Here is a 144,179-nt window from a genome sequence, read left to right on the forward strand (position 1 = left end):
ACAGTCACACAGTTGATCACCAGAGAGGGTGAGGACTCACAGTCCAGTTTCTATTGGCTGGTAGAGATTTAGGATATCATTTGGGTAAAAATCCTAAATTTCATCATTTTTCTTTTGGCACAAATTATCTTTGGAAGATTCCCGCAAAGTGGTCTAGCCTTCTGTCATGTATTGCCATGGTCAAGGAACTCACAGCTTTTTAGAGGAGAGATTTGGGATAGGTGTTCTTATATAAGTGAACAATACACTTTTGTTTTAGTAGCTCTTAAGTTAGCCTCCATAGCATTGGGCTTTGTTATGATGCCTGATACAGACTTTGTTATTTTTGGTCTTCTATTCTTCTTCATCCCTCTGCTCCTACAAGCTCATCCTTTTTCCACTAATAGTCCCTCTTTGCACTTCATTCTTCTTTTCTTTATCATCTCTGTCCTCTCATGGACTCTCCTAGTTTCATGACTTGGCACTGTATATACAAAAATATAAACATTGAAATCTAAAGCTGTGTATGAGAGAAAATGTGGTGCTTGTTTTTCTGAGTCTAGTTTGTTTTACTTGCCAAAATGGCCTTCATTTCTATCCAATGTTATTGGAAATGTTAGGGTTTCATTTTTTGTAGTTGAATAAAATTCCACTGTGTAAATGTACCCCATTTTCTTCATATAAATGTCTACTGTTGGGCCTCTGGGCTGGCTAATATTTTAGCAGTTGTGAGTACTACAGAAATAAATATAGATTATCACTATCATTTTGATAGGACTTAGAGTCTTTTGGGCATATATCTTGGGACAGTCTAGTTGGGTCATACAGAAGTACTGTTTTTAAACTTTTGAGGAACCCCCATTTGCATTTCCATAGTTGCTACATCAATATGCTTCCATCAACAGTGAATAACGTTTTGTCCTTCCCAACAGCTTCACCCAATGGTCATGTGCTTACTTCTGTTCCAAACAAGAGACAGGGAAGGAACACTACCAAACTCATTCCATGAAGCTATCACCATTTTGATACCCAAAGAACAATAGACTGATCTAGTTATTGGCCATAGACATAAAACTCCAAATAAAACATTTACAACTGAATTCAAGAACACATCAAGGGGCTGGAGAGATGGTTCAGCAGTTAAGACCATTTTTGCTCTTGCAGAGGATATGGGTTTGGTTTCCAGCATTCACATCATGTCTCATAACCATGTGTAATTCAGGATCCAGGGAGAATCTGATGCACTCATCTGATCGCCTCAGGTATGAGACATGCATGTGATGCACATGTATACATAGAGACAATACATTCATATACATAAAATAAAACAAATTTAAAAAGAAAATCAGAAGAACTTTTACTTATTTGTTTATGGTCCAATAAACATTTCCCATCCCTCTCTTCTTCTTAGGTCCTCCCAGCTTCCCCATCCATTCATCCTTCACTGTTTCTCTTCAGATACAGGTAGGCCTCCTATGCATATCAGTCAGCTATGGTATATCAAATTGCAATAAGACTAGGCACCTCCTATTCTACTAAGACTGAATGAGGCAATCTAGTAGGAGGAATGGGTACCAAAAGTAGGTAACATAGAGACTGCCCCTGTTTTTTTTGCTGTTAGGAATCTCACACAATGACCAAGTTACATAACTGTAACATATATGCAGTGGCCCTAGGTCAGTTCCAGGTGGACTCCCTGGTTGTCTGAGAGTCTGTCTAACACTTGCCAGGATGGCTAAGATAAAATCACAAGTGACAGCTCATGCTGTATGAGTCTATCAGGAGGGTGACTAGAAAGGAGCCCTAGTCCATGAAGAGGTAATGACTAGGTGATAGGCAATGCCTCAAGATTCCTGTTCTCTGTCTCCCAGCATAGACTTTTGCTGGGGAAAGCTTTAGAAGTCAGGATTCATCTGGCTCAGTCTTTCACATACTAAACTGGAGATACAAAATGAGTTAATGACAATGGGGTAGGAGTTACAACCAGTATCAGGTTGTCTTCAGGCTAGTGCAGTGAGGAGATAGCTCAGCCTTCTCCATACCAGGCTTTCCCTACAACAAGACAGGGACAATGATTCTGAGTCTCTAAGGGACAAGACAGGGACCCCGATTTCCTGATCTGTGTCTGGAGAATAGATACACTGTGATCTGTAACCACAATTTTTACTTCCTGTGAGTAAGAACTAAACATCTGTTTCAGTCATTATAATTTTGGGGGACAGTTATCCCTGACAAAAGCAGATAGGACACAAATGATTTGTACACAATACCACAGAGGAATTTGTCAATGTGATCTCTAGTCTCTGTCTCTGTGTCTCTGTCTCTGTGTCTCTGTCTCTGTGTCTCTGTCTCTGTCTCTGTCTTTCTGTCTTTCTGTCTGTCTGTCTCTCTCTCCTCATAGCCCCTTTCCTAGAAGTCAGAATGAGAAGCTATGGTAGATGTTGTCAGTGATTAGCTGGTGGCATCCTGGGGCTGTATAATTCCATGACTCTCAAATGACTTCCACCTGCCAGGAACTCCTCCCCTCTTGAGGGTTTTCCTTAATGTAGAATAATTTCATGTTTGATGGTAGGGGATGAGTAGTTCCTCCACCCACTGGGGCAACACTCAGCCATTGACTGCTTGGAATTGGAGTACAGGCTTCTATTCCCCCTACCTTGGCTACAGTACTGAAATTACACGCTCTTTCCCCTGAATTTTCTGCCAGCATTAATTCTGGGCATACATTAGGCTAACTGATATCATAATGTACTCTTCATTGACTACCCCATTGACTCTTCAATGACTCTATCGCATTATTATTCATTATTATCCCCACAGCTGTCAATCTTTCAAAATGGACATTTTGTACATGAATGCTTATCTCAAAGATACCTTTGGAGAAACACTAAGTAAGACAGCGAGTCTATAGCTCCTTAGTTAATTCACTCTTGTATTGATATGGATGAAAGTCAGTATCACTTAGAATTTACATGCTGAAGCTTTGCCCCCAAATATTATAATGTGGCTGTAACTGGATATAAACCCTTTAAAGAAGTTGTAACAATAACATGAGGTTTTAGGATGGGTCCTAATCCAATGTGACTGGTGCTATCTTATCCTAAGAAGAAATGTGAACATAAAGAACAACAAGGATAAACTTGCATAGGAGGCTCGCCACGTGTAGAGACAAGAAAAAGGCTGTCTACTCTATCCAAGAGAAGCAGATTGAACAAAAATTAACCCCTTTTGCCTTGTGATCTTGGACAGCCAAAACCTCTAGAAATGTGAGAAAATCAGTGTCACTTTTGTAACTACCGAGTCTGTAATGCATCTCTCTGGTATCCCAGTAGACTAGCGTCAATTAAAAAAGCATCCTAACTGGCAGAATGTTGAGCCTTATACTGAAGACAAGGGCTTTGGGGCAGAATTGGAATCAGTTCAAGGGAATGATATACCCTGAAAACTATTGACCAGATTTTAGGGTCCTCCCTTTTATCAGGAAAGACATTTGCTTTTTTAGAGAAAAGCTAAAATTTCCTCCCCTATCTCTGTCCTTATAGAGTAATGTCAGTGTTGTCCAAAGAAGTCAGGACAGTGTCCAATAATTTAGCAACACACACATGCACTTACCAACAATTCTGCCTTTGACATAGTTGGCTGGCCTTTAAAACCTGACCAACATCTCTGGCATTTGGGTTGTGAAAACTATCTCAAGTTTCCTTAAGGAAACATGAAACGTAGGAATGGATTGTAATCAATACATGTTAAATTTAACTGCTATTTGAGACTCAGGCAAAGAGAAGAGGCCACATCTAAAACTTGCCTGCTCCTGGCAACAACTGATGCTGTCCTTGCTTTCCATTGACATTGTAGAAGTGGTTGTCAGGGAAGCTCAGTCTACCAAAACCCCACAGCAGACCTTAGACATAATTCCAGTGTGTCTGGAGGGACTCATCACTTTATGTATCAGCAGTCGATTAGGATTGTTCATCCCTTGAATTTTTCTATATGGAAAGCAAAATTCTAAGAGGTGACCTCAAGTCCTAAGAAGTTGGCAGGACATGGCAGCATAGGGGTCTCTGGAGGCTTCAAGCAACCTCCCACAAGTCAGCTCATAGCCATTAATTTTAATGGTTGCAAGAACTGGACATATTAAAAGAAGGCTTCATACAAAGGCAAGCAATATACCATTGACCTTCTCCCTAGTATTGTTTGTTATTCTGTGACTACTTAGGGGTGGACTGAGGAGGAGAACATTGCACTGGCCTGGACTCCTCCAATTATTTCTGTTAATCTTTTCTAGGAAGGGGTTAAGTCATGGATGGTTCCAGATGAGGAACTGGCACAAACACTATGCACTGTGGGTCACCATGCACAAAGTCTAAGGGGCAGCTTCCAATACACTTTGGACATACACTAAAGTTTCTAAACTTTAGTGTATTTATTTTAATGTCATCCTGCCTTTTATTTTGTGAAAGTTGTCAGAATCTGAATGAGATTCCCGTGTGAAGCCTTAGCCACACACGATAATAAAAATCTTGGAGATAAGGGAAAGGATATTATATCTCTCAGGCTACCAGGTCAGTAACTGACTATTCCACCTTGGATTAGAGCCACTTAACCATTGTCCTTGGGACTCTGCTGTGGATCCGCGTCATCATGGATTTCTAGTTCAAAGAGTTTTAATGACCCTCTGACTGCCTTTAAGCTTCTGTGTTCCAGCAATGAAAGAAGGACATGCTGTCTAGCATATCTCTGCTCTTCAGTTAATTCTCTCTTTTTTCCCCATGTAAATATTAATGCATTTTCTTTCTCTCTCAGGTGATCCCCATTTCTACATACTTAAATGCTTTGACTTCAACAAATTTATTCAAATTTGTTTATATACACTCATAAATGGGGAAATATATTAATATGCAATAAATTCAAGGTAAACATCCATAATGTGTCATTGTATTCTATAAGGGTCAAATAATAGCAAAAATAAAGAGAAACTGTGATATATGATAAACTGTCTGGTTTATAATAGTGTATTATGAAACCTAAGTCACTCAGTGTGGAAACTGATTAATGACGGTTATTTAGTAACTGCAGTGTCTCCGTTGACCGTCTACCTCCATCCTCAGAGTTTCAAAAGGGTTCAGTGCAGACCTTGACCTCCTGGGGTCAATATCTGTGTTGTCTTTTCACATACATTTTTGTAAGTCAATCATTGGAGCTTTACAGTGACCTCTCTTCAGGATGTATATATCTCATGAAGGGGATTCATCTTTAAAAGGTCAGGACAATGATTAAGCAGATTAAGATGAGAGGTGTCCTAGTTTCATTTTATTGCTGTGATAAAACACCATGACCGAAAGCAATTTGGGGGAGAAAGGGTTTACTTCATCTTAAACTTTATAGTCTGTCATGAAGGGAAGTCAGGGCAAGCGCTCAAGGCAGGATCCTGGAGGCAGGAATTGAAGCAGAGACCATGGAGTAATGTTGATTACTGTCTTGGCCTCCATGATTTGCTCAGCCTGATTTCTTTCTCTCCCCCCCCCTTTTAATTTAACTTAGAAACAAGCTTACTTGTCAATCCCAGTTCCCTCTCCCTCCTCTCCTCCCTTGTCAACCGCCAACCCCCAATCCCATCCCCTGTCATATCATTTGGAGCAGGGCCTAGACCCTCTCCCTTGTGTGTCTAGGCTGAGAGATTATCCCTCTATGTGGAATGGGTTCCCAAAGTCCATTCATATACTAGGGAAAGATACTGATCCACTGCCAGAAGCCCCAAAGATTGCCCAGGCCTCCTAACTGACACCCACATTCAAGGGGTCTGAGTCGGACCTATGCTGGTTTCCTAGTTATCAGTCTGGTGTCCATGAACTCTCCCTTGTTCAGGTTAGCTGTTTCTGTGGGTTTCTTCAGCTTGGTATTGACCCCTTTGCGGCTCATCACTCCTCCCTCTCTGAAACTGGATTCCAGGAGTTCATTCAGTGTTTAGCTATGGGTGTCTGCCTCTGCTTCCATCAGCTACTGGGTGAAGGCTCTAAGATGGCATATAAGGTAGTCATCAATCTCATTATCAGCAAAGTGCATTTAAAATAACCTCTCCACTACTGCTTAGATTGCCTGACTTCTTATTCAACTCAGGATCAGCTGCCCAAGGGTGTTACTGCCCACTGTGGGCTGGCCTTCCTACATCAATCATTAATCAAGACTGATTACAGGTCAAACTGACAGAGACAATTGAGATTCCCTCTTTCTAGATGTGTTGGGGTTTGTGTCAAGTTGATAAAATCTAATCAGCACAGGAGGCAAAAGTAGTTTTGGTAATGGCCCCACGCAGGGTCTCTTAGCAGACAATGTCTGGTGGCATCTACACCAACCTTTCTGTTGATGCTTATGGTTAAGAGACTTTTCAGGGTCATCCTATCTCAAAAGAGAAAGAAAGATGGCTCTGTCTTGGGTGAATTGTTAGGATAGTCCCTAAGCAGAACAAAGTTATTAGTGACCTTGTGATCCAGCACAGACAAAATACCCACACACTGTTCCTCTTTGTCCTCAATTTTTTTTCTAAGTAGACGTTACACTTGATCTTGTCCACTTTTATCTAATTTTCAGTATAACAGATAGAACGCTTTTATTAAATAAAATTAAAAACATGTTTCTTGTCAGTTTTTAAATCATTTTCTCTGAAAATGAAAGCCAAAGCCTATGATAAAACCACAGAAGCCACCAGACTTTCAGCGAAACATTCCAGGTACATTCTCACTCTATGGCCTTTATGCACTGCTTGCTCCATTTCCCAAAAGTCTGCCTCATTCTTCTCAGTCTTCAGATCTTGAGAATGCCTTACTACTACTCCTGACTTTTTGTCTGTAGCCATTATCTTTTGAAACATTCTACATATCTGTATTTATTCGATGTCGTATGTAACTAAACAATCCCCAATGAACTACAAAATACATCCATGATCAGAATATTTCCAGCTCATTCTTTCTCATATTTTCATGTATCTGATAAATATACTAGACATTCAGAGAAATTATTAAGTGAATAAATTAATTGAGGCCATCAAATAAAACACCCACTTTTGGATTTTAATATATTCTTTGTCCTCAATTTAAAGGACTCTGTGTGTGTGTGTGTGTGTGTGTGCGTGTGTGTGTGTGTGTGTGATGGGAATAGATTTCAGGGTCTCATGCATTTTAGTCAAGTGCTTGATCACTGAGCTACCAGCCCCATAAAGACACTCTTGATTTAGAGCCAGTTTTAATCACTCTCCCCAGATGGCTTCAGTTTGGGGCACCTGCCATGTACACAATGCCAATCCAGTGTTGGAGGAGCAGCACAGAATATGGTCACTATGCCTCTCTCTTTTCCGAACCTGTTCTGGAACTTCTGTGGGTCTTTAACTACAAGGGATACTCTGAGGCCACAGACATAGACTAGGGGGTCTGTAATTAGAGGAAATGCTCTTGCAGAGAAGGGCAGATCCCATTTGAGATTCCTATAAAGAAGATAAAGCTGCAGTTACACACAGTCTCATTCCAAGAGACAGGCCTGTTATGTTCATTGTCCTGATCTTTGTCCTAAGCATTCTAGTTCCTCTTGGGAAAAGGGAAAAGAGAACTTAGTGGAAAACAAGCACATTGGAGGATACACGGGATGTTGCTTTGTTAACTTTCCTGGGGAGATATAAACAAGCATCTATTAACCACCCATATGACATTCAAGATCAAATAGAAAAATAATTCCATCCAATTCTACCTCATGTTGACTTTATTTGGTCTATATACTTGGTCACTTAGGTGGTTACTTACAAAGAGGCTTCTTCAATGAACAATCCCACCCCAGTATGATGGGAATCTTTCCATAGCTGCATAGATGGATTCCTAGCATCAGATAACTTTCTGCCTTCTGTATATGCTAGCAGCTCCAGAAACAACATCTAGTTATAGGAGAAGCATATACAGGTGGAAGGGTGTTAGCTCAGAGAGTGGCTAGAATCTCAGGTGAGGGTCTAATGACTGCCCACCCATCATCTACACTTGTGTCAGTTTTGTTGTCTCCCAAGATTCCATGGAAAACCCATTAAGTTCTCAGTGTTTTTTTTCCAGATCAAAGTTCCAAACACTTGTAACAACCTGCTCAAAACAAAATAGTCAAGTCTACCTTAATACTCCTTCTCCTAATACCAACTTCTGTCCTAGCTTGCTTTTCTGTTGCTATGAAGAAACAGTCTTGATGGGGGAAGTCCTTCTGTGTATATGTTGATAAATAAAGCACTGTTGGCCAATAAGGAAGCAAGATAGATGGGACTATAGTCAAGGAGGAATCTGGGAAATGTAGTCAAGGGTGGGGAGTCGCTATGTGATCCTGGGGAAGAGAGGATGTGTTGGGATACCATCCTCAGAAAGATAAGTCCTTACAAAATCTTTACAATTTGAGCCAAGACTTACCAGAGGGACGCTAAGGAATCGGAGGCAACCCCTAACACAGGTGCAAGGGTGTAAAATGATTTGGAAGACTCTGCTTTAAGAATATGACACTAGAAATCCAATCCCCACAGTGTGGCCTGATGAACTGTTCCTATGACTTGCTTTCTGTATTTGGATGCTCAGAGGCTTTGCAATTGATATGCCATCGAGAGCTCATTATCCACATTGTGCTGTTTTTGAGGCATGCAGAATGCAAGAATTTTGGGTTCATCTTGGCATCTATGCAGGTTTTAAAAGAAAGTCTTGGAGCCCAGCAAGTATGTGGTATGTTTAGATTCTCAGCTAGCAACTCTAAGATGCATAAATCTGTGAGGGTGAGGCTGATGTTGCTATGGGAACTCTAGAACATTAGAAATGATAGTACCTGAAACACCTGCCTAGGAAAGATTCAGAATATGAGTAGAGCCAGGCATAGAGAGGCCCCAGGGGTTGTAGACAGCAATGCTACTGAGGAAAAGGCTTCACAAGCCTGGAGGACCCAAGTATACCAACTGCACATGGAGCTTTAGGATCTAAGATTTGCCTTCAAAGAGTTAGTTTATTTTGCTCTAATTCTGGATGTTTATTTCTGGTTCCTTCCCTATGAAATAAGAATGTTTATTTTTGCCATTGTGTCTTGGGAATGTCTAAGTTTTTCTTTTTCTATGGGGACTGGCAGTTGAGATTGCCTGGAGATTAAGTGTTGGACTTTTGATCAGTGCTGGACCTGATGAGAAGTTAGAGACTCTGGGAGATGAGCTACATGCATTTTGCATTGTGTGATGGACATGACATTCTTTGTGGGGCAGAAGCTATGATCTAGAATTCATATACTTCCCTGAAAACTCATGTGTTAAAGCCTTGTTCCTCATCTGATGGCAGTATTAGGACATGGTGGAAACTTAAGAAGGTTGATTATGTGAGACATGTTCCAAGTTGCATCCCAGGTCCTGTTCTCTGTCTTTCTTTCTGATCAGGAGATAAGTAATTTTGACTTACCATGTGATCTCCACCATGATATACTGTACCGACACCAGACTAGAATTAACAGGCTAAGTGACCACAAACTGAAACCTCTGTTAATTGGCCCAGATTCACAAGTTTGATTAATCAAATTGTTATTATTAGAGTGTTATGGTCACAGTGACAGGAGATTAAGTACTTAAACATTAGAAAGAAACATCCAACAGGTATGAGTCACCACTCAACACTGGATCTGACCACCAACCTCATCCTTTCCAAGCAAAACTGGCCCAGAATTTCATCATCATCTTTCCGAGGTTGATCTTCTCTCCAGAGGCACCGTCCCTGGGGAAGAAGTAAGCTATAGTTATACAAGATGTAGTTTATGAATCATCAGCAACAATAGAATGTGGGGGTCCATTTTAGAAATTCTGAATCTTGAACTTTGCCAAATGTGAATTGCGTCAAAAGTTGCATTTTATGGTGACCCTGACTGAAGAGGAGGAGGCCCTGGTATTATGCTGAGGTCCTTGATCTAGTTAGAGTTTTTGCAGGGTGAGAGATTCGGATCCAGATTCATTCTTATGCATGTAACTATCCAGCTTGACCAGCACCATTTCTCAAAAATTGCTTTCTTTTCGCCAATATGTATTGCTGGAGTCTCTCAAAAACCAGGTGATTCTAAGAGTATGGGTTTATATCTGGGTCCTCAGTTCTATTCAATTCATTAAGGAATCTAGTCTTTTGCTTGTTTGCTTGCTTGCTTGTTTGTTTTGGTTTTAGATTTGTTTTGCTTTGGTTTTTCCTAGACAAGGTCTCTCTGTGTAGCCCTGGTTGTCCTGGACAACCAGACTGTCACTCTACAGACCAGACTGGCCTCAAATTCACAAAGATCCCCTTGCCTCTGCCTCCCAAGTGCTGGGTGGAATTAAAGGTGTGTACCAACACTACCTGGCAAAGAAACTGTTTTTATGCTAGTATCACATAGGTTTTTATTACTATAGATCTGTAGCATAACTTGAAATATGCAGCAGTGACGCCTCCAGCAGTAATTTTATTATTCAGAATTGTTTTATCTATTTTGTTTTTTATTTATGCAGGAAATTTAACTTTTTTCAATCTCTAATAAAATTGGATTTAAATGGTATTGCATTGAATTTGTAGACTGTTTTTGGTATGATGGTCATTTTCACTGTGTTAATTCTGGCAATCTATGATCATGGGGTGACTTTGCATCTTCTAGTATCCTCTCCAATTTCTTTTTTTTTAGTTCTGTAAAATCATTCACTTCTTTGGCTATACTTATTACAAAATTTTTCTCAGAAATGGGATGACTGGTGTTGTTTCCGTGATTAGTTTTTTGTTCGCACTCATAGATAAGGAGGGTATTGATTTTTGCCCATTAATTTTGTATGCTGTTACTCTATTGAAAGTATCAGATTCTCAAGTCTGGCTGTGTCTGGGAACACTGAATTCACAATACACGCATGAAGAAATCAGTGGTTGAGTGAATGAACCTTTGTCTTCACCTCCTTGTCTAATGTTAGAAATCATGTATAGGGACCATATTAATCCAAAGTTCAAAATCTCATTCTGTACAGCTTGACTTCAAGCCATGGTGCTCCTGGCAGATAGGTAGACTTCTACACTTAAGGTGGCATATTTCCCAGCAGTCCCATCCTGACCTCTGATCTACAAATGGAAGCTTGCTCTATTTCAGCCCCTTTATTTATATAGGAAATGCTGACTCATTGTGTTATGAATAAGTGCCAAAAGCAATTACTGATGGGAATGGCCTACAATAAAATAAAGAAATGTTGACAGAGGAAAGGTGCAACTGAGATTGCCTCGGGCTCCTCCCCCTCACACCTTTATCATAGGTGAGAAGGTGTTATAACAGGTACTGTGGATAAAATAGTAGCACACTGGCTGCCATGACTAGCCCATATAAAAAAGCACATGTTCAAAGATCAAAAGACTCAGGCTATTGCCCTTTAGACTGGCTGCATGCTCCAGCTTTCCCCATCAGAGCCCAGTTTCTCCTTATGCAAATAGTCATATGGGTTGCTAGGTTTTCTGTTTTTATACCTTAAGTTTATTGAAATTATGTCTTAGCTGCTCTGGGATCAGGTTCTCACACTAGGAACTGAGACTAAACTTCATTGTTCTTGTTAGTGTGAGGGAGCTTGGAAGAGAAAGATGTGTATCTCAGATCAAAGTAGTGTGCACCCACATCAGCTCCAGACATCTTTTGTGGCTGTCACATGGATGAGGAAAGTGAGACACATTGAGGATACACAAGATAGTTAGCCAGGAAGATAGTGCTCATAATTCCATGTCCATTATAAGCAGCACTCCCAGATCCTTCATCACTGAGAAGGCGAAGCATCATTGGACCTGGTGTACAGAATAGGAAACACCAGTCTCAGGTGTCAGGAGGACACAGTTACCTAGTTGAAAAAAAATGGAGCAAGCAAGGATGACTTCCACATCTCCAAATTTTCTTAGATCACAGAGGCTAGGAGACATAATATTTATCAAACTAGAAATAGAAATTCAAAGTCCTAAATGTGGAAAGCCTACCTTTTCACCAGTATTTACAGGTATGCCAAGAACAGAGCAAGTTGCTAATTTCTATGCTATGACTGTTATATGATCATTTTGCTTGTTCAATGAACAAATTCAAATAAGGTCAAGAGGTGGGAAGGGTCTGCTGGGTGGGTCTTGTCATATTCCTATGGGAAGAAAGTATACAGTTGGGAATTCTGTAAACAAAGTTAGTAATAGTTACATATTCTGTGTCAGAAATGTCATAGCTTGGTCCTTATCCTAAGCTGTCTGTGATTGTGTGTAATTGGTTAGCTATAATTTCATTGAAGGAACTCTAGTCATCCCCATGGTAAACATGGCTCTGGCAGGCCTTATCTTTCTTCCCCATTCCCTCTGTCTTGCTGAAAACCATTAGATTACATTCTTAAACCTAGCCCCATGGTCCATTTCCTTATTTAACCAATCCCTCCTCCTTAGACTAAATACCGAAGTCCACATAATTAAAGTCCTAATACAGGGTCTTGCCTTTTACATTTTGTTGTAGTTAGAATATAATTGGCCCTCATCAGTTCATAGGGAGTGGCACTATTAGGTGTGACTTTGTTGGAGAGGGTATCGCCTTGTTAGAGGAAATGCTTTGCTATGGCTGTAAGCCCCTTAAATCACTGCAGTGGCTAGGTCCCTCCCCTGAGGACCTTCAACTGCTGGGTTTCTTCAACAGACACTCTAACTGCACTATCTGTTGGACCCAGTCCCTACCCTATAGAGGAAAAGGAAAGCACAATCTTTGGACATGAAATCCTACCATTCACCACCTTGGAAAGCTCCATCCTGAAAAGTCCCACTCCTTTCCCCAGAAATTCTATGTAAGCCCTGTATCCTGCTCAGTTGCTGCTGTTTCTCCCTGAAGCAAAGGCAGCTACCCTCTTGTTTTTCTTTTACTCTACCAATAAATCTCTTGTGTGGGGTTTGTTGTGCAGTGTCTTTGTGGTATTCCTTGGCTCACAACTTCCAGGATCCCTTTCCATCCAAGCAGTAATGCTTACAGTGGAGGTAGGCTTCGAAGTTTCCTATGCTCAGGACACTGCCCAGTGTCTCAGTTGACTTCTTGTTACCCAACACGTGGAACTCTCAGCTACTTCTCCAACTTCATGTTGGCCTGCACACTTTCATGTTCCCCTCCATGATGACAATGAATTGAGCCTCTGAAACTGTAAGCAATTTTCTGTGGTCATGGTGCCTTTAAACAGCCTATGGGTCATTTCTGTCTCCTGCCTATCCTAAGGTGGTAGTTCCTTGTCCCCTCTCTTCCTTGCCCTTTTTCTCCCCTCTCCCTTGTTCCTTTCCCCCTCTCCCTTGTTCTCTGTCTCCTGTTTTTGTCTCTTATTCCCTGCCCTTTGTCCCTCTGGGGCAAATAAATCTCCTTATCTCCTGTGTGCTGAGAACTCAGTCTTGAGGTGTCTTGAGCTGACTTCAAGTTTCCGGTATTTACCACAGCATCTGTAGTGTTAAAAACATTAAAGAGTTAATGCACCCAAATAAGAGACCAGATAATTAAATTGAAGTTATATACAAAATGAAAGCAATATAATGACACAGGATAATATTGATGTCATGAGTGATCACCGCAGTTGCACAGACTTTCCATATTTACGACCTGTTTGAAAGAAGACATGGAAAACATAATTTCAAACATTAGTAACAGTTTAGAGTGTGTGAACTACAAATGACCTTAATTTTCTCTGAGCTTTTCTGCAATATGTATTTATTATACTTGAAGTCAGAATGTAAACACACATACTACTTTTAAAAGAAAAGGCATAGTAAGAAGATGGGCAGTATCGTGGGAACATCATAAGTACTCTGTTGGGAAGATGACGACTGTCTGAGCTGACACTTGCAAGTGCCTGAGGTGTATAGTGGCTGGGAGGTCACCTGAATTCATTTGGCACCTGCACTAAGCCTACTGGAATGACTACAGCAACCAGATTAATCCTCAGATTGTATGTGATGAGCTAGGCACATCATTAACTAGCTCATTCCTATACAAAGTTAACATTCAAAACATGACAATCAATAGCATGAGTAAATATTCCCTCAACTTGAGTGAATGAACATTTTCAAAACAGTGATCCTATTCTAGCAAAGTATATAATTGCTTTATTAATTCATTATACTTCTTCTCCTATTAGAATATGAGGAAAGGAATCATTGTTTTATTCCTTAATAGTATTTTGGAACCTAAATCATGCATATTGTAGGTGCTCAATTTATACATTCTAAGTAGTGGACTCTGGAAAACTATGCCCATTCCTGAATATTTTATAGTATTCTTGAGATTTTCAGAATAAAGTATAGCTGATCAGAAGATTACCTTGTCTCCTCCTGCATCACACTAGACATCTCCACCTGAAGAAGCCCAGGCCAACCCCAGTGACTTACAAAGGAAGATAGGAGGTGGCTTTCTTTACGAATCTCCAAGGTCCTGTGGACTATGGTGGATCCTTGTTAATCCAAGAGGGTACTTCCATGAAGATGGCCACAGTCTGTGTGAATCTTTCTAAGCTAATATAATTCCCCAAGACTTTGCCATGCATGGAGTCCACAACAGGTGGTGTGGACAGGTGCCCTGTTGAACAAGTGACAATGAAGAAACTTCAGAGGGGAAGGGGCAGACCATCTTTCCAGGTGCGTTTTCTCATTTTCCATGCATGTGACACTGAATAAGACATTTCAATCCTCTAGAGCTCAGCTTTGTCTCTTGTAAAATACAGGTAAAGAAAGCTATTCATCCAAACTGGGATGAGGAATGAACTGGATGTGGAGATAGAAACTCCAAGTGTATACATAGTTGCAAAGATACTGTTGGGAATGAACAGGACCTTTGATTTCCTTTAACGGCCTCTGGAAGCATTTATCCATTAAGATCCTGGTGTTGAGCTACATGTTGGGTGAGGTAATGGACAAGACGTGTTTCCTAGTCTCAATAGGGCTGCCCTTGTAGAAGAAGGACCAGGAGAGGGAAATGGAGGGGACACAGAAATTGGAAGGAATGAGATCTTCTACTGGCGTTATCATTGAGGACCCTTGACTTGTAGTTGAGTCAAGGTTAATGAAGGGAGATGAAATGGGGGAGGGGAGGGGGATTAAATGAGAATAGCATTTAGTGCAAAGGCCTAGAGACTGCACAACACATGGCAATTCTGGGAAGAGTAAATGGCATGTGAGTACCACCAGGTTCAGTCCAAGAGAAGTGAGCGATAATCTTGAGTTGTCAGGTGTGTGTCAGGAAGGACACTGAATGCTGGGCTAGGGGACTACACTTTATTTACTGTACATATAAATAGGATGAATAGATCAGTTCACGAATCCAGTAAGATTCTAAAATGATCTTCTGCTGACACTGAACATTGTCATCCAGAGAGAAAGGGACTGGGAATCAGGCTCTGATGTAAATATTGACTCCATTCTTCCTCATCTTCCCGCAGTTTCACATCTGTCCACATTCTGTCTGCTGGGAGAACTGAGTAAATAGAACTGGTCCTCCTTCACGAGGCAGGAGGCTATTCACAGATTAGCTCAGGGCTGCTAATACTCCTTGTTTGCTCTCAAAACCACATTTTGGACAAATATAACAAGCAATCTCACCCAAAATAAGTGGGCAGAATGGGAGAAACTAACGTAGGTTTCTCTGCCAGAAAAATTGCCAATAAAACACCAGAGCCTAAAAGGGAGTCTAACTTCTATGTCTCTTTGTAGCAATAACCAATCCTATACTTTGTATATTTAGGCTGCTTTTGTTATTGTTTCCACTGAAATAACTGCAGCATAATTTGGGGGAGTTTTTGCTTATCAAGAATAGATAATAACACTACAAAACCTTTTCCATCTTTTGAGTAATTGAGGGCAAACCTCCTGCTTGTTCTTTTCCTTTACTCTTGGCATTGTCTCCTGAGAAGCATGTGTATTATGATGTTCATTCACGTATTGATCATACCACATTGGACCCATTTATAACTAGGAGCAATCCTGTGCTACGGTTTCTATTCTGAAGTCCACAATATAGTTTTTAAGTTAGCATACAAGATTGTGGATCTCACCGTGGCATTTTCACACACACACACACACACACACACACACACACACACGTGTGCGCATGTGTATATACCATACTTTAAAAAATTTAGCTCTCCTCCCACACCCCCTCCCAACTCCAAGTTCTGTTCACGTTACATGTATTCTATTGCCATATCCCACCTCCCTGAGGCTTCTTTTTCTTTTTAGTAGTCATGTTCTACACACACACACACACACACACACACACACTCACACACACACATAAATTTAAATCTAGGCCCTGCATCTGAGGGAAAACACAAACCTGCCAGTCTCTCTTTTTTTAATCGTTGTTACTTTCTCAATTTCATTTTACATTACAACCAAAGTTCTCCCTCTCATCCCTCCTCATGCCCCTCTCGCCTCCCCCTCAGCCCACTCTCCATCCATTCCTCCCAACAGGTAGAGGCTCCCATGGGAAGCCGACAAAGTCTGGAACATTAAGTTGGGGCAGAACAGAGCTCCTCCCGTGCATTAAGGCTGAGTTGGCATCTCAATGGGCTCTAAAGAGTTAGCTCATGCACCAGGGATAGATCCTGGTCCTACTGCCAGGAGCCCCGTAGGTAGCTCAAGTTTCACAACTGTTTCTCACATATGGAGGGCTTAGCTTGGTCTCATGGAGGCTTTACAACTGTCGGTCCAGAGTTCATTAGTTTCCACGATCTTGGTTCAGCTGTCTCTAGATTTTTCCATCATGATGTTGGCCTCCCTTGCTCATGCATTCCCTTCTTGCTCTCTTCGACTGGATTCCTGGAATTCAGCCAGGTGCTTGGCTGTGGATCTCTGCATCTGGTTCCATCAGTTACTGGATTAAGGCTCTATGATGGCAGTTGGGGTATTCACCAATCTGATTACAGGGGAGGGCTGGTTTGGGCACCTTCTCCACTATTGTTAGGAGTCTTAGCTGGGGTCATCTTTGTCTATTTTTGGGAATTTCTCTATCACCAGGTTTCTCTCTAACCCCACAGTGGCTCTCTCCATCAAGGTATCTCTTTCCTTGTTTTCCCTCTCTGTCCCTCTCCCGCCTCAACCATCCAGTTCCCTCATGTTTTCATTTCCCATTCCCTCCCCTTTACCAACCTCCTTGCCTCCAGTTTACCCAGGAAATCTCATCTCACTCCGCTTCTCAGGGCAATCCATGTGTCCCTCTAAGGGTTTTTCTTGTGCAGTATCTTAATGCCCCATCCCAGGAACCTTGAAGGTAGTCTACTTCTGTGGTATTGTGCTGTCCTCTAGTGGACGCTGGACAATTTCCTAAGACAATGGTTTGCTTCTACACAGAGAACACTGAAAACTGGAAAATAAAACAGAAAAGGAACAGACGAAAAGACAACCTAGAAAAGATGAGTTTTAGTGTGGCATGGTGGCACACACTTTAATCCCAGTATTTAGGAGTCAGAGGCAGGCGGGCCTTTGTGAGTTCCAGACCAGTCCGGTCTGCAAAGCAAGTTCGAGAACAACCAGGAATGTTACAAAGGGAAACCATGTCTCAAAGAAACAAAACAAAACAACAACAGAAAAATGAGTTTCCTAAATAATGGTGATGATAATGATGAATTTGCTTAGTACAGTGAGCATATGTTCATATATTTTATATTATTAGAGTGAGTACATTATCACATATTTTATAATATTCTAACAAGCACATGATCTCATTTTATTATTACAGTGAAAATCACAATCACATATTTTATATTATTATGGTGAGAATGTGTATACACATTTTATATTATTAGAGTAATATGAGAAATAAGACACTGAATTTTTATACCTCCAAGCCCCAAAATATGATTTTTCCTTGAACTAAACAAAAAAATAAAAAAATAATCTCTACGAACCTGTGTAGATACAGAAGATGGGCAAGTAGCATAGCCTTGGTTTCATGAACACTATATTCTTAAACAGAAAGCTAGGGGAGGGTGAACCAGGCCTTTAAGTGAAGTTGAACCTGAGGCTGGACTGTATAACTAGGCTACCTATTCCCAATGCATAGATCACAACTCAGATCACAACTCAGAAACAGGAAATATGCAAAAGCAACCTTTCCATCAAAAGCTTCCAATTGCTTAAAAACATCAAGGCAAATGTATTGGAAAACTTGAAATGCTGAACAGAAAAATTTACCAGAGACAGTAAAGAAAGCCTTTAAGCAGGACCACAAATTTCAAGAACTCTAGGATGTGATGGAGAGCTGAGTCTATTGATCTATTGAGTAGGAGAGCCTGAGAATCAACTAAAGACACAGAAAATCTATCAGATAAAACTATAGCAAAGAAGTCCCCAACCCTTGGAAGTGGTTTGAACATGTTTAGTGCTGGAGGTATTTAGAGTCAGACATGGGCAGAGATGCATACCTCTAAAGCACATTATAGCTAAAATGCTCAAGACCACTAACAAAGAACAAGATTAAGTCATAATGAAAGATACCAGCATTCTCACAAACTCTGTAGGGCAACTTCAGATCTCTCAGGTGAGAAGTGAAAGCCAGAAAAACGTGCACTTATCACTGTTTTCATTGTCACTACCAAATAATTACTTGACTAAAGAAATTCAAGGGTGGAAGGGTTTCCTTCTGTTCACAGTCTTGGGGGGAGTGGTGTAGCATCTCAGAGGATAAACCACAGTGGCCGCTGGTCACATTGCGTCTTGTCAAAAAACAGACGAATGCTTGTTCTCAGCTCGCTTTCCCCTCTTTATTCAATCTGTCCCTTGCCATGGAAAGGTGACACTGATTTTTAGGGTATGTCTTCCCACTTCAATCATCCTAATCTAGAAAACCATTCTCAGACATGCCCAGAGATTTGTCTCCAAGATGATTCTAGATCCTGTCAAGTTGACAATAGTACGGACAATCATAGAATACAATGATATCATCCAAACTGTGACAGAAAATGAATGGCAGAATTTGATTACCATATCACACAAAATTATCTTTCAAAATAGATCAGTACCTAAAGTTTTAGAAAAAGAAGACAGACCTAATTTATACTGAGTCGAATGAAAGAAACAATAAAGAGGGGGGCAAAATTGATGGGGACTAAGAGAATAATACAGCCAATGAAATAAAGATTGGTTTCTTGAAGTTAAATAAGCTTGGTAAGTCATTATCCAAACTAAAGAGAAAACCAAACTAATAAAATGGGAAATTGAAAATTAAGTACAGCACTCATGTATTCAATTCTCAAAAAACATTTTACTTAAAAATAATATTGCAACATATAGCAATGAGAGTTAAAATACCATTAGGAATATATTTTTTAAACTTATATTACAGTAAATTGGGGCATCAAGGAGAAATGAGTATTTTATAGATAAGAACTCGAAGGCTAGATTTAAAAACTACATACTCATCCATAGTCAGTGATGAGACTGAAGCAATACAAAAGAGTAAAAATAAAAAAAATCTACCAGGACCAGTGTATTCACTACTAAATGCTATGATATTTTTAGCAAAAACAAACACCCAATGCTTCTTAATTTCAAAAAACAGAGATAGATTGGAAGCTTTCAAATTCGTTCTATGAAACCAGTATTAACTTTGTACCAAGGTTATATAAGGACGCAACTATCACGAACAAAGGCAAAAAAATTCTCAAACCAACTATTTACAAAAAGAATGTGACAACACATTTTAAAAAGTCGTATGTCATTCTAGAACACCCATCCAGTGGCTGAATGCAGAGGCAGACACCCACAGCTAAACACTGAACTGAACTCTTAGAATCCAGTTGCAAAGAGGAGAGAGGAGCAAAGAAATCAAGACCCAGCTGGTGAAACCCACAGAGGCAGTTGACCTGAACAAAGGGGGACTCATGGACCCCAGACTGAGAGCTGAGAGGCCAGCCTGGGACTGATCCAGATCCCCTGAACCTGGGTGTCAATGAGGAGGCCTAGGCAATCTATGGGACCTCGGATAGTAGATCAGTATTTATCCCTGATATACAAATTGACTTTGGGAGCCCATTCCACATGGAGGGATGCTCTCTCAGCCTGGACACGAGAGGGAGGGTCTAGGTCCTGCCTGGGATAATATGACAGACTCTGAAAATCCCCCATGGAAGGCTTTACCCTCTCTGGGGAGCAGAGGGGGAATGGGGTAGGGAGTTGGAGGGTTGGTAGGGGGCGGGGGATGAGGGGAGGGAGATAGAGCTGGGAGTAACATGTTAAGAGTTAGATAAAAAAGAAAAAAGTCATACACTGTGACCAAATTCACTTTAGTTCAGAGATGTAAGCATGGTTCAATAGACCCAAATCAATGCATGAAATGGACAATATGAACTGAGTAAAAAGTAAAAATAAAATGATCATCTTGGCACAGAAAAGGCTTTAAATGGAACAACGTTGTTGGTGAGCTGAAAAGTCTTGGGCCGCCTGATCACCCCACTCAGATCTATGGCATTTCCTTCAATCCATGGAGATTTAGCCTCGCTGGCATGGGTGGTTTGACACAATTTTATATACATGCTATATTGTCTTTTATGTTGTCTAAGGAATTTGAAACTGCACAGCACTGAGGAATGAAAATAGATGTACTTTTGATTTTATTGAACCCATTCTTTCTGTTTTTGCTTGAGGAATCTAAAGGGGTTCAGTTAATCTAGTATTGTTACAGGAAATCAAGCTCTTGGAGAAACCAGGCAATGTACCACCAGAGGACTCATTTTTTTTCTTCTGCTGACCCAGTTGAGCAAGCAAGTGCCCTGAAGATTCACACAGCATCTGTAGAATTTCGGCATTAGTTACTTTAACTGGCTGGCATAGTACTTTTTGATTCAAATGACTGGGGTCTGTAAGGCCATCTGCAGGTGGTCTTGTAGTCATGGCCACCGAGGAGAGTTCCTCTAGGGGAAGCATGTTAACAGAAGCAGAACTGATAAAGTTTAAAAGCATCTTTTGCAATATTTATGCTTTCTTTAGATGGTCCATGAATAGCCTCTCCCAAGAATAAATGTTAACAAACCCAGGATTTGGCTCAGCCCAGTGCTGGCAACCATTGCTGCAGTAAGTTTATGACAGCAACAGTTATGTAATGCTCAGAAGACAGTACTTCACAATCTTACTCCCCATTATCTGGTGTTATATTCTTTCTGCCTCCTGTTTGGTGATTGTCCTTGAGACTTGGAGGGAGTCCTGCTTAGAAGGAAACCGTTAACAGTCAGCTATTCTTAGAATCTTGAACAACCACAGGTCTCTACATTCAACACAATTCTCTACAAAATAAGCTTCTTTAATCAAGGCTGAGAGTAACATTTACCTTTGGGTTCAAACATTAATATTAATAAGGCATTTTGATGTTATTTCCATTTAGCAACAATGGGAGTAAGGTCCCCTGCCAGTTGCCAATGACTTCCCAGTCATAGGCTTGTGATCAGGGGTACAGTACCAGGCATGAATTCTCTCTTATGGAGCAAGCCTCAAGCTGAAACATAGAGTGTGTGGTTACTCCTGGTTCACTTTTGTACTAGTGGACACATGCTTTCCAGAAGATCAGTATTGCAGCATGCAATGAGCACACACAGAGGTTTCCATTTATGAGTTGTTTTTCCTACTTTACCTTCATAGCACTTTTTGGTAATATGGAAGTTAGGAAGTAGAGAGGAAGTTTCCAGTTGAGTTTGTTCCACTTATCTGTATCCTAGAACAAAGATGTGGGATTGTTACAAATAGGTTCTTACTAACTCATTCTAGTAGGCATTCCTAAGAAATATCAGTAGCCTTATTGTTTTGGAAATCTCCAGAACTGTTCTAACAAGCACATTATGGAAAACTATTCCACAACTGTACCTGAGATTTTTATCATGTATTCTGGGATTGGCATTATTTATCCATGCAAGGTACTTCTATTCAAATTATGTTTTTTACATTATTATTTAAATTAGAAACAAGCTTACTTCACGTGTCAATCCCAGCTCACTCTTCCTCCCCTCCTCCTCCTCCGTCACCCACCAACCCTTCCCAACCCCCCCACCCAATCTCCACTCGGATCCCCAGGAAGGGTGAGGCCCTCCATGGGGGATCTCCAAAGTCTGTCAGATCATCTGGGGCAAGGCCTAGGCCCTCCCCAAGTGTCCAAATTCTGTTTTTTAATTATAGCTTTTAAGTTTAGATTAGTAGATTTCTAATTGACTTTTCCCTACATCCTTAGTTGTGGTTACCTTTATTCACAGCCTCTCATTTCTTACTGTCTTCTTTATCACTCATCTTTAGCTATGCCCTGTGATCCTGCCCTCCTAGATAGCCTCTACTTGAAGCATTGTCTCGTGTGACTCAAAGGTATCATCCAGGAGTGTTTTCTACAATCCTGTTTCAGCCTTAAGTTCAGGGGAACACTCTGTCTCTGATTATTGAACATAGGGATTCCTTGGTGATTTGTCCATCACTAACAGAAATGATTACTAATAGATCAATTGTTACCACTTTTCAATACACATAGTTTTTATCTATGTCTTAAGCGGCAGGAGGTCATTACTCTGGAGGGAATAATGCTTGCTGAGCTTTCTTCAGTGTTGAAAGATTTCATTCATCAGAGTCCATGTCTGAGCAGGACCGCATGCCTACATGGCTAGAAATGAATTTCTAAGGTCTTAAACATGCCTCTTATTTTCCCCCATGAACTCATGACAGTATGCATAGATACGTCTATAGCTGGTATAGATTTCTCCTTCAATATGCAGCTCCTGTGGCTTTCAAACTCTCACAGTTCACCTTTAGAACTTTAGTAAATTTTAGTATCATTCTCCTCCATGTTAGATGATATCTCCCCATATTGATGTAAGGCAAGCCTAAATTCAGAAATTCAGACTGTTTGTCCTGAAATGTGTTTCTTTTCCTTTTGCTTTTGGGCTAACTATTTTTATGGTACCACTTGTGGAATATCATTTTATGACTTCTCTCTCTCTCTCTCTCTCTTCTCTCTCTCTCTCTCTCTCTCTCTCTGTGTGTGTGTGTGTGTGTGTGTGAGAGAGAGAGAGAGAGAGAGAGAGAGAGAGAGAGAGAGAGAGAGAGAGAGTGTGTCTTGGGTACATACCTTTATAGCCAGCTCCAAACACAGATACTTATTTGACCTTAAAAAAGAACATTTATTCTTAAAATTGAGGTCACAAGTAAAACATTTCCTTTCTGGCCTCTGCTCATCTCTCTGAAAAAATTCTCCAGGGTCCTCCAAGATCCATCTTTAATTTACAAACACCTTTAGTGAAAGAACCATATCTTGGCTTCTCTGATCAGAGACTGGCAGAGCCTTGCTTTCACAGCTCATTGTGCTCTGGCCGGGGTTGTTTCTTGACCAGGATCTCAGTCCAGAAAGCTACTTCCTTCCCTTTCAGTCCCTGGGCTTGCTGGGTGGTGGCCCCAATCTGCAGGTAACCTTCCTTCTGGTCATACTCTGGCCAGTGGGGCAGTCCTTCACCATTAGGGTTCCTGGCAACAGAATCAAATAGAATTCCTCAAAGCAACTCTGTGATTCCACACGTTTTTTTCCTTATTTATTTAAGTTAGAAACAAGCTTGCTTTATACATCAATCCCAGCTCCCTCTCCCTCCCCTCCTCTCCCGCCCTCCCCACCAGGCCCACCAGTCCCCTACCCAATCTCCGCTCCGATCCCCAGGGAGGGTGAGGCCCTCCATGGTGGATCTCCAGAGTCTGTCATGTCATCCAGGGCAGGGCCTAGGCCCTCCCATAAGAGTCCAGGATGACAGAGCATCCCTCATTGTGGGATGGGCACACAAAGTCTATTTGTATGCCAGGAATAAATACTACCCAAGGCTCCATAGATGTCCCACATTTTTTTGTGATGTGTATAGTGATTCCTGGATTATCTGTTCCCAACCACCACAAGAGATGGGGAGAACCAATGTAAGAACAAGGCTTTGGAGTGACCGGATTTGAGTTTATCACTAAACTTTAGAAACTGTCCTCTGTGAGTATGTGAAGTCTCATCTTGCCCACCACCCCAGTCCCATCTTTACTACCAGCCTCACCCATTCCGAGCAAAGTTGGCCCAGAATTTCATCATCATCTTGCTGAGATTGATTTCCTCTTCAGAGGCACCATCTGTGGGGAATACAAAAAGGAAAGAGAGTTTTAAAACATGTCGCCACTAAAAGCATAGCCCTTGGGGTTACCAGCAGCAGAACTCAGGGTACTGTTAAGAAAGGCACAACTTTGGAGATTACTCCACACCAACTTAGTCAAAGTCTACAAAATCCTGGTTAACTGGTGTACACTTTCAGACTGAGGATAACTGATCTAGGACCTATCAGTTAAATGCAGCCCATACAATATTAACTGCCCTTATTTTCCATGCCCATCTGTTTGCTCTTCCTTTCGCGGGTTAGAAAGATCACACCCAGCTGGGCGGTGGTGGCGCACGCCTTTAATCCCAGCACTGGGGAGGCAAAGGCAGGCGGATCTCTGTGAGTTCAAGGCTGGGCTGGACCGATAGCCTCCAAAACAATACAGAGAAACCCTGTCTCGAAAAAAAAAAAAAAAAAAAAAGATCACACCCTAGGGTTTCCTCTACCCCATAATATTGAAAACTCTTACACCTTTTCTTAGCCTTATAAACTTCTGAGGGTTGAAAAATATAAGAATGCAAATGTGCTAAGGACTTTCTTAACCAGGAACTTTCCAGAGACACCAATGTGCCATGAACAGCTATGAGGATGGTTAGGAGACATATGTGGTGTTTGAAAGTCAAAGGTCTAGGAAGCTTTATCTGAAACATTAACTATGTAAAAGCTTGATTTTGTATTAACTATAGTATTAATAAAAAATACATGTGTTTCAAATATCTACACAGATTGGTGGGCATACTAATACATGTGAATCTGATTCCTGGCACCAAGTCTGACCTCACCTCCAGTCAGTCGTGATTTGATATGTTATTCTGAATATAAAATCAACAAGTAGACTTCATGTCATCAAGTAGCCTACTATGTATGACATACAAAATCTTTTTCTATTGTCAATGATCAGTTATGCTGGAGACACAGTGGTATATCCTCCTTAATGTATGTTAGACAAGGAGAAAGGCTGGTCACATCCATAGGTATCTTATCCTAATTTTATTGAATTAAGAAATTAAAATCAAGACTGCAGAGACTTGCTAAAGGTTGCCACATCAAGACTAGAGGCTGCACCTCCTAATTCTACCTCATACAAGCCAGGCGCCATTACCTCTTAAAATGGGGGCACCGAAGACAGAGTACACTTCATCTCCATGGTCTCCAACTATGTTTTTGGGTCTCATGTGTGATGAGAAGCTTGGGTGGTACTGAAACTCATACATGAAAGTAGGAGCTCCAGTATCTGTGAAGACATGGATTCATAACAGCTCATGTTATTTGACATATACTCAGATGGAATCAAGACTCCTCCTGCCTTTGAAGGAAAGACTTGGTCATAAGCACTTCAGAAAACCAGCTTCAGGAAAGATCCTTGATTTACTTATATGCACATAGCTAATAAATAAAAGTGGTGTTTGAGTCTTACATTAATTCGATTAAAATGAATGTATACATGAACCTGGTAAATACACTATATATTTGTTAATGATAACAGGCTATCTCTGTGTTTTATGGGAGTTCTAACAGTGAGAGTAAGCGTGTCTCTGAATCTTTGGTCTGCCCTTGGGACTCTTTTCTTCCCATTGGTTGCCTTATCCAGCTTCAGTATGAAGGCTTTTGGCTTGTCTTAGTATATCTTGTTTTGTCCTGTTTGGGTGTTGTTTCCTGGAAGCCTGTTCTTTTCTGCAGGAAAATGGAGAGGGAGTGGGACTGAGGGAGAGGGAAGGTATGGGGGATCTGAGAGGACTAGAAGGAGAGGAAACTGTGGCCAGGATATAATATACGAGAGAAGAATCTATTTTCAATAAAGAAGAGGCACAAAATAAAAGCAGAAAGGACAGGAAGCCTTCCACTATAGAGAAACATCAAACCACAAGTGAAGGCAGCCAGATAGGTAGAAAAAATGAGTATTTGCAAAACAATAACAACAACAAATCCTAAGAAAATAGAAATATTGAGTCTTTGCATATTAATGATTCCTTCCAATTAAATAGATTATACTCTCCTAGAAAAGACAGACACTTTTCTCACTTTTGAAGCCTTATATCTTCTGAATGTGAAGGAATAGAAAGACATACTATACACACATAGAAACTAACAGAGAAGAGACAAAGCTATGGTTATATGAGAAGAAAGAGTACAAGTCAAAACTGTAAAAATAGGGAAATAAAGACATTGCATGTTAAATTAACTGATCAGTTCATGAAAAGGGAATAACACTTGTAAATATATGTATTCACCCAACACTAGAGCATCTAAATAAATAGAGCATACATCAAATAATCTTATGGAAGATAAAGATTCAATACAATAATAGGAAGCGACTTCAATATCCCCACCCTTACAGTCAGTTCGTTCATATAGAAAGTTCATTTAGAAATAGCTCTGAGATAAAACATATGAATATTCCAACAAGAATGAAGAGACTATACCAAACAATATCAACAGAAGACTCATTTTTTTTAAAGTTCCACATAACTTTCTTCAGAAAAACATTTGACATGAAGGTACAAGAAAAAAAATTGTCATCAAAGTTAACAATGAAATTATAGCAAGTATTTTTTTTCTGAAAAGACTAGAGAAAACTAAAATCAACAGAAGGGGAAATTTTTAGAATATTTTTAACTATACTAGTTAAAATACTCATGAACAACAAATGCATCAATAAAATTGAAAACTACAGTATGACAAATACAATTGGAACATAGCATAATGGAAACTCATGGCTAAAATTAAAGCAGCTGTAAGAGAAAAGCTAAAGGCAACAAACAGTTACAGATTAAAACATACAATCAGTTCAAATAAACAGTGAAAGGATATACTAAAACAAATGAAAAGAACAAACTAAGCCAAAAGTCAGAGAAGTGGTTAAATAAAGAGCAAATCAGAAATAAATTTATAAAGACTTGGGAAATATCTTACCAACAGAGTGCTGGCCTAGCATAATGGAGGACAGAGGTTCAACCGAGAGAGAGAGAGAGAGAGAGAGAGAGAGAGAGAGAGAGAGAGAGAGAGAGAGAGAGAGAGAGAGAGAGAGAATACAGAGAGACAAAGACAGACAAAGAGGCATACAGACAAGAGACAAATTATGAGACCATAAAAATGTACAAAGGTTGCCTGCTTTTGCTTCCTGCTGTACCAGAAGATGCCGGTATAGAATTCTGGGATCCGAGAAAAGTGACAGGAAAAGACTTACAACCTCTATTATGGTATCTCTTTTTTTGCTCTCTAGTCTTCCCCTGACTCAATCTTCCTGCTACTTCGTTTCCTCCTCTCCCTTCCTTTTCTCTTTCTCCTAACTTCCTTTCCCCTCCCCCGTGCTCCTGATCTCAAGAGATCTTGTCCCTTTTCCCTTCTCTGGGGGTACTGTGAATGTCTCTCTTAGGATCCTCTTTGTTTCCTAGCTTCTCTGGTGGTGTGGATTATAGGCTGCTAATCCTTTGTTCTATGTCTATATGAGTGAGTACACACTATGTTTGTCTTTTTGTAACTGGGTTACCTCACTCAGGATGGTATTTTCTAGTTCCATCCATTTGCTTGCAAATTTCAAGATTTCATTGGTTTTTTTTTTTTGTGGGGGCGCTGAGTAATATTCTGTTGTGTAAATGTACCAACCATTATAGGTTTAAAGAGAAATCTGGCTCTAGGAAAATGTCTAGAGATCTACAAGGATGACCCCAACTAACAATATAAGCAATAGTGGAGAGGCTACCTTAAATGCCTTTCCCCAACAATGAAATTGATGATTACCTTTAATCCTAGAGCCTTTATCCAGTAGCTGATGGAAGCAGAAGCTTACATCGATAGCTAAACACTGAACTGAACTCCTAGAATCCAGTCGCAGACAGGGAGGAGTGATAAGCAAAGGGGTCAAGACCAGGCTGGAGAAACCCACAGAAACAGCTGACCTGAACAAGGGGGAGCTCATGGACCCCAGACTGATAGCTGGGAAACTAGCAAAGGACTGATTCAGACACTCTGAACATGGGTGTCAGCTAGGAGGCCTGGGCAATCTATAGGGCCTCTGGTAGTGGATCAATATTTATCCCTAGTATACAAATGGACTTTGGGAACCTATTCCATATAGAGGGATACTCTTCTAGCTTTAAATTTTGTATTGGTCATTTTTTCAGAACACCAGAAAACCAGTGACTTTTAAAACTGCTAAATAAAAAAACAGAAAACAATATTTTATTCTGTAACAACAGTATTTTGTAGAATCAAGGATGCATTTATTTAAAGAAGTATTCTAATTAATTACTATTGACAGAGGGATCTCAAAATGAGAAGTACAAATGGCTAAAACTATTTTCTATAATGGTGAACATTATTAGCATCAGGAAAATCAAATTCAAATTCAAGTTATTTTTAGATTCCTTGTTGCCACAATCAGAATGATTACCATCAAAAAAGAAAACAAACAAACAACACCCTCAAAAAATAAATGTCAAAAAATGCTGGTGGAAATATAGGGAAATGTAACTCTTATCAATTGTTGATGGGAGTGCAAATTGGTTCAACCACCATGAATATTTGTGTGGAGTATTCTCAAAAAGCTAAAACTAGAAGTACCATGTTACCTTCTTGGATATATACTCCCAAGCAACTCTATAGGCTCCTCTAGAGTTATTTGCAATCCTTGTTCATTGCTATTCTCTCTATTCCAAATTACTAGAAATGGAATCAGTCTAGACATTCATCAATTTAAGAATGAATAATGAAAATGTTGTACACACACAATAGGCTTTTATTAAGCTAAAAAGAAATAAAATTATGGAATTTGTAGGAAAATGAATGGAACTGGAAAACATTATACTAAGTGAAATAACTCGGGTTTGGGTAGACAAATGCTGTGTTGTCTCTCATATGTGGATTCCAGTGTCAAATTTCTAGGGTATTTGCATTTGAAGGGACTATACAAGTCAGGAAGCTTTAAAAGGCACAGGGAGGTTAAGGAGAAAATGTGTTAAGGAGTTAGGGGATGCTAGAACACATTACATGAAAAAAGGGAGTGGAATGCTGAAGGTTTAAGTAGAGATCAGAGAGAGGAGATGGGAAAGGGAGAAGTGAGTGAGAGCTGGTTGACCAAAATTAAATATGTATGAAAAACCCTTAAGAAACCCACTGCTTTTTAAACTCATTTGAAAATGTAAGCTCTTTGAATGAGGAGATTGAACACTCCATGAGTGAACAATATATCCCCCAGAAGATATGAGTTACTAAATGAAAGTTACAGTGTCAGGAATGGGATACCATCCTATGATTTACTGATCAGAGAAGTCCCAGAGCACCTCCCTCACACACCACAAACAACATAGATTATTGCCACTTTTCTTTGTTGCCCCGCAAAACTAGATATTAGGAATCTTTTGCTGATCATGTAACACATTTTGGTTGTAGGACATAGAGAAATCAAGTTGAAGTTGACTTGAAAATACTCTCTTTCCTAGCTAGTTTATGTATTGTTGGAAAGTACAATCTAGGCTGCTGGTAGTACAGGGAACCATTAATGGTATTACCTAGCAGTGAACTCTATTTTCTTTATTTAAAATATTTTAAAAAATTTTTACATACCAAGCACACTTCCCCTTCCCTCCCCTCTTTCGGCTTGCCCCTTCCCTCAGCCACTCCTCAGAGAGAGAGGGGGGCTCCCATGGGGAAGTCAACAAAGCCTGGCATATCAAGTTGAGGCAGGAACAAAATCCCTCCCTCCTGTAAGAGCCAGTTCATGCACTAGAGATAAATCTTGGCCCCACTGCCAGGGGTCCCCCAAGCCACACAACTCTCACCCACATTCAGAAGGCCTAGTTCAGTCCCATGCAGTTTTCCCAGCAGTCAGTCCTTGGGCTCCCATTATCTGGGATCAGCTGACTCTGTGGGTTTCCCCATCATGATCTTGACCCCTTTGCTCATAGAATCCCTCTTCCCTTTCTTCGACTGGAAGCTGCATCTGCCTCCATCAGTTACTGGATAGATTATCTCTGATGACAATTAGGGTAGTCATCAATCTGATTACAGTAGATGGCCAGTTCAGGAACCCTCTTCACTGTTGCTAGGAGTCTTAGCTGGGGTCATCTTTGTGGATTCCTGAGAATTTCCCTAGCACCAGGTTTCTCCCTAAACCCATAATAGCTCTCTCTAGATATCTCCTTTCTCGCTCTCCCTTTCTGTCTTTCCTCCAACTTGACCATACTGTTCCTTCAAGTTCTCATTCCACACCCCTTTACAGACCCCCTGGTGCTCCTAGTTTACCCAGGAAATCTTATTTATTTCCCCTTCCTAGGGTGATCCAAGCATGTGCCTCTTAGGGTTTTTCTTGTTACCTAGCTTCTCTGGGGTTGTGGACTGTAGTCTGGTTATATTTTTTATATTTAATATCCACTTCTGAGTGAGTACATACTGTGTTTGTCTTTCTGAGTCTGGGCTACCTCACTCAGGATTTTTTGTTTTTGTTTTTGTTTGTTTTCAGCTGAGTAGTACTCCATTGTATAAATGTACCACATTCTCTTTATCCATTCTTCAGTTGAGGGACATCTAGGTTGTTTTTGGGTTCTGGCTATTATTAATAATGCTAGCAGTGAACTCTAAATGCTATAATATTGGCCTGCCAGGCAAGATGTGCTTGATGGTGGAATAGTGGTTGTAGGGCTATATAGCTAGCTGATTGGACTTGCTGCTTGTTCCACACGAGAGAGAGTTACTGTCTGACTCTATTAATCTGGTTGCAAGTCCATGGATGAGGAAATCATGTGACTTTGGGGATAACTTATTATTGCTTTTGTTTCCTTATTTTTTTCTAACTGGCACATTGTCAAATTGCCTCCCAAATATCTATATTCATAGAGTAGTGCTAGTGTACTTAATAACCACACTACCATCACCCTGTGTCAAAGCTCAGGTGACACCAAGGAAAGGTAGGTAGAAAGACTGTAGGTGCTGGAGGATGAGGAAGAGTGCCATGAAATGCTGGCTTCTGGGCATGACATGCTTTGTATTCATGACTCACTGAACTATGGTCGCTTGCACCAGACCTGCTAAAATGATCAGTCAGCCAAAGAAAGCTAAGATCAGGAGAAACAGCCTCCCTTAGAAAAGGGACCCCCCAAATGGTTATCCAATAGCAAGAGGTAAGCCTTGAAATCACATCCATAAAAGTAACATTATGTGGACTTTCCAGGGTGCATTCACAATGCATTTTAGTAATATATATGTGAACAATTAAAGAAAATGAAGCCATGATTTTGAGAGTCACAACAAATATTTAAAAAGGAACTGGAAATCATTTTCTTACCAAATTCCTTCAAAAGTCAGAGAATATATAGCTCCATCCCCATGAGGACAGAATCACAAAAGACGTGAAAACCAAACAAGTTCATTACAAGAAAATATAGTGGCACCAATGTCCTTCATAAACACAGATGGAAAAAATACCCAACCAAATCCAACTGCACTTAGATTCGTGATTCAAAGTCAGTTTCATGAGTGAAAACCATGGGGCACCACGTTATAGGAGGAAGGACAAAATCAGTCACCTCACATATGCAAAAATGTAATAATTGAACTTTCACCAAATAAGGGACAGATGGAATGCACACGTCATGATCAGGAGCATGTCTATGAAGCCTAGTGCCTACATCGCTCCAACTGTGAAAACATGAAAAGCTCCCCACTAATATTTGGAAGAAGACAATTATTACCTTGTTTGTTGCTTCCAGTCAGTGTGGTGTTCAAGTGCTTGTTCAGTTATTTGGAGAAAGAAAGACAGAAAGAAGGAAGGAAGGAAGGAAGGAAGGAAGGAAGGAAGGAAGGAAGGAAGGAAAGGCAGGGAGGCCACTCACTAGCTTTCTTTGCATCTTCATGTCTCTTGTGATATTTGTCCAACCTGCCCTTTTATCTACACTCCCTTCCCCTCTTGTGGTTTCCTGTCTAGGTCCTACAGTTGATGATACTCCTCCACAATCCCTTATTATACATACATAGGCATTAAAAGTTAGAGAGGGACAAGACATAAAAAGAAGGGAGGGAAACAACATAAGCAAATTTCATTTGAAAATACCATTGTAAACCATAATTCTTTGATAATTCCTTGTAAGCTAATTAAAAAGTAAACTTGATGTTGATCTCAGAAAACAAACAAACAAAACAAGCAACCAAATCAGAAAGCCAGGAATGGAAAGGTATTCCTGGAAAGAATAACCTTCAGATAAAAGCACTGAGGTTACCAAATAATTGAGATATAATAAATGAAATGATAAGATAACAGAATAAAATCAACAAAAATCATTAGTATTAATATGCTCCCTCAAAGAATGCTCTAAAATATAAACCAGGGGAACAATTTCATTTGAACTAGCTATAAAACACAAATTATATAGAAATAAATTGAAATAGCTTCATTTTTCTATACAACAGTATCTATAAGAAATCAATGAAAGAAATTTGTCACAATTAAATAAAAATGTTTCATGTTAATGGCTTAAAGAATTAAAACTTAAAATGTCTGTATTGCCCAAAGTATCCTACTAGTTCACTTAAGTCCCCCATGAAATAACTTTAATATAATTTTTCATAAAGCTAAAAAAAATAGGACAATTTCAAATTATTTGGAACCATCTCTCTCTCTCTCTCTCTCTCTCACACACACACACACACACACAGACACACACACAGAGGCACACACCCCCACCCACCCCCACATCTGAATCAAAAAAGTAAGTTATTGACAAAACAAAACAAATTAAAAACAATCCACTACCTGACTTCAAGCCAAAATAAAGCTACATGACAACCAGCATAGTATGACATTGGAAGGGGGATGAAGGGAGGGAGGGAGGGAGGGAGGGAGAGAGAGAAAGAGAGAAGAGGGAGAATCTGAATATTTATTATTTATTCTGTGACATTCTTGGGTGTATGTGACTTGCTTTTAATAATATCACTGGGCCTAGCAGTAAAGTGTTTGTTTGGAGTAGCTAAGGAGACTGGAGAGCCTGGGAGACTAAGAGGGTCCAAAGAGGGCAAAGATTTCCCTGTGGAGAGGAAAGGAAGAGATCTCCTTGGTAAATTTGGGGTGGGGGAATGGAAACTTGAAGGATAGGGTTGGGAGGGTTGGGTGTGTCAGGTGGGTTGGAGGCAGGTGAGAGGGAGGTGGAGAGTAAAAAAAAAGAGACCTCTTGATAGAAGGGGGCATTTGGGGGGCTAGGGAAAAACATGGCCCCAGGGAAACCCCCAGGAATCCACAAGGATAACCCTAGCTAAGACTTCTAGCAATAATGGAGCGTGTGTCTGCACTGGCCATCTACTGTAATCAGATTGATGACTACCTTAATTGTCATCAGAGATACTCTATCTAGTACTGATGGAAGCAGTAGAGAGCCATAGACAAATACTGAACTGAGCTCCTGGAGTCTTGCTGAAGAAAGGGAGGAGGGATTGTATGAGCCAATGGGGTTGTGACAGGGAACCCACAATGACCTGAGCTCATGGGAGATCATAGATTCTGGACCAACTTTTAGGGAGCCTCCATGAGACCAACCTAGGCCCTCTGCATGTGTGTGTGACAGTTATGTAGCTTGGACTCTTTGTAAGGTTCCTAGCATTGTGATCAAGATCTATCCCTGCCACTAAGTTGGCTTTTGGGAACCTGTTCTCCATGCTGAGTTACCTCACCAGGCCTTGATACAGGGGGAAGAGCTCCATCCTGCTCTAGTTGATGTGCCATGCTGTGCTGAAGCCCAGGGAGGCCTGCTTGTTTCTGAATGGAGGAGGAGGAGGCATGGAAGGGATGGGGGTAGATGGGAAGGGGTGTTGGGGTGGGGGTGTGGGGGACTGGGAGGAGAGGAGGGAGGGGAACTGCAACTGGTGTTTAAAATAGATAAAAATTATTTACATAAAATTTAAAAAAGATTTGAAGTTTCAAAAAAAATGCCAGTCATGGGGATTCTTGCAGATGAGCTAAATGCCTTTTACATTGTGAAATGATTTATATCATGAGCATTTGTCGCATGGGGATAGAATGCTCTGTTTTGTATAAGCATCCCCACGTACAGTTAAGTCTGGTTTTCCAGCGGATGGTGCTGTTTTGAAAGGAGATGGGAGTTTACGGGACTCACCCTGCAGGAACTAGGTTTCTGGGGTGGGTCCTTGGGATTCTCTGTCTTTGTTGACCACTTCCTGAATCTCTTCCTCTTTGCTTTGTGTGTGCCATGAGGTGGCCTAGTTTGCTCCACCGTGCTTCCCAGAGTGATGTTCAGGGTCACCTCAGGGATACAGCACTGGAGCTGCCCACCACACAATTAAACAATGCAAACAATTCTTTCCCCTCTTACCGTGTTAATGTCAGATATTTTGTCACAGTGACAACAGAGTTGTTGCATGCTGCCTATCCACTACCAAACTCTCCTGGCTTGAGCAAACTTCCTGACATCACACTGCTTCACTGCTCCACTGTGCATCAACTATTTTAGAAACAACTCAATGATGTGACATTTGCCTCTATTCCATTTCTCAGCAGATGTACTTGAGTCTCACTGGTATCCCTGTCAGGGCAGGGAAGCCTGAGTTCTACCTCCAGCCCTGGTGACTCTGCTTCATGGTTTACTCTGATCACTATAACTACTCTACCAACAGATCAAAGCACAAACTGTTCAACTAATAAGTGAGTATGGTGGGTAAATACCCCCTTTCTGTGAGTACGGTGGGTAAATACCCCCTTTCTGTTCTGCTGGAATTCTGAGACCTGACATATGATCCTCCCCTAAGGATCCCACAGTTCCTGCTGCCCACAGTGGGCATGTGCCTGGCAGAGCATTATTGATGGCCTCCATCTCTTCCTGTGTCAGCCCTCACATCCCTGGTGTTGTCTCCTGGTATTAAGTACCAAATTAATACTTGCATTTACACCTCTTCCTCAGAGTCTGTTACTTGAAAAATGAAACTGAACAGAACCTTTGCTGAATAAAACTTTGCACACTGACTGTGAGAATTTCCCACATCTTTCTATCCTAGGAAGTGTGCAGGTTAGGACCAAAGTGGGAGAATCTTTGTTTCTCTTTCCCATCTAACATCTGGAACTCACCTCTGTGGCCACGGGACACAATCACTGATGGGATACCAAATGTTATATCCCCAGTGAGCTCTAGGACTCCATCTCTGATTTTGAGTGGCTCGTTGCTACCTCTTACATACTTCTCAATGGCATCTGGAACTGCATCCTCATTTATGCCCTGAAATGGATGACAAAAGCAATCACCAACCTCTCCAGCCAAATGATGCTGCATTGAGCCTGACCTTCCCATGAGCTGTGCAAAGCCTTCCTGGGGTGGTGCAGTGGGAGACATTGGGTTGATCCATAATTTGAGTCAGTCCCTCAAAACCTCTGCATTTCTCAGTCAGTGGCTACAAATCGCTAGGTGCTTACAAAATGGGGAGCAAACTTCTGTAGGAGAGCGATGGCCATTTTCTTGTCCCATTTTCTATCAGTTTGTGGAAATTTCATCATCTGTTACAAAAAGAAAAAAAAGTTAACCATTTGTGATTCCTCAGGAATGAACAGAAAGAGACATACAGGAAAATAATCCACTGCGAGTTCCTGTGGACATCTACAGGACCTGAGAGTCCAAGCACAGGATGGAGGCTCCTGTGCCACAGTCTGACTCTTCTGAACTCCCAGATCCTCCCTCACTTTCTGCTTGACCTTGGTTATTCAGATCACACAAAGGTTACAACAACAGATGCCCAACCAGGCTGAGAATTTCAGAATTCATTAAGAAAAAACAAGGAGTAATCAGTATAGAGCTCGCAAGCCTGGGCATCTCAGTTGGGCCATGCCAGAAAATGTTTCCTTGGATGGATTTACTATAGCAATGGGAACAGCTGCCCCAGACACAAGGCAGGGATTAAAGACAGAATTCAAAGAAGCATATAGTGGAGGCATGATAGTAGTGGGTGGAGGAGTATCTGCCTAAGCGGTCTGGTTATGCTCACTGTTGGCAGAAGCCAGCCAAACTCTTGCTTGTTGATTCCCACAATGTAGGGCACAGTGTTGAAATTCTTCTCAGCCAGGATCTCTTCAGGCATCTTTGGCAGCAGCACTCCATCAACCACAACTGGTATAAACATATTGCCCTGAGAAAGAAAGCAGCACAGTGTCATAGGTCACCAGCATCTCCTGCTCTTCCTGTCTAAGGGAGCAGCTGGAACATAAACCCCATTACTTTGGGCAGTGGTCACAGAAATTAGCGTCCTTAGAAGATCTGTGGATTGGAGAAATTACAATTTTGGCATTTGTGAATGATGAGTTTAATAGGAAAGTGAAGGCAGCAGGCATTTTCATTAAATATATATATCATATGTAAAATACTTAATTTGTTAATAAGTGCACACACACACATATATATACATATAAAATATAGTTCAATCATTCATTTTCTCTAGAATTGATTTTCCCTAGTAGTGAGGTCTATAAAGTTCCATGAATGCTGGATAGGTAAATCCTGTGGCTTTGTTGCAATGGGATTTTAGAGCTAGGTTCTTGGGAACCACTGATCACAATATTGTCATCATCCTTATATTTGGGTCCCAGCTTAAAGACACATTATCTAAGATAGATTTCTCAAAAATAATTAGTATATCAAGATTAATGTATAATATCATAAACACCATATGATTAGGGATTACTACTTTCTCAACCCTGAATAACAAGACACTTTCTTCAGTGTCAGTTCCATACTTATACTGCAGTTTTTTATTGCCATGCAGATGCTAAATGTGGGGAATCCACAGGTTTAGATGCTTTGCTATCTTTTCCACAATTTTATCATACACTTTAGGTATGTCATGACCATTTCCAAAAAATGACCAAAATGGAAAACAGGCAAATCTGCTCCCTATCATTTAAGTGTACTATATTGTTGATCCAACACTGACTTCATGGGGAAGAGGATCATATCCAAATGGAGAAGGCCATGAGCCAAGAACAGAGATGTTGCCATTTGGAGCTAAATCTAGGGTTGTCTAATTTCTATCTTGAAAGAATGAATGTCCTGAAGCAAGACTAGAGAGAAGGGCAGGCACAGAGTGACATACCAACACGTCCTTATTTCCATGTACTTTTGAAGCTATGATTCAACGAAGGTGCTGTAATTTGGATTTTAAGTGTACTTAAAATCCAATATGTTGTAGACTTGGTCTCAAGCCTATACTTCCAGTGAGAAGTGGTGGAACCTTTAGGGAATGGAGTCAAGGATGTGTTCAGGAAATGAGAATGTCCACTTAAAATAGACTGTAGACTTTCAACCCCAGTCTCTTTCCTACTTGTCTCTTTGTTTGCTGTAACTCTGTTCCTATTTTCCACTTTTTTGAACCTTAACTATGATTGCAATTAGACATGGTATAGTTTATTAATTTATTTAGTCACACCTTGTCCCAAGAGGATGGAATTCTTTGAGTAGGACAGACCTATTTCTGCTTCACTGCTGGGTCCATCTCACATAGTAACAGCTTCTTTAAATGATGCTAAAGGTTTGAAAGAGTTGAGATTCTTTAAATTCCATAGACATTTAAGGAGCACCCTGGTATCCCATGGAGGGACTGTAGAACAGGGCTGTAAATTCAGCACAGCTAATGACATTAACCTCTGACTGCTGATAGGAAGTGAGAAGATGGGGAAAACATGAACTTCGCTACTAGAGTTTTCTGGGTTAAAGAAAAAGTTTGTGACATCTTCACCCTGGATAGCTTATGATTCTCCTAGGATATTTGTGTTCCTCAGTAGTGTTTTCCATGACCCTTGATTAGGCAACTTAGCCATCTGGGTGCAGTCTCTTTGATAGGTCCCTTTAGTGCAAGAATTGTACCTGAAAAGAAGATACAAGGTTGTTAGTTAGGAGCACTGAACAAATAGTCATAGGAGTAGTGCCAGCTTTGTCTCCGGTCCTTGGCTCTGTTAACCTGTAAGTGATGATTTTTGCTGCTCTAGACTTCGATAGCACACACACACACACACACACACACACACACACACACACACACACAAGAAAGAACTGTGATTCCACAAACAGGAACTCTTTCAATCACATTCTAACACTGTTAGATTCCAAACCTTAAAGTGTCTTTACCTCTTTGGTGTTTAGTAGTGCACTGAAGTTAGATAGATTCTGTGGAGACAAAGAAAGAGATTGTGGTTAGAAGTCTTCCTGAAGTAAAAACACATCTTCCACTGTGTGTTTCTAGTCCATTCTCAAGCAGGGTAAGAGGACCCTGCATGGCATTGTCTCAGTACAGGCATGTGGTAGAATGGAATGAGGGAGGGCAGCAATAGGAACTACCAAGTGCTAAGACCCAGAGTCTGAGTTACTGAGGCTCTGAGAGGATGCCTGCCTCTGTGTCAGCATCCTCCTTCAGCTCTCCTATGTCTCTCCCTCCGGATAGCAACAACCAAAATTTTCTGTTGAGAAAATGTGCGAACAAGGTGACTTCAGTGGCCGGATGTTTTGACCTCAATGGGAAACTAAGCTGGATGGATGATGGATGGACAGGATGAGTTCTCTACTCCCTCCCCTTTTGCTATTCTTACTTCATGAGTTCACCATGTGAGCTGGATCTCCTTGCCTCAGAACACAGGCCATAGCACAAAGATGGACACCTGACACTCTTGGTCAAACAGACCTTGAACCTAAGCCAGTCTTAAACTGGAAAAGTAGATAATTTCTAAGCATACAGGATATGAGTGCTGATTGCTGTTGTGCCTAACCTCTTCAGGAGGTAAACATGTTTCAGAATGAAGTCAACAAATAAATGGAAAGCTGGGGTATGGATTCTTATTATCTTCGGAGCACGTGGACCAAGCTATGTTCTTAGATTTGAGTCATTTGAAGATTATGTTACAACCCACTCCTTAAATGTTTGCTTACAATAGAAAATACCAACTACTATAAGCTCACTAATATTCATTCCAGCCCACCAAGATTGAAGGGGTTATAACGTTGCTTCAGATAATGGGTCTGGCTTATTTGGGTATTATGATTAGACTACCAAATAGGCCCTACCAGCTTCGCATTGGACAGTGGTCCCCAGGTGGCTGCACTATTTTGGTAAGTGTTTGAAACTTTGAGAAATGGTGCTGTAAGATCCCGAATTTATAGAAATAAAATATAAGCTTAAACAGGGAGGGCACCCCACTAGAGAACTTGGGAAGTGAACAAAGGACCCCATCCCAGGAACGGGCCATACCACAGAATGGAATGTATGGTTTAGAGACCTTAATTGCAGAAGGGCTGTAAATCCACAAAAAGCCAATTATGGGCTGCCACCTGTGAAGAACTGACCAGGGCAAACAAGACTAGTGGGAAACAAGGAGATAACACTATTTACTTAGGGAGAGATAATTAATTCATGCCAAGGTTTGATGTGAAGGACATCTACTTCCCTGGGTCGGGAGTTACGTACCCCCTTCCCCCGTCACGAGAAAGGGACCCCTCCCAAAAGCTTGTGGTTTTTGTCTTTAAAAGCTGATTGTAACTGAACCTCGGGGCCAATCGGTCTAAAAGCTGACCGAGAGGCCCATCTGCAGATGCCTAATTAAAGCCTCTTGCATGTTGCATCAATTGGCGCGTGGACTCTTGATTCTTGGGGTGACAAATCCGGCTTGGGGACCCCTCCTCAATTTGGGGTAACCCAACAGTGCCAGCTGGAAGAAGACAATCACTGTGGGTATAGCAGTCACTTGTGAGGGGGTGTGTGCCTCTAAAGGTTATGCCTGCTCTGAAGTTGCCTCCTTTCTCTGTCTTCTGTCCAACATGAGGTGAAAAACCACTTCCACCACACATTCACAGTGCCAGGGTGTACTATGTAATCAAATAGAGCCAGGAAACCATAAGCTAAAATCTCTGAATCCAGAAGACAAATAGTATTTCTTCTTTTAAAGTTGTTTCAGGCATGTTGTTTGTGCTTATTCAAAGGTTAACTAATACAATGTAAAAAATGATCACTAGAACTCTACCAGCCAGGTAGTATGTGTGTGAGAGAGAGAATGCTATATGTACATGCATATATGCATCTGTGTTTGTATATGTTTGTATGTGTCTGTGAAAGCATGTGTATATGTGTGTGTCTTGTGTTTCTGTGTGCTTGTGTGTGTAAACTGGGGTCACTGCCCAATGGTATGAGCACTTCCACAAGAATTAATGTGATGGGATCTTAAGTTTATGGGTTTCCCCCCAAACTCCAATAATTTCTGTATGAATTATATTCACTATTGATTCAGATGGAAGCATGGAAAAAAACCAGAAAATCGCCACATGGAGAGTGACTGAAAATTTTTAATTTTCTGTGTATGAAAAGCAGCTGTGAGTAAAGACATGCCATTAACCTCAGATCTGGAGCAGCTGTGACAGGAAGATCACAGCTACTGCCCTTAGCTACTGCCAAGCACGATAAGGCCAACCTGGAACACACAATGACACCTTTTCTCAAAAACAAGCAAGCAAAGAACAACAATAAAACTGAAGGAGAAAAGATGACTTGTGTTTGCATTCATTGAAGGCCTTGGACACCTTATTTAAGCTTGCTGAGCTAGAGTTCTATCTCTAAGGCCATATTGAACTGAAGCATGGGCATACAGGCCTCTAGAGTCTGTGGATTTTGAGACTACTCTAGAGTGTCTCAGGTCAACAATGAGGTCACATCCATCTCTCACAAAGGGGGCAATTCTAGTGTGTCATCAGGCTTTTTCCTATCTCAATTTGCCCTAGAAGGTTCCCTGTGTAACATGCTATAATAGTGATAATAATAATAATTGCTGGTGGCCATGTCTGAGGACCTGCTCACCTCACCTAACAGCAAAGCTAAACCCTGGAGCCCAAAGCCCAGCAGGGACTGTCTCCAGAGCTCCTTTTGCTTCTGCTGTCCTTCCTCCTGCCTGCTGTTGCCATCTTCCTGCTGTATTTGTCATATTTGTCATGGTGTGACCAGTGTGTGAAAGGACCGCACTGGTTGTTTCTTCAGAAAATCCCACTCCTCACTGGGCAATTTACTTGCAGCTCATAATAAAGATGATTTTTAAAAGAGAAACAATGCTTAGTTGAATCAATGACTTAATTAGGCTTTCTGAGTCACCCTAAAAGATACAAGTGGTTGAGACTGTTAGTAAAGATGATTAGTGACATGATTTAGGCCACTCTGCCAATAGCGCCAATAAAAGATACAAAAAAGGCAAATATAGGCTAAAAGTCACTTTCTCCTTTGTTAGATCAGAGATTTGCAAAGGATAAGAAATAAGAACAAGGAAGTTTCATGAATTATAGACCCATGAATTCTGCCTGTGGGAAAACACAAGTGACGAAAGAGAACAGGTATGTCCCTACACCCAAAGCTAGGCCTGAGTTCTTTGGTCATGTAACTTACAGAATTAATCACAGACCCTAGTTGAGAAAAGAGAGTTGTGAAAGGAAATTAATGACCCTATTGCATGTAAAGGAAAATAGACGGCTAGCTGGCCACCCTTTTAAAGTTTCTCTAGGGTAGAAAACAGGAATCTGTTACACTAAAACTGCATACAGCTGCCTGCCAGTACAAAGTCAACTGTCTGAAACATGCTTAGCTTGCTTAAAAATTAATTAGCAAGTTATAAAAGAGTCATTACTTTGGGTGAGGAAAATGTTTAGCTACTTTTGGGCTTCTAAGAGAAACAGGCAACTTGTGGTTTTAAAGTGATTTCTTTTCTTATGTAAAGATTTTCATTTGTTTTTGGAAAATATGTAACTTATGGTTCTTGCATAGAAATCTTTGTATTAGGAAGTATAAAGGGGAAAAGAAAAAATAAGAGATATAGGAAAAGGAAAGATATAAAGGAAAAGACCTCCCCCAAAAAAGGTAAAAGGATGAGGTCAGGAAAAGAAAGGGAAACAACTGGAAAGGAAAACAAAAAGAAAAACAACAGTGGTAAAAGAACAGAACAGAAAAGGAATGGAGTCAAAAAGAACAACCAGCAGAGTGAAATAAAATGAAGAATTAAGCTTTGGCTCTCAGATAAGTTTCCGTGTGTGTCTGTGCCTCTCTGTTCCAGTAGTTTTCTTATATACATCTGCTCTTCAGTTTCTCTGACCTGCTGAGAGCTTGCTGGGGGCTGGGTGGCTTAGTGGCTTACGATAATAATAATAATAATAATAATAATAATAATAATAATAATACCTCAAAAATATCACTCTCTCTGAGAAGTATCAGCTTGCTGGCTATAATGGGTGGTCTTCCTCCTTTCTGTGGTCCCACAACACAACACTTATCCAAATAAATATATGGCTGTATTTCTTGGATTATTCTGGCAACAAAAGTTCAATTTATGTTCGTATGATCAACTCTGACACTAACCTTCCTAGAAGCTGTCATGGAAGGATGGATTGATTGATGAATATAAGGATGGATGGAATTGTTCACCATATTCACTACTGATTCAGATGGAAGCATGGAGAAAACAGAAAATTGCTTTGGGAGGACTGGATAAAAATGAGCATACACGTTGGTTGGATTACTCTTGGCTAATGAGAAGATTGCAATAAATACATGAATAGTTAGATATAGGTTGATTGTAGTTTGATGAAATTATTTCAGTGAGTTGAATATATGTGTATATATGAATGAATGCATGATGAATGAATAGATAGAGGCATGGCTATCCATAAAGCATAATCTTGGAATATTGGGTGAGTGCTGCTGTACTTTGGATAGATTCTTAATCTACCAAGATAAACTGTGATATTTTCTGAAAACTTTTGCCTAATAAACACATTCTCCAAAGACACTAATGACTTTAGGAAATATGGAATGGTTAATTTCTCAAAGTGCAATGGAGAACAATTGTGAAATATTAAATTTAGAAAGAACTGGGAGTATATTTTGAAAAACTTCACCAGTTTGTTACCAAATTTCTTTCTTTCTGAAGTCATCTAATAATAAAAAAGAGAACTTTAAATTGTCACTTAGGTTCATGTGGTTGACACTGCTCTCAAGAGACGAGAAACTATGTCAAGCAGTTTGCTGATAAAGGACAGCTGAATAAATGAATCCTGGAACCAAGCACCTGGAGCACATACCATGGAAAACATACCTACCATTTTCTGCATGACCTCCAAGAGCTCATCCTCTGTCTTCTGGCGCAGGCAGTTAACAATGACAGCAGATGTTGTGGTTTTGCACCCAGCGATAACAGCAACTTTCTGCATTAGATAACAGACAAACACAGAGTCAGGAGCAACATTAGTATCCACCATTGGTGTAGACAGTGGGTTCTATCCTAAGCCCCATTTCTATAGACAGACAAGTGATCCTGAAAACACTGCAGACCAGAACACTTGGGGTCTAGGGTCCACAAAATGTTGCCCCTGTTATAATTTGTAAGGGGTGGCATGAACACATCTGAGTCTGTTACCTTAACTTTTAAAATAGTCACAATATTGGAGAAGCGTATTATCTTAAAAGAAGCCAAGTGCAGTGGAAGGAGGGCTAGGAATACATGATTCCACCATTCACTTAGATCTACTTCCTCCATTTACTTGGCATTTGGCATCTAGTTTCCAGTGCCTATTACATAAGGAGAGCTAATATGTGTGGCATGCTTCAGAGGACACCCTGTCTTCCCACACAACCCATGCAGATTGCAAGGCATCTGAATAGCAGGACTCACAGGAAGAAACTTCAGAACCTGTGGAGTATAGTTTAGATGGAACCCTAGAAGGGATTTTTGTCCAGCTATTCTCACTTCAGAAATCCCTTGAGCACATAGCTGAATCCTACAACCAGAAAGACCCTTGAGGACTCCAGGAAAGAGTATGGCCGTTTTCCAGGGTGGGACATACCTCAGTGACTGTCCTGGGGTCCTTGGTAAACAAGCCAGGAACAAGGATCACACCACTCTCAGAAATGGCCCTGTGGAAGAGGTTCTTGGCCAAGGGAGACAACACCTGGCATGGAAAGAAGAGGAGAAGAGTTTATGCTTACAGGAGGGGCCCCATGATCCATTTGTCCTCTGAATGCTCTTCTGCCCTAGTCATTCTTGGAGACTCTGTCACTCAGTAGACACAACAGAACTTCATCTGTCTATTCTATCTCTGAGACTTTTCTCAGGCCTGAGATTCCATAAAGAAACTCAGTAGAGCAGAACCAGGATACAGAGTAAGAAACAGTAGAGGAAATATGTGACAAGAGTCTATAGCGATTAAAAAAACTACTTGAGGGCCACTTTTGAAATTCCTAGCCACAAATTTTGTTTCAGAAATTCTTTCATTCTGAATTTACCCCAAAAAATTATCATGTAAGACTGAACTGAAGATGAATTTAAGTAGAAGAACTACTTATGGGTCAAGCTAACACAAAAGATGGAAGAGAGAGAAGGAAGACGTATGAAGAAGGGGGAAGTAGTGATTCCATTATAGAAATACACTGATATTTACTTAATATTCTATTGTTTATAATAGAAACAATAGTAAATACTTTAAAGCCATAACATTACTCAGTTCATGACTTACTATAGAATGCTGTGCAATTATGGGTAATAATGCTATATGTGGGTTTAATATTTGGGGAGGTATATTTATGCCATATTGCATTTGAAAGGATCGTTTTATTGTAAAAACAGCATAAGACTTTAAGAGCCAGAAGACGAACGGAAACATGATAAATAAATGATAGGTGAATAGATAGACAATATATATGACATTGAGGAAACAATAAGAGATGGATGTGACAAGATATCTACAGTGACAATACAAGAATCACAGGGCTATGGATGACATTTTTTCCTTAATACTCATCTCTAGTTTTCCATTCCTTCATTTTAAATGCGTGTGTGTGTGTGTGTGTGTGAGAGAGAGAGAGAGAGAGAGAGAGAGAGAGAGAGAAAGAGAGAGAAATGAAATGCAGCAACTGAGTTGATATTCTGCTCAACTCAAGAGTTTAATATAGCTACCAAAACTTTCTATAACTTCTCCTTAACTCCCATTATTCATATTCAGTTAAGATGAGCAGCAGCAGGTGTAAATTTTATAACTTAATTTGTTTAACACACGTGCTATCCACTCTTTCCTGTCTCACTTTCATGCATCCTTCCTCTCACTACTATCTACAAAAGAACTCACCCCTCTGCCCCAGATTCTGCTGCTGCCATGCTAATCATGGACAAACTTGGAGGCCACTACAGAGAGGATTCTGCCTGATGTCCTCACTTGAGATCCCAAATATATAGATCTACCTTGGATCCAAACAACTGCTTCTTTCTATTTGTAGTTTATAATCAACCCAAGTCCCAGCTCTGCTAAAAAGCCATGGTTGTTGATAGTGACTGATATAACGGGAGTCAGTGTTCTGTAAGAGTGGGGATCTGGTGGGTAGAAGACTCTCCAGGGGAGGCCACACTCAAGAGTATATGGACAACATAAACTGTACTTGATGAGTTTAAAACAAAAAGAGGCACAAAGTTAAATGGGAGGGAGGGGCACATGGATATGGCAGATGACAGGCAAAGAATGAATAGCATCAAAAAGCATTGCATGAAATTCTCAAAGAACTGTAACAGAAACATGACAAGGCCAAAGCCTTCTGTGTAAAATGAGATGCAACCTGTTTCGTGAATAAACATGTTTTAAATGCTTGAAAGAAATGTGATTGATAAAAGGGAAAGGAACTCAACTAAGTGAAGAGGCTAGGGTTCTCACTGCTCCAAGCTAGAACTGCAGATATCTATGTTCTGGGAAGACAAGTTGAATTCTGAACTTCCTAGGAAACAAATACAGTTAGTTTGATGTCAGCAGCTGACAATCAGTATTGGGAAGTGAGTAAAATATACACTGAGTGCAGGTTTTGGGTTCTGGCTGACAGCAACGAGCTGATCCCTAAGAGGTCCCATCAGCAACCACATCATCAAGCTCGGTTACGAGACCTGGTTCCAGGGACACTTACAAGAGCAGAGACACTGAAACCTCCTGCTGACTCTCCAAAGATGGTCACAGAGCCTGGGTCCCCTCCAAAATTGTCAATGTTGTCCTGAACCCAGCGCAGTGCAGCCACTTGGTCCAAATGACCCCAATTTCCCCGGCTGTGTTCATCCCCTGTGCTGGAAGAGACAAGGAAGGTATACATTGCATGGCTGGGATCTTAGGATCACGGATGTATTGGGGTCCTTTGCAGCTTTCCAGAATCTGGGTGAACTCGGCATCCCTGACATTGGAATCTTCACCTTTGTGAGGCTCTCATGCATTATTCCAACAATTAACTACGCACTAGGGATCTAACATATATCTAATTCTGGTGGAGTACTGCAGCATATCTTGAAACAAAACAAAAAATTTGGCAGCCCTCAGCTCACTGCACAGAACAGAAATTAACAAATAATATGTCAATATAGTGCCAACAATGGGGAAAAGAAATTCAGGTAAAGAAAGAAGCAAGGGTAGGTCTGGAATACCCTGTAGACTCATCACCAGAGGTACTCCCTTTGAGTTGGTGGCATTTGACAGAGCCTTAAGTACAAAGAGCACTGGGGCCTTGTAAATATCCAAAGAAGAATTTTAGTTAAGATGAGCAGCAGGTGTAAAGGCCTTGGGGTTGGGGGAGCAAAAACATGCACGCGAGACACAGGCAGAGCCACTGCTGTGAGCCTTGGCAAGGCTTCTATGTCACTGAAATTCATGTGAGTATTACACAAAGGCATAGCATGGCCCAATCATTCACTGTTTCACCAAGCATTCTGCCCACATATGCAGCACCACCATGGAAAAGTTGCAAGTTTGATTAAAATGTTGGTTATAACATTAACTCACCCCTAACCCATCCCACAGAAACAGGGCATTGAAACATGGAAAATGCGGATCGAAAGCAGTAGGATTCTGAGCATATTTTAAAGATAGCATTATGAGGATCTGTTGCCTGCCTGGAAAAAGGTGTGAGCAAAAGGAAGAGTCTGGCATGTTGTGAGCAAATGTGTGCTTGGAGCAGTCAACAGCTATGTAGGATCCTGTGGGAAACAGATGAGGGTTTGATGAATGAATGGTCAGTGGGTATTAAGGGCCTCAGCTTCTCCCTATGAGGTATGAGAACTCTATGCCTGTCTACAGAAGAGCAGGAGGTAGGTGAAAGGAGGATGTAGGATTTAAAGGCAAATTGGGGATTACAAATAGTGTGGAAGAGTTGCTGGAATCACTCAGGGTATTGAGAGAGAGAGAGAGAGAGAGAGAGAGAGAGAGAGAGAGAGAGAGAGAGAGAGAGAGAGAGAGAGAGAGAGAGAGAGAAACATTGAGGACAGGGAGAAGAGAAGCAAAGAAGGAGCATACCAGACAGTGGGGAAGAGTTGGGCAAGGCCAGGGCAAGGAAGCATCTCACTGTGGTTATTATATGTTATGAGCTATATGAGCTAGGTTGAGCACTGTTTAGGTTGCAGTAGCTTCTAGGCCAACTTGGCTTCATGGCCACCTGAAAACTTGCCTGCAGAACCACTAGCTGAGATCCCTTCATGAACCCACTCCTTCCCTACTTCCCTGTGAGGAAATGCATAGTGTCCAAGTGCTGTGCTGTGGTGCTGATTGCTGCCACAGAGGAATGCAGAGTGCTGATGAAATACAGGTGACCATTTCAAAGACAGCAACACGAAGACTGGGCTTTTCAGAATAAACAGGACTTTGTTTCATGGAGTAGGTGTCTAAGAAGAGATCCTAGAAGCAAGAGCAATGTGGCTGAGGATCATTAGGGTAGATAGGACCCAATTATGAAGAACTGAATCACCATCACGGAAAATTTATCAAACATTCTTGTGAAGGATGCATTACTAAAGTTGGGTTCTAACTTCTTTAATTCTGTAATTTGATATTTTGAGTATGGTCTTTTCCACAAGAAAAGGGGACTTTGGTACCTAATATGCCAGGTTTATTCAGTGGTAGAATTTGTAGTGCTTAGATTTGTCTTTCATTTAGCACAATGTAATTTTAAGGGATCTGTGTGCTTAAGGGGAATCATACTATATCCTGAGAAAGGAAGTTGTTATCAAAAGAGCAAGGCAACCTTCCGATTTTTTCTGACTTTATGCCTTGCCATGTAGTTATCTGTTTATCCCACAGACTCAATTTCCATTCTTCCATCATCATGCAAGTAACCTAGTGACCCTTACCATACCCAAGTCTGAAATGATTCAGTTCTTGGTTTCCAGTCACCCAAACACTGGCCTAAATTGTAGAGAGAAGCCTTCCCGCCAGCCTGGCCCCAGAGCCGTATCAGTCCCAAATGAACACAGGACTTTATATTAATTATGAAGCTGTTGGCTTTGCTTGTTTCTTACTGGCTAGCTCTGACTTAAGTATTTACTCCATAATTGTTAATCTAAGCATTTCTCTTACCGGAGAAAAGGTTCTGGACTTCTTACCCCTATGGCAGCTACATGATGACTCCCTGTGTTTCTCCTTCCCGGAATCCTGCTCGACTCCTAGTCCCACCTATCTTACTTCCCTATTGGCCAACAGTGCTTTATTCAACAACCAATAAGAGACAGATTTGCAGAATGGCGTCTCCCATAACTAAATAAATCTGATCTCCTTGTCATTGACAAATTACAAATACACAGCTATAGAGCTGATCAATACAGAAGCCAATGTGCAAGGAGGAGTATCCACAAACCCTACCTGAAGAATCCCCAGATGCCCAGGCGGTACTGAATGGCTACCACCACCATGTTTTCAAGGGCAGCGAGGGCCAATCCATCAAAGGTTGATGCACCGCCAAATGTCAGTCCACCTCCATGGATCCACACCATCACCTAGGTGGCAAGAAAAAAAAGTACTTGTCATAGAAACAGAATTGGAAAGGAGCTCAGAAGATGTTTGGTTTGATTTTTGTGGCCTGGCCCTGACTCAGGACATCATCACTTGAAGTTCACCAGTACCCAGGTAGTTACAAAAATAGTATTGTACTTCTTTTACCTGGCTGGAAGCCAGGGTAACACCTGATTTCCTACCTTTCTCTTTTAGGCCTGTGTGAAAAGTCTTCCCATGACTCCTCTGAGAGCAACATTATAGGAACCACAGAGGACAGTAATGTCATCTTTTTCCCAGCATGCTGACAAACTGCATACATGGTCCATTCAGGTAGCTGAGTCTTTTAGCTTCATTTCTATTAACCATGACATGTCTACAAACTCATCTCCAGGCCCCTGGTTAGTACCCTATCCTGTCACTTGAGTGCACTACCTTTCCACCACAGTCCTCCACATCTTGCTAAACCCACTTTACAGCCTCCCTCTCCATCAAGTCTTCAGCCATCTAATTATTAAGTGTGTTGCTCTACACCGGACTCTTTTATGCAGCTTCAGGCTGAGGAGGGATACAATAACTGTTAATTTAAGGCTTCAGGATTTAAAGAGCTTACATTCCACAGAACTGGGAGAAAAGAAACTTGAAATCTTATACAACACTGCTAACAAACAGGAAAGAGAAACAAGGGTTATTTGAGCACAGTAAAATGATTATTCTCTATGATAATAGGAAAAGCTGAGGCACCTCTGCTGGGATCCCACAGCTAATGAAAGGTGGAAGCAGGACTTGAGCAGCCAACTGGTCTCAGCTCACAGCTGAGCTGCTCACCAGTGCAGTTCATGGTCACAGATCAATGACCTGGGCTAAGAGCTCGGCCCTCCCACAGCTCTAACAAGTGTCAGTGCTGCTGTGTCCTCCACTAGGACTAAGATACAGTCCATAAGCCACTGCCGACAGTTTACAACACATGAGGTACAAAGGGACCAGGAAGGCAAGCGATTCCTACTCTTTCAGCAAGTGGAAGTGGACAGAAAATCTATGCTCAGATCCCATGTTTCTAGAGCCTTTGTACATAGCTAGACAGTCCCTTGCTTTCCAAGGTCCACGAGCTTCTGTTTATCCTCCAGTTGGGGTCTCTACCACCTACATAGAGGGTCTGAGTCAAGCTTATCTTAAAGGCTGAGCCTGCAGGGTGACCAGGGCTGTGTTGAAGCTGTTATCCCAGGTGTCAGTACAAACCAGATGACAAGATCCTTGAAGGCAGGGCTATGCATAATGGTTCCTGTCCTTGCTTCTCCTGACCCAAAGTCTGACTGTGTAGGCACGGAGTCCAAAATGGAAGCTGAAACAATGGGTGGGAGTGAGATTTGTTCTCACCTCCTCATGCAATGCAAACATGTTCAGGGTCAAATACTGCTCTGACGACTGCTGTTTCTTCCTTTACTTCTGAGTTCCATCCCAGGTGCACCCAGGAGAGTGGGTGGGTGCTCACACCCTATCTTATTCCACATCAAGGATCATATGTCTTTACAGAGCTTCTCTCCAAGAGTGTGTGTGGTCTGTAACTGGCAGCATGCCCTACTTCATTTCAATGGGAACTACTGACTTACTAGGCCATCAGCAAGTACCAAAAACAACCAACCAGGGAGGGGAAGGAGCTTTAATAAAGTCACAAGCGGTTGACAAAGGGCATGAAAAGTGCTCATGAGGTTGTCCAGACTCCTTCCTCTGTACTAAAATCATGGGCCATGAGAGTTTCCACCTGGCAGTTGTCAAAGGTGGTGTGGGGAGAAAGGCAGCCCCCCGCCACCTAGGAGCACAGGTGTAGAGACAGAAGACGATGTCTCTTGTCCTGTGATCCCTTCTGTGCCCCCTCCCTTCCCTGCCTGAGCCTCAGTTTCTCTATCTGTATAGAAAGGCTTGGGCTGTTAATTTTTTTTCTCTAGGATTCCTTTTGGTACTAACATCACTGTAAGTTGTTTTTTAGCTGCTCAACAAAACCAGATTTGTAATCTAAGAACTAATAGCAATCTTTTCGAAAAAACTTCTATTTGTGTGAGAGAATGTGAAAAACCTAAACTGTGCGTTCCAGATGTATAGCAATTCCACCAAAAATCAGGGTCATTGGGAGAAATTAAGTGATGCATTTACATTTCTTTTGTGGTGAAAGGAAGCTCTTGGTCCCTGACAGAGTCCTGGCTTATCTAATCATGCATCCAGATGTCTGCATCACATTCCAGTAGCACATGGGACTACACCAGGGATCCCTTTTCTTACTGGCAACTTGTTGCTCCTTGTCAAGTCAGCAGGAGTGTAAATATTCAGGTAGAGGCAGTCTTCAGAAAACTCCAGAGGGATTTTCTCCTTTCTGTTGGTTATGAGGTCATTGATCTTTTGTCCTCTAACTGCATCTTGGGAGCACCTGGAGGAGACAGTGGACACTGGAAATTCCAACATATAGAACTGGAAATATCATCTGGGTCTCCACCTTGCACTAGGAAGTTTGAGCTAGTAAACAGAGCTGCGTTCACAGGGCTAGAATCTGGTGTAATTAATAAGAGGAACTTCATGGGTAAAAGGTAGGAACCCCGAGACCCCCAACCCAGTAAAGGAACAAATACCTGGCTTCTTCCCCCTTCCTTGTGCTTTTGGTACACTCCAGAAATGGAGAACATGTTCACAGTCTGACCTACCTGGGATGTAATAATCAGTGCTTGCCCTTGTCTAGGCCTAGTGCAGGGTGACCCTGATCTTTCATCAGGTTACCTTCTTCTAGTCTCTTTGAGGCATCCTTTAATCCAGGAACTTCCACTGATAACTGTTTAGTCTGTTGCAAGTTACGGGTGATGTCTTTATGGGATGATCTCAATGGCTTGCATTCTAGTTGTCACTGATATGCTGGACAATATTGACTAAGTGAGTACCTTTCCTGCTCTGTGCAGAAATGTTCTGGGTCCAAGTAAAGTCAATGCTATATCTAAAGACCTCTGTCAGGCTCCTACGAAAGAATAACTGTTGACTTCTTTATGAGAGATCATGAAGGACCAGTGTAGAACAGAAATAGAATTGGTGGGAATTGCTGAGTCATCTTGGAGTCCCAGACACTGGTTTTAATTTCCCTCATATACTAACTCATTAGTACTTCTTATACCCCGTTCTGTTTATATTGTCAGTTTAAAGAGGGTGACAAGCAGAGGATTCTAGAGAAGAATAAAAAGTCTGTAATGTTTCTAAAGTAATCTTGAGGGTCTCAGAAAGCTATTAGACCAGTGGTTGACTCCCACCTGCATCACTCTAAGACATACGCTCTCCCTGAAGGAAGCCCCCTAGCAGCTTACATAGGGGGGTAGGAGGTGGCATTCTTCACGAAGCTCCAGGGCTCTGCAGGTTGTGGTGGAGCAAACCTCAGGGATCCAAGAGGAGGCTTGGCAAAGGGGACTCCCAGGAAGACAGCCACAGGCTGTGGGAAGCCTTCTAAGCTCACATACTTCCCCAGGACTTTGCCATGAACAGTGTCCACCACGGGTGGTGAGGATGGGTGCCCTGTGGAACATGGAGACGTAAAAAACACATCAGAGTGACAAGGCCAGTCCTGGATTCCATGTGGGTTCCCCATTTTCTAAGCACATGACCTTGAGTAAGTTACCTAAATACCGATGGGTACCATTTGCTTCTGACCTGAAATTAAGATGAGGAACACTTACCTCAGAGGGTTGAGTCTAAATCACACTGGAGTGGGAGGTGGAAAAGCATGCTGCCAAAGTCACAGTGGGAAAGAAACTGCTAGCACAAACAGAGCCTTTGGTCTCCTTCTGAGAAACCTGTGTCCATCAGGTCCCTGATGCTGAGTGCATGCCGGAGTCAGGGAGGAACAAGGGGCCTCTGTCTCTAGAGGAAGACAAAGTGGCCCTTGTCCCAGGAAGGTGGCCTTATTGAAAAACAGATGTGCTCGATTTGATGCTTGAGGTAAGAAATTTCCCAAAGGAACTAGGCAGGTGCTAGAGAGGTTGGAAGAAATGAGGTCTTCTGAATGGTGGCAGGAGGAGGCATGATGGAGATACAGAGTGATTAAGCAGCCAGCAAAAGCAAGAGGCCCAGAAAGTATTGCACAGACCCTGGCTGGCAAGGATAGACAGCCTATTGATGCCCAGGTGGAGTCCATGGAGAGAAGGCAATCTTTAGACTCCAGTGTGTTGGGGAGGGCACTGGATACCTGGTTAAATGACTAGAACTCACATGGTGGGCAATTACATAACATGAGCCTTTCTGGCACTGAAGACACATGATCTAAAGTACCCTGATCTGTCTGTGTAGGATCCTCCGAGGGGAGGAGAAGCTGGGTCAGTACCCTCTCTGACCCTTTGGCTCTATTCTTCAATAGGAGATATCATCATTCTTCATCTCCCTGAAGTTTCCTCATCTGTCCTGCTCCCTTCTAGCCCTCCTTTAAATATCAGGAGGACATGCATACATTTCATCACTACCAATTCTGGTGTCTCCTTGTTTGTTAATAGCCTATTTGTCAGAGCATCACCTGTAACCCATACTTTCTATCTCCTGGTCCTAATTCTTCCTGTTTAGATGCAGAGAATATATCAATTCCTCCCTCAAAAGAGAAATTGAGAGAGAGAGAAAGAACATGGAGGTGGGTGGGTAGGAAGTTGGGGAAGAGCTGAGAGCAACTTGAAAGAATAAAAAATATGATGGATGCTGTATAAAGTTAAATATAATAATAACAAGGTGTGGTCAGAAAAGAAAATTCCGGGTTTTTCTTAGAACTTGCCTGGGCATCAGAAAGTCTTTATGGAAATCAAGCTTATAAAATGGTGTCTGCGAGACATGATCTTAATAACCAGTTCCATAATATGGGCTTCTGGTTGTATTTATCTCTGCTGCTAATTATTGTGAGCAAAAGCAAGGGAAATTCTGGGGGATACACAACTTATGATGTTTTGCCATAATGACATTTGATTAATGATGTGTATTTTACTTTAATATCACTAAATTATCAGAGTGTAACCTCATCCTAAGTCTAAGAAGAGTTTATAAAGACAGCCATTAACACTGAACACTCTTGGGAAATTCTGGTTACAAGTTTGGAACAATGCCTGGTGCCATTAGAAGTTAATCCCATGCTTGTCTCCTTTTTGTCATTGCTGTTAATAATTATGATTTTGTTTAACTTTCATTTTTAGTATACCACTGAAATAGACTTCCTGTGAAACCTGGATATGAGGCGATCCATAGATGGCAACAAGGCATTTTGATATTTTTTCATGAACCTCAGGAGTTGTTTACAGTGCTTGAGCCCCATTTATAATCCGGAAGAAACTGCTACGCGGAGACACGGTGATGATCATGAGGAATGAGGACTTTCTCCCTGCCCTGACGTGGGCAAAGGGAAGAAAGAAGGTTAAGGGCGGGTAGGCAACACCAGCCCCCTATGGCATGGGTGCGATGGGAAGACAGTGAGAAGTCCTGATAAATGAATCAGGGCCCTTGGGGTACACTTATGACCCCAGTACTTGGGAGGCTGAGACAGGATCACCTTAAGTTCTAGATCATGTGGGCTACATAGCAAGTTAAAACAGGCTGAACTGCAGAGTGAGACAAAGATAAACCAACAAGAATGGCACTGCATGTCATCATCTCAAAACGGGAAGAGTCTGTGGCATGCGTGTATGAGACTCCACTGTAGGCGTGTAAAGCAAGAGAAAGAGCCATGATTACAGACACAGCCAGAGCTGATAAGAACACCCACCAGAGTGGTGGTCAGAGATGGGCATGAACCTTGGAAGTCTAAGAAGACGAGGAGACGAGGAGTTGAAAAGAGGGATGGGAGAGATGTGAGCTTTAGAAGTGAAAGAGGGTAAAGTCTGATCGCAATTGCTCAGTCATGGCTGAATTATCTGTGAACTTTCTCCCAGATCATCCAGAGCAGAGTGTGCAGGTGACAGGGTGGGGGTGGGGGAGAACGAGAATGCTACAAAGAGCAGTTATGACTTGCATCATCTAAATTGCACACATATGTTACCTACTGTATACCAGATGTACATTCCTGTTTCTTGGCAGTATTCATAACAAGAGTCTTTCTAGGTAACTATTGATATGCCATTTAATTTGGAGGCATCCGGTATGAACTTCCTAAAGATGGAAAGACTTGCATTGCCAGGGTAACCAACATCAAAGGAATGCTCTGTTCCATATCTGAGTCATTCTTTACTCTGTTTTCCACTCAGTTCCAGGCCTTTTTCAGAGTCACATGTTCAGACAGGATGAGGCTTTTGGGGCGCTTATTGCTGAGCACTGACTCTTCAGGAGATAGAGACAGCCCAGGACCTGATTTTCCAGGTGATCTTGGAAGAACACACATCCCTTTGAGCCCCTTTTCTCAGTCAATAAAATGCTCCAGATACATGTTAAAATCAATGCTATAGCCACACAGTAACCATTGTGTGTCTGATGCTGATGGGGCCATCATGCCCTGTGGGAACTGTCACTCTCAGGGTCTGTCCATTACAGAGTCATGGTCCTAAACTTGCTTTACTCAGATTTGATAGTGTGGACCACTGTCCACCTGTCCCCCGGTCCTCATCACCCAGAGCCTGGCATCAGACAGCCAAGATGGGCACTGTTCTCTAGCATGCCTTGAAACGCTAACAGAAGAGGCACTGGCTGAAGCCATGAGCCTCCTCACTGTCCTGGTACTTCCTGTGTCCCCACCCCCAGTTCTATGTTGGGAACAATGAATAACACCATGTCTTTCAATGACTATTGGTTCCTGATGTATTATCTTGACCATATCTCATATTATCTATTAATATATCACATACTTATGTATTTGTAGAAAATATGCATGGAGGGCAAACCACATATAGAGGCATGAAGGCAAGCCCTACTGCAAATGTGCATCTCCTTAAGAGGTTTAGAAATGAAGCCACCTAATCCTCTCTGAGGTCCAGTGAAGTAAGGAAACCTATTCCACCTGATTGAAGTTGTGCACAAACTCCGTTTGTGTTAGAGTTGGCTCCTTGTCTTTCTGTATCTTCTGTACAGTGTGCTGCTGGGTCTCAGGGATTTTGTCCTCTCCTGACCTCAGTGTGTCCTGTCCAGTGTTCTGGGCCACTTGAAGGCAAGCCCAAGCATCCTGCAGAACTGAATCAGTCTGTCTTGTTTCTGCTCTATGTACAATTCTGCAAATATTTTTAAAATGTGTCCTCACAAATTCTTATTTCAAATTACTCACCCCAAACCACGAGGATTTCTTGCAACACCAAGAACAGAGCTTGGAGACACATCCTGCAGGGGACAGACTCCCAGGTCAATAGATTTTCTGACTCTGACCTGCTAGGAAGGGGAGTGAATGGTCCTGCCCACATACTGGGAACTTGCCAGGGAATCCTGCCCACAAAGCTCAGTTAAACAGTGCAGACCAACAGCAAACCCCTCCCTCTTCCAAAGGTCTTTCTGGGCTTTCCATGGGATCCCTGAGCAGCCACCTCTATTCCAAAGTTTACCTTGCTTTATCTGAACACCCACCCCCCCACCCCCCAGAATTTTCCCTCTTTTATCTAAACAATCAGTCCCAAAATCACAGAATACACATGGTCCACAAAAATGCATGCCACAGCCTCTCATATAAACGTATCTCCTGGTAACACTCTCCTCAGGGCTCCGTGAGTTCTCAAACTCAAACAAATACTTTGAGGTGGCTTAAAGCTTTAGTGGGTGGATGGGGGTTGGAGCTTGTAACAGGCTGAACACTTTTGGAGGCCCTCAGAACCCTACAGCTGCTCACCAGGGAGATCTGAGCTCATCTCCCAGCTTCCCTTTCCTAGTGTTTGGGCTCTTGGGTTTGGTAGCAAGGTCAAGTTTCATCAAGCCTCCTTAAAGGACGCTAGATTAGTTGAGTAGCAGACTTGCAAGTGGTCCTCTTTGAGGTCACCTACAACCAAGGTCAGGAGTTCACTTGATTTGGGGCTGAGATTTAGGGACATATGTTCTTAGAGTAGATGAACTCCATTTCACCAAAATCCTAGGCTTTTAACCACCTACACATCCTTCGATTCATCCATTTACCAAACCAGATGTGAGGACAGGGAGGTACTGGCATGCATGTGTGTATTGGGTGTCAGGAGTAGTTCTGACTCACTCTCCAGATTTCAGTGGCTGGAGCCCCTGTTTGCTGCTGACCAGTCTGCCTGGTACTGCTCGGCACACTTCCTTTGTGCTGCTGCTGCCTCCGCTCTGAGCAAGTCCCGAGCTCTAAAGCCTGAGCCGGCTGCCCCTTTCAGCATAGCCTGCTCCGTGGCTGCCCAGCCTTGTTTTGTGGTTTCTCCTCGCAGGCTGTGCCTTCACCTCTCCAGAGACCGATGGGACAGCCTGGCCTGCAGCCCTGGAGAGTGTGCCCACCTGGCAGCCTGGCTCCCCTGCCAACACCTCTGCTGCTGCCTAGCAAGTCCTCTGGTGGGCTGCTCTATGGAGCCGAGTTGCAGCAGGGACTCCGCCAGAAAGAGCATCCTGAAAGCTGTGCTGCCCTGCCTCTATTCCCACTGCACAGCTGCCTTCCTCCTCCTCCATGCTGCGCCTGCCCACTTGCCTCCTTTGCCAGCACAGAATCGTGCACATCACCGGGAAGCCGGACTGCATAGCATGTGTTCCGTTTTCTGCCTGTAAAGTTTCTCGGCTGTTACCTAGCCACGGGTCTCCCAATCTGCACAGAGTTTCCCAAAACTGCTCGCTAATTCTCTGTACAAACTGCTTAGAATCTTTCAGTTATTATTTGGAAGAATACCGAGGATTTGTGGCAGAGCTGTGTTGGGCAGTATACCTCCACCATCTGCTGGCCAAGGACACTGACTGCAGGTAAAAATCCTCTCCTCAATGAGAAAATCTTTGGAGATAAGTTTGCAACCTTAAAATTGATGGTGCCCTTACTCACTTTATACCATGGCAGATAATCTAATGATGCAGAACTTAGAGATCTCATTGCCAATGTTATGGCATATTGGGAGACAATTATGGCATTAATGCTCACGATTAGATTCCTCATATATATAATCACATGGAAGAGATTTATTAATAATAAGGCAGATATCTGGGGAATCGTACAAACGATTAAAAATTAGAGACAAAAATTCAAAATCTTCAGGTCAATGAGGAACTGTCTAACAAAGTAGGTAACTTGGAACTTAGACATAACAGCTTACAAGACAGAATTGATTTCTTGTCCACTGCCCTTGTGGCCAAAATTGAATCCAGTAAGGTGGGAGCTATTAGGCTTGCAGAGACAACTCGTTCTATGTATGATGACTCCATGAATAGAACTGAAGACTGGAACATTAGATTGTCAAATTTACTGACCTAATTCACTCCATCTCTCAACATAATGAATGGCTAGAGATAGGACACTATTCCTACAAGGCAACTTTATTCAGGCCTCTAGAGACAACAGTATTAAATGCTTGGAATCACGCATAATTGATGAGTCCAAGGAACAGGCAGACTCTGTTAGGTCCAGGATATTCAGTCACTCAGAAACACAATGGTTACAAGACTGCAGGTCTTAGATGATCTACAATCTGATAAATCAGATTCAGAGGCACTAGCCACAGTTGTTCCTGTACACCTTTTAGATGGTGCGGAGAACTTCCTAAGGTTGTTAGGCCATCTCCTATGGCCTTCCCAGTAGCTATGACTGAAAGGCCAGCAATGAAGAGGCACCATAATGGTTGCATTACTTATCAGGGTGAGCCAATACAGACGAAGAACCTGAAGGGATTAAGAAGGCCATTGTTTTGCATGGGGTCCACAACCCCTATGTAAGTCAGGGAACTGCTGAACTCTTGGGCAAGCATAAATAGAATAACACCAAAAGAATGGGGTCACTTGATTTCAGTGGTGTTAGATAATTCATCTCAAATACAATGGAGAGTTTTGTGGAGGGAGGAAGAGAAGACCCTCAAGCTTCGAGGCCTAAAGAAAGTTTATGAGGCTCCCAAAGATAAATTTCTTGGTGAGGGGGGGTTATGCTGATCCACAGACCCAGACTGAATATGACAAACACATCCTGTTCTTTATGCTGTAAAGCAGATATGAATGCTTTGATCAAGGTTCATGAACCAGGAGAAAAAAATTGAACTATGTACCAGAGTGATAATAGGTCCAAGAGAAAGGTTCACTCAGTTTTTGGAAAAACTGTCCAGAGAAGTAGAATTTCAAGTACCTGACACAGAGTCTAGAAAAAATCCTTATAGAGTCTCTAACTTATGAGAATGCAAACCCACAATGTAAACAAAAACTTTGGCCATTGAATATGAGATCAGAACCTTTGGACAGATGGGTCTTACATACAGCAAACATTGAGTATAACAGTCAAGATACAGGAACCTGGGTAGGAGAGGCAATTTCTAAGGGTCTAAAGGGGCACCAAGATGCCAAATGCCTTAACTGTGAGGACATAGAAACTTGGGTAGGAGAAGCAATCTCCAGAAATTTAAACAGAAATCAAAATATCAGATGTTTTAACTGTGGTAGAATAGGAAATATGAGAAAAAATAGTAGGCAAAGCATTCCCAGAGATAATGCTCCTCCCAGGAATGATTCAAACAGAAGGCCTCAGCCTTCTGGATTGTGTAGATGTGGCAAAGGGCGACACTGGACCAATGAATGTAGATCGACCACAGACAGACAAAGCAACCCTTTAAAATTGGGAAACTCCTCGGGAGACCTCTCAAAGACCCCCCCATGTCAAAAGTGGTATGGTCATTCCCAGTCCCTGGGGAAGACAGTTTCTCCAAGGACAATTAGAAGATTCCTTGCCTACTGTAAAGACTATGAATGTGATATCCTTCAGGGTAGGTTCCTAATGCGATTCCTTCATTCTCCCCCTGTGTTTATTCATCACTGATTGAGGAAATGAATGCTCAGAGTTACAAGTCTCTACCTTCTTCAGCTCTTGCAGTGTAAATGCTTTGGCATCGGATATGGCCTTGTCATGTCTCTGAGAAATCAGGACCACATTTCTGGAGAGATTATTTGAGAGGAGCCAGGAAAGGATCCTAGCATTTCAACAAAGGTAGGAGAAGGCTAACAACATCCTAAAGTGACTGACTCTTAATACACCATGCTTTTCATGATATCCTAGTACTTAGCTGTGTGTAGCATAGAGCTGTTGATGGTTTTCAGGAAGTGTTCCACCCTGCCTCTACTGTAGAGCTTCTTCCACCTTCGAGTGTTAACAGGCAGGCTCTTCCCAACTCAGTGTTCATTTTCAATCTGGGGTCCAATGTCTTGGAGGAGATCGGGGTGACACCCGACTCTGGACTGCAAAAGAGCCTGATCACAGCTCATACAGAAGGTGGCAAGGAGGTCTGTCAGCAGATCCGGGGGTTTCCTGATGAAGGTCTCCTTATGGAGCTGAAGCTAGCATGGAGCAGTCGGTGCATCCCAGGGCATCTGCAGCTGGGTGAGCAGGTTCCCTCTTGTGTTGGACCCAAAGGGCATCTATTATTCGGGAGGAGCCAAGAGCTTGGACCTAGGACTGCACAGAGAAGGATTCATCTAGGGAGCTCCATCTCATCTACCTACAGGGCTTCCCCTCCCCTAACTCCCTATGGACAGCTTAGCATTCCTCCACTAGCCACTGTGGCTCTGGGCATATCCAGCACTGAACCCCAAGAGCTGTGATAAAGCTGCAGATGTGCTTATCATAATGGCTTCCAGGGGGTAGCAGCGGCGAGTAGGCTGCTATTAAAAACTTATGTGCTCAGAGTCAAGAGAGCAGAGAACCTTCCCAGAGCCATCTCTTGAGAAGAGAACTCTGCCTGGACTAAGCGAGGCACGTCAGAGGGCAGCCGATGATGCACTTCAAATCTCTCCAAAGGGACTTCTGGGATAACTGTCATTCCTCTCGAGTAATGGACATAGGCAACCGCAGCAGATCCCAGCCAGGGCACAGGCAGGATGGGAGGCTCCCTGGCTACGTGCGATCCCTGAGTGGGTCCCAACAGTGGTGTGCAGCCCTGGCATAATCCTGTGTCCATCCCAAGGCAGTAGAGGAAGCTGCCTGGAGATTCCCAAGGGAGTTCAAGTCAAATCTTGAGGTCAGAGCTTGACTCTGCTCCTCTCTCCTTTGTCTCATCCCTCCCCCACTGTTCCCTCCAGGTCCTCCAGTTCCTCCAGTCCCTCCAGGCACTAATGCCTCTGCCTTCTGGTCCGGACAGAGTACAGTCTCGGGCTCTCCAAGGAGACTTGCTGCTCACTGCCAAGAGAATTTGCTCTTTGAAAGCAAACACGGAAGAGCCAGAGAATGTCCACCAGGAACAGATTCAAGAACCACAAGAGATCAAAGCCAAGCATCAAAATGAAGGCAAAGGTGAGGATGGGAGCAGCTGCCTTGCTCCTTTGTGTGTCTGCTTGTTTTGTGCTCCTGGAGTTCAGTGTGGAACTAGGTGTCTGCATTGGCTGGAAGTGACCAGGGGAAGCCTGGGTTCCTGAATGAGAGGGCAGGGGCAGGGGCAGGGGCAGGGGGCAAGGGAAGGGGCAGGGGCTCGGGAAGTGCAGACACCTAGTGTGTGATTCCATCCCTAGACTGGTTCTTGGATTCTACAAAAGAGCAGACTGAGCAAGCCAAGGGAGACAGCCAGTAAACAGCACCATTCCATGGCCTCTATATCTGCTTCTGCCTCCAAGTTCAAATCCTGTTTGAGTCACTGCCCTGACTGTCTTCCCTGGAGAACAGCAACATGAAAGTGTGAGCCAAATTTCTTTCACAACTCGTTGTCACATCATGGTGTTTCATGTCAGCAGTATAAACCCTAACTGAGACAGCCTGTGAGGAACCAGGATTGCTCTGTTCATATGCAAATGTGGGCGTTGGGTATTTTAATTCAGTGAGGCCAATCCCTGACAAGATATACTCACAAATTCACCTCATCTTTCCTCTGTGCAAAACCTAGAAAGAGAAATACAGTTCACAGCATATGAAGCCCGTAGTCCTGAGAAGCAGATACCTTATGAAGAATCAACTAGGACGCCAGTTCTGGGCTCTCTACAGCCTGGAGCAGTTGCATTAATATTCTTGCAGGGTCCAGGATTTAGATTTGTGATTTTGGAATAACCTACTCCTTAAATTCAAGCTAACTACTTGATCTGTTGCTAAACAAAAGAACATAGCCCCTTCATTTGCTAAAGGAAAAACTTGGCTTCCTTTGGAATAGTTGTGTCTGTTCCCAATGAATAAAGTCATCAGAGTAGGATCCAGGATGCTTGGGAAAAGGAGTGGATGATTCTGAATGATTTTCATTGTAGGTGATTTTTTTTTCACCCTCCAACTTAGAGCCCATCAGACTGCTACATCTCATTTTTTTTATAACGATTGCATTTATCTAAGAACTCCTGTGACAATAATATAGTATGACTAAATGCTCAAGACCTCTGATTTTATCTCTTTGGCTGCCTGTAAAGGTCCTGAGAACAAAACTATCTGGGCTTTCATCAGTCTCTTGTTATGATTTGTAAATTCATGTGTGAGGCCTTAGCTGCATTTAGTTCCATGATTCAAGTTGTATGGGACTCTTATTTGTCTCTGGGGTCTGTTTGCTCTTATCTATTTGGAAGCAATAAGAGAAGTGTTTTATGTGGTGACACTAGTGATACATATTGATATACATATCACACATTGTGGTTCAGAATGGACAGCTGTTCTCTGCAGTGTCTCCTGGGAAGGTAACCCCAGACTAAGCCCCACTTTGATCTCCATGTGACATATACAGGAAGAACCTAGAAAACCTATTTTTCCTTGGCCAGTCTGCTACCTGAGATACACAAAGTATATCTCAGTACCATATGGAGTGTAAGGGAACACCAGTTTAAGGTGATATAACTCCATGTCATGCCACTGGTTTAATAGCAACGTTCAAAATTGCTTGTGTTCCTACCATGCTCATGAAATCTGCTTTAGTGCTCCCATATAACCTGGGATGGAAATGGAAAACTGTAAATTAAGAGATAAAAGTTTACAATTGGTAGGAACATCAAATGTTTCTTTCACCAACCCAGTTATTTTTATGATGTAGTGTGGCCTCGTGACAGATGTACAATTGTATAAATAGCTATGCAATCCTGGAGACTAGATCAGGTTCCATCTTCTTTGGTGAGTAATGGTGTTTACAGGTTCCTCACAAGGTAGATGAGGGCAGAATACTCACCCACTGATTGTTTACTGAATGCAGGACTCACAGTTGAACAAGAAAGAATAAAACCTCAGGTCTATCTCTGCAGGGTTTTTATTTTTTTTCATTCTTGTCAAGATCATTTAAGGGCCCACAGTACTCACAGAACAACATCAAATGGTGGCCTTTAATAATAACCAGAGTCACATTGTGAATCATGTGTACACAAACATTGCTTGCTATTGTTGTGAAAATAATTGCAGGTACTGCAATGAGCCCATTTTCCCAACTAACTTCCCTGACTACAGATGTATTGAGGAAGAGTTCCTAGATGCCCTGAGAGTCAGTGACATATCAATGATCTTCCAGGCTGCCAAACCCCAGCTCCACCCATCTGCACTGCTTTGCAATAGTTGAGAGACTATATTAATTGCCCCTCCTTGATGGTAAGGTTGATGACTACCTTATATGACATCCTTAGAACCTTCATCCAGTGACTGATGGAAGCAGAGACAGATACCCACAGCTAAACACTGAACTGAACTCCTGGAACCTAGTGACAGAGATGGAGGAGTGATGAGCAAAGGGGTCAAGACCGTGATGGTGAAACCCACAAAGACAGCTGACCGGATAAGGGGGAGCTCTTGAATCCCAGACTGATACCTGAGAGACCAACAGGGGACTGATACAGACTCAATGAATATGGTGCCAGGGAGGAGGCCACAGAAATCACTGGGGCCTTGGGTAGTAGATCAGTGTTTACCATGGTTTATGAATGACCTTTGAGAGCCCATTCCAAATAGAGGGATGCTCTCTCAGCCTGGACACATGGGGAAGGGCGTAGTTCCTGCCCTGGAGGAAATTACAGACTTTGGAGATCCCCCAAGGAAGGCCTCACCCTCCCTGGGGAATGATGTGGGGATTGGGTGGGAGGCTGGTGGAGATATAAGGGAGGAGGGGTGGGAGAGCTGGGATTGACATGTGAAGCAAGCATGTTTCTAATTTAAATAAATTCATTACAAAGATAAAAAAGAATTATCTCAATTAGATCCAGTTCTATTTTAGGGGTCTAGGGTCCAAAACATTCTGAAGATGATGAGAAAAGTGAAGATTAGTATTGTGTGATGTTTTTTTGTTTTTTGTTCAACTTTTTTAATACTAAAAAAGCAGTGGGGCTAGAACTCAACACTAAGCGCTCTCTCTGGACTCAGTTCTAGGACCAGGTAATTTATTCAGTCTCTTCTGCCACATTGCTTTTCTCAGGTGCAAATATGCACTGGTGATATGAATCTCAGTTAGATTTGAAGGAATGTCTTTATGTGACTCTGATTGTCAACCACATGGTCTCACTGCCTCTGCTCTCACTCTACATAGACTGACCCATCCTTCTGTCCTGCCAGTTACCATGACAATGCATCACAAACCTAAGCATGGCTCTTCTCTACCTCAAAGACTCCCCATAGTTCAAGTGCTGTGTCCAGCAGCTCAGCATGGCACAGGAAGTCTCTCCCAGTTGGCTCTGACCTTCCTGTCCAGATTCTGCTTTGGACATTCTGGAGCTCAATGTGTACTGCTTCCTTGGTCAGATGCACAGAATTGAGCCCCAGACCCAGAGGGCTCAGAGGTGAGTCCTACCCCACTGCTTCCTTGGAGTCAGAAAATCACAGCCTAGTCTCCTGTGCAGAAAAACAGAAAAAAAATCCTTTGGGCTGGAGCTCAGCTGGAGTGCTTAGCTGGAAGACACTAAACCCTGGGCTAGTCACCAGTGGTACACAAAAACACTTGTGGGGCAACTGCCTATAATCTCAGCATTCAGGGGATAGAAATGTGCATCAGGAGTTCAAGGTCATTCATAGCAACATATCAGATTTGAGGCTGGCATGGACTATGTTGCCTAAAATAAAGCAATAAACAGAAGTTCAAGGCCAACCTGGTTTACATGAGACTCACTATCCAAAATAAAAGAAACTTCCTCTAATATTCAATTCTGTTATATCACAAAGAATTTATGAAATTATATTGATGCAATGAGCAATTTAAAAAGATGTCCATCCATTCATACATAAAACTTTTCACCTTCTAGCATACCTAATGTTTGAGTGGATCTCTGAAAACCCTATTTACATGTATCTAGGCTAAACTATTTTCTCCGGAATGCATCTTTTCCTTCTAAGGAAGATGCCCAAGCACTTACTTTTCAAGACTTAACCACAGGCGCTGGGCGTGTGGCTCAGACATAATTTTGCACCTATGCTGCTATGTGCTAATTGTCCATCACTGCAAACTAATTACCAATTGTTGAAGAGCTTTTCTTCTGCGATTCAGTACTCACCACACTCCCTCACACACATAGTCCAGTTCTCCTCTGAAGCCCTCAACTTGCATCAGCTTATTTCCCATACAGATTTATCTCACTGCCTTTAACTACTTAGTTATGTAGTTTATGTGAGATCCTTTAGGATAGGTTCCTAATGCTGATTCCCTCAATCTGAGCTTGTGTTTGTTCAGCACCAAGAACTAATATCATCACTGACTGTGGAATGAATGCTCAGAATTACAAGTCTCTACCAACTTCAGATCTTGACGTGTACACACATTGTCATTATAAATGAATTTGTCATGTCTCATTGATAAATCAGGGCCACAGCACTGGATAAATTATTTGAGAGGAGCCAGAAAAGGTCCCTAACATTTCAACAAACATTGGAGAAAGCTAACAACATCCTAAAGTGACTGACTCCTAATACGTCATGTTTTTCATGATATCCTAGAATAGAGGCTTGATGGTGTTCTGGAGTTTTCTTTTCTGCCTCAACAGTAGAGTTTCTTCTTCCTTAGAGTTTTAACAATCAGGCTTTTCCCAATCCAATGTTGATTTTCAATCTGGGGTCCAACATCTTGGAGGAGATCAGGGTGACATTGGACTCTGGACGGGAAAAGAGCCTGACCACATCCCACACAGAAGGTGGCAAGGAGGTCTGTCAGCATATCCAGAGGGTCTCCTGAAGCAGAGCACAGAGCAAGGGGTTGCAGCCCAGGGCACCTGCTGCTGTGTGGACATGTTCCCTCTCCTGTTGGCCCCAAAGGGAAGTCCATTATGCGGGAGGAGCCAAGAGTTGGGACCTGGGACTGCGCAGAGAAGTATTTAGCCCAATAGTTCAATCTGTCCCACCTACAGGACTCTCCTTATTGCCTGTGTATAAATAAAGCAGTCCTCCACTAACCAAGAGGGGATTTGCACATGCCCTTCATTGAGCTCCTAAGGACTGGGACAAAGCTCCCGGTGCACTTGTCATAAGGGTCGCCAGGGGGCAGCAGCGGCCAGTAGGCTGCTATGAAAAACTTATGTGCCCAGAATCATGAGAGCAGAGAACCTTCCCAGAGCCATCTCTTGAGAAGAGAACTCTGACTGGGTTGAGCCAGGCACGTCAGAGGGCAGCCGATGACTCATTCAAGTCTCTCCAAAGGGAATTCTGGGATAACTGTCATCCCTGCCGAGTAACGGACATTGGCAGCCTCAGCCAGGACACAGGCAGGATGGGAGGCAATGGACGCTGGCTTGGCGCGATCGCTGAGTGGGTCTCAACAGTGTTGTTCAGCCATGGAATGATCCTGTGCCCATCACAAGGCAGAAGAGGAAGCTGCCTGGAGATTCCCAAGGGAGTTCAAGTCAGATCTTGGTGCCAGGGCTTGACTTAGGTGCCTTTCTCTTCCTTCCTCTCCTAGGTCCCCACTGTTCCCTCCGGTTCCTCCAGTCCCTCCAGGCACTAATGCTTTTGCCTTCTGGTTCAGACAGAATACAGTCTCACGCTCTCCAAGGAGACTTGCTGCTCACTGCTAACAGAATTTGCCCTTTGAAAGCAAGCACGGAAGAGCCAGAGAATGTCCACCAGGAGCAGATTCAAGAACCACAATAGATCAAAGCCAAGCATCAAAATGAAGGCAAAGGTGAGGATGGGAGCAGATGCCTTGCTCCTTTGTGTGTCTGCTTGTTTTGTGCTCCTGGAGTTCAGTGTGGAACTAGGTGTCTGCATTGGCTGGAGGTGGCCAGGGAAAGCCTGGGCTCCTGAATAAGAGGGCAGTGGACAGTGGGCAGTGGGCAGGGGGCAGGGGCAGGGGGCAGGGGCAGGGGCAGGGTAGGGCGAAGCTGGAGTTCATGTCTCAAACATTGACACAATTGGCTGGGAATGAAGTGACCTTTCCCTTAGTCTCTTCGCTGTACATCCCCAGCTCTTAGGTTTCGGGATTCAGTGACCCTTCCCTATCCTGTTATCCTGTGTGCTGGCTTCTGTGCTGGCTAGTCCTGCGTCAACCTGACACACACAGTGAAGTTATCTGAAAAGAGTGAACCTCAGTGGAGAAGAGTCCTCCCTAAGATCCAGCTGTAATGCATTTTCTTAATTAGTGATGGATGGGCGTAACCCAGCCCATTGTAGGTGGTTCCATCTGTGGGCTGGTTCCTGGCTTCTGTCAGTGTACAGACTGAGCAGGCCATGGGAGACAGCCAGTAAGCAACACTCCTTCTTGGCCTCTGTATCTGCTTCTGCTTCCAGTTTCCTATCTTGTTTGAGATCCCTATCCTGACTGTCTTCCTTGATGAACAGCACCATGAATGTGTAAGCCAAATTTCCTCCCTAATTTGTTTTTATGTGGTGGTGCTTCACATCAGCAGTATGAACCCTAACTAAGACAGCCTTGAGGAACCAGATTTGCTCTGCTCATATGCAAACATGGGAGTTGTGTATTTTCATTTAGTGAGGCCAATCCCTGACAAGATACATGCCCAAATCCATCTCATCTTTCCTCGGCCTAAACCTAGAAAGAGAAATAACAGTTCAAAGTGCATGAAGCCAGTGGTCCTGAGAAGCAGATACCTTATGAAGGATCAGCTGGAACACCAGAGCTGGGTTCTCTATAGCCTCCTAGAGCAGTGTGCATTAGTATACTTTCAGGGCACCTGGCCAGCATTTAAATTTGTGATTTTGGAATAACCTGTTCCTTACATTCAAGCTAGCTACTTGATCTGAGGCTAAACAAAAGAAGACAGTCCCTTCATTTGCCGAAGGAGAAACCTGTATCGCTTGGACTTATTAGGTGTGTATCCAATGATTGAAGTCATCTGAGTGAACTCCAAGATGCCTGGGAAGGGAAATGGTTGATTCCATTATAAATCATCATTTTTCACCTTCCAACTTATAGCCCATCAGTCTGGGGATAGGGTTCTTTCTTGCTGTATCTCATTTCTCTGATAACAACTGCATTTACCTCACAATTCCTCTGACAGGAATTTACTGTGAAAAAATAACTCAAGAACTCAGATTTTATCTCTTTGCCTGTCTGATGTGTTAAGTGCAATAGGTTTGAAACACTTTAAAAGATAATTTGATAATGCAAATTATCAAATTAGGTACAAGACTTGGACTCATCAAGAAATGATAATGGAGTATTTTCTCTGTATTTGCCAAATGCTAATGGGGTAGATATTGTTGATGTACTTATTGCCTGTATATATTGTATATATAGATTCTATTAGTTATAGCTTTTAACTTTTAGAAGAAAAGGGAGATATATTGTGATATCTTGCTTGTACAAATAAAGCCTGTCTGAAAGTCAGAGAATGGAGCTTGCCATTAGCTAACCATAGATGTTTGGAGGTCTGTAGAGATAGGCAGGAAGTAAGGTAGCTGGACAAAATAGGCCCTTGGTTGGATCTTCTAGAACCTGAGTTACAGATGGGGCCAGGTAGGTACAGGGAAACGAACTCAGCTCTTTCATGAGATTAAGTCATTCTCTTAACCACTGGGCCATCTGTCGACCCCCCTAAAGTCATCATATGATAGACTTTATTCTGGGTCATCATTTTTTTCATTCACATGCACGGTATTAACTTGAAAAGTGATCTTTCTGAGATCAGGGGGGTAATGTTTTCTTGTCACTTTGTTTTAGATTTCTTTCATTTCAGTTTAATAATGCATGATGGGCAATAAAAACATAGACCCCCATCCCTGAGTTTACCTGGGGTTACAACTTTCTTAAGATGTCAATAAAGTCACAATTTTAGTTCCATTGTTTTTGAGAAAGGATCTCACTCTGCAGCCTAGGCTGGCCTTGAACTTTCTCTGTACCATACATGGCTTGGGACCTGGTTATTCATGGTATAACATGTACAATCACACCCAACTAATTTCACAGTCTATAACTTTTTTCATTTTAAAAATTAGTTTAGAAATGAGGATTTTACTTATTGACTATTTGCTTTTGATTGACTTGAGAACAATTTCATTTGAGACATCAATGTTTCTTTGTATCCCCATCCACTAGTACAGGGCTTTATGAAACATTGATTGAGTGAATAGAGTGGAGTATAAGACAAAACTTATTTTAGTTCAAATTCACATGGTGATCATTCAGAATTAGCTAGAGTCACTCACCAAGTATTACCACAGCGTTAAGTAGAATTAATATTGTTTACTAATTCTTTAGAAAGTTTGGGCTGGGAATAGTGTCAGTGTCTTAACAGTGAGTACTGTCTGAATAAATTTCAGTGTAATGAGAGTTGTGGACTCACTGTTATATGTGAAGTATTATGTAGTCATTGTCCATGGTATTTGAATAGTATTTATTACAGGATGACTTTTAATAATTGAAAGGAAAGGTCTATAACAGATTGTTAACTTCATAGCCAGAACTAACATTATTGCTTGCTCAGCCAGTGTGTGGTGAAGTGTTTGTCAGGCATGGCCAACAACGTAGGTTCTACCTCAAGCACTGGAAAAAAACAAGCATATATTCTTCTCTCCTTTATTCTGTACTTAATCCTATGACGTCAATTCATTACTGCACATAACATCCTCTGATATATAGTATCCCATTGAATGAAACTACCAGAAGCTACTTTGTCTTTTCTTATTAAATTTAAGCTACCTTTACTTTCGTTGTCCCAAATAACAATATCACACCAAATGCTGAAAGTGTCTTTTAAATTATGATGCTTAAATTCTTACCAGTGAGTAATGAATACACCAAACAGATTAAGAAAAACACATAGAGTTGACTAGTATACTAGTTAAGGCATAGACTATACTGTTATAAGAAAGAAAAAGAAAACCGAATGAGATGTTTATACCTTATATCTCAGTACTTAGGAGGCAGAGGCAGAGGCAGATAGAATTCTGTGAGTGTGAGGCCAGTCTGTTCTACATGTAATGTTCAAGAACAGCCAGTTGTGCATGAAAGACACTGTATCAAAGAACAAAAACAAAAAAACCACAAACATTCACAAAAATAAATAACAATATGAATATTAATAGTAGTAGTGATAACAATAATAAAATTGAGGTGAAATATACATGTTTCTATTATCACTTATTTTGTGATACTCCCGCTGGATCTAAAGAGAGTCTAGAAGTCACATAGTATTCCATGCTGCTCTAGAACTCACAGCAATCTTCCTCACTTGGCCAGGGCAGTGTTGAGATTAGAATTGTGCTATCACCATTCCTCCTTAGAACTCTCTTCCTTTCCCATCTAACTGTGTAGTTGTGTAGTCCAGGTCCCTAGGATCTGTTTGCTCCATAAATTATTCAACTTCTTCCTCTTTGTCATATGAACAGAGCCTAGAGGAGTCAACATGGCTGTCTGTCTGAAACAGTCTTGATTTTGTTCTTTTTCTGGCCTGTGGCAAGGGAAAAATCAGATTCAAGATATTGAAATCCAAGTGATGTAAGAAAATGTTGGGTCACATGGTGATGCCCTGCTGACAAGGAGGGTGGGAAATGTAGGCACCTCTCATATCCTGACATCCTCATAGCTAGGCATAGCCCAGTGATGTCTAAGGAGAAAGTCATGTGTGTAACTGCTACTCCCAGAAATGCTTCTGGAGAAGCAGTCTTCTGAGTGAAGTGGTATTTTGTCTTAACATGTATGACTCAGATTGCTAATGAGAGAAAATTTTTCACATGTACACAATAATTTTTTTGTAGCTAAACTACTTATTGATGTCTTCACCTCTCAGTGATGTGTGAGTTTTCACTTTTGGGCATTCTTCATTCATATTAGTCTGTTTCTTATATAACAGACATAATTCCTCTCAGTTTATACCTTGTGTTTTGACTTTTGAAAATAGCATTGTTTGGTAAACTGAATTTATTTTAATTTGCTCAAGTGTATCAGTTACTTCTATTTAACTCTTTGTTGTTGAGGCTGTGTTTTACTATGTAATACTTGGTGCTCTGGAACTTGCTCTGTAGATCAATTTGACTTCAACATTGCGGCAATCCTCCTGCCTTTGCTTCTCCAGTACTTCCACAGAACACAGGCCTGTTATGGAATGCATACTCCAGTTACTTAATGCTGAGTGTGTATTAGCTGAGATGCTCTAGAGTCACATTACAATTGTGATGGATCCCTGTCTCTATATATCAGGATTTACTGGAATGACTTACAGGCTGCAGACCAACAATGATTAGTTAGGAATGGAAAGTCCATGGATACAGTAGGTGCTCAATACCACGAGGCTGGGTGTCTCATCTGAAATGGATGTGCTGACAAGGCCAGAGCAGGCAGACACAGAAGGAACCTTCTATGGAACAATCTTTCTCTACACTATGAACATGTATTACTGTCAATGGTTAATAAAAATCTAACAGGCCAGTAGCTTGTCAGGAGGTATAAGTGGGACAGCCTGACAGAGAGGACTCTGGGAAGAAGGAGGGCAGAGTCATAGTGGTACAAGCCAGCCACCCAGCAAGCAGGATGTTTAAAATATAAGGTAATATCCCACAAGTCACCTGGAAAAGCATAAATAGAAATATGGGTTAATTTAAGAGTTTGCTAGAAATGAGCCTGAGCAATTGGCCAAGTATTTATAATTCATATTCAGCCTCTGAGTTGTTTCTTTGGAACTGGGCAGTTGGGACAGGAAATGTCTGTTTACAGGAAACCAGCATTCTTCTATTATCCTTATATAGGCTTCTAGTAAAAGGTTTATGAAACAGATTAAAGGTGTGCCTTTCAGTCTCAAGGCCTGTATTACAGGCATATGCATTCCAGCCTCAAAATCCAGATCAAAGGCATGTTGTCTTCTTTTCTCAAGACATTCATCACTCCATCCTCAATTATAGCTCATTCCAGATATAGTCAAGGTGACAACTGAGAGTAACCCTCACAGTATTGGAGCAATCATCCACTACTCTGAAGTCACAGAGATAGGTACCTTTATCATTGTTTTCCCAAAGGCTCTTGACTTCTTCTTTGGATATGGGACGGTTCTGCTGTTGTTGAGACAGGGTCTCTCTAACTAGCTGCGACTATTCTGGAATTCACTATGTTGACCAGGCTAGTCTCAAACTCACAAGGCTCCACCACTTCTGCCTTGCAATTGCTGGCATTAAAGGCATGAGCCATTACATCAGAGATTTATTTTTTGACATTGTGGACATAGGATACATTTTTAAAATGTTCTTTTCTTCATTTCCTTGGTAGGCTTTTCTTTGGAGGAATCGCTCTTTTCCTATTTTATAAATTATATGTATGTGTGTCTGTGTGGGGGTATACACATGAGGGATGGTTTATGAAGTGTTCAGAAAGTTCCTGAATGCTCTGATACTAAAGTTACTGGTGGGTGTGGGCTGCCTGATATTGGGTGCTGGGAACTGAACTCAGGTCAGTGTGCACTGGTAAACATTGGGCAGTTTCTGTTGCCACTCCCCCCACCACTTTTAAAGCTGTTATACTAGTTTTTTATTTTATTCAGTTTCATGAAATGCATGTTTATTTCTGGCCCCCCTTATGTTTCACTTGTTAATGTATTCTTGTACCACTACAACACTGATTATTATACTTTCATTTTTCTTTTGAAATACGTTCTCTTGTAACTGAGGTTACCCTGGAACTTTGACCATGTAGCCTGAGATAACTGAGCTCCTGATACATTTCCCCACCTCCTTGGTGCTGGGATCCCATGCATGCACCACTATGCCTTAGTTGTAATAACTCTACATTCATTAGGTAAAATTTTCCCCCACTGTCCTCTTTCCAAAGTCTCTTGGGGATCTCAGTTCTTTCTCTTCCTAATGCATTTAATTACTGCTTTCTCATGACACTTCACATAAAACTAGTATCTGTGTTCATGCTAGGCATGACCACAACCAATGTGTTACAGTTCCCAGATCAGAATGCCTACCAGAGTCTATTCCCTCTCATTAAAAGTCATTGGCCTTTTGGCCCTCCTGGTCTCCAGAGCTAATTCCAGGACAGCCTCCAAAACAATACAGAGAAACCCCGACTCGAAAAAACAAACTAACAAAAAAAGTCATTGGCCTTTTGACTAAGACAGAAGGCAGTGTAGTCAACTAAGGGGCAGTTTGCATTTGTGTGGTTGTAGTTCTTCCTCTCCATGGTATGAATGTCACCATGATGGTAATTATTTAAATTATCTCACTATAAAGTTTAAAATTTCATATGTTTCTGTTCAAATGATTTCATGACCCACTCTTTCTCACTAATGTTCATCTGATTTCTTTGAAGATTTTTTGTGCTTTTTAAAAAGGAGATTTGTAGTCTCACCATATGAGGTACACAGCTGGTATTTCAGTAGTTTGGAGGCTAAATCAGGCCTTTATGAGCCTGAAGCCATCCTGGGCCACATTTCAAGACCACCCATACCAAGTAGAAAAAGAAAAGAAAGGGAGTCGACTCTTGCTTATAGATGATTTGAGTTTCCACTCTGTCAGTATTATCATTTTGCTGAGGGTCATACAATTATATCCCAAGTCCCATGATATGGTTACTTTGGATTCAAGTAATCTTTCCTTCCCAAGTACAGGGAAAGGCCTTCTGACTGAGAGAATATGCAGAATATGCCTTCCCAGGAGGAATTGGGATGGAATCCCGTTAGCTAGGCAAGACTGGCTTTGTAACAGATGCTGAAAGGCTGTCCTCTTGGGCACCCACCCAGACTTTTCATGTGAGCTACTGATGACTTCCTAAGAAGTTTATCTATATTAAAAAACAGTATTTGTTCACCTCTGTGTTCCTCTGCTCATCTGTCTCATAGCTTCTGGTTACCTTCTACATTTCCAATCTTTATTCCAATCTGTTGCTGTGCATGGCTTTGTTTATACAATGTGCCTTGGAAGCACAGAATTTGTATATCATTCCCATGCTGTTTATTTTTCTTGGACACATTAATATGTTCTGTTAGGGTTTCATGCATGCTAAGCGAACAATATGCCAACTAAACTATATCCCTAGACTGCATCATAAACCTTAAAAATGTTTCATCGTCAATGCATAGTGGCCTATATTTATATTACAGGAGAATATGGTATTATAAAAATGTATTTAAAATACACTAAAATTGAACATATTCTTACAATATAGCCTTTTGAAACTGAAGAAACAGAAAGTGTGAACAATCCTATTACAATTGTATTAATCTTTATGTCGCTATAATGAAATGCCTCAGGCTGGGTATTTTTATGAAGAAGATAAATTTATTGATCTCACAGTTCTGAAGGCTAAAGCATTAGTACCTTTACTGAGAAACTCATGAGGAAGGCATCACTCTAGGGAGCAGATGTCAGATAGGAAGTCAGAAAGATAAGATGATTTGCTTCTTGTCATAACTGTTTCTCAGACACTAACTCAAAGTAGGTCTCACAGAGGTGTCTCCAATGATCTTCCATTAGATATCAGTTCTACCAAGTCCACACACAGCCATACTGGGATTCACCCTTGCATGGTGCATGTAAAATATACAGCTCACATGATTTCCCTTGCAAGGCTTGGTAGAGAATGCTCATTGCTTAGAATTGACCGTCCCTTCTGTTTCCTCTTCAGCATTATAGACAGGATTACCTTACTGATGATGTGGTATGGAAAGTGGTTTGCTTGCAAATGTCCTTTGGAATGACAGTTTTCATAGAGTAGTGTTAGTTAATGAATGCCTTCACATTGTTAGTGCATTTTCCCTGAGCATCTGCTGCAATTGCTCTTTTCATGGTCATGAGTACTTCCAAACATGTACCCAGTCTTCTGTATTTGAAAGATTTCTAGACTGGCTTTCTTGAGAGCCTTTGTTATACACATCTGTCTGTGTTCTTTAAATATATAGTCCATAAATTCTATATTTAAGCCAGAAGCATATTTTAGTTTTGGTTGGGCATCTCCTTTATGCTGAAGTTCCTTTGGCTCAGATAATGAAGGAATGTACAAAGAATGTTTTGAGCTGTTTGGCACACTATTTTTGTTGATTTCTCTATTGCCCTACATATTTTGGATGTCTTTAGCAATTTCTAAAGAATGCATTCCATGTTCAGATAAGGTAGAACTTTCTACAAGAAGGAAATTTCACAAGGTTTATACCTGTTTCTAGAGGACAATAGCTCAGACTAAAACCTCAGGAACAAGATTTCTAGAATGGGAATCCTGGCCCAGTCTCTCTTCAGCAGTTTAAGCTTGTGTACCTTCCCTATTCTGATCTCAAATCATGAAGAGAATACCTACTCTAGAGTATTGTTGAGAAAATAGATTGTTAATAGCCAAACTGGCTAACTGTATAAAATATTGACTGTCTCGCCAAGCTAATGAACTATGATCCTGGAAGCAAGGTAACAGTTTTAAGTTTACATAAGTCTATGTGTCAGAGGAATATGCTGAGGGGACTACGTTTCTCCTGCATCCTAGATGGGATCCTGGGGTAGGAATAAACTGAAGGACAGACATACAGAAATGGAAAAAAATTTGATGTCTGTGCTCAAATGTCCCATATGTATAACATTTTTATCCTCTGGTTTCTTTCTCTTTTTATTTCTTCTTGTTTCCTCCCCTTCATCTCTCATCCCAAACCTCCTCTCTTTCCTTGTTACTGTTTACTTGTCTGACATGAGCCCATCTATTGAAAAGTTTAGAAGGCCAGTCTCTAAAATTTTCACTCACAATTCAAAGAAAAGATCCAAGATAAGCAAAGGAGCTAAAAATCTACGGGAAAGAGAATCTACATACAACATGATCCATGTCTATCCTTGTCTCTTTATAGTTCTCCATCCCACAACAAATGTTTCCAGGTTATATATGCTTACAACCAACAATTTCAGCCCTAGTGGTGTCCAGGACTAGAATTCTTATGCACAATAAAAGGCAGATAATATTCTTCACATGGGGGAATTCCTAATTGTCAACACAAAGGTAGGATTGTCTAGTGAGCTTCCAATAAACTGCTTAAGAGAGAAGAAGGTTAGCGAAGAGATTAAATAATCAAATTTCTATAAAGGCACACTAGTGTGCTACACTATATTTTTAGGTGGTTAGATAAAGAGCTAAAAGTTTATATATAGTCAAAATCTTGAGTAAGGCAAAGATTGTCTTTTTATTCAGCAGGCTCCTTTTCTCCCAGCATTGGGAGACATTGTAAAAACGTCCTCACTTTTGGTTAAATTCATATATTAATATTGATAGAATCTTATTTTTAAATTTGTGTTTTATATTCTCAATATTTAAAACACTTAACAGTCTTTTAAAAACAATAACAAACACTTCCTGCAGAAAATAAAGGGTGTACTAAAATTAATTCTCAATTAAAGAAACTGTGAGCAATGGTGTAGAAGGTCTTATTTCTGAGATATATTATTTGATCCTGAAAATAACTTGAAATTCATAGTTCCTCAACCATGAAGTTTAGCATACTGTGAACAATATTTAACCCCTCCATGAACATGGGACAGTGAGTCACCACAACAGAGGGAACATGGTTTTGGATGTGGACGGATCAGAATTTTAGTTGTAAGATAAAGTGTTCATATGCATATCAGACTGTCTCCACAGTAGTGACACTCTTACCTTCTCCCCAGAGAGCTGGGAACAGATGTGTTCAACACTACATGTAAGCCACAGGGTGTAGATTTGTTATGGCTCATTTGTTGTGACATATTGTCATAGTGCTCAGAGGTACAGGAGAGAGGAAGCAGCTGTCTAACAAGGGATACCCATCTTAGCTTTCATCTGGATGCTTTTATATGCCATGTATATGCATAGATAATGGATATGACCTGTTCCCTGTGTTTTTTATCTTCTCCAATCATGTAAAAACTCATTTTTCTATGTGGTGTCATGCTACTTTTGTACTTCAATGACTAATATGCATACATATGTATTATTAATAAGTGATATTAATTGGTTTCTCTGTTGCTGGGGTGATACACTGACAAAATACACTTGGAGGACCACAGTTTTTATTTGGCTTACAGGTGATATTTCATCATCCAGTGAAGCAACTGAGGAACCTGAAGGCAGAAGTTGAACCAGAGACTGTGAAGCACGCTGCATGTTGTCTTGCTCCACCACTGAGTAGAGCACCATTTCAATTAACACAGTTACATCCTTCATCTTATCTTCCCTATAACTGTTCTGATTCACTCATGTGCTATCTAAGGCTATGTCTGGGTTCTTGGACTTACTGCAACTGGGGTCTCTGTTGATGCTCAAGAACCATGTTGTCACTAAGGCCATGTGGATGCCTGGGATTTGGTCTACTACCTGAGGTCATTTTGGTGTCATATGGCCATGCCACTGTTGGGGCCATGTTGATTTGAGTGGCCAGTGCTGCTACTGGAGGACATGATTTCCATGCCTGAGCTGCTCTCAAGGGGTCATAATTGGATCCATTGACCTGCAGTAACCAGGATCTTAGTTGATATCTGTGGTTCCTGTCTCTGCCAAACTCAGTGAGGATGCCTGGATTCTGGACAGCCACCAGGGGCCTAGTTCACCACAAATTCTAAGTATCCTTCCTCCATTAGAAAGGGGTGGTTCATCACATCAAGTTCATCCTATTGGGTCATGCCTGTTCTTAATGAACCTTTCGCCTCCACCTTCTGTCACATAGGAGTTTCAGTGGAACTTTCATGCTCATCTCAAAAATATCATGTATTTTCTCTGCTTATGAATCCAGGTAGACAAAGCTCATTTCGTCCTCAGTTTTTGTCTGAGAATCAATTACAAGCATGCTCCTTTGCACATCTAGATGAGCTGGCACCATAAAAAGTTCCTTTGCAAAGAGGTTCACTCCCTGGGTCCATCTTTTGACTGACTTCATCCTCAGACTTTGATTTTGCAGAAGAAGGTACTAAATGCCTGAAGTTGGGGATATCCTTGTTTTTTGCTCCTTTGAGCATGAGGTGATTCATGTAAATTTGATGGCTTCACTTTTCGCCACTGGGTGTCTTTTCGTGTCCACAAGAAGACTCCTTCTGTAATTCACATGTTGAATGCATAACTTAAAATCTCATCTATGGCCCTAGGCCTTAATTTCTCATATTCTCTTTTGCATTTGCAGTGACAGTAGGGCTCTGGCGTTTTCCTCTGCCCATCTCTTGGTCAAGAATGTCTTTTCCTTGCCTACATGTATTGGTTTTGAGATGTTGTAGTTCAGGATTCCATTGCTGACACTGTCTATGCAGACCGGGCAAAAGGTTCCTCTCAAAAATTCAGGTTGGGTGTTAGGTTCCCTTTTGATCATTTTCTAGGATCATTCTGATGTTCTTCTATGTATCCAAGTTTTTATCTTCTGTACCTCTCTTTTCCCTTTTGACTCATTAGTTATGTTCCCTTGTAAACAGTACAGGCAGATTGTTTTAACTGAAATTGAACCTGCCACAGTCTTTGGTCTTCTTATAGGTATCTACAGGACTTATATGAGGTCTTTGAGCTTTAGAGTCTACATGGTCACCAGTTAGAAATTGTGTCAGCATTCTTAGTTACTTCTCCTTTTGGTGTTTTTGAACACATTTCCCTGTGTTAGGACCATTGATACCATGCATAAATGTCACCTTATTATATCCTCTTCCTGAGAGTCTTTGACACTCTCTTGAAGCTCTAGCTGTAATCCACATTCTTCCTGGGGTTCCAGGTATGTTTCTTCATACCCAATCTCTGTTTCATCCTGTTTCTGTTTCAACCTCTTCCAAAGCTTGGTTGTCTTATGAGACTACAAATAGTTGGCTTGCTCTTCCTGGAGTTTTTTCTTTTGACATTTTCCTGCAATGTCAGGGCTCTTGATTGCATGCTGATGGTGAGGCAACTATGTAGAGTGACAATGACAATTGGATTGCTCTGCTTTGGTGTCCACTGTCTGCTGTGGTGTAGCTTTCTGATTTCCAAGTCAATGTGGCAATCAGGAGGACTCTTGGTGGGTGCTCTTGTGTTGTTTTCCTCTTGATGGTTGAAGTATTATTTAATCCCCAAACGTATGTTTCATTCATACTGGACATGTTGGTTCCAGGTCAGGAACAACTGGGTAAAGAGCTCAGAGTTCCTCTTTATCTGTGGAGTTTGCTTCTGTTTCTTTTCAACATCAGCCACTACTTTTCTTTTGGTGAATCTACCAAGTTAACCTTGTCTGTAAAGTGAAAAAAGAACAGAGCCAGTCTAGAAAACTGCATGCAGTTCACACACTGGGTTTTGTTTTGGGGAGAAGTGAGACTCCAGGGCCACTGTAGATTCTAAAATTGTGAAATCACACTGAACTTTGGAGCCAGTGTTCTGAGGACACCAGATGCTGGCATTCCAGAAATGATATGGGGCCATTCCACTGTGTTCCTTGACTGTTGCCTTGGCCATCTCTTCCAGGTTTCATAGCTAGTTTTGATGCAGTTTCATAGTTCATGATAGCATTTTATGGTGAGTTGTTGCCCTGTACACTATTATCCAGGTCTAGGGTCTTAAAGTTTTGGTTTTTTTTTTACATCCCTGGAGTTCCTGTTGGTCTGGGCTTGTCTCAAAGGCCAAAAGAAAGGACAAAAACAAAAAAAAAACCAAAGTCAATCAGAACTCAAGCATCAGAATTAGCACTCATTCTCCAGGAAGGGAGAAAATATTGGCAAGAGCAGTGGATACACTTCATTTTATTATTCTGAAATATAATTTAGGAATGAGTTATGTATCCTTGCAAGGATTTACACTCATGCCCCTTTCTTTCTCCTGAACATAGGATTTTACAAAGAGATACATTTCTTCTTTCTTCCTTTCCTCTTGTGGTTGTCTTTTCTTGAAAATAGATCCTACTCTTGTGGTCTTATAATATTTTATTACCTCAGCTGTTCCTACAAGGCAATGGGTCCACAGATAAACAGTTTAACTGCCAATTTGTGCTTTGGTGTTAAACACTTGCTTGCTAGGATGACTGTGTCCTCAGCTGGACATCCGTTACAAAGTCAACCTTTGCCCATACCAAGAAAGCATAAAAGATAATATGCCTCACCAAAATTATGTCTTTGTGGATTTTTCCATTTTTTAAATAATCTGCTTTTACTTTATGTGTGTTAGTGTCTAGTCTGCATGTGTATCTGTGTGAGGTTGGAAAATACCTTGGAGCTGTAATTTCAGGCAGATGTGAGCTGCCACATGGGTGCAAAGAATTGAACCTGGATCCAGTGGAAGACGAGACAGTGATCTTCACTGCTGTGTCATCTCTCCAGCTCAGTTTTTACCTTTATACTCCTTGGGGTAAGAATACCCTGGGCCTTACCTAGCATATTCTCTCTGGTTTGGTCCTAGCCATTCTCATTTTAATAAAAGGCCTCTAATGAACACAAATTGAAATTTGAGTCACACTAGTGAACCTCTGAATGACCTCAGAACTTCAGCATTTGGAGGCACCAGTGAGATCTGGGCAGTCAGAGAGTTGCCGCCAGTCTTCTTCTGACTGGCCTTGGTTCTCTGGAGACTCTCAGCCAAGGGCCTGATGAAATGGAACAGCCCAGGTTGGGGGATTGGTGGGCAAGTACCCAATACCTAACCTTCATAGATGAGTGAATATTCAGGTCTTAACGACTTACAGTCTGGAACAAAACATAGATCAGAGAGTCCACTGCTTGTGGATGCTGCAGGTGAATTCCTGGTCTGCAGCCCTAGAAAAGTGAGAGGCCAAGTATTTGCATGATTCAACAGCAAGTTTTCAAATGCGAAATTTGTAAAAGGAGGCATCTGAAAGCCTCTGGAATTCTGGGTAATGATCCTGTCTGTGCTAGTGTGCAGTCCTGATACTGGTAGGAAAGCTGGAAGCAGCATTATTTCTGGACTCATAGGGACCCAGAGGACTCTGGGACTCTTGGTTGGGTCTGGGTGATCAATTCTGGGAGAAGGAATGGCCTCCATTTGTAGTACCTTGTCTGTCTTTCCTGTGTTCCTCTGCTTTTCTTAGTGTTACTTATTATTTTTGAAAAAAATCAGAAGTGATGTGTCATAAGTTTTCATACAGGAGACCCCTCTGACCCTGGTGAATCCCTACTTTAAGGAGTTCTAGAGAAATACTCAGAAGTATGGAAACAGGTCTATGTTAGAAAAACAATTACCTTTTATTCCTTTGATTGGCCTTCTTTCCATGTCTTCTTTTCATGTGTCTATCCAGCTGCAGGGCTGTTCATTCTTTCTCTTATTTACAGGTCACAACCTATGGATTATAGTTAACTAGGGCATTTGGTTGAACTGCCCTACATTCTGACCTGAATGTTCATGTTAAAGGATTCCCCATCCATGATAAGGAAGTGGCAGTCAATTCTCCCCTAATGCTAACCCTTAATTTCAGAAGAAATACGTGAAATCAAAGGATAGGACAAAGTCTATTCCACAGTCTTGTCAGTCTCCCCAGAAGAAGAGGAAATGCTGCCACCTTATAAATTTGGAATATTGGCCACATAGAAACCATCCAGTTGAGACACTCCCTGGCCCTTCTCACTTTCCCCAGTCACTTGTGAAGTAACCTTATTCCCCCAGGGCACCGATATGATGGAGAGGGACAATCCAGAGGAACAGGGGTGATATAAGAGAAATCAACAGTCATTGTTGAAACATTTTCCTTTCTCTAATAGTGATCTACATAGTTGGAAATCTTCAAAACCTCCCGCTCACAGTGAAACCCCCAAAGCTTACATTCTCTATAGGAAATGATCTTTTATAAAAGCATGTCAACATGGGCATAGTATCCGCAGATAATTCAAAACCAAGGAGAGGAAAATAACTCAACAGCAAGCCTAGGAAGTGGTCATTGAAATGACAGGAAATCAACAACTGGCCCTGTGGTTATCCAAGAAGTTTTCCTCAAACAGCTGGGATGGGACCTGAGTTCTGGTAATGGTAGGTAGTCTTTCAACCATGGTCACCAGGCTCTGTTAGGGGGGTGTCTCTAGGCAACACCCAGATAGCTCACAAATTTATCTAAGGTAAGCCAGAGTTCAGATGAGTCCCATTTGCTTTTCTGGAGTGCCTCCTAGAGATCTTTCAGAGTTACACCCCAAATGACCTGAAGCCACAGGAAATCAGAGGTCTATTAATATGGCTTTTGTTTCCCAGTCAGTGCCAGATAGATGGTAGGCAGTAAATTTAGAAACCAAAGGTTTTCAAGAAAGGTTTTGTCAGAGTTAGTTAAAATTCTTTCCTGAGTATACTACGGAGGGCAGACAGACTAGGAAACTAGCTATGGTGTTGTTGGTCACCTACCAACCACAGGATACAGGCATGCTTTGAGGAAATGCAAGGGAAAGGCAAAAAATGATGGTAGCAGACATAAAGAAAGAGAACACTTTTGTGGAAAAAGTAATGTGTTGGGCCTAAGAAAGGCTTGGATGTGAGGCCTAGTGTAAGCTCCTGAGCCTGGCTAGAGTTTAGCGACCTGTCTCTAACCTGTAACCTCCACATGGGGGTGACTTAGCCAGATCTGATGCAAGATTGACCCTGCCTAGCTACCTGCCTGCTTGATGGAATACTCTTGGCTCTTAACTCCTCAGGTCACCTTACCCTATCCCAAGATTCCCATCCCCTACCTCAGTCCTATATAAGTTCCTGCGTGTTGGAATAAATCGAGATCCTGCTTTGACAGACTCCCGACTCGGTGTGTTTTTTCTCCCTGGTAACTAATGGGGGGAGGGTCTGAGTCGTGGACACTCAACCATCCTGCTCAGCCCTGGGAGAAGACAGGCAGGACAGGTCCTTCCCCCGCTCTACCTGTCTATCTGCAGGGAGGACCCTGCAGAGATGGTGCCCTGTGTGAGCAATGGAAGAACGCTTCGGGTGAGTGTACCCCATAAATTATGGGGCAGTCTTTGTCCCAATCTAACTCTACCCTAGAATTTTTTACGGGTCCTACTTAAAAGTAGAGGCCTTAATCTTTCTGATAACCAGGCTCTCCATGCCTGGAGCTGTTTGCTCCCTGGCTGCCAGAGAGTAACCTTTTTGACTGGGATTCTTGGGATATGGTATTAGAAGAGCTCAGGTGGAAAAAGGGAGAGATTCCCCCACTGGGGACCCTCCCAACAGTGTCTGCCTTAAAGGGTTGCTTCCCCCTCAACAGAGTTGCTTCCTCCCAGGATCCCCTAGGGAGAGAGTGAGGCACCAATCCAGGAAGGGACAAAAGGAGATAAAGAAACTCAGGAAAAACCAAAGCCAAATTCTAGTCCTTCACACCACCTTGAGCCTCTTTATCCATCCGTAGACCTCTTTTGAAAGTGCTCTTTGGGAAAGTGCTCTTTGGCAGTCTAAGGTCACTCTGCTTCCAGGTCCCCCTATTAATCATTTCCAGAACCCCCATGCACCACCGCCTTATGCCAGAGAGGATGCTTCTGGGGGAGAAATGACCCATCTTTTTCCTGTCAATGTTAACCCCGGTGGTAACTGCCTGGCTGCCTGCTACTCCTGGGAAGCACATGATTTAAAGAAGCTCAAAGAGGCCATCTCAGAGGATGGACCTAATTCCCCTGGGCAGAGACTATCCTCCAGGGCTTAGCCCAAACTCAGGATTGGAAGTACCTTGCTAGGACAGTGCTTCTCTGATCCATGTTTCTGAAGTGGAGCACATTTTTTCAGGATAAATGTCGAATCCAGGCAGACTGAAATCAGAAAGCCCACCCTGTGGTCCTAATTAATTTTGACATGCTTTGGGGCACCACTGACCAGTTCTCTACCGGTCTTCAACAGGCCTCTGGAACTCCCTGGGTTTTGTTTTTTAAAGCAAAAAAAAAAAGTCAGATGGCTCTTGGAGGCTTTTACTTGACTTGAGGAAAATGAATGAGAGAATGATACCTTTTGGGACCCCACAAAGGGGACTCCCCTGGATTCCAGCCATTCCCAATACCCATTATTTAACTATTATTGATATTAAGGATTGTTTTTTTTCTATCCCATTACATCTGGATGATGTAGAAAAATTTGCCTTTTCCAGACCTTCAACAAATTTTTGCGTGCCAGATTTAAGATTTGAATGGAGCGTCCTACCCCAGGGCATGGCCAATAGCCCTCCAATTTGTCAGTATTATATGTTACATATTTTTCTTCCTTGATTGGATGTTGGTCATCCTAATACATTATTCTATATTTATATGGATGATATTATTTTGGATTGTTCCAACCCATCTGACCTCCAAGATCTTACTGCCAAATGTCTTGCCATATTAGAGGCCAATGATTTTAAGGTGGCTCCTGAAAAGATTCAGACTAGTCCTCCTTTTAAGATTTGGGTTCCATGTTATTTCTGGATACTGTCTCTACTGTTAAACCCCAACTTCACATTCAGGAGTCTTATACCTTGCTCCAGCTCCAAAAGATATTGGGGGAAATTAATTGGCTGGGGTCCTGGATTTCTATAACTACTGAGGAATTGGCTCCTTTGTTTGACCTCCTAAAATGTCATGATCTCTCCTCACAGATAATTCTATCTGCTGATCATTTACAGATTTTAAGTGAAGTTCAACAGGCCATAGACACAGCAACCTTAAGGAGGTATGATCCTCTTTTGCCCCTCACCCTTTACATTTTTCCTGGGGAAACATTATGTACTGCCTTGTCAGCACAAGAGGGTGAGCCCATACATTGGATTCACCTCCCAGATTGGTGTTGCCCCCAGAGTCTATTCAGTAACCAATCAGATTGCTGATTGCTTGGTAAGGGCAGGGATACCTCTGTCCAACTGTTTGGCACAGAACTTCATCTTATTGTAACTCCCTTTAAGACAACAGATTTCACCTGGCTCCAGAGAAACAATAGCAGGATTGCTATGGTTCTTGAGGGGTTTCTGGGTAAAGTTGATTGTCATTATGGTCCTCACAAATGGATGAGCTCCTTCTCTAGGTTAGAGCTGAGACCCCCCTGATTTTTTTTTACCTCAACACAACCTTGGCTTTCTTACCGTGTTTACTGATGGGGGGCACCTGGGGGCTTCTTTAGTCATTTATCCCCCCTTAGAACACGGTAAAGAGCCAGTGCATTCATTAGACACTATTCAAGAGTCATTTAACAGCCTTTATGTTGTTAATTTGTTACCCAACCTAGTTGAGGCCCATATTAAGCTGGACTCCAATCCTATATCACCTTTAATGATTCAAGCCCGCTACCTACTCAAACAAAGAACTAATCCCATATTTCTTCAACATCTCAGGAGTCATCAAGGAAGACGAAAGTAAGAGTGTAAAAGAGAGTGTAAGCAGCAGGCAGGGGTCTGTCCTTTAAAGGGGTCCTTTGCATCTGTGTGGTTCTCACAGAACTCTGGGCTGGCCAGAGTGTTGCCTGAGTGCATCTTGCCAGGTAACAGGGCAGGCCAGCGTAATGCCTGAACCTTTCACTGACCCATGTTAATTGGAGGGGTCTTAAACACAAGTATCCACTTGTTCCACTCAAGGACCTTAAAAAGATTGTCCGAACTTGTAAGTCCTGCCAGCCTTTCCTTCAGATACCCCCCTCCAAACTAGTGGAAGCAACCTTCGAGGGCTTCCTGATAATCTTTGGCAAATTGATGTTACTCATTATTCTCCATTTGGAAAGTTAAAGTATATTTTTCTCTAGGTTGATACCTTTTCCCATGCCTGCTGGGGATCGACACGCGCCGGGGGGGGGGAGCTAAACATGCTATTAGCCATAGGCTTCAATGCTTTGCCACCCTTGGATTGCCTGATCAGATAAGGCAGATAATGGCCCATGCTTTGTAAGCAGGGTCTTTATGGACTTCCTTAAGACATAGAGCATCTCACACTCCACAGGCATCCCATACAATCCTCAGGGTCAAGCACTTGTAGAAAGGTATAATCAAGTTCTCAAATCTCAATTACAAAAACAAAATGGGGAATCTATACCCCCACATGATCAATTAAAAAGGTCATTATTCATCCTAAATATTTTAAATTTTTCTAAAGAAGATAAATACCTGTCTCCATTTCAAAAACATTGGTCCTCATCGGTTACCTACAGTTCTATTTGGGTCAAATGGAGGGACCCATTGACAGGGGTCTGGAGAGGACCAGACCCCCTCCTCTCAGCAGGGAGAGAATTTGGATGTGTCTTACCTCAAAATGAAAAAAGACCCATTTGGGTACCAGTGAGAGACCTAAAATTTTTGCCCCAACAAGAGGACAATGACCATCACTTCTCCAGGGAGTGCTCCACCCCTGAGAACTGTGTCTCTGTTCCCCCCCCCCCCCCCAGGAACGAATGAAGATGTGGGTGATGCTGCTCTTCCTGGTATCGACCATGCTCTTCCTGCCCGGTGATGGAGGATTTGGAAATCCACATGACACCAAAGTTATCCTGGCTCGCCTGATGGGGAAACCCTGTGACTGCCAGGGTGGAACATACTCGGTATCTCCCTTTAGTGGATGGGTCATACAACAGGGTACAGGGTACAGGAGGAAAGTTCATGTTCCATTTACCAACCTTACACTTTACTCCCTGAGCACATACCTATACAGCAAATGAAAACATGTGAAAAGAAGGACAGACTCTACTAATTTTCTACCAAAATGGGAGAGCCAATTCTCTCTTCTGCTTCCTAAATTGTGAGCAGAAGTTATCCTCCTTTGCTAAGACATATTTTTGTTCCACTTTTCTTTGGGTACTTACTACTCCACCTCTCATTCTGAATATTGAATTGCATCTGACATTTCCAGTCTAGCCTAACTTTCCCTCTTTTCCTGTGAGTTCTTAGACCATTGTTGAAAAGTAGGTGATGACACTCATTATTATGGGTTCATGGAATATTCCCATCACAACCCATTGTGGGGAATGCACATGTTAAGCTGTAGTAGGAGTCTACAGACAGAAAACAGTTGTCCTCCTGAGAGACTCACAGGTGGAGGAGTCCAGAAGTTACAGATGTGAGATGAAAGAAGGCAGATTTGTTTTGACTGTGAAGTGTGGAAAATGAAACAGATGATGCTGATCTCATGCTGAAACTCTGACAAAGCAGTTTCCAATCAAATAAGGCTTAAAATTCTGGATATTTTAGCTTTAAACATTTTTCTTTAATATCACATTCCAGGTTTTTGGAAGGAGAACAGTGCTCAGACATCCAGTTGAATATTTTAGAATAACTATTCCTTCCCCCCCTGATATGGTCCCTTCTTTTTCTTTCTGTCCTTTCCTCCTGTCTACCATTATGTCTCCTGTTCCACCAATGTAGAACATTATGTGAAGCCCATTTTTGCTTCATCCTGTGCTCCTGTCTGGCTTGGAAAGGGCATCCAAATGCTGGAGAAAGTTTTTTAGAGCATGTCTTTCCCACCTTCTCGTTGTCCCAAAGGGAAAGGAACTGAATGTTTATATGCTTCATTTCATCATGCTTCTATTACTCTGACTTAACATTTCTGGATTGACTACCAACCTACCAACTGGTTGGATGAGCACATTGGATAAATCCTGCCTGAGAGAATGTGTTTGCTATAAATCTGGACAGGGGCCAAGACAACTCTCATCTCACTAATCCAAAGATGGTCTTAAGCACTTCAGTTGGATTATAACAGGCAATGGAGTGATGTGTATAGACAGTGTTTCTGTCCCACCTGGTCCCACAACTGTTTAGCCCCAAGTAAACACAGTGAGGCTTGTATTATTTGCAAACTGTTTGGCCAATGGCTTAGGCTTCTTACTGGCTAGCTCCCTTTAATTAGTACCCCATTTCTACTAAACTATGTGTTGCTACAAGGTTGTGGCTTCTTTGGTAGCTATATAGCATCTCACTGCCAGCTTTTCCCTCTGCCTTCCTCTCCCTAGTATCTTCCTTGTCTCATAACCCTGCCTATACTTCCTGCCTGGCTACTAGGAAATCAGTCTTTTATCCATCAACCAATAAGAGAAACATATATAGAGAACATCCCACATCATCTCCTTTTTAAATAACATAGTAAAATTATATATAACAAAACAGTTATCAAGTAAAAACTATAGTTAACAATATTTAATCCATTAACATTTGGCAAAATTTAAAGAAAATATTCTGTCAACTATCCTATCTTTTTGAGTCTAAAGTTTTCTATGTAAGTTACCTTTTATCATAACTAAGGGAAACCATAACCACAACTATCTGTCTTCAATTCTAAGACCATAGAGTGATAATATATAAACTCTAAAACTGAAAGACACATATCACTGACTGGACAGTCACTCAAAGTTCTCTGTAACGTTGGAGCATCCATCTTCAGTCCATAGGCCACAGTGTGTCTGGAAGACTTCTCAGTGAAACAGGGAATTTTAAACTGTCCAGCTGTATTGGCAGTTTGTCAGTCATTTTTCTCTGTGTCCTGCAGAATGCCTGGTAGATTGTTCCATGAAGCAGGAGCCCTGAAAGACTGTCTCATCTTGTTTTGGCAAGTTCAGCAGTCATTTCTCTGTCAGTCCTGCACATCCAGTTTATACAGTGTACAGTCAAACAATCCAGATAAGAGCAGTTTCTTGCCCAAATGGCCAGTCTTGCCATGTTGAAAGAAAACTCCATAACTAGTTTCTTCCATGCCCATCTTCCTCTCTGATATTTTGGTGTTGCCAGCAGCAGTTGTGTCTCATTGTCATGAAAAACCCTAATAAACCATTTTAAATGCCATATTCTGTAGGTCTTTAAGAGGATTTGTAGTCTACCTATCCATTTGAATGTATTTCTGTATATCCAAAAAACCTAACTAGCATAACTGTAAGTTTTGACTATTATATTTGACTATCTATAATCTGTATTTAATTATACATTTTTAATGAGTTGTATAAATACAATATCTAAACAATAGTAAAAGTCTTCCTACATACTCAAGGGGATCCTGAGAAAACCCAGAAGCCTGGCCAAATCCTGGCTGTAGTAGTCTGAGAGGCTGCATCATTTCAGCTGTCTTGGATGTTGGATCATCTGGGACACAGTTTCAGGAGGTCTAGCTTGATTAAACCATATTAGTCTGAAAGGAATCCACAGCTTTTTAACATTGGTGGAAAAAAAGAGCAGAACTTCTTTTCCAAAGTAGACTGCCATTAGACTTAAAATTTGAAGCCAAGGCATTTTCAAATTATATAAGTTGGATGAATCAAGCAACACTTCCAAGCAAATGTCTTTTAGCAGCTGTTGCTCCCTTCTCAGCAATCAAACAATTCAAAGAAAACACAGTAAAATGTAGTATCCAGACTCTCTGTGTACATTCCATGTTTACACTGGTTCTTTTATTTGTTTATTCACTCATTTATTTATTTTTTTGTTTGTGTGAGTCAGGGTTTCTCTGTGTATTTTGGCTGCCCTTGAACTCTCTCTCAGGTTGACCTTGAAATCACAGAGATCTGCTCTCCTCTGTCTCCCAAGTGCTGGGAATAAAGGTGTGTGTCACCACACCCAGCTCCTCTATTTCTTTTTTAAGGACTTTCTGTATTCTTTTTCTGTTCTTTCCCAAGCCTAGGTATCTTTTTAAACACACTGTAAAACATTTAGAGGTTTTTCTTCATCTGAATTTCTTAACTGTGTATTTCTTTTTCTGACCACATGAGTCATCTGGATGACTAAGATTAAATCAGTTTTTGGCCCAGCTCTATTCCTTGGATTTCTGAGAGTTTAGGCTTCATGGTGGAGTTTCTAGGTTCATGTCACCACCAAGAAGCATGATGCTGCTGACTGCTCATTAACAACATTTAATTGTTTGGTAGTGGGACCTCTTAAAAGAGCCCTGAGTTTTTTGCTGCCAATGTGGAGTCAGGAAGCCTCTTAGGTTTTTGCTGTTAATGCCGAGTCAGGAAGCCTCTCTTAAAGGAGCCAAAGCCTCTACTTTCCTGTAGCAAACAGAGTCCACATGGAAAAATACTACTACCAAGAAGCCATGCTTGCCTCTGATCTTTCGTGTTTAGAATCCCTTTTTAAGCTTTTTATGTGTCTGGATGCCGTATTGTAGATGCTGTTTCTGTCCCTCAGCTGTTTACCTCCAAATAAACACACAGAGGCTTATATTAATTAGAAACTGTTTGACCAATGGCTTGGACATCTTACTGGCTATCTCTCTTCATTATTAACCCATTTCTATTAAACTATGTATTGCCATTAGGCTGTGGGTTACCCTTAATCCGGCATGCTACTCCTTTGGCAGCCACATGGCATCCCCCCTGCGGGCTTCTCCCTCTGACTTACCTCCCCCAAATTCTCCTCATCTTGTAACCCTCCCTTACTTCCTCCCTGACTACTAGACAATCAGTCTTTTATTCATCACCCAATTGAGAAACATATATACCGAAGGACATCCCCCATCAGATGGGCTCATAGTTCATAAGGATGGACTACATGATACTATAATTCCTATGCTCAGAAATAATCAAGCATCAGGAATGACATGTGGTTTAGCCTCATTACTACCAAATATACATTGCTGATTTAAACTGAATTATAGAAACTTGGCTTAGTGAGCAACATTTCTCATCTTTACCCTTGGAAGGCTTAGGCAGGAGGATTGCAACAAATCCAAGGACATTCTAAGCCAAAAAGGAAGCACCTGGCTAGCCAAAGTTACATAGCTGCACCCTATCTTATACCCAACAACAACAAAACAATAACAACAAGAACAAATACCAACTCCTTGGTCCAAAGCAGTAAATAGTTTGTGTTCTGTAAAAAAATATGAAATGACATAGAGAAAAGACAGAAAAACCTGTAAATCAAGCACACTGTATCAGTTCTCAACCAACACGGGAATATCAGTTCTCAACCAACATTGGAAGTTCCAAGATGAAGACAAACACAGTAGTGAAGCAGGCTCTGACATCTTCTACCTCAGCAGTGGCTGTTGTGTAAGTTCAGTCCTTAAGCTTCTGTATGAGCATAGTCATAATGATGATGACTACGGAAAGTGTTTACTGGCATTTAATATGTAGCAGACTCGGTGCTAAGTGCTTTGGATACACATTGCCTTTAATCGTGGTAATAAATCTATGAGAATTAGTGTTTGAGTCTTTTTTACTGTGAAAACTTTTTTTTAATGTATTCTTTTTGCATTCCAATCCCGGTCCCCCATCCCTTCTCTCCTACTCCCTCTAATCCCCACCCTTCCAACTGCTCAATGGAGTGGGTAAGATACCCCTAGGAAGTCTACTAAGTCTGTCCAATCATCCTGTTGACTCAGGAACAAGGCATCCCTTCACCCCCACACCCAAGTATCTAGGCTGGGCAAGGTATTTCTCCATATAGAATAGGTTCCACTAAGTCAGTTCAAGCTTCTCTGGGGTTATGGATTGTAGACTGGGTATCTTTTGTTTATGTCTGGTATCCACGTATGAGTGAGTACATACTGTTTGTCCTTGTGGTTTTGGGTTACCTCATTTAGGATTTTTTTCTAGTTCTGTCCATTTGCTTGTGAATTTTAGGACGTCTTTGTTGTTTGAGCCTTACAAGGTGAAAAGGAAAAATTTACCAAAGGAACAATTAGTTTCACAAAGACACATTACATGAATACAGTCTTGACAACAACTTCACTGTCACTGGAGTAATCAAATTCATAAATATAATCTTTTAATATCCTTTACTTGTGCAGAAACATTCACAGGGAGATATCCAGCTGGAGAATTTCTTCCCATGAAATAGTCAGACCTTAAGGTTTTTTTGTTTCTCAAAATGGCTTTTATGCCAGCCTTCCTGACATGACTTCCTAGGAGATTCCTATAAATTCAGAATGTCAGACTTCCATCCAAAGACACCAGCCATGCATTAGAACAAAATCTCCAGGTGGCTCATGTGCACATTAGTGTTTAGAAGTGCCATCTTCAGTGTGAAGTAGTGTGTCTGAATTGCAAACAGATTCTAAAGCAGTAGTTTTCAACCTAACACTGTGACCCATTCATACAGTTCCCCATTTTGTGGTGCCTCAACCATAAAATTATTTCATTGCTTTTTCAAAATTATAATTTTCCTACTGTCATGAATTGTAATGTAAATACCTAGAAACAGCTGACTTGAACAAGGGGGAGTTCATGGACCCCAGACTGATGGCTGAGAGGCTAGCATGCGACTTATCCAGATCACCCCCTAAGTTTGGGTGTCAGTGAGGAGGCCTTGGCAATCTGTCGTGTAGGGTAATAGATCATTATTTATCCCTGGCAAATGTATGTACTTTCTTTTTCTGAAGATACAGCAGTGCCAAGACTCATAATTCAGCCCTCTATCTGCAGTTTAGTTGGAGGCTCAGGCTTCAATTCTTTTCTGATAGTTCAGTCTCTTCTGCCAGATTGAATTTGTTACCTACAAAATGGAATAAACTCCAACAGCTCCATGGGTGATATGAATTCCAGTTAGATTTGAAGCCATCTCATGAAATGTGACTCTGTCAATCATACTGTGTCTCTGCCTCTATTCTCGCTCTACACAGACTGACCCATCCTTCTGACCGGTCAGTTATCACAACATTGCACAAGACTAAGCATGGCACTTCTCTACCTCAAAGGATCCCTGCTGGTCAAGGACTGTGTCCACTAGCTCAGCATGATGCAGGAGGTCTCTCTAATTGGCTCTGACCTTCCTATCCAGCTTCTGCATTGAACATTATGGAACATCACTGTATATTGCTTCTTTAGTCACATGCACCTACAGTCAGGGCAGCCAAGACCTGATTCCTAGACCCAGAGGGTTTAGTGGTGAGTTCTATCCCACTGTTTCCTTAGAGTCAGAAAATAACAGCCTAATCTCCTGTGCAGGAAACAGAATGAAATCTTTGGGCTGGAGCTCAGCTGTAGAGTGATTAGCTGGAAGGCACTAAACCCTGGGTCTCATCTCCAGCAGTGCAGGAAAATAGGTGTGGGGCAACTGCCTATAATCTCTGCATTCAGCGGGTAGAAACAGCCATCAACAGTTCAAGGTCATCCTCATCTACACTGTAGATTGGAAGCCAGTTTATATTACATTGTCCCAAATAAACTAAAATAATTAGCAGAATTCAAGGCCAACATGCTTTACATGATATTCGTCCAAAATAGCAAAGATTTCCTCTTACTTAGTATTTTGGTGTAAAACAGAACATTGCTAAAAAATTTAAACAAACAATTCTAAAAATATCCACCCACTGGATAGACATGAGTTCTGCATATGTCTAAAAATTTTAAGGTATTTTTTACCTCCTAGCATATGTTAGATTTGAGTGGACCTTTGTAAATATATTTGCAGTCACCCAGAATAAAATCGTTCTTTTCCCTAGAATGCTGCTTTCTTTCAAATTAGAACACCAACTGCTTGCTCTTCAACCCTCAATCTCAGTAACAGGGGATAGGGTTCAGGGATTTCTTCATCTACGAAGTCATTGGCTACTTCTTCATTAATTCAAACTAGCCATTAATTATTTTAGTCCTATTATTCTATGATTTCTTACTGTCCTAGTTGACTGATGCACATAGTCCAGTTTTTCTTCCTTCCATCTCCCCATAGCCCTATATTTGGATGAGCAAATTTTCCCTGCAGCCTATCCACACTGCCTGTAATGACTTAAATATTCAATGTATGGTGAGATTCTTTAGGACAGGCACCTAATCCTAACTCCCTCCCTCTCAGAATGTTTTTGGTCAGCAGTAAAAACTAATGTTCATCTCTGACTATAGCAGTTAATGCTAAGATTATAAAAGTCTCTATGAACTTGAAATGTTTAAGTGGAAACATTTTGCATTACATATGGCATTGCCTTATCATTTTAATAAACTAGGTCCAGAGCTTTAGAGAAATATTTTGAGAGGAGCCAAGAAGGGCCCTAATGGTTACCCAGAGCTGTATGAAAGCCATCATCATCCTAAGTGTGACTGATTCCTATCATTATTCTTATCAGATTCCCATTCATCTGTAGTGACCAGTCCCCCACTTTAGCAGCCAGTATAGTCTAACATGTGCTTGCACGGCCTTACTGCTCCTGTCCTGGTCACTTAGAGGTCAGATGCCCTCCTCGTAGCAAGGAACCAATCAGAAGTTAGCTGGTGGGGCTGTGCTTTACAACTCTGGATGTGCTTTACGGACAAGTGCACAACAGTGAGGTACAGAACAGAGCAACCCCCCAGGGCCTATGGGCCATAACAACCAGTTGTCCAATCAACACAGTGCAGGTCATCCAAACTTATAAGCACACCAATCCTGAGACTGTTTCATACTGCTAGACTCTCTCCTTATGCTGGTCTTTAAGATCCCTGCCTCGAGGTTGCTTGGGGTCTTTTCTCCAGCCATCCCCCATGGTGGTGGGGTGAAGGGCCCAAGCTAATGGGGTTAGCTCATTAAACATTTGCAATAAAAGACTCTGCTTTTGCATCAAAATGGGCCTCTTGGTAATTTTGGGGTTCAGAATTTGGGCACAACAATCCTTGTGTCTGAGCTGGGTCTAGGAAGGAGACAGTGATGGAGTTCGAGTTTTCCTCCCTGACACAATTATGCAGCTTCATTGTCCCTTGATTTTTAACAAGCAGGTCACCCATCATTCAATATTCAGGTTTCCTCTTGGGGTACAACACCTCAATTTGTTATTTATTTATTTTTCCATTTATTTCTTTATATTTTTGGTATTTTGAGATTGTGATTCCCTGTGTATCTTTTAAAACCAATCCTGGAACTTGTGGTGTAGACCAAGGTGATCTCAAACTCACAGAGATTCACCTGTCTCTGCTTCCTGAGTGCTGGGTTTAAAGGTGTGCACCACCATCACCCACCAGTATATACCTTGGAATCTATCAGGGTTACTTACACTCAACTCTGGAGTTCACCCATTGGAAAAGATACCAGCTAAACCCACATGGCATGCTGGAGGAAGGCCTGTCCCCAGGTTGTAGGGGTCTCCAGATGTAGGCCACAGTGTTGAGCCCTAGTGCGACAAGGCACTGTGAGTACCACCCAGGGCACCACAAGGGGCATCCATCTCCAGCATAGTGGGCACCAGGGCAATGGTAGAGAGGTATTCAGCCCACAAAAGGTCTTCACCTTGCCTTGTTCCTCTTGGCCAGGAGCAGACATTCTTCATGAGATGCTAGCAGATGTCCAGCTCAGGAGAAGGACTCAGCAATCTTCAGGTAGGGGCATTGTTCTAGATGCGCATTTTGTCATGGCTGCCCACACTCAGCAACAGAAAAACAAATATGACACTGCCAGATTCTAGAGACTCCACACCAGCAAAACTCCAACATTCCAATGCGAACGAAGGAGACGAGAACGACCTTAAAACCACTTTCATGAAAATGATAGAGGCCCTAAAAGAGGATATAGGAAAATCCCTCAAAGAAATGGAAGAAAAAACAAACCAAAAAAATGCAAGAAATGGTAGAAAAAACAAAGCAAAAAATGCAAGAATTGGAAGAAGAAACATACCAAAAAAGGCAGGAAATGGAAGAAGAAACAAAGCAAAAATTGCAAGAAATGGTAGAAAAAACAAAGCAAAAAATGAAAGAAATGGAAGAAGAAACAAACCAAAAAAGGCAGGAAATGGAAGAAGAAACAAAGCAAAAATGCAAGAAATGGAACAAAAAGCAAACCAAAAAATGCAAGAAATGGAAGAAAGAACAAACCAAAAAATTCATAAAAGGCAACAAATGGATGAAAAGATAAACCGAAAATTGCAAGAAGCATTGCAAACACTGCAAGTGTTGAAAACTGAAATAGAGACAATAAAAAAACACAATCTGAAGAAAGGCAGAAAATAGAAAAGCTGGGCAAACAGTCAGGTACTACCAATACAAGCATTACCAACAGAATAGAAGAGATGGAAGAGAGAATCTCAAGTGCTGAAGATACACTAGGAGAAATGGATTCATCAACCAAAGAAAACCTTAAGTCCAACAAATCCTTAACACAAAACATCCAGGAAATATGGGACACCATGAAAAGACCAAACCTAAGAATAATAGGTATAGAAGAAGGAGAAGAAATCCACCTCAAAGGGCCAGAAGACATATTCAACAAAATCATAGAAGAAAACTTTCCCAACCTTAAGGAAGACATGCCAATGAAGGTACAAGAAGCCTACAGAACACCAAATAGAGTGGACCACAAAAAATATCCCCTCGCCACATAATAATCAAGACCCCAAACATACAGAATAAAGAAAGAATACTAAGAGCAGCTAAGGAAAAAGGTCAAGTAACATATAAAGGTAGACCTATCAGAATTACACCTGACTTCTCCATGGAAACTCTGAAAGCCAGAAGGTCCTGGATAGATATTCTTACCTACACTAAGAGACCATGGATGCCAGCCCAGACTACTATACCCGGCAAAGCTCTCAATCACTATAGATGGAGAAAACAAGATATTCCATGACAAAACTAGATTCAAGCAATACGTATCCACTAACCCAACCCTACATAAAATTTTGGAAGGAAAACTCCAACCCAAGGAAGCTAACTGCAACCAGAAAAACATAGGCATTAGAGAATCCCCCTCTACCAACAGTCAAAAGAACAAAGGGGTGAAATTCCACACATAATTCCACCAACAACAACCATTGCAAATCGAAGAAGGATGAGCAATCAATGGTCATTAATATCCCTCAATATTAATGGCCTTAACTCACCCATAAAAAGACACAGACTAGCAGAATGGATTTGAAGACAGAACCCTTCCTTCTGCTGCATACAAGAAACACACCTCACCCTCAAAGACAGACATTACCTGAGAGTTAAAGGTTGGGAAAAAATTTTCAATCAAATGGACCCAAGAAACAAGCAGGGGTAGCAATCCTAATATCTAACAAACTAGACTTTAAAATAAAATCAAACAAAAGAGATGAAGGAGGTCATTACATACTCATCACAGGTGAAACCCACCAAGATGAAGTGTCTATCCTGAACATCTATGCCCCAAATACAAAGGTATCCACATTCGTAACAGAAACATTATTAGAACTTAAATCTCATCTAAAGCCTCACACAGTTATAGTGGGAGATTTCAACACACCACTCTCACCACTAGACAGGAATACCAGACAGAAACTCAACAAAGAAGCAAAGGGTCTAATAGAAGTAATGACCCAACTGGGATTAACAGATATCTATAGAACATTTCATCCACATAAAAAAGAATATACCTTCTTCTCAGCACCACATGGAACCTTCTCAAAAATCGACCACATACTTGGCAATATATCACACCTCAGCAGCTACAAAAAATTGGAATAACTCCATGCATCTTATCAGACCACCATGCTTTAAAATTAGAATTCAACAACAACACAAATTTCAGAAACCTACAAACTCATGGAAATTGAATAATGCTCAACTGCACCATCCCTGGGTCAACGAGGAAATAAAAAAGAAATTAAAGACTTCCTCGAATTCAATGAAAATGAAGACACAACATACCCAAACCTATGGGACACTTTGAAAGCAGTGCTACGGGGGAAGTTCATAGCACTAAGTGCTCACATGAAGAAACAGGAGAACAGTTATACCAGAGAATTAACATTACAGCTGAAAGCTCTAGAACACAAAGAAGCAAACTCCCCCAGGAGGAGTAGATGCCAGGAAATAATCAAATTGAGGGCTGAAATCAATAAAGTAGAAACTAGGAAAACAATACAAAGAATCAATGCAACGAAGAGTTGGTTCTTTGAGAAAATCAACAAGATAGACAAACCTTTGTCCAAACTTACCAAACAGCAGAGAGTGAACATGCAAATTAACAAAATCAGAAATGAAAAGGGAGACACAACTACAGACTCTGAAGAAATCCAGAGAATCATTAGTTCATACTTTGAAAACCTGTACTCCACAAAATTCGAAAATTTGAAGGAAATGGATGACTTCCTGGATATCTATCACTTGCCAAAACTAAATTAAGAACAGATAAGCAATTTAAGTAGACCTATAATCCCTATGGAAATAGAAGCAGTCATCAAAAGTCTCCCAACCAAAAAAAGTCCAGGTCCAGATGGCCTCAGTGCAGAATTCTACCAGAAATTCAAAGAACAGCTTATACCAATTCTTCTCAAAGTATTCCACACAATAGAAGCAGAAGGGTCTTTGCCAAACTCTTTCTATGAGGCTTCAATAACCTTGATCCCCAAGCCACACAAAGATATAACTAAGAAAGAGAACTTCAGACCAATATCCCTCATGAACTTTGGTGCAAAAATACTCAATAAAATAGTGGCAAATGGGATCCAAGAACACATCAAAACAATCATTCACCACGATCAAGTAGGTTTCATCCCAGGAATGCAGGGATGGTTCAACATAAGAAAATCCATCAATGTAATCCACCATATAAACAAGCTGAAAAACAAAAATCACATGATCATCTCACTAGATGCAGAAAAAGCGTTTGACAAAATCCAACACCCCTTCATGATAAAGGTCTTGGAGAGATCTGGGATAACAGAGACATACTTAATCATAATAAAAGCTATATACAGTAAACCAACAGCCATCATCAAACTAAATGGAAAGAAACTCAACGCAATTCCGCTAAAATCAGGAACAAAACAAGGCTGTCCACTCTCCCCACACCTTTTCAACATGGTACTTGAAGTTCTAGCTATTGCCATACGACAACAAAGGGGGATCAAGGGGATACAAATTGGGAAGGAAGAGGTCAATCTTTCACTGTTTGCAGACGATATGATAGTTTACTTCAATGACCCAAAGAACTCTACCAGGGAACTCTTACAGCTGATTAACACCTTCAGCAAAGTGGCAGGTTACAAGATCAACTCAAAAAAATCAGTAGCCATACCATATACAGATGATAAAAGGGCTGAAAGAGAAATCAGAGAAACATCACCCTTTACAATTGCCACAAACAACATAAAATACCTTGGGGTAATGCTAACCAAACAAGTGAAAGACCTGTATCATAAGAACTTTGAATCTTTAAAGAAAGAAATTAAAGAAGCCCTCAGAAAATGGAAAGATCTCCCATGCTCTTGGATAGGTAGGATCAATGTAGTAAAAATGGCAATCGTGCCAAAAGCAATCTACAGATTCAATGCAATCCCCATTAAAATCCCAGCACAATTCTTCACAGACCTTGAAAGAACAATAATCAATTTTGTATGGAAAAACAAAAGACCCAGGATAGCCAAAACAACCCTGTTCAACAAGGCAACGTCCGGAGGCATCACCATCCCTGACCTCAAGCTCTATTATAGTGCTATAATCCTGAAAACAGCTTGGTATTGGCACAAAAATAGACAGGTAGACCAATGGAATCGAATTGAAAACCCGGGTATTAACCCACACACGTACGAACATCTGATCTTTGACAAAGAAGCTAAAAATATACCATGGAATAAAGAAAGCATCTTCAACAAATGGTGCTGGCATAATTGGAGACTGGCATGTAGAAGAATGCGGATCGATCCATGTTTATCACCATGCACAAAACTTAAGTCCAAATGGATCAAAGACCTCAACATAAATCCAGCCACACTGAACCTCTTAGAAGGGAAAGTGGGTGGTACCCTTGAACGAATTGGTACAGGAGACAGCTTCCTGAACATAACAGCACTAGCACAGACTGTGAGATCAACAATTAATAAATGGGATCTCCTGAAACTGAGAAGCTTCTGTAAGGCAAAGGACACAATCAGCAAGACAAAAAGGCAGCCCACAGAATGGGAAAAGATATTCACTAATCCCACATCTGACAGAGGGTTGATCACCAAAATTTACAAAGAATTGAAGAAGCAAGTCTCCAAAACATCAAAGGACCCAATTAAAAAGTGGGCTGCAGAACTAAATAGAGAGTTTTCAATAGAGGAGTCTAAAATGGCTGAGAGGCACTTGAGAAAGTGCTCAACATCCTTAGCCATCCGGGAAATGCAAATCAAAACAACTCTGAGATACCATCTCACTCCTATCAGAATGGCTAAAATCAAAAACACCAATGACAATTTATGCTGGAGAGGATGTGGTAAAAGGGGGACACTCCTCAATTGCTGGTGGGAGTGCCAACTGGTTCAGCCACTTTGGAAGTCAGTGTGGAGATTCCTCAGAAAAATGGGAATAAACCTACCATAAGACCCAGCAACTTCACTCTTAGGCATATATCCAAAAGATGCCCATTCATACAACAAAGATGTCTGTTCCACTATGTTCATAGCAGCATTATTTGTAATAGCCAGAACTTGGAAGGAACCTAGATGTCCCTCAACTGAAGAGTGGATAGAGAAAATGTGGTACACTTACACAATGGGATACTATTCAGCAGAAAAAAAAACCAATGGAACCCTGAGATTGGCAGGCAAATGGATGACACTAGAAGAAACCATCCTGAGTGAGGTAACCCAGTCACAAAAAGAGAAACATGGCATGTACTCTCTCATATATGGATTTTAGACATAGATCTGGGGAGGGCCAGCCTACAATCCCATGGCCACAGAGTCTGGGAAACAGAAACTTCATTTAGTGGCTGATCGAAGAAGAGGCAGACTCCCTCAGTTAAGTACTGAGCTGAACTCAAGAAAGCCAGTAACAGAGAGGGAGGACTGATGACCAAACGGGTTAAGACTGGGCTGGTTTAACCCCCAGAAACAGCTGACCTGACAAATGTTAATTCAACAAAGGTTGAATCCCAGACATCAGCCTGGGAATCCAGCATGGGACTGATCAAGACCCCGTGAATGTGAGTGTCAGTGAGGAGGCCTAGGTAATCTATTGAGCCTTGGGCAGCAGATCAGTACCCATCCCGAGTATACACACGGACTTTGGACTCCCATCCAACAATGTGAGGTGCACTCTCACCCTGAACTCTTGGGGAAGGGTCTAGGCCCTGCCCTATATGAAATGACAAGACTATGGTCACCCCCATGGAGGGCCTCACCCTCCCTGGGGAAATGAGGGGATAATGGGAGGGGGTTGCGGGGAGGGCACGGGAGGAGGGGAGGGAAAGGGAGAGGGCCCTGGAACTGACTTGTGAAGCAACCTTGTTTCTTATCTAAATTTAAACTGAAAAATAAATAAACAAATAAAAACAAAAACAAAAAAATGCGACAGCTATTAAGTACTGCCCTCTAAAAAAAATGTGATGGAAAAACTGCAGATCAGAAACAGAAGGAAAAGGAAAAGTTACATGTTCTGAGTATTTCAGGAAAATGGGCAAATATATGAACCAGTATAGTTGCACTCTGTAAGATCCTGTTAGGGGCAGGCTGGAGAGACCTCAGTGGCTAAGAACACTGGCTGCTCTTCCAGAGGTCCCTAGTTCAATTCCCAGCAACCATAATGCAGCTCACAACCATCTGTAATGAGATCTGGTGCCCTCTTCTGGTCTGCAGGCATACATGCAAAAAGAACATTGTATACATAACTTACAGTAAGGAACAGAGCATTGTTTATTTAAGAGAAAATCATTTGGCCTTTAGCATAACTTAAGGGGGGACGCTGCCTTCCAGGGGTGACCTCTTTGGCAGGCTGACCTGGTGCAATGACAAAATTAGGTCTCTACCCAGATTCTCATCTCTTGTTTAGAGGTGTTCTGTTTTTAAAGTGTCTTCATTGCTACTATAACCTTTCATCCTCTAAAGAGGAGCAATAAAATCATCAGGGGTAAGAGCCCTCAAGCACATCTGGCAACTCTGATCTGTGGCAAGAACAAGGCTGCCAAGAGTCCCACGGGTATTTCTGGCTTTAAAAAGCCAGGCTACAAGAATTCTGTCTTTGGTGCCAGTGAAGAGAAGCAAGGGGCCTGCAAGGTAGCGTGCAAGCTACGGTCACAGTGTAGCTCAGCACACAGCAGTCAGCGCAACTCGGTACCAACGCTTCGAGACAGATGTTGGCATAAACCCCCTGAAATGTCAGCCATTGAGGTGACAAAGATCTCACTTCACACTGTCACCCTTGGCACTGAGAGCATTAGGGATCTTGACTCAGGGCAAACCGAGATTTGTGGTTTTGTCACTGAAAAGGATTGTAGTGGTAGCCTAGATAACAAGGATGTTTAAAAAAGTTTGAGCATGAGGAGCTGTTAGTGCCGTGAAAACAGAAGCTTCATGTCCTGATGCCAGGGCCACCAGCTGAGCCCAGCACCATGCTGTGTCTGATCCTCTGAAAATCTGAGCCAAAATGACCTCTGACTCTCTCAAGTTGAGTCTTGGCATCCATATAGGAGGAGCCGTGAGGCAAGAACTCAAAAAAAAAAAAAAACTATGATGGCTCTGTGTAACTGTGATTGGTCTGTGACTCTGTGACCTCACAAGAAGTCATTGTGAGGAATGAGAGTGGCCACCCATATAAGGCACCAGCTGGCCTGGATCTTGTCCTTTTGTTGCAGTGAAGCTGTTGGCTGGCTGCAGAGGACTTGACTCAAGACTTTGGTCGTGAGCACTTTGTTTTATTGTCTGTCTTTGGCATTTAATATCTGTGATAACCACAGACCTGAACATCATGAGTGTGATGACCAGTAGGTTGGGTTTGGGATTAATGTTGACTTACTGTAGTTTCAGATTGAGTTTGTGCATGTGTTTCAGTTTATTTTATTATCAACCATTTTCTATTATTCCCTATCCATTTATCTTGACAGTTTTTACATTTTTACACTAGTTAATTTCTTTACTTTAAAAGACCCCCAGAGTGGGGAGACCCTCACTCAAGTCTCCAGATAAGCCGATGCCCCAATAATTCAAGAGAGACCATTCTTGATGCAAGCACACAAGGTTTATTCAGGGAACCAGTGCACTGGGGCTGAGCTCATATCCCTCGCAGGGGCAGAGGAGTTTGACCCCTAGTAACTGCAGTCGGGGGTTTTTAAAAGGAAAAAACCATAAAGAACAGGAGAGTTAGGCAAACATAAACATAAAGGATGAGGAAGTTAAATGATAGCTCATGTCTTAACAGGAAGTTTATAGGTTATCTCAAGCAAGCATTCTTTGGGCATTATACAGTTAAACATTGAGCAGGAATGTGGTGAGCTAGTTCCTGGATCAGGGAGTGTTATCTTTTAAGTTTATCTTGAGGTCTCTGGTTTCTCAGGAGAGGGCAGAAGGACAAGTTATTCTGTGATGGGCTAGTTGCAAGGGGTCTAAAAATGTTGAGTTGGGATCCCTCAACTTCACATGTGTTAGTCTATATTAGAAAAGATAAGGAATTTCATTTTGCCATGGACTTTGAGGACACCCACCAGCTTTGTAACTTTCCTCAGCCTTCCCCCGTGGTTGTAAATTTCCCTATCATATTAAAAGAGTCCTCTCCTACCTAAGGAGGACTTAAAGTTCTGGGAAATCTTAGGGGACAACAGTTTGCCATGGCACCACAGTGTCATAGACAGGTTTTCATCCTTTCCATGCCTATAAATATGAGTGTAAGTAACAGGAACAGATATGAAGAGGTCTGCAGTAGTCGGGGAGTTGGAGTCAGTAGAGAATTTGAGGGTCAGAGTGACAAGGACCTTGAGGGAAGCCTCTATGTTCACTCTCTGTCTAGTTCATAACCATGTCTGAAACCCAGGATGCCCAAAGCTGACTGAGTCCATTCTTGTTGTCACTGCTGCCTTTGAAGTGAAAATGTCCTCCTCAAGGTTGGAATGGGAGAGGTCTCACATCATCTCAATCTCTAAGTTCTTGGTCTCCAGCAGGAGTTTGCAATCAGGAGGCTGTAAACCTCATGGGGTTGAAACCCAGCAGGGAGAATTGGTCATTAGAGACAACAGGAGCTGCCAAAGCCTTGCAAGCAGGTGCTTCAGCCCCATCTTCCCAAGTCCCCAGCTCCTCATCTCCAAACATCCCTGTCCTCTGAGAGCCTGAGAGTTGGGTTACCCTTTTGCCTTTTAAGGTGCATCTTGTTGGGGATTTGCTCACAGCCGTGATAAAAGTTATACAGTTCCTGGAACTGGATATAACAACATCTCTGGGTTATTTCTGGCTGTTCCTGGTCATTCCTTACTGTGACATCGCAAAAAGCCTTGCTGAGAAGTTATGGAAATCGGTTCATACGGGCCCTGCATAGGGCTGGGACTTGTCTTGATGCTATAGAGAAACTCCTGTTGGGTGGACAGCAGTCAGACTTCTCCACATATCCTGATCAACTGGGCTCTGAATCTCTTAGACCTTGACATTGAGAGATTTCCTATTCTTGGTTAAGTTTTTTGTTCTGTTTTGCCTTTTTGATTCATGCACCCAGTGTGTTAGATTGAGGAGTGGATTTCTGATTATGTGTTCATGTCTATTTCTACTTCAGAAAATGACACAAATTCATTTTTGTGTCTAAGCATGGGCCTCTTCTCAGGACCTCCTTTAATGCTTGTTATCCAGTAGTTTCCCATGGAATTATCCTGGGATTCCCTGCTGAACTCACTGTGAACATGAAGCATCAACTTTGCCATGTGTTTCTGAACAATGTGTGAAGTACAAGAAGCCTGATTACAGATGGACAAGTGGATGTTCATCAATGACATTGGAGCATACCACAGTGTGTGTGTGTGTGTGTGTGTTGCTCAATGACAATGAAGGATGCTCAAGCCTCTGTGTGTGTGTTGTCTTTTATGTGTGTGTGTGTTTTCAAGTTCTATATGTGTGTATGTATATTCATCAATGACACTGGAGTATACTGAAGCCTCTGTGTGTGTGTGTGTGTGTGTGTGTGTGTGTGTGTGTGTGTGTGTGTGTGTATTGTGATGGGTTCAGCCTCGGGAATACTGGCTTGCAAGAATAATTTTGGAGTGACCTTTCCTTGTGTCTGGTGATGCTTCTTGTGGAGAATTGATCTCCATTATACTGTAAGGTCAGTAGGTAAGGTCCATCATGCAATCTGTTGGTCCTGGCATGTGCTTGTTAGCATGAATGGTATTACTCTTTCCATCTAATCCCTAAACTGATTCCTTTGCATGTTTATAACATCCAGAATTGATCATAGCCTCCAGGTTGTAATAGCTGGAAGCCATCAAATGCTAAGTAGGTTTAATAACACCCTGTCAATGTTGGTGTCTCTTTTATGATTCAAGAACTCTCCTTTCAGGTTTATTGCCTCTCTAGAGTTAATTCACATCACACACACACATATACCCCCAGTGTACCCTAGATCATACTTGTCTATCTTTCATACTATATGTCTGTCTCACATTTCAATAATTTGCATCTTCTCTCTGGGCAATAGTTTTGCCAGACTTCTTCACCTTTTCAAGTCACAAGATCTTTGTTTCTTCGGTTTTTCTTTTCAACTTCTAAATGACCACTTATTTCATCTCTGATCTTTCTTATTCTTTCTCATAATTGCTTTAGAGTTTGGGTTGGCACTTATTTTTTGAACCCTGTCCCATGATTATCAGTAGGATGTTGAGGTATCTATGATGTTCATGAAGTGAAAATTGAGACTCATAAATTTATCTCCTAGACCTGCTTCTGTCTTTTTACTTCTAGCATCTCGTGGTGGTCCCATCCCCCACCTGTCATGGTGGTGACCATGGAGAAAGAATTTCCACACATGGATCTCTGTGATGGAGGTTTACTAGCACCATCGAGAGATACTGGTTCCAGGCTGTCCATCTCCACCATTGTAGATACTATGTGTTGCATAGGCCCCATGGCTGAAGAAACCCTGGAATCCAAAGGAGCAAAAAGGCTTAATGATGCCCAAGCAGAAAACAATATGTTCAACAGGAGAAAAAGCGATAGTAGCATCTTTGGTGAAACATGGTAGGTTCTAAGGAGTCTTTCTGCAGGTCCTCCCACCCTCCCTCCCACCCTAAGGAGGGTAGGGAGTGAATCTGCCTTCCCCACATTTGTGGCATCTGAAGAAAACAAAGGGCAAGAGGTGAATGAAGTGAGAAAAAGCAAGAGCTCCTCTAAGTCCAGCTCTCCAGCTGGATATCAGCTGGGCTTGGAATTCTGTTCCATGTTTTCTCCTGTGCCTGTGTATAACAACAATAAAAAATCAGAGGACCCAGAGAGTACTACCTCATGTGGTGATTGTGACACATCTGAGGGTTACGTCTCCTGCTTGGAGGATGCCCCTTCTTAGACCTCAGCTCCCCATGATGCTGAGGAGGCTGAGAGTGAGGAAATGGGTAGCACAGCACCATCATGCTCAGTCTCTCATCCCTCAAAGATCTGTGGTTCCTTGAAGACAAAGCCAGCGCAGGGATACCAGAAAAGCAGCATGATGCTGAGATCACCACTAGCATCAGCATATCTAAGGCCTGAAGGAAATTGATCTACAGTGCACTGAGAGAACACATGAGACTATCGACATCCTGGACCATCCTCGGAATGAGAACACTGTATATGAAAACCATCAACAAAATAACAGTTGAAGAGTGACCACAGATCTTCAGCAAGGACCAGACCCAAGAAGAAGCCACAGATTCCAAGAAAAATCAACAGGGGTCAACAAGGGGTGAAGAGGCAGATTTGGAACCTGTTTTCCAGGTTATGCTGTTTCCACATCACCCCAAAGGCAGAAGATACAGTCCCCAGGAGAGGGACAGCAAGGCATAGGAAATGGAGTCCCAAGGAAATCCAGTAGGCATGGCCAGTGACCTTCCCTTGTGTATTTCATCTTTGAATTGCAAGGCCTTTGCCATTGATATGCTGCACCCATGATAGGAATGAACCCTAAGATGTCTGTGGCCCTAGAAGAAGCTGTCCTATTGTTCCCCTATATGTGGATCCTGGAGAAGTTGAGCCTGAAACCAGGGGCAGAAGAGGGAAGGAGGAGGGAGTTGGGCTTCATTACTGGGAACTTGTTCGGTGTGAGGAGTCTCGTGTAGAGCTATGGGACAGCAGTGTGACTCTGAGTTACCTCCTACCATTGACTCAGTCACTAACACAGTCCTTTGCTTGTGTGTCTTTTGAGGTCTGAAGAACAGGCCAGGGTCCATGGTTCTTAAACCATGGGACTCAGTTTGGCCTGGTGTGGCCTAAAAGGCACAGGATGGAGCCAGGCCACACCTGATAGAACTGTGTACCCCAAATATGGTATTCCCCATCAGACACCTCCAGCACCCTGGACCCAAGATCTCTACCCCTCCTCTCCCTGTAGAGGGAGCTGTTAGCCGCTACAACTTATACCCATAGTTACCCCTGCACTATGGCTGGACAGAGAAGTCAGCCTCTGTGTTTTAAAGAGGCAGCCGTCCTGTTTCTGCAACTGTGATAGACAACTTCATGTTCCACATGACTTCAGGTCTTCACCACTCCTCATCTTGATGCTTATCCATGACCAGATGTAAAGACGTCTGCATACTGTGTGAGCCCAGGAGGTTAGGGGGCCCAGGATGAGGGGCAGAGAGGAGGACAGAGGCATGTGGGACCTGTCAAAAGTAGGAGAGTGAGGAGGCAAGGGTATGAAACTGGGTGAAGGGGAGGAGAGTCTGCCCATAGGAAGCTCCACTTCCAGTCAGGCAGCTGAGAAGAAGGGATCAGCATGTAGTGTAGGGTCTGGGACCTTAGACAGGGTGGAGCAAAATCAAACTCCCTGAGCAAGAGAGTTGTGGGGGTAAGACATGAGTTCCCAGGACCAGAAGAGCATGCCATCCCAGGGAGGTCAAGCCAAACCCTTCTCAGGACCTCTCTTTTTCTATTCTAACCAATCTTGGGCTGATTAGGTAACTAACATCCATGTCCTTTTCTTCACAATTTCCTTCCATCAGGTGCCCATGTTGCTCCCAGAAGTCCAGAAACTGGTATAATATTTTCATCCCAGTGAGTGATAATTTGACTAAAATTACTAGGCTTGAGAGGCCTGGGTAGCATCACTCCAGACAAGACCAGCATCCTTGAACTAATTTTTGTCCAGTGTCCACATTACAGGTCTAGATCAGTGGGAGACACTCATTGTCAAGGATATACAAATGTCAGTCAGTGATGTAATGTGCATTCTGGCCGAGTGTGGTGTCTGCAGAGTCCTCATGGTCACCATTCAGGCTGTGATCAGAACTCTGAGTCAGCAGAGACTGCCCAGATGACAGGGAATCCAGAGTCTTGTCTGAGGGGATCATTTAGGTGGTTCTCAACCTTCCTACTGTTGCAGAATTTTCAACAGTTGATGATATGAAGGGGGCCCCCAAACTTACAATTATTTTTGTTTCCTCATCAATAATTTTGCAACTGTTATAAATCATAATGTAAATGTCTGTGTTTTCTATTGGTCTTAGGTGACCCTATTACAGGGTCATTTGACCCCCCAAAAAGGTTGAGAACAACTAATTTAGATGAAGTTTCCTGAGTGACTCTTTGAGTGAAAGATGAATTTCTGAAGCCTGATCTTGATGTAATTTACCAGTGAAATTGGAGTTTGTCTTCTCTGCTGAGAATGCTGGCATTGGTCTTTGGAAATATGGGTGTTGTGATAGTATAGCAATTTGCCATCCCAGCTTGCATACAAAGGATCTGCAGAAGCCTACACTGACCAGCCCTACCGGTAGTGATGGTGGAGTTGGCCATCAGGTCTTGATAAGGAGGACCTGGCGCTTGGTTCCCTGTCTAGTGAAACATTTTCCAGATGAACTAGCAGCTGTAAAAATGAAACTTAATGCAGATAGACACAAAAGACTTCCTGTTCTGGCATTCAATTACTGAATTCTCCCACTCCTGCTGTTTTTTTCTTTTTACTATTCCTTTTTTAAATTTTAGTTAGAAACAAGCTTGCTTTGCATGTCAATCCCAGCTCCCTCTCCCTCCCCTCACTCCCCACTCTCCCTTCCAGCCCCCAACCAAATCTCTACTCTGATCCCCAGAGATGGTGAGTCCCTCCATGTAGGATCTCCAGAGTCTGTCATTTTATCCAGGGCAGGGCCTTGGCCCTCCCCCAAGAGTCCAGGTTGAGAGAGCATCCCCTCATTGTGAGATGGGCAGTCAAAGTCCATTTGTATGCCAGGGATAAATACTACCCAATGCCCCACAGATTGCCTAGGCCTCCTTACTGACACCCATATTCAGGGGGACTGAATCAGTCCTACATTGTCCACCCACTCATCAGTCTGGGGTCCAAGAGCTCCCCCTTGTTCAGGTCAACTATTTCTGTGGGTTAAACAAGCCCAGTCTTAACCCCTTTGTTAATCAGTTCTCCCTTTCTGTCACTGGATTCCAGGAGTTCTTTCAGTATTTAGCTGTGGGTGTCTGCCTCTGATTCTATCAGTCTCTGGATGAAGGTTCTGTTTCCCAGACTCTCTAGCAGTGGGATTGCATGCTGGCACTCCCATGATTCATGTCTAAAATCCATATGAGTGAGTACATACCAGGTTTCTCTTTTTGTTACTTAGTTACCTCACTCAGGATTGTTTCTTCTGCTGCTGTACATTTGTCTGCAAATTTCAAGATTTCATTGTTTTTTTTCTGCTCTCAGAACCTCTACTGACACCTCCTCTAACAAGACCATATCTCCTTTTCCTTCCCAAAGAGTTTCACCTACTGGGGATAGGTATCCAAACAAATTCATCTATAAGAACCATTGATACTCAAACTAACACTAAATATTAACGAGGAGCTTGGAAGAGGAAACTCTTAGGGGAGCATTGCCCTGGGATCTGACAGTTGATATGACCACATTTCTGCTCTTCTTGAATTTTCAGATAATAGATAACACCAGTGTCTCTCTTCCCATGCAGATGTTCCAGAGTTAAAGAACTGCACCTGTTTGCACAACTCAGGAAGATTTAAGAGACTCATATACTCAAACTTTACCGCCAAAGATGCTTCCTTTGTGGAGCCCTTCAACTAGAGGAGCCCTGATTGGCTCTTTGTACCCAACTGTATGATTGTGACCACCTCACAAGGTCAGAATGGGCTAGATGATGAGACTATGTTTGGAAAAAGATCAAATAACAGGTACAGCCCACAGTTCTCATTGGGAGACAGAACACACAAAACCTTCAGTGGTCTGTCATGTGTGACAATGGAAGAGTCCATCGACCAGCCCATGCCACAGTCTCTGTAGTCTGTGCTAGTGTCATCCAGTCCCTGATTATCATAGAGAAAGTTGTCAATGTGAACATAAGTCATGGACCAGCCCAGGACACCATAGTGTTCTGGAGTGTCCAGTCAATCAACTTCTTGGCTTGTGAAAGACTTCTAGGCATCAATGGATGATTTTCACAGCTTTGCTCATGATGCCTTGGAAGTGGGGAAAATGGAAATCTCTGTGTTACATCATGGTCTTTTGCCTGTCATGGGGAAGCTGAAAGGGGCATGGCCAGAGAATTCAGAATAAATAGCATGGAAGCAGAGAACACTGATCATATGTCTGGCCATCCATCCTCAAAGAAAATGCTTACTAGTCAGGGCCGATGTGAGATAAATATCCCTGACTGACAAGGTTACACCAACCAATGAGCCAGGACCCTTTTTGTCAAAGTCCCAGAGACACCAAGCCTCACCTTCCCTGTGGTCCTTGATCAAGAATGCATGTGGTCACTTCTCTGCCCTTTTTAGTCAACAAATCCACATACCCAGCTTAACACAAGACAAGCAACACTTTTTCCAAACTTCCTGATTCCCCAGATGCTCAGCATCACAGGAAATGGGTAATGCCATTTGTCTTCCTTAGTTTGTTGGTTCTCATGAGTCCTAAAATTTCCATAATACAGGGATCATGTTCAAACACAATATTGTCATGCTTCACTTATAGAGCTGCAACAGGAGACTGACCACCAAACAGGGTCCATGCCCCATTGCTGTGTTGACTACATTAGGCTCCTGAGAGACATCATGAGATGACAATGTAGCCACTAACTGCCCTCCTTGTATCAAGAATAACTCAGTGCACCAAGTACTTTGGCATTCAAACATGAGGACATGAGCTCAGGACCAGCTACCACATCAAAGCTTAGCATTTTAGTGTGGGTATATGCTCCACCTTTATGGAGATGGAAGGGAGAATTCTTCTTTTCATGTTGTACAGATGGTCTAGGCTTATTGACAATCTCCAGCTTCAAGGAGTGTGTCTCAGAAAAGAAGCTAACTATGACACTTGAAACCCCTCCTATCACAGGAGTCAACACATGCAAGTGCTCCAGAACACACACATGAACACCACACACACACACACACACACACATACACACAGTGTGAGAGGCATGAAAAAAGGAAATAGAAAAAAACATGAAGGTTTCATCTTTAATAAACGATTGTTCTCATGTGTGGGATCTGTTTCTCAACCTGTAATAACTGTGACTGTGTCCACGAGCAATCAAGTGAAAGGCTCCTGCATAACTGTGGTTTCAATTTACTTTTTGTCTCCTCAGGCGAGTCTGCTGAAAAGCTTGTGTGGTTCGCTGGAAACCCTGAAGAACAGCAGGTGACCTCTTGTCAGCTACCTGTGTGTGAACACCACAGAATGGCAACTCTTAGCTTTGTATGGGAACCTTTCCCATAGGGACTCAGTACTGTGGACCCTATGGGTTATTTCTATTAGATGTTGACACATCAGAACTACATATGAACCTGGAGGAGTGTTATACTCTTCATAGTTGGATGAAAATTTCCAGGCCTTAACTGGAAATTCATTTCCTTGATTAAATGTTCACTTGATTTTCATCCTGACCCTGTCTTTTACTAAAAAAAAAAAAACAAAAGACAAAAAAACAACAACAACAACAAAAAAACACGGTATCCAGCCTCAAGTGAATTGAACTATTGAAGCACAAGGAATGTCTCAGTCAGAATTTTTAAATTCTGTGCACTCTTCACATTAGCATGAAAATTTTGCAGTTTTCCCACAGTGAGGTTTTGGCACTGACACTTGGAGCAGCTCCTTGGTCAGGGCACCTGTGTCCTGTTGATAGCTGAGTGGGAAGCCCACAGACATGTGAAGTATGCAGCATGGCCACAGGAATACCCAATGCTTCTTGATGGCATTGACATGAGTAGCACAGGAAGGAGCTTAGAAGGTGAGCACAGAGCTGCGTCAGGAAATTCAGACACACAAAGACCTCACAGCGCCTGGGGAAATATGAGAACCAAAGCAAAGGAAGCACATGCAGGGAGCAGAGGCAGGTGGATCTCTGTGAGTTCAAGGTCAGCCTTGTCTCCAAAGGGAGTTCCAAGATAGTGAGCGCTATTGCACAAAGAAACCCTTCCTGAAAGAACAAAACCAAAAAAAAAGAAAAAGAAAAAGAATGAATAAAAAAGCAAATGAAGCTCTAGAGTGTTGTCTGTATACTGTATACTGCAAGCATGAGGCATGACTTCATCCTCCTTTATCAATCACGTGTTGTGACATATGCATGGAGTCCCACCACTGGCAGTGCAGCCACCAGCTGATACTTGGGTCTCGATGTCAATCCCACCAGCCTAGTAGAATCCCTGAGACCTGTTGTAAATGAGTGATAGATAGTTGTGATCTGCCATGTGGATGGTGGGAATTGAACCAAGATTCTCTTACGTTTTGGTTGTAAGGCTAATCTTTAATGGCTGAGGCATTTCTCCAGCCCCTGTCAAGGTATTTTTTAATATTTTATTTTTAAATTTAAATTTAAATTAGAAACAAGGTTGCTTCACATGTCAATTCCAGGTCCCTCTCCCTTTCCCTCCCCTTCTCCTGCGCCCTTCCACCAACCCCCCCAATATCCCCTCATTTCCCCAGTGAGGGTGAGGCCTTCCATGGGGGTGTCCATAGTCTGTCATTTCATCCAGGGAAGGGCCTAGACCCTCCCCCAAAAGTCCAGCATGAGAGTGCATCTCTCATTGTTGGATGGGAGCCCAAAGTCCATTTGTATACCCAGGATGAATACTGATCTACTACACAAGGCTCAATAGATTGCCTAGGGCTCTTCACTGACACCCACATTCAGGGGGTCTTGATCAGTCCCATGCTGGATCCCAGGCATCAGTCTGGGATTCAAGAGCTAACCCTTGTCAGGTCAGCTGTTTCTGGGGGTTAAACCAGCCCAGTCTTAACCCGTTTGGTCATCAGTCCTCCCTCTCTGTCACTGGATTTCTTGAGTTCAGCTCAGTGCTTAGCCATGGGAGTCTGCCTCTGCTTCCATCAGCCACTGAATGAAGGTTCTGTTTCCCAGACTCTCTGGCCATGGGATTGTAGGCTGGCACTTCCCAGATCTGTGTCTAAAATCCATATATGAGAGAGTACATGCTATGTTTCTCCTTTTGTGATTGGGTACCTCACTCAGGATGGTTTATTTTAGTGCTATCCATTTGCCTGCAAATTTCAGGATTCCATTGTTTTTTTCTCTGCTCAATAGTACTCCATTGTGTAAGTGTACCACATTTTCTCTATCAACTCTTCGGTTGAGGGGCATCTAGGTTCCTTCCAAGTTCTGGCTATTACAAGTAATGCTGTTATGAACATAGTGGAACAGACATCCTTGATGTATGAATGGGCATCTTTTGGATATATGCTTAGGAGTGGTGTTGCTGGGTCTTGTGGTAGGTTTATTCCCATTTTTTGAGAAATTTCCATACTGATTTCCAAAGTGGCTATACAAGTTGGCACTCCCACCAGCAGTGGAGGAGTGTTCCCCTTTCACCACAACCTCTCCAGCATAAATTGTCCTTGGTGTTTTTGATTTTAGCCATTCTGACAGGAGTGAGATGGTATCTCAGAGTTGTTTTGATTTGCATTTCCCAGAAGGCTAAGGATATTGAGCACTTTCTCAAGTGCCTCTCAGCCATTTTAGACTCCTCTATTGAGAATTATCTATTTAGATCTGTAGCCCACTTTTTATTTGGATCCTTTGGTGTTTTGGAGACTTGCTTCTTGAGTTCTTTGTAATTTTTGGAAATCAGCCCTGTATCAGATGTGGTGTTAGTGAATATCTTTTCCCATTCTGTGGGCTGCCTTTCTGTCTTGCTGACTGTGTCCTTTGCCTTACAGAAGCTTCTCAGTTTCAGGAGGTCCCATTTATTAATTGTTGATCTCACTGTCTGTGCTATTGGTGTTATGTTCAGGAAGCTGTCTCCTGTACCAATTCGTTCAAGGGTACCACCCACTTTCTCTTCTAAGAATTCAGTGTGGCTGGGATTATGTTGTGGTCTTTGATCTATTTGGACTTAAATTTTGTGCATGGTGATAGACATGGATCTATCTGCAGTCTTCTACATGCCAATATCCAGTTATGCCAGCACCATTTGTTGAAGATGCTATCTTTTTTCCATTGCATATTTTTAGCTTCTTTGTCAAAGATCAGATGTTCATACATATATGGGTTAATATCAGGATATCAGGGTGTTCAATTCGATTCCATTGTTCTACCTGTCTATTTTTATGCCAATACCAAACTATTTTCAGGACTACAGCTCCATAATAAAGCTTGAGGTCAGGGATGGTGATGCCTCCAGATGTTGCTTTGTTGAGTAAGGTTGTTTTGCCTATCCTGGGTTTTTTGTTTTTTCCATAAAAATTGATTATTGTTCTTTCAAGGTCTGTGAAGAATTGTGCTGGTATTCTAATGGGGATTGCATTGAATCTGTAGATTGCTTTTGGCAGGATTGCCATTTTTTCTACATTGATCCTACCTATCCAAGAGCATGGGAGATCTTTCCATTTTGTGAGGGCTTCTTTAATTTCCTTCTTTAAAGACCCAAAGTTCTTTCGATACAGGTATTTCACTTGTTTGGTTAGTGTTATCCCAAGGTATTTTATGTTGTTTGTGGCAATTGTAAAGTGTGGTGTTTCTCTGATTTTTTCTTAGACCTTTTATCATCTGTATATAGTAGGGCTACTAATTTTCTTGAGTTGATCTTGTAGCCTGCCACTTTGATGAAGGTGTTAATCAGCTGTAAGCCATAGGACAACAAAAGGAGATCAAGGGGATACAAATTGGAAAGGAATAGGTCAAACTTTCACTATTTGCAGATGATATGATAGTTTACACAAATGACCCAAAGAACTCTACCAGGGAACTCTTACAGCTGTCAAGGTACTTTTATTTCTGATTCTTTGAGACAGTGTCAGTAGTCCACTCTGAAGGAGAATAATGGCCCTGTGTATCTAATGGTGACCTCAAGCATCTGCTCTTTCTGCCCCGACTGCCAGAGTGCTGACATTACAGGTATTGGCCTGCTTCTTCCCTCTGTACAGTGCTACAAACTCTATCAGATACTGTAGTGTGCTGGGGCAGCACTCTGTGACTGCAGTGCTTACCTAAACCATTTCATAGGTTCTCTAGAGGATCTGATATCAGGATGTGGAGGAAGGGATCTCCTGTGGATTTGGGATCACTGTAGACTATCTCGATTTATAGAGTGTAACTAGGGTCCTTCATAGCAGACAGAGACACTGAGAAAAGAGTTAGAAACCTGAGAAATGGTATTACAGGAGGAAAAGGATCGATGGACACCATGGTTGCCTGCAATTCCCAAAGCTCAGACAAAAAAGAGACAGAGCCCCATCAGAGCTGCAGTAGAGACATTTCCTGGTAAGAATGAGGCCAGGAGCCTTGCTGACTCCATATGGCTATTCCTCTAGCATTTGATGACAGTTCTGACCAACAGATAGAAAAATTCTTAATGTTGTTCATCTTGGGTGATTATCCTTTGGTCAGTGTACAGGCCAGAATCACATTGACACAGACAGACAGGACCACTTACCCTCTGTCCTGGGGAACTGTATGGACTTCCACATTCTGAGCAATACCCAGCTCATGAGAGTTACAGAGGAGAACATTCATGGTGAACATTGGGATTAAGAGAGTGGAACTAGGGGATTGTGTTGGGGAGATGCCTCAGGTGGCAAAGCCTTTGTCAAAAAACAATGAGGACCTGCATCTTTGTCCCAGCACCCACATAAAATGTCAGTTGCACCACCACAATATGGGAATTCCTACTCCTGAAATTCTCAGCAAGGAGTCTAGGAGAACTGTTGAGCTCCAGAATTGGTGGCAGACTCTTTCTCAACAATCAAGGTGAAAGTACAAAGAGAAGAGAATCTTGAGGTTGACACATTTGGATCAATGAACAACTGTATATAAAAATGAACACAGAGGTCACACAAACTCTCTCTCTCTCTCTCTCTCTCTCTCTCTCTCTCACACACACACACACAAAATATGCTTGGAAAGTTTCCAGTAACTGTTCAGAATGGAACTCTAGTCCTAGCAGACAATTAAGCATGAAATTCATGTTCACAGTGGGCACACAGAAGGTCTTCAGCTTGAGTCAGAATCATTTTTCACATGGTTAGAATTTAGGGTCCATGCCCTATACAACATCTGGCAAATAATTATAAACACAGACCTGTAGGTGGTCAACGCATCCCAAAGGAACCAGAATCAATGCATTTGCACATCGGGGGTCACATGACCATCATGAAACAGGAAATCCTCAGCAAACAAAAAATACTAGGTATCATGGCAACCCAGTTACTCTGGTCCTCTTTCTAGGAAGCCTGCCCTGTCCCATTGGTGGGGTAGCTCTCAAGTCTAAGTCATGTGAAGCACATGCATTTCTGGCTCCCATGAAGAATTCTCCATCACCTAACAACTGCATGGCATCCTTATGTAGATATGTTGATCCAGTAATTTCCCTAGCCTTAGCATGGAAAAGAGCAATTCTGCTTGTGGAATATACAGAGTCCTATGTCCGTTTTGTCTGAGCCAGACACAAGAAGGCTCAGTCACTCCACCACACTCCTGTGTTCCCACAACACTGGGAGCACTGACAGGATAGAGCAGTTGTGTGATACACCCCTTTAAAGCTCAGCCTCACTGCTGTGCACAGCTGTCATCAGGTTAAACAGAGGCTTCCTTAACTATGGCATAGTAAATTGAACACAGCTGTGCATGCAGGGGCCATAGCTCACACAACACAACTTATACTAAACATCACTCCCAAGTCTGCCCTGCAGAAACAAACAGCCAGCTCTTCACCTAAAAATAACAGCATATTTGAGCATCATGTTGTCACCTGCACAGGCTTTGTACTGTGTTTCACTCATCTTCGTTGTCTTTCTAAACCCCTCACCTACAATACCTACCAATTGCAGTTTCCATTAGCATTTTTAGTGGTAGGGCTCAAGACACTCCCACTGCTTGATGAGGAAAGGCTTTAGAACAAGTACAGTATTCATTATTGTGGGTTTTATGTATTGTGTGTGTGTGTGTTTGTGTGTATGTGTGGTGATGTATGTTTGTTGTGTGTATGTGTGATGTGTGTGGTATGTTTGTATGGGGTGTGTGTGTGTGTACCTAGCATGATTGTATAAACGCAAGCATGGCACTTCTCTACCTCAAAGGCTCCCTGTTGTACAAGGACTGTGTCCAGTAGCTCAGGGTGGCACAGGAGGTCGCTCCCAGTTGGCTCTGACCTTCCTGTCCAGCATTGGACATGCTGGAGCTCACTGTGTACTGTTTCCTTAGTCATATGCACCTGCAGTCAGGGCAGCCCAGACCTGAGCCCCAGACCCAGAGGGCTCAGTGGTGAGTCCTACCCCACTGATTCCTTAGAGTCAGAAAATCACAGCCTAACCTCCTGTGAAGAAAAACAGAATCAAATCCATTGGGCTGGAGCTCAGCTGGAGGGTGCTTAGCTGGAAGGTACTAAACTCTGGGTCTCGTCTACAGCATTGACGGAAACTGGTTGTGTGGCATCTGCCTATAATCTCAGTATTCAGGGGGTAGAAACGGACATCAGGAGTTCAAGATCATCCTCATCTACGTAGCAGATATGAGGCCAGCTATGTCTACATTGCTCTAAATAAAGTAAAATAAACAGTATTTCAAGGTCAGCCTGCTCTACATGAGACTGAGTTTCCAAAATAAAAGAAACTTTCTCTAATATCCAATCCTGTTATATAACAGAGCATTGGTGAAATTAATTTGATGTAATGAGCATTTAAAAAAAGAAGCCCATACATTGCATACATAGGACAGCTGCTTGTGTTTCAAAATTTTGAAATGCTTTTCATCTTCTAGCATACCTAATGTTTGAATGGATCTCTGGAAACCCTATTTACATTAAACCAGACTAAAATGTTTTTCTCTGGAATGCATATTTTCCTTCTAAGGAAGATCCCCAAGCACTTACTCTTCAACACTTAAACACAGGCCCTGGGTGTGTGGCTCAGGAATAGTCTTGCACCTGTGACGTCATATGCTAATTCTCCATCACTGCAAACTAACAACCAATTGTTGAAGAGCTATTCTTCTGTGATTCAGTACTCACCACAATGCTTCATGCACATAGTCCAGTTTTCTTTCCCTCCTCCTCTCAAGCCCTCTACTTGCATGAGATTATTTTCCCTACAGAATTATCATACTGCCTGTAATCATTTATGTATTTGGTTATGTATGCAGTGTATGTGAGATCCTTCAGAGTGGGTTCCTAATGCCGATTCCTTCATTCTCCCCTAGTATTTATTCAGCACTAAGAACTAATATTCATCACTGACTGAGGGAATGAATGTTCAGAGTTACAAGTCTCTGCCTTCTTCAGTTCTAGCAGTGTAAATACTTTGGCATCAGATATGGCCTTGTCATGTCTCTTTGAGAAATCAGGAGCACAGCACTGGAGAAATTATTTTATAGGAAGCAAGAAAAGTCCCCAGCAGAAAGCTAACTACATCCTAAAGTGACTGACTCCTAATAACACCATGCTTTTCACGATATCCTAGTACCTAGCTGCGTGTAGCATAGAGCTGTTGATGGTTTTTAGGAAGTGTTCCACCCTGCCTCTACTGTAGAGCTTCTTCCTCCTTCGAGTGTTAACAGGCAGGCTCTTCCCAACTCAGTGTTCATTTTCAATCTGGGGTCCAATGCCTTGGAGGAGATCAGGGTGACACCCGACTCTGGACTGGAAAAGAGCCTGATCACAGCTCATACAGAAGGTGGCAAGGAGGTCTGTCAGCAGATCCAGAGGGTCTCCTGATGAATGTCTCCTCATGGAGCTCAAGCCCAGAATAGAGCAGTCGGTGCATCCCAGGGCATCTGCAGCTGGGTGAGCAGGTTCCCTCTTGTGTTTGCCCCAAAATGCATCTATTATTCGGAGGAGCCAAGAGTTTGAAACTAGGACTGCACAGATTCATCTAGGGAGCTCCATCTCATCCACCTACAGCCCCCCGCCCCCAACTCCCTATGGACAGCTTTAGCATTCCTCCACTAGCCGTGGTGACTGTGGGCATGCCCAGCTCTGAGCCCCTAAGGACTGGGATAAAGCTCCTGGTGCACTTGTGCTTATGGACGCCAGGGGGCAGCAGCGGCCAGTAGACTGCTATGAAAAACTTATGCGACCAGTCATGAGAGCAGAAACCTTCTCAGAGCCATCTCTTGAGAAGGGAACTCTGACTGGCTGAGCCAGGCACGTCAGAGTTCAGTCGATGATGCACTTCAAGTCTCTCCAAAGGGATTAATGGGATAACTGTCATTCTTGCCAAGTAACGGATATTGGCAGCCGCAGCAGATCCCCACCAGGGCACAGGCAGGATGGGAGGCAATGAATGCTCTCTGGGCGCGAACCTTGAGTGGGTGTCAACAGTGGTGTGCAGCGCTGCCAGGATTCTGTGTCCATCCCAAGGCTGCAGAGGAAGCTGCCTGGAGATTTCCGAGGTAGTTCAAGTCAGATCTTGGGGCCAGGGCTTGACTATTTGTGCTCCTGTCTCTTCCTTTGTCTCCTCGCTCCCCACTGTTCCCTCGAGTCCCTCCAGGTACTAATGCCTCTGCCCTTCTTGTCCAGACTGAGTAAAGTCTCACGCTCTCCAAGGAGACTTGCTGCTGACTGCATAAAGAATTTGCCCTTTGAAAGCAAGCACGGAAGAGGCACGCAATGTCCACCAGGAGCAGATTCAAAACCACAAGAGGTCAAAGCCAAGCATCAAAACGAAGGCAAGGGTGAGGATGGGAGCAGCTGCCTTGCTCCTTTGTGTGTCTGCTTGTTTTGTGCTCCCGGAGTTCAGTGTGGAACTTGGTGTCTGCATAGGCTGGATGCATAGGCTGGAGGTGACCAGGGGAAGCCTTGGTACCTGAATGAGAGGGCAGGGGCAGGGGTAGGGGCAGGGGCAGGGAAAAGGCAGGGCAGGGTAGGGCAATGCTGGAATTCATGTCCCAAACATTGAGACAATTGTTAGTCTCTTCTCTGTACATCCCCAGTTCTTAGGTTTCAGGATTCAGTGATCCTTCCCTACTCTGTGTCGTGGCTAGTGTGCTGACTAGTCCTCTGTCAACTTGACACACACAGTAAAGTTATGTGAAAAGGGGCAACTTCAGAGAATAAGAGTCCTCCATAAGATCCAGATGTTAGGCATTTTCTTAATTAGTGACGGATGTTGGAGAACCCAGCCCACTGTGTGTGATTCCATCCCTGGACTGGTTCCTTTCCTGGATTCTATAGGGGAGCAGACTGAGCAAGCCATGGGAGACAGCTAGTAAGCAGCACCCTTCCATGGCCTCTATATCTTCTGCCTCCAAGTTCAAATCCTGTTTGAGTTCCTGTTCCCAGGTGTTTCATTAGCAACATGAAAGTGTAAACCAAATTTCTTCCACAATTTGTTGCCACATGATGGTGCTTCATGTCAGCAGTTTAAACCCTAATTAAGACAGCATGTGAGGAACCAGGATTGCTCTGTTTGTATGCAAACATGGGAGTTTGGGTATTTTAATTCAGTGAGGCCAATCCCTGACAAGATGTACTCTCAAATTCATCTCATCTTTCCTTTGTGCAAAACCTAGGAAGAGAAATATAGTTCTCAGTGCATGAATTCAACAGTCCTGAGAAGAAGATACCTTATGAAGGATGAGCTGGGACACCAGTTCCACAGCCTCCTGGAACAGTATGCATTAGTTTATTTGCAGCGTCCTGGCCAGGATTTACATTTGTGATTTTGAACTTAAGTTCAAACCAGCTACTTTGTCTGTTGTTAAACAAAAAGAGGCAGCTCCTTGTTTGCTGAAGGAAAAACCTGGCTTCCTTGGAATAATTACATCTGTTCCCAATGAATAAAGTCATCTTGAGTGAGATCCAGCATGGTTGGGAAGAGGAAACGGATGATTCTGAACCATTTCCATTATAGGATATGTTTTTTTCATCCTCCAACTTAAAGCCCATCAGACTGAGGATAGTGTTTTTTCTTACTACATCTCATTTTCTGATAACAATTGCATTTGCCTCAGAATTCCTGTGACAGTAATATGCTATGACAAAATAACTGAAGACATCAGATTTTTATCTCTTTGGCTGCCTGAAAAGATTTTTGTGAACAAAACTCCATGGTTCATTGAACTTTCTTTGGCTATGATATGTAATTTCATGTGTGAGGCCTTAACTGCATTTAGTTCCATGATTCAAGTTGTATGGGACTCTTGTTAGTCCCTGGGGTCTGTTTGATCTTATCTATTTGGAAACAATAAGAGAAGTGTTTTATGTGGTGATACATATTGATTGCAGAAACTCTACAAACACATGGAAATTGAACAATTCCTGGGTCAAGGAGAAAATCCTAGAATTCACTGAGGACGAAGACACAACCTACCCAAACTTATAGGACATTATGAAAGCAGTAATAATAGGAAAGTTCATAGCACTAATTGCTCACATGAAGAAAGTTGAGAATAGTCACACTGAAGAATTAACAGCACAACTGAAAGCTATAGAACAAAAAGAAGCAATCTCACCTAGGAGGAGTAGATGCCAGGAAATAACCAAATTGAGGGTGAAATCAATGAAGTGGAAACAAAGAAAACAATACAAAGAATCAATGAAACAAGCAGTTGGTTCTTCTGGAAGCTCGGCAAGATAGAGAAACCTTTATCCAAAGTAACCAAATGGCAGAGTGTGAACATGCAAATTCACAAAATCAGGAATGAAAATGGGGACATTACAACAGGCATTAGAGAAATACAGAGAATCTTCAGGTCACACTTTGAAAACCTGTACTCTACAAAATTTGAAAATTTAAAGGAACTGGAGAGTTTTCTGGATAGATATCACTTACCAAAAATAAATCAAGAACAGATATACAATTTAAACATACCTATAACCCCTAATGAAATAGAAGCAGTCATCAAAAGTCTCCCAACCAAAAAAAGCTCAGGCCCAGTAGGCTTCAGTGCAGACTTCTACCAGAAATTCACAGAAGAACTAATTCCAATGCTCCTCAAAGTCTTCCACACAATAGAAGCAGAAGGTTCATTGCAAAACTCCTTTTACCAGGCTACAGTTACCTTGGTACACAAGTAACACAAAGACAAAACTAAGAAAAAGAACTACAGACTGATGTCACCCATGAACATTGATGCAAATACACTCATTAAAATACTGGAAAATTAGATCCAAGAGCACATCAGAAAAAATATCCACCATGATTAAGTAGGCTTCATCTGGAGGGATGCAGGGATGTTTCAGCATATGAATATTTATCAATGTAATACAACATATATACAAACAGAAAAAGAAAAACCACATGATCATCTCAATAGATGTTGAAAAAGTCTTTAACAAAATCCAACACCACTTCATGATAAAAGTCCTGAAGAGATCAGGGATAACAGGAACATACCTGACCATAATAAAAGCAATATACAGTAAACCAACAGCTAACATCAAACTAAATGATGAGAAACTCAGTGTGATTCTTCTAAAGTCGGGAACAAGACAAGGCTGTCCACTGTGTCCATATCTCTTCAATATTGTACTTGAAGTTCTAGCTAAAGCAATAAGATAACAAAATAATATCAAGGGGTTACAAGTGGGAAAGGAAGAATTCAAACTATAACTATTTGCAGATGATATGACAGGTTACATAAGTGACCCGAAAAACTCTACACATGAACTCCCGTAGCTGATAAACACCTTCAGCAATGTGGCAAGATACAAGATTAACTCAAAAAATCATTAGCCCTTCTATATACAGATTATAAATGGGCTGAGAAAGAAATCAGAGAAACATCACCCTTTTCAATAGCCACAAACAGCAGAAAATACCTTGGGATAACTCTAATCAAACAAGTGAAGGACCTGTATAGCTGGAATTTTGAGTCTTTAAAGAAAGAAATTAAAGAAGATACCAGAAAAGATGTCCCATTCTGTTAGATAGGTAGGATCAATGTAGTAAAAATGGCAATCCTGCCAAAAGCAGGGGATTTCCAGCCTACAATCCCACTGCCAGAGAGTTTGGAGAGCAGGGTGGACTCCAAGAGAGATATGCATGGTACCCCCAGAGAAGGGGATGGGACAGTAGATTGGGAGCATAGGGGAGGGGAGAGGGCGCTGGGGAGAAGTAAAGGGAAGAGGAGGATATGAGGGAGCAGGAAGGTTGAGTCGGGGGAAGAATAGAAAGCAGGATGAGAGATACCATAATAGAAGGAGTCATTATAGGTTTGAGGAGCAATCTGGCACTAATGAGATTTCCACAGATCTAGAAGGATTACACCAACTGGTAATATAAGCAATGGTGGAGAGACTACCTTAAATGCCCTTATCTGATAATGAGATTGACAACTACCTTAAATGCCATCCTAGAGCCTTCATCCATTGTCTGATGGAAACAAGCAGACACCCACAGCTAAACACTGAACTGAACTCCTGGAACACAGTTGCAGAGAGGGAGAAGTGATGAGCAAAAGGGTCAAGACTGGGTGGGTGAAACCAACAGAAACAGCTGACCAGAACAAAGTGGAGCTCATGGACTGAAGGCTGAGAGGCCATCATAGGAGTTAATCCAGACCCCCCTAAATTTGGGTATCAGTGAGGAGGCCTCAGTAATCTATGGGGCCTAGGGTAATAGATCAGTATTTATTCCTGGCATATGAATGGATGTTGGGAGCCCATTCCACATGGAGGGATGCTCTCTCAGCCTGGACACATGTGGAAGAGCCTAGACCCTGACCTGGATGATGTGACGGACTATGGAGATTCCCCAATGGACAGCCTCACCCTCCCTGGAGAGCAGACTGAGGAGAGGGTGGGTGGTTGACGGAGGAGGTGAGGGAGAGCTCAGATTGACAGGTAAAGCAAGCTTGTTTCTAATTTAAATCAAAAAGTAACATAACTCCCTAATCAAGAGATTAGAATCTGGTTAGACACCTAATGTTGCAAGTGGACCCTGTCAACCTGACTAAGTGGTCACCCCTGGAAGGCAGTGCTCCCTTAAGCCAGGCTAGAATGATTTTCCTTCAATAAATACTGCCCTGTCCCTTACATTATCTTACAGAGTGCTCAGAAAATCTAACTATTCATTTTCTTTCTGTTTCTGACCTGCATGCTTTCCCTCACATTTTTACTCCTTTTCTAAGTTCTCCATCTTCCATGTGGCTCTTTCTCTGTCTTGTGTCTGTCATCCATAGGTAAAAGGAAAGTGTGACCCCCTCCATTTCCTGCCATGAGGTGCTTTTAAAAAAACCTGGAATAAAAGAATTCCTTGAGATTAAAAAAATAAATCCTGCATTCTCATTCATGTTGCATCTAGGATCAGATGAAACAAAACATGAATTTTTCAAAGAGCATCATCATAAACAATGATCCGTCATATACACGATGCCTAACTCAGGAATCTCTACTTTTAATTGTTTTTTCATTTTCTTAGAAAAACATCTAAAATTTTCATTTATTTTTAGTACAATGAAGTGATTTTTAACACTTATTATATATTGGTATGTGCTATTCAAATGCATGCATATATATTTAAATGTGCTTTAATGGTATTTAAAAAGCCCAGGGGCTGGTGATGAGAGGGCTTAGTACAATGGTTATCAACCTTCCTGATGCTGTGACCCTTTAATACAGTTCCTCATGTTGTGGTGAGCACCCGCCATAAAGTAATTCTCATTGCCACCCCATAACTATAATTTTGCTACTCTTATGCATCGTAATGTATATATCTGAGTGTTCTGATGGTCTTGGCTGAGGCCTGTGAAAGTGTTGTTTCTTCTGTGGGGGCCATGACCAACATGTTACGATCTCAGAGTTGCAGAGTAAAGATACTTGATGTTGAATCTAATAACCAGAATTTGGTCACCTGGAACCATATGATTTAAGCGGAGTTTTAACTATCACAAACCATGGACACACACACACACACACACACTCACACACACACACTCACACACACAAACTTGCAATGTTTTGCCCCTCACATTGTGTGTGTGTGTGTGTGTGGGTGGGTGTGTGTTTTGGTTCATCCATGTGTTCTGAAGTGCTTGCATGTGTTCACTCATATGTGATAGGAGGGGTCTCAAGTGTCATAATCACCTTCTTTCCTGTACACTCTCCTTGAAGTTGGAGTTTGTCAATGAGCCTAGACCATCTGTACAACATGAAAGGAGGAATTCCCCCTTCCATCTCCATAAAGGAGGAGTACATGCCCACACTGACATGCAATACATGTGGTAGCTCATCCTGAGCTCATGCCCTCATGTTTGAAGACCAAGTACTTGGGGCAGTGAGTTATTCTTAACACTAGGAGGGCAGCTGGTGGCTGGATTGGCATCTCTGGCTGTGTCTCAGGAGCCTAATGTAGTCAACAGAGCGATGGGTCATGGACTCTGTTTGATGCTCAATCTCCTGTTGCACTTCTGTAAGTGGAGCATGAAAAGCTTGTAATTGAACATGATCCCAGTATTATGAAGATTTCAGGAGTCATGAGACCCTGCAAAGTAAGGAATACAAAGGTTTTTGTCCAGTTTCTGTGATGATGAGTGCCTGGGGAATCAGGATGTTTGGAAAAGAAGTGTCGCTTGTCTTGTGTTAAGCTGGGCAGTGTGGATTTGTTGGCTGAAAGGGGCAGAGAAGTGACCACATGCATTCCTGAGCAAAGGCCACAGGGAAGGTGAGGCTTGGTGTCTTCGGGGCTTTGAAAAGAAGGGGCCTGGTTCATTGGATGGTGTAACCTTGTCTGTCAGGGAAATTTATCTCACATTGGCCCTGACTAGTAAGCCTTTGCTTTGAGGACAGATGGCCAGACATATGACCAGTGTTTTCCACTTCCATGGTATTTATTCTGAATTCTCTGGCCATGCCCCATTCAGCTTCACCATGACAGGCAATAGACCGTGATGTAACAGTCACACAGAGATTTCCATTTTCCCCACTTCCAAGGCATCATGAGCAAAGCTGTGAAAATCACCCATTGCTGCATACAAGTCTTCCACAAGCCAAGAAGTTCATTGACTGGATACTCCTGAGCTCCATGGTATCCTGGGCTGGTCCAGGACTTGTGTTCACATTGACCACTTTCTCTATGATAATCAGGGGCTGGATGACACTAGCACAGACTACAGAGACTGTGGCATTGGCTGGTTGATGGGCTCTTCCATTGTCACACATGGAAGACTACTGATGATTTTGTGTGCTCTGTCTCCCAATGAGAACTGTGGTCTGTACCTGTTATTTGATCTATTTCCAAACATAGTCTCATGATCTAGCCCATTCTGACCTTGTGAGGTGATAACGATCACCCAATTGGGTACAGAGAGCCAGTCAGGGCTCCTGTAATTGAAGGGCTCCACAAAAGGTAGCACTTTGGCCATAAAATTTGAGTCTATGATGAGTCTCTTAAACCTTCCAAAGATGTGCATAGAGGTGACGTTCTGTAACCATGGAACATCTGCATGGGAAGAGAGACACTGGTGGTATCTTTTCTCTGAAAATGCAAGAAGAGCAGAAATGTGGTCATATCAACTGTCAGATCCCAGGGCGATGCTGCCCTAAGAGTTTCCTTTTCCAAGCTCCTTGTTAATATTTAGTGTTAATTAGAATAAGAATGTTCCCCATAAATGAACATATTTGGGTACTTATCCCAAGTAGGTGAAACTGGGAAAGAAGAGGAGGTATGGTCTTGTTAGAGGAGGTGTCATTAGGGGACCTTAGAGCATTGGAGATTCAAAAGGTAAACAGGTTCAATGTCATCTCTGTGTGTGTGTCATGCTTGAGATCAGAGATGGGCTATCAGCTCCATTTCCAATGCCATGCCTGCCTGGCATTCCTTCGCGATGGTCATGTCCTGTCATGTTCTGCAACTGTGGACCCCTAAGGACCATGCTTTCTCTCCTAAGTTGCCTTGGTCACAGTGCTTTGTCTTTGTCAGGCAATAGATTAGAAACAGAGCAGGAGTAGGAGAATTCAGTAAGTGAATGCCAGAAAAGGAAGGGTTTTTTTGTCCATCTGCATCAAGTTCCATTCTCACACCTGCTAGCTCATCTGGAAAATGTTTCACAAAACAGAGAGTCAAGTGTCAAGCCATCCTTATCAAGACCTGCTGGCCCACTCCACCATCACTGCTAGAAGGGCTGGGCAGTGTAGGTTTCCCCAAATCCTTTGTATGTAAACTGGGATTACAATTTGCTAAACTAACACAACACCCACATTCCCAAAGACAAATGCCAGCATTCTTAGCAGAGAAAAGAAAGCCTAATCTCATTGGTAAATTGTGTCAAGTTCAGGCCTTAGAAACTAATCTTGCACTCAGAGATACTCAGGGAAGTCATACTGCTGCATCTAAAATCAGTATTTTTCAACCTGTGGTTCTCAACCTCTTTGGGGTTCAATGACCCTTTCATAGGGTCACCTAAGACCAGAAGAGAACACAGATATTTCCATTATTATTGATAACAGTTGCAAAATCACTAATTAAGTGGCAACAAAAATAATTGTATGGGTGGGGACCCACTAAACATGAGGAACTGTATTAAAGGGTTCCAGGACTGGGAAGGTTGGGAACCTCTGATCTAAATGATCTCCTCAGACAAGATTCTGGATTCACTGTCATCTGGGCAGTACCCTCTGACTAGGAGATCTCATCACAACCTTCATGGTGACCATGAGGATTCTGCAGACACCTCACTCAGAAAGAATGCACACTTCATCACTGACTGACATTTGTATCTCCCTGACAATGAGTATCTGCCACTGAGGTAGATCTGAATGTGGACACTGGACACAAAACAGTTCAAGGATGCTGGTCTTGTCTGGTGTGATGTTACACAGGCCTCTCAAGCCCTACTTACCTTTTCAGAGTAGACAGAAAAGTCCAGTAATTTTAGGCAATTGTAGGCAAAGAATCACTCACTGGGATAAAAATACTATACCAGTTTCTGGACTTCTGGGACAGTGAGAGAGCAACATGGGCGCCTGGTGGAAGGAATCTGCGAAGAAAAGGACTTGGATGTTAGTTACTGATCAACCCAAGATTGGTTAGAGAAGAAAGAGAGAGGTCCTAAGAAGGGTTTGGCTTGACCTCCCTGGGATGGCATGCTCTTCTGCTCCTGGGAACTCATGTCCTACACCCCTAGCTCTCTTCCTCAGGGATTTGCCCTTGACCCTGCCCGTCCAAGGTCCCAGCCTCTACATTAAATGCTCATCCCTTTTCTAAACTGCCTGACTGGAACTAGAGCTTCCTATGAGGAGACTCTCCTCCCTCTCACCCAGCTTCATATGATGGCCTCCTCACTCTGTTACTCTTTTCTCTCTTGACAGGCCCCACATGCCTCTCTGCTCCTCTCTGCCCCTCATTCTGGGCATTGTTACCTCCTGGGCTCACACAGTATGCGGACTTCTTTACATCTGGTAATTGATAAGCATCAAGCTTATCAGAGGAGTGGTGAAAACTTCAAGTTATGTGGAACACGAATTTGTTTATCATGGTTGCAGAAGCAGGATGGCTGGCTCTTTAAAGCACGGTGACTGACTTCTCTGTCCAGCCGCATTGCTGGAACAACTATGAGCATAAGTTGTAGGAGCTAACAGCTCCCACTACAGGGAGAGGAGTGGTAAAGATGTGTCCAGATTGCTGGAGTGACTGATGGGAAACACCGTATTTGGGGTGCACAGTTCTATCGGGTGTGCCCTGGCTCCCTCCTGTGATTGGTAGGCCATACCAGACGGAACTGAGTCTCAATGTTTGGGAGCCATGGACCTAGGACTCAGTTCGTGACTGTGACATTGGCAAGCCATAACACAGAGCCACCCTGCTGTCCCATAGCTCTACATGAGATTCCTCTCACCCAACATGTTCCCAGTCCCCAAGTCCAACTCCCCTCCTCCTGCCCTCCACTGCCCCTGGTTGCATCCTTTGGTTTTCTGCTTCAGGCTCAACTCCCCCAGGATCCACATATGGGGGTACAGTAAGAAAGCTTCTTCTAGAACCATTAACATCTTAGGATTCATTCTTATCATGGGTGCAGCATATCGGTGGCAAAGGGCCTTGCAATTCAAAGATGAAATACACAAGGGAAGGTCACTGGCCATGCCTACTCGGTTTCCTTGGGACTCCATTTCTCATGCCTTGCTGCCCCTTATCTGGGGTCCATATCTTCTATCTGTGGTACAAATAGGCAGCATCATAAACTGGAAAACAGGTGCCTAATCTGCCTCCTCATCCCTTTCCAGGCCCCTCTGTGCTTCTTCTTGGAACCTGTGGCTTCCTCCTGGGGCTGGTCCTTGCTAGAGATTGGTCGTGACTCTCTTCAACTGTTGTTTCATCCATATTTTCATATATAGTGTTCTCATTCCAAGGGTGGTCCAGGACCTCGATAATCTCATGTGTTCTCTAGATCAATTTCATTCAGGACTTAGATGTGCTGATGCTAGTCGTGACCTCAGCATCATGCTGGGATTCTGGCATCCCTTGTGCTGTCAGTGTCTTCCAAGAAGCACAGCCCATTGAGTGATATGACACTGAGCATGGTGTCACTGCCCATCTCCTCAATCTCAGCCTCCTTAGCATCATGGGGATCTGAGGTTAAAAAAAAAAGTGGTATCCTCCAGGCAGGAGAGATAGTCCTCAGATGTGTCACTGTCACTAGATGAAGTAATACTCTCTGTGTCCTCTAGAATTTTATTGATGTTATGGTTTTCAAGAAAGGATTCTTTTAACATGATATGGGAATTTATTTATTTTTTTTGGTTCTCAAATAATGATGTGGTGTTTTTTTTATTTTATTTTCCAGTTTAAATTTAGATAAGAATCAAGGTTGCTTCACAAGTCAGTTCCAGGTCCCTCTCCCATTCCCTCCCTTCCTCCCGTGCCCTCCCCTCCCCCCCCCCCCGTTATCCTCTCATTTCTCCAGGGAGGGTGAGGCCCTCCATGGGGGTGTCCATAGTGTGTCATTTCATATAGGGCAGGGCCTAGACCCTTTCCCAAGAGTTCAGGGTGAGAGTGCCCCTCACGTTGTTGGATGAGAGTCCAAAGTCCGTGTGTATACTTGGGATGGGTACTGATCTGCTGCCCAAGGCTCAATAGATTCCCTAGGCCTCTTCACTGACACCCAGATTCAGGGGGTCTTGATCAGTCCCATGCTGGCTTCCCAGGCTAATGCCTGGGATTCAAGAGTTAACCTTTGTCTGGTCAGCTGTTTCTGGGGGTTAAACCAGCCCAGTCTTAATCCCTTTGATCATCAGTCCTCCCTCTCTGTTACTGGCTTTCTTGAGTTCAGCTCAGTACTTAACCAAGGGAGTCTGCCTCTTGTTGATATGGGAATTTATAACCACTGGGAATGGCTATGCTAAATACTGAGCTGAACTCCTGGAATCCAATTGCAGAGAAGGAGGAGTGATGAGCAGATGGGTCAAGACCAGGCTGGTGAAAAACATAGAATCAGCTGACCTGAACAAAGCTGAGCTCATGGACTCCAGACTGATAAGTAGGAAACCAGCATAGGACTAACTCAGACCCCCCTGAATGTGGGTATCAGTTAGAAGTCATGGGCAATCTATGGGGTCTCTGGCAGTGGATCAGTATTTATCCCTAATATATGAATGGACTTTAGGAGCACATTCCACAAAGAGGGATACTCTCTCAGCCTAGACACAAGGGGGAGGGCCTATACCCTGCTCCAAATGATACAACAGACTATGAAGATCCCCCAAGGAAGGCCTTACACTCCCTGGGGAGCAGAAAGGGGAAAGTATAAGGGGATAGTATAAGGGGCTAGTGGGGAACAGGGGAGGCAGGGTGGGGGAGGTAACTAAGATTGACATGTAAAACAAGCTGGTTTCTAATTTAATTTGAAAAAAGAAAAAAGTCATCTGTGGTATTCCCTTATACATTCTATGAAAAATCAATGACTTCTAAAAGTAGTGCGTTTGAATACAACACGTAGGAATGAAAGTATGAGAGTGATTTTTAAAAAAGGACAGAGAGAAAAATTTGTACCTATAAACAGTCAATGACAAGAAATTAATACCTCTGAGTATAAAGTTGTGTAGGGACAACTCTCGTATCTCACATTCATCAAAAGATCCGTTCAAAGTGTATTTTTGGCGTATCAAGTTCATCTTGATTGCTTCATTTTGTCCTTGAATAAACTGTCACCTCCACATTCAGTCTCATAGTTTTCAGTGGAATCATCAGCTGCTTTCTCTGTCCTGATTTTCTACTGGAAGGAACTCATGCAAGTTACAGAACAATTGATGGAACATTTATGCAACTGTGAAAGTCAACAAAGCTACTCAGCATGTTTAGGTTTTGCACCAAGAAGACATGCATAGTATGTATTGTATTTTACCATAGAAATGTTGCAGGCCCATTGTAGGCAGCTGCCTACAGATTCTTGAATTTGTAATACTTAGTTTACTGAATTAGTAATGATTTTTTAAATGACCACATATAGCATTTGGAAATACTCAGACAATGATGGTATTGGATATCGAGTTTCGGAGAATTCTCTTTAGGTGTTCTATTTTCTCCTGCCCAAATGCTGGAATTGACTGAGGGCAGATTATATTAGAACAGGGAAACTTGTGCAGGAATATTCCAAGACCAAAGAAGGGAGAGAGCAGAGCAGCAAGAGAGGCTTCAGCAATTCCAGTGGCTCTGTTGTGCAAAGGATAAAGTATTTTCTGTCATCCCATAAGCTGTTGGGTTCATTGTCAGTTGTGAGCATTTTCTCTATGGGTGTGGGTGTGGGATGCATCTGCATGACCTTGATAACCCATGCTTGTGAAGTGCAGAGATCTGTGTTCTTACTCAGTACATTGAGGTTGTTCATTGCTGCAACTTTACTAGAGGGTGCAGATATGTCCTGGATAGAGAAGGGTTACTGAAGTATTCATTCCTCACATCAAAGGCTCAAAACCAAAGAACAATCACTGACATGCAGATGTATGAACAATTTCCAGCAACACTGACAAAATGTGCCCTGGGAATCTGCTTTCCAGTTCTCTCAGAAACAATTATTGTTATCATTGCATTTATTTATTTATTTAGGTTTTTTGAGACAGGGTTTCTCTGTGGTTTTGGAAGCTATCCTGGAACTAGCTCTTGTGGACCAGGCTGATCTCGAACTCACAGAGATCTGCCTGCCTCTGCCTCCTGAGTACTGGTATTAAAGGCGAGAGGCACCAACGCCTGGCCTCAGAAACACTTATGACTCCATATGAGGAACATCAGTGACAAGATCTTGTAAAGTATATTCAAACAACACTAAACTTTATTAAGTAAAACTTCTTAAACAATGCACAATGTACAATTAACAGAAAATTAAATCCAATCTTTCTTAGGTAAAACAGAGAATTGTTTAATTTGCAACATTAAAAAAGGCACCAATTATTCCATAGTAATTGTGGACATTGGGTTGGAGAATTAGAAATGTTAATGATGAAAATATTTCATATTATCTTAGTGTATACAGAAATATATTTAAAGGAATATAACTTTAAATTGAATATGCCTTGGAAGAAACAGTTCATTACAGCACTCACAAGGCTGAGGCTGATATTAAAGGAGACCTGAGATATAAATTCATATTTAGCATTGTAAGAATTTCCTTAGAATCCAAGAGTAAACAGATCTACTTATTTGGGACCATGATTTGATTTGGAACACCTATGACACTTTTAGAAATGTTACTTTGGTTTGAGTCCAATGTCACATGGACAGTGTTCACCATCAAAAGACCTATAGTTCCCCACATTAGGAAAACTAGTCTGACTGGCAGTAGAGACTGGCACTTGGATTGACATTCCTTTCAGAAATAAACAGTTCAAACAAAAACTTGGTAACAAAACATAAATATCAAGGAAATTAACGAAGCCAATTAACAAAAACTTAGGAAAAAACAGAAAAACTGTAAAAAACAATTGAAAAAAGAATTCAACATTAACATCATTCAAAAAATCTTGGAAGTAGCATGCTTATCACCATGTTATGTTTCTAACATGTAGTAGGCACATACATCACATTGATTTCCTCAGATGCAGTTCTTCCTTGCTGCAGGTTAGCAGTACGTGGAAGAGTGTTGGGGCATCACCAACTTTTTACAGACCAGAACCTGTTTCAAGACTCTCTTAGCCACCCTGCCTGAAGTCCTTGCAGCATCTATAAAAGACTGCAGAGCAGCCTCAGCAGCCAGTGGATGCTGCTGCTACAGTAAGCATTTATGTGGTATTTCCCGTACCATCTTCCTAAACAGAGGCATATGCTGCTGAGAAAAGGTTATGGGTTGGCCTCTCAAAATATAGTCTGCGTATTTACAGGTGAACACTCCACAGTCGCTCCTATTCAGCTGCAGAGGAATCTCCTCTGCCGCCATGCTGTATTGCCGCCACTCCAAAGGGTCCAGATCTACATTCCTTCTCGCTTTGCTCTCTTCTTGCAGGTACTGGGAAATCATCCTCAGGACACTTGGTCTTTTGAGTCCCATGGAATCCTAGTAGGAAATGGTCTTCTTTTGTAGGTCTATGACCACCAAAGTCCAGTGAACCTCCTTGTGTACTGGCACAAGAACAATGTCCTTTTCAAAGATATTCATGGACTGGGTCTACTCTTCACAGACCTGTATACCCCACACTTGAGTTTCATATAGAAGAATGTATTAAAGGTGTGAATCGCAGCATAGCCTGGTGATTTGCTTCTTTGAGAGAGCAGGTTCATATAAACATTTATGATGTCATCATTGAGCCACTGGCTTTCCTGTAGAGTCTGCATGTCTCCTCCAGTAATGTTCAGTTTAAATACACTGCTTAGGATGTCCTCTTGTGGTCCTGAGCCCAATGCACTCAGAATTTCCTTCTCCATGTCAGGTGTTATATCAGGGCCATCGTCTTGGCTGCTCCCTTCTCTTGCTCCTCAAAAGGCTTTCCCTTGCCCTCAGGTTTTAACATGTTCTTGTGGAAGGTGCCACTGGTGCCACTATTTTTGGAGTTTGGTGCCTGAGCTCCTCCAAGAATATCAGGCTCAGAATGATGTCTTGTTCTCTGGTTTTCAAAATTCACTTCTACTGTCTTTTGGGCTTCAAAATGTGTCTCTGGTGAATAGCCCTTTTCAGTTTTGACTGGCGATTGGTGACTTGTGACATGATGTCTGGATTGATTTGGCTGGAACAGAGTTGTTTCACATCCATGAATGTGCTCTTCCATGCAGCATTTGATGATCTTCAGGTTGTCAGCAGGTCTTGTGTGAGAGCTGGGATTACCACAGTGGGCAGCTTCGCTGAGCTGAAGATGGTCCAACAACCTTCTGCACTTTTCATTATGCTGTTTCTCAACTGTGTCCTGTGTGTTGGAGTAAGTGCGCTTGCAACTCCTGCCAGCACCCTCACGTTTAACCTCAAAGACATCCTCTGCCTGAGGGTCTCTGACCTTGTCCTGGTTTTCTGGGTGCAATGCACCCTTTTCCATGGGATTCAATGTCTGAGGATTTCCAGGTTCTTGATGGGCAGGATATTTTTCACAGCGTTCTTGTTTCAATCTCGTTGGAGATTCATGTGGCTCCTCAGACTGCTCTTCAGTTTCTCCTTCCTCCTGGCTCTTTCTTTTTCGAAATTTCATGGCATGTTTGGGACACATGGTACCAAGCTCCTGGTTGTGTCACCAATTCAAGGAAGGGCTTGGCCTACCTGTGGTCAGGAACAGGTTATCTCCTAGGCAAGTGCCTTTTCATTTCCATGTTGAAGTGCAGGTTAGCCTGACTGTTGTTGAATCCTTTTGGGATATTTCTGTATTGTTATCTGATAGATCAGTTAGTCCACTAGGAGTCATTTTATCCTCTCGAGACATTTTGGTTCAAGTTCAGGATTCACAGTATAAAGTGCTAGATGTCCTCTTTAGCAGTGGAGACACACTTGGTGTTGGAGACAGGAGGAAAGTGACACCAGATGGATGTGACAGGATGAATGTGCACTCTTTACTCACTGAGTCCATCAATCAATTCCTGTCTCTTAGAAGGTAGTTTACTACTAGTTACACTATAGACTGTTCAATGGTCTTAATGCAAAAGTCTTTGTGTACCCCAAAATTGAGGTAATCACTATGAGCTTCATAGCCAGTAGCTCCAAGGCATAAGTCCTAGGCAGCACAGTTAATTAATTGGAGGCAAGTCTGTTTGCCTCTCTGTTGCCCTGGCTAAGATCCCAATGCTCTGTAGCTGGTTGGTATGCAGTTTGATGCTTCATAACAAAATTCTACAGGGAGCACAACCCCCACCCACTGTCTTCCAGGTCAACAGTCATTTTGGTGGCTTTTTAAAGATAGGGATTCTCTTTAACAACTCTGGCTATGCTAGAACTCACTTTGTAGATCAGGCTGGCCCTTTCCTCAGAGAGGTTCACTACTTGTGCATCCTGAGTGCATGAAGTACTGTGTATGATACCATTTCTGGCCAGTTTAAGGGTCTTATTGCTTATTTCCATTCTTTAAGTTGCTCTTAGACTGTGCCTGTTTAAAAGCTGGAAGTTAACATAGAGTCAGTCATTATAGGCTTGAGGAGAGAGCTGACACTAGTGAGATCTGCAGAGATCTACAAGGATAACACTAACTGGAAAGCTAAGCAATAGTGGGGAGACTACCTTAATAGCCCCTCCTTGGTGATAAGGTTGATGACTATCTTATATGCCATCCTGGAACCAGTGACTGATGGAAACAGAGACAGATACCCACAGCTAAACACTGAACTGAATTCCGGGAACCCAGAGACGGAGATGGGGGAGTGATGAGCATAGGGCTCAAGACCGTGCTGGTGAAACCCACTAAGATAGCTGACTGGACATGGGGGAGTTCTTGAATCCCACACTGATGGCTAAGTGGCCAACATGGGGACTGATCCAGACTCCATGAATGTAGTCTCAGTATGGAGGCCACAGAAATCACTGGGGCCTTGGGTAGTAGATCAGTGTTTACCATGGTGTATGAATGAACTTTGGGTGTCCATTCCACATGGAGGGATGCTCTCTTAGCCTGGACAAATGGGGAAAGGCCTAGGTCCTGCCCTGGATAAAATGTCAGACTCTGGAGATCCCCCCAAGGAGGGCCTCACCCTCCCTGGGGAATGATTTGGGGATCGGGTGGTGGACTGGCGGGCAGGTAGAGGGACAAGGGAGGGGAGGGGTGGGAGAGGGAGCTGGGATTGACATGTGAAGCATTCATGTTTCTAACTTAAATAAAAACATATATTGAGGGGTAAAAGCTCAAGGGGGAAGAAGTGTAGCTATGTTTTCAGAAAGGGGGAGATTATTGTGAAGAACAGTAGATTAACTAAATTTCATTTTGCCGGGCGGTGGTGGCGCACGCCTTTAATCCCAGCACTCGGGAGGCAGAGGCAGGCGGATCTCTGTGAGTTCGAGGCCGGGCTGGACCGACAGCCTCCATAGCAATACAGAGAAACCCTGTCTTGTAAAACAAACAAACAAAAAACTAAATTTCTTTTTTCTGAGATGCAAAGTCTCGGAGAGAGGGCTAGATCATTGGAAACATTTAGACACATCTCCTTTCTTGTCTCCTGGACAGAGGATTAGGTTCAGTTCACCCATACATCCATAGAGGTTTGGTTTATTTTGCAAAAGTGTGGCTCAGGCAGTGTATGTTCATATAAGTAGAAGCTAAGAGCCAATGCAGAATTAGGTTACTCCCTCCTCCTAGCCCTAGGGTACACATACTGGATCAAAGTGAATCTGAGTTAACTATGACCTCAATGATTATCAACCCCTCACAAAAATCACTGAAAGCAAAGGGGAGAAGCTTTTGATTTGTTGATCCACCGAGATGTGTCTGTCATTTGTTGTCTTATCATAACCTAGCTCATCCCATGATCCTTCTGCCTTTTAGGGAAGAATCTCCCTCCTGTTACTGTTTTCTATTATAGAAAATAAAATAAGCAAGTATTATTCCATGACTGGAGTCTGTTGCTTCTAACATTAGTGGATGAAATATAAACAAAAAGGGTATTGTCACTGTATAGGTGTGTTTCCTCTCTTTATTTCTAGTAAGTACAAATAAAGCTACAGGTGTGAGACCAGGTAAACACCAGTTACCAACAACATATCCTTTAACATCAATAATGGGTTAATCAGTGATCTGCTGAACCCTATAGACTATGTTAAGAAAAACACTAAGGGTTGCTCTGACTATACTGCTATAATCAGGAATCAGGAATCTATCCCTGAGAAACACTGGGAAGAATTCAACTGAAGGACATCATTAAAAACATAAAGCAGATGTGGTTATGCCTGTAATCTAGCACTAGGAATACCAAGGCAAGAGGATATTTTTCAGTATAGTTTCATGTAGACAAACCAGAGTGAAAGTATAAAGGATAATGAAGTCTTAAGTGACACAGACATTAGAAGTTTGAGGAACAATGCATTTGAGTTTATTTTTTATTTAGATTAGAAACAAGCTTGCTTCACAAGTCAATCCCAGCTCCCTCTACCTCCATTCCTCTACCACCCTTCACCAACCCCCCATCCCTCACCCAGTCCTCCTGGGTGAGTTTGTGTCTTTGTCTTCTAGAGCTTTCAGTTGTGATGTTAAATCTGTAGTGTGACTTTTGTCTGGTTTCTTTATATGATAACTTAGTGCTGTGAACTTTCCTCTTAGTACTGCTTTCAAAGTGTCTTAGAAGTTTGGATATGTTGTGTCTTAATTTTCACTGAATTCTAAGAACTCTTTAATTTCTTTCTTTATTTCTTCCTTAATCCAGGAATGGTGCAATTGCACTTTGTTTCTCGGGTTTCTGCAATTTGCGTTGTTCTTGAATTCTCACATTAAACCATGGTGATCTGTTAAGATTCAGGGGGTTATTCCAATGTTTTTGGACATGTTGAGGTTGACTATGTTGCCAAGTATGTGGTCAATTTTAGATAAGATTCCATGTGGCACTGAGAAGAAGATATATTGTTTTGTGTTTGGGTGGAATGTTCTATAGATATCTGTTAAATCCCGTTGAGTCATAACTTCTGTTACTTCCTTTTTTCTTTGTTAAATTTCTATCCGGTGGTCCTGTCTCATGATGAGAGTTGGGTGTTGCAGTCTCCCACTATAATTTTGTGTGTGAGGTCCCATGTGTAATTTGAATTTTAGTAACGTTTCTTTTATGAACATGGGTGTCTTTGTATTTGGGGCATAGATTTTTCAGAATTGAGACTTCTTCCTGATGGATTTTTCTTATGATGAATATGAAATGACCTTCTTCATCTTTTTTGATTGATTTTAGTTTGAAGCCTAATTTGTTCTGATACTAGGATAGCTACGTCAGCTTGTTTCTTGGATCCATTTGATTCGAAAATCAATTCCCAATCCTTTACTTTGAGGTAATGTCTGTCTTTGAAGTTGAGGTGTGTTTCTTGTATGCAGCAGGATGGATTCTGTCTTCATGTCCATTCTGTTTGCCTGTGTCTTCTTATATGCAAATTAAGACCATTAATATTGAGGTTGATTAAGAAACATTGAGTGTTAATTCTTGTTTGCTTTTAATTTGTTGTTGGTGGTGTTATTGTTGTATGGATTTACTCCACTTTTACTTTTGGCTTTTGGTAAAGTTGTGTTATCTATTGCCTATGTTTTTGTGAGCATAGTTACCTTCTTTAGGTTGAAGTTTTCCTTCCAGCACTTTCTGTAGGGCTGGATTTATGAATTGTTTAAATATGGTTTTATAATGGAATATCTTCTTTTCTCCATCTATAGTGATTGAAAGCTTTGCTGAGTATAGTAGTCTTGGCTGGCATTTGTGGTCTCTCAGTGTTGGAAGAATATTTATCCAGGACCTTCTGGCTTTCAGTTTCCATGGAGAAGTCAGATGTGATTCTAATAGGTTTGCCTTTATAAGTTACTTGGCCTTTTTCTTTTGCTGCTCTTAATATTCGTTTTGTATTCTGTATGTTTGGGGATTTTATTATGTGACAAGGTGACTTTTTTGTGTTCCACTCTATTTAGTGTTCTGTAGGCTTCTTGTACTTTCATTGGCATGTCTTTCTTTAGGTTGGGAATGTTTTCTTCTTTGATTTTGTTGAATATATTTTCTGCATCTTTGAACTGGGTTTCTTCACCTTCTTCTATCCCTATTATTCTTAGATTTGGCCTTTTCACAGTGTCCCATATTTCCAGGATAGTGTGTTAGGGATTTGTTGGACTTAAGATTTTTTTGGTGGATGAATCTATTTCTCCTAGTGAAACTTCAAAGCCTGAGATTCTGTCTTCCAACTCTTGTATTCTTTTTTTTCTTTTATCATTTTTTATTTTAATTTTAAATAGCTTGTTTTACATGTCAATCCCAGTTCCCTCTCCCTCCCCTCCTCCTGCACTCCCCTTCCCCCAGCCTCCCACCCTATTGCCAATTCCTTCCACATAGAGGATATCTAGAGTCTGCCATTTCACTCCGGGTAGGGTCCAGGCACTCCCCAAGAGTTCAGGCTGAGAGAGCATCCCTCTTTGTGCTATGGGTACACGATGACTGTTTGTATTCCAGGGATAGACACGGATCCACAGCTCAGGCCCCATAGGTTGCCCAGGGCTTCTCGCTGACACTCACATTGATTCTGGTTCCTTTGTAATGGGTTGGTCACCTACAGGTCTGTGTTTATGATTATTTGCTAGATGTTGCATGGGGCATGGATGTTAAATTTTAACTATATGAAAAAAAGATTCTGACTCAAGCAGAGGAACTTCTGTGTGCAAACTGTGAACACGGACTCCATGCTCAATTGTCTGCTTGTACCAGGTGTACTGCACCCACAGTTCCATCCTGACCAGTTGCTGGAAACTTCCCAAGCATGGTTTGTGTGTGTGTGTGTGTGTGTGTGTGTGTGTGTGTGTGTGTGTGTGTGAGAGAGAGAGAGACAGAGACAGAGACAGAGAGAGACAGAGAGTGACCTATGTGTTCCTTTCTATGCATAGTTGTTCATGGATCCAAACATCAGCCTCAAGATTCTCTTGTCTTTGGCCTTCCACCTTGATTGTTGAGAAAGAATCTGTCACCTATTCTGGAGCTCAGCAGTTCTCCTAGACTCATTGCTGAGAATCTCAAGAGTAGGGTTCCTACCTTGTGCTGGTGCAGCTGACATTGTAGGTGGGTGCTGAGACAAAGATGCAGGTCCTCATTGTTTTTGGATAAAGGCTTTGCCACCTGAGGCATCTCCACAACACAATCCCATAGTCTCACTCTCTTAATCCCAATGTTCACCATGAATGCTCCTCTCTGTCACTGCCATGAGCTGGGTATTCCTCAGAATGTGGAAGTCCTTACAGTTCCCCAGGACAGAGGGTAAGTGGTGCCTGTCTGTCTGTATCAATGTGACTCTGGCCTGTGCACTGACCAAAAGGTGTTGACCCAAGATGAACAACACTAAGAAATTTTCTGATGATATTCAGAACTATTATCAAAATGCTAGATGACTAGGCATGTGGAGTCAGCATGGCTCCTGGCCTCATTCTTACCCGAAAATGTCTCTACTGTGGCTCTGAGAAAACTCTATCTCTTGTTTGTCTGAGATTTGGGAATTGCAGGCAGCCAAAGTGTCCACTGATCTGTTTCATCCTGTAATACTGTTTCTCAGGTTTCTGACTCCTTTCTCAGTATCTCTGTCTGCTATGAAGGACCCTAGTTACACTCTATAAATAAAAACCATCCACGGTGATTCCAAGTCCAGAGGAGATCCCTTCCTCCACATCCTGACACCAGATCCTCTAGAGAATCTGTGGAATGGTTTAGGGATGCACTCCAGTCACAGAGTGCTGCCCCAGCACACTACAGTATCTGATAGAGTTTGTAGCACTGAGCAGAGGGAAGAAGCAGGCCAATACCTGTGATGTCAGCATTCCAGCAGCAGGGGCAGAAGGAGCAGATGCTTGAGGTCACCATTAGATACACAGGGCCTTTATTCTCCTTCAGAATGGGCTACCGGCCCTGTCTCAAAGAATCAGAAATAAAAATATCTTGACAGGGGCTGGAGAGATGACTCAGTCATTAAAGACTAGGTTTACAACCAAAATATAAGAGGATGTTAGTTCAAATTCCAGCACCCACATGGCAGCTCACAACTATCTGTCACTCATTTATATCAGATATCATGGATTCTACTAGGGTGGTGGGATTGACAGTGAGACCCAGGTATTAGCTGTTGGCTGCCCTGCCAGTGGTGGGATTCCAAGCATATGTTGCCATACCTGTTTATTTCTTTGTTTTTGTTTTTTGTTTGTTTTTTGAGGCAAGGTTTCTCTGAGGCTTTGGAGGCTGTCCTGGAACTAGCTCTTGTAGACCAGCCTGGTCTAGAACTCACAGAGATCCTCTGCCTCTGGAGTGCTGGTATTAAAGGTGTGCAACACAACCACCTGACTCACATCTGTTTGTTAAAGGGGAGGGGGATGAAGTCGGATCTCTTGTTTGCCTGCAAAGCAGTGTGCAGACACCACTCTCTCAAGCTTCCTTTGCTTTTTTCCTTTTTTCTTTTTCTTTCTTTGTTTCTTTCTTTTTTCTTTCTTTTTTGGCTTTGCTTTTCAAGAAGGGTTGCTCTCTGTAAAAGCCCTTGCCATCTTGGAACTCCATTTGTACACAAGGCTGACCTTGAACTCACAGAAATCCACTTGCCTCTGCTTCCTGCATGTGCTTGCGTTGCTTTGGTTCTCATATTTCCCCTAGGTGCTCTGAAGTCTTTGTGTGTCTGAAAGAAAAATCAACATGACCATCTCACTAGATGCTGAAAAAGCCTTTGACAAAATCCAACACCTCTTCATGATAAAGGTCTTGGAGAGATCAGGGGTAACAGGAACATACCTAAACATAATATAAGCTATATACATCAAACCAACAGCCAACATCAAACTAAATGGTGAGAAACTCAACACAATTTCTCTAAAATCAGGAACATGGCAATGTTGTCGAATCTCTCCATATCTCTTCAATATTGTACATGAAGTTCTAGCTACATCAATAAGACAACAAAAGAAGACCAAGGGGTTACAAATTGGAAAGAAGAAGTCAAACTTTCACTATTTGCAGATGATATGATAATTTACATAAGTGACCCAAAGAATCTACCAGGGAACTTCTACAACTGAAAAACACCTTCAGCAAAGTGGCAGGAACAAGATTAACTAAAAAAATCAGTATCCCTACTATATACAGATGATAAATGGGCTGAGAAAGTAATCAGAAAAACAATAGCCTTTATAATAGACACAAACAACATAAAATACCTTGGGGTAATGTTAAGCAAACAAGTGAAAGACCTATATAGTAAGAGCTTTGAGTCTTAAGAAGATACCCAAAAATAGAGAGATCTCCCATGAACTTGTATAGGTAGGATCAATGTAGTAAAAATGATAATCTTGCCAAAATCAATCTACAAAATCAATGCAATCCCTATCAAAATACCAGCACAATTATTCATACCTTGAAAGAACAATACTCAACTTTATATGGAAAAACAAAAGGCTCAGGATAGCCAAAACAACCCTGTACAACAAAGGAACTTCCAGAGACATCACCAACCCAGACTTCAAGCTCTATTATAGAGCTAATAATGAAAACATCTTGGTATTAGCACAAAAACAGACAGATGGACCAAAGGAATCAAATAGAAAACCCTGATATTAACTCACACACCTACAAACACCTGATTTTAACAAAGAAGATAAAATTATACAATGGAAAAAAGAAAGTATCTTCAACAGATGGTGAGGGCATAACTGGAAGCTGCCTTGTAGAAGACTTCAGATAGATCCATGTCTATCACCATGTACAAAACTTAAGTCCAAACCGATCAAAGACCTCAACATAAATCCAGCCACAGTGAACCTCTTAGAAGAGGAAGTGGGAGGTACCTGTGAACGAATTGGTACAGGAGACTACTTCCTGAATATAACTCCAGTAGCACAGACACTGAGATCGATAATTAAAAAATGGGACCTCCTGAAACTGAGAAGCTTGTGTAAGGGAAATGACATAGTCAACAAAACAAAATAGCAACTCTCAGAATGGAAAAAATATATTTACCAACCCCACATCTGACAGAGGGTTGATTTCCAAATGATACAAAGAACTCAAGAAGTTAGTTACCAAAAACAACAAATAATCCAACTAAAATGTGGGGTACAGAACTAAATAGAGAATTCTCAATAGAAGAATCTAAAATGGTTGAAAGAAACATAAATAAGTGCTCAACATCCTTAGCCACCAGGAAAATGCAAATCAAAACAACTCTGAGAAACCATCTTGCTCCTGTCAGAAGGGCTAATCAAAACCACCAAAGACAGTTTATGCTGGAGAGGATGTGGAGAAAGGGGAACACTCCTCCACTCCTGGTGGGAGTCCAAACAGTCACTTTGGAAATAAGTATGACAATTTCTCAGGAAAATGGGAATCTCAAGATTCAGCAATTCCACACTTCAGCATATACCCAAAGGATGCACATTCATACAACAAGGACATCTGTTCCACTATATTCATAGCAGCACTATTTGCAATAGCCAAAACCTGGAAGCAACCTAGATTCCCCTCGACTGAAAAATAGATAAATAAATGTGGTACATTTACACAATGGAGTACTGTTTAATGGGAAAAAAACCAACGTAATCTTGAAATTCACAGGCGAATGGATGGAACTAGAAGAAATCTTCCTGAGTGAGGTAACCCAGTCACAATAAGATAAACATGTACTATCTTATATATGGATTTTAGAGATAGAACAAAGGATTACCAGCCTACAATCCACACTGCCAGAGAAGACAGGAAACAAGGGGGACTCAAGGGAGTCATATATGGTCCACCAGAGTAGGGGAAAGGGACAAGATTACCTGGGCTTCATGGGAACATGGAGAGAGGGAAGAGAGAGTCAGAAGAAAGAGAAGGGGAGAAGAGGAGGGGAGAGGAGGACATGAGAGA

The 144,179-nt window shown here is 42.1% G+C and overlaps 1 protein-coding gene and 3 long non-coding RNA genes across 6 annotated transcripts; 3 read left to right on the plus strand and 1 right to left on the minus strand.

Annotated features, from left to right (window-relative positions):
* Nucleotides 1–23,113: 23,113 nt before the first annotated feature.
* LOC106021868 (carboxylesterase 1F-like) lies at nucleotides 23,114–56,265 on the minus strand. Of its 2 annotated transcripts, none has more exons than XM_040735329.1 (14): nucleotides 56,150–56,265; nucleotides 52,242–52,446; nucleotides 51,181–51,325; nucleotides 48,775–48,908; nucleotides 46,067–46,220; nucleotides 43,969–44,073; nucleotides 43,225–43,329; nucleotides 38,236–38,274; nucleotides 36,104–36,244; nucleotides 35,538–35,618; nucleotides 35,196–35,343; nucleotides 25,233–25,364; nucleotides 24,035–24,107; nucleotides 23,114–23,474 (listed from the first exon to the last, which is right to left on the minus strand). In XM_040735329.1, exons 1-14 carry the CDS (start codon nucleotides 56,199–56,201, stop codon nucleotides 23,303–23,305), a joined length of 1,686 nt encoding a protein of 561 aa, XP_040591263.1. In that variant the 5' UTR covers nucleotides 56,202–56,265; the 3' UTR covers nucleotides 23,114–23,302. The 2 variants fall into 2 exon arrangements, with proteins under 2 accessions (XP_040591263.1, XP_040591264.1); XM_040735330.1 differs by lacking the exon at nucleotides 56,150–56,265 and adding an exon at nucleotides 52,608–52,965.
* Nucleotides 56,266–56,891: 626 nt separating this feature from the next.
* Nucleotides 56,892–63,565, plus strand: LOC121135937. The gene is made up of 4 exons (XR_005873053.1): nucleotides 56,892–57,768; nucleotides 59,858–59,980; nucleotides 61,069–61,279; nucleotides 61,495–63,565. It is a non-coding gene; the product is annotated as an uncharacterized LOC121135937 (long non-coding RNA).
* Nucleotides 63,566–65,874: 2,309 nt separating this feature from the next.
* Nucleotides 65,875–82,952, plus strand: LOC121135936. The gene is made up of 3 exons (XR_005873052.1): nucleotides 65,875–66,776; nucleotides 66,870–67,025; nucleotides 77,324–82,952. It is a non-coding gene; the product is annotated as an uncharacterized LOC121135936 (long non-coding RNA).
* Nucleotides 82,953–102,512: 19,560 nt separating this feature from the next.
* Nucleotides 102,513–111,748, plus strand: LOC121135935. Of its 2 annotated transcripts, none has more exons than XR_005873050.1 (3): nucleotides 102,513–102,601; nucleotides 109,822–110,041; nucleotides 111,457–111,748. It is a non-coding gene; the product is annotated as an uncharacterized LOC121135935 (long non-coding RNA). The 2 variants fall into 2 exon arrangements; XR_005873051.1 differs by having other exon boundaries at nucleotides 109,822–109,989.
* The last annotated feature ends 32,431 nt before the right edge of the window (nucleotides 111,749–144,179 follow it).

This window comes from Mesocricetus auratus, unplaced genomic scaffold (genome assembly GCF_017639785.1).
Source record: "Mesocricetus auratus isolate SY011 unplaced genomic scaffold, BCM_Maur_2.0 Super-Scaffold_100045, whole genome shotgun sequence".
Taxonomy (NCBI): Eukaryota; Metazoa; Chordata; class Mammalia; order Rodentia; family Cricetidae; genus Mesocricetus; species Mesocricetus auratus.

What these genes read in the sequence shown, in the direction of transcription:
- LOC106021868 (XM_040735329.1), bottom strand. Translation starts at nt 56,201, where the DNA reads ATGTGTCTCCAAGCTCTGTTCTTGGTGTTGCAAGAAATCCTCGTGGTT. An exon ending in AGAAATCCTCGTGGTTTGGG is followed by an intron (nt 52,447 to 56,149) that starts GTGAGTAATTTG and finishes CATGTTCCACAG; the next exon opens with GGCACCCATCCTCACCACCC. An exon ending in GCCAACTTTGCTCGGAATGG is followed by an intron (nt 23,475 to 24,034) that starts GTGAGGCTGGTA and finishes TTCTGTTGCCAG; the next exon opens with GAACCCTAATGGTGAAGGAC.